The following is a 120795-nucleotide window of genomic DNA, read 5'->3' as shown; positions in this document are numbered from 1 at the left end:
AAATGTCTCATCCAAATATAACACACCCCCTCTCACCCTCTGCCCCACTGCTCAATTACCCCCCACTTCTCTGCAACAGGCTTGCTCCATCTGATTCTGCAAAGCACTTATTTACCAAAAAGGATAATACTTGAGAGAGATAATAAATAAGCCATTAAAAATACTTGTGGTTTAGAAGTTGAGAACTGAGAATTGCGGTAAACGTGTTAGTCACGTCTGGGCTAAACATCAAAATTCTTTTTAGGTAATTAATTGTTTGAAAACCAGCACATAAATCATTAAATTAAATTTTAAATTTTTGGTCAGTAAAAATTCTTTGCATGCTTCTGGATGATTCACTTGGCCCAAAATTTTCCGGTCTTAAAAAAAGAAAAATCGTTTTGAAGATCAATTTTGGAATGATTGAACACTCACATGAGACAATGGCGGTTGATACTGGTGGGGGAGGGGCGTATTTCTTGATGTATCCTAAATCAGCAATTTTATTACGACTTTTAAAAGCTTTACTTAATTAGACAGAGATTTTGCTGACGTCCTTGGCTGGCTAGGGTGTAGTGTTTTAAAGCAGTGATTTAAAACCGTAGCTTAAAAATGACTTTAGAGAAACTCGTTGCAATTTTAAAGCATAACAGCAAAAGATTTTCAAAATGAAGCAGCTTTGGCCAATGAACAGGTCACTTTCGGAGGTTCAAAAGGTTTTTAAAAGAAGCCGTTTGATGGGTTAAAAATATGTAAAAAGCAAAATATTAAAACAAAATTTCTCAGTCAACAACAGGCCTAAATTAGTTTTCTTTGGGGAAAAATGCACCAAGGAAGCATTTTAAAGCACAATCTCTTTTTTCAACAGTTGTGACACATCTGTGACAATTTTAAATTCACTGTCGAGGAAAAAAGGCGTTGATGATGACAAAAATATTCTCGTGAATTTGGAAAATATGCTGGAACAGTAGATGTGCCGGAATTCGCATAAGATTTATAGATGAAATAATGAAATATTGAGCAACAACAGCAATAAAGAAACTGTCAGTTCTCTCTCCGTTCGGGAAACAATAAAAAGTAAATAGGGAATCTCAAGCTTGGCAAATCGTGGCGAAAAATGCAATTTTGTATGGATTTAGTATAGCAAGCCGGGGCGGGTCACTACAAACTGAGCCTTCTCATGTGTCACCTATTTACGCACAGCTCGGGAATCGCATTAAGGTGATTCGGTTAAGGTGAGTAAGCGCTAGTATTCTATCTATCTTTTTAAAAACCCAAGCAAATAGAACAGTATTACACCACCATGGATGGAATGGAAACGTATTTGACTGCAGCAGCAAATAAACGAATAGAATTTATACTAAACAAACTTGGGAAAAATTAGCAAGAGTTTGGAAAAATTAGAGGCAGAAGAAAAGATTGGGCTTTATCAACTTGAAAGCTAGTAGGGGGTGGCTGCGTTGGCGGTCCAATTTTTACTCAGAAATACCTATACTAACGCAAAGGGAAAAACCAATAGAGCGACTCAGTAGGGATAAAAATATCCCCGTGTCGAAGTTTACTTTAGAAAACAATGGGAAGCCAAGGCATTTTACAGAAATTATTGTTTGCTTGAAGCCCAAATTTGCAAGGAACCCCGCAAGGAGTGCCATTAAAGTACATTATAGCAGAAAAAACGATCTAATATTAGTCATAGAAAAAGACCATTACGCGAAGAACAGGCAATGTTTGGGAATATTTAATCTTATAGTGACTTGGCATCAACCAGACCCCCTCTGGAAAGAACATTGCAGGCTTTGAAAAAAGGAATGCAGTACAATGTAACAAACGGCACGGTTCTTATAGATGACAACGCATAAAGACGATGTTTGCATAGACACGTCTTTTATTTACGTCTGCAACGGTATTGCCAAGGCCAGATGACTAAGCCGGATAAGAAAACATGAACATCATCACAACACATTGTAATACAAACACGACCAAACGCACTCGATTGATCTTATCAGATAAGCATTTATCAAAAAGGTGCTGTTTTCGAGCTTGTTATTGCTTGCTGTGCTGCCTAAAATGCCAGTTTAATACGCATATGGCAAGCAACAGCTTCTAGGAGGATATTTCTGATAGGGTAAGGGGGGGGCATAAAAAGTAGATCAGTAGGTATCTTCCGAGTGACCATGGTATACTTGCTATCACAATCAAAGTCTCATCAAAAACAAGAAAGGTTTAGAACACATTGACTGTATCTTTCAATAAAAGTCGAATTTGTGATTCGTGCGAAGAAGGTGTATAGCTCATAGGTACCTCCTGTTGAATGGTTATCTGCGTAGTAATGACAAACCATACTTCTGCCAAGTGCATACCAGTAGCCAAAACTAAGCCGAAAACAGGGTTAAAAACGGAAATGACAAGCCAGCTTCAGAAAGAGGAGATCGTATTGTACAGGAGCGGTTGCTTGATGACGTTTCGTTTTACTTGGAGTCGTCTCCGGAGCCATTAATCTCCAGGAAAGTATGGGCAATCTGACGATTGGCGTCGCATTACAGAGCATCAGGCATGTCATAATGTAAGGTTATTCAGCTTTAGCAACAAATCCGGATACAAGAAAAAACAAACGGCCCTTTTAATACTTAAGGGGCTAGAAAAACAGGAGGTACAAACATTTACAGAAGACTAATGTTGTTTTTTACTGAGAAGGCAGGCCCTCAAAACGTCAATAATCAATCCCGGGATAAGATTGATAGCATAAGAATTAAGGATTGTTTCAATCACAAATAAGGTTACTTCCTAGACGATTGGATTCTCCATACTTTACGCTGTAAATGTATAAACTTTTACATACATGTATGCCGGGCGATTTTAAAGAAAATTTTCAGTAACCGTTGCTCTACCTCTGAAGATTATTTGTACAGGCATTACAACAAAAACGCAAATAATCCTAGCAAAAAGTTGCAGATAACAAAATCTAGAAGACGTTAAAGTGGGAGCCCTGCTTATATGCCTTCTTCTGCTGTATACGGTCCCATATTTCATATCATTAACACCCTGATCTCTGTTTGAATGGCCTAAAGACTAGTATCCCACACAGCTAGCAGATTGGACTTGAAGAAAATTGTACCAGTTACCAAAATTTACAGCCTGCCTGCATCAAAATACCACTGTGTACAGCCTCTGAAAGTATCGGCCACAAAATAACATGATACCTTTTTATGAAAAGATCGTTATCAATGAAGGTCAAATGGTCACGAAGGACACATACATCAAATAAACAAGGCATCATGCGGCACAATTCAATGCTAAGAACAATTTATTTCAATATCCTAAGCTAAATACGAAAACATTTTTATCAACAATCATTACATACAATCTTTCTGCGGAAATACAAGAAACAGTGTTCCAACTTAAAAGCAAAAGGAGAATTTTCTTCTTGTTTATAAATATAGAAAGGTGCCTAGACCTTGGACCCTTAGGCCCATTAAATGAATGCTAAGAGATGTTTTTCGAACTGAGCTATGTTATTATTTACAGATCTGTTGTAAATATGTTTTTTATGTGTTTTATGTGTAATATGTTTTTGTGTTTTGGATACACGGTTATTGCAAAGAACATGGACATAATATATTCAATCAAAAGTCTTCAGGCAAAAATTTTTGAGAAAAATTCCAGGACAGCAATGAGAGGAAAATTCAGGCCGAGTAATTTGCATGGCTGAAAAACAGTCGAACCCCCTTCCTCTTAACGAAAGTCTTTCTTAAGAAACTGATTATAATTACTTGACCACTTATGTAAACTTTGAAGAAGTACCCTCGTGAGAGAACGGCTGTAAACGGTTATACACTTCTCTAATCAGTTATTTAACGGCTTAACTGTTGGTTTCTCAAGTAGTTGATTGATAAGATCCATTTCTCTACGCAAGCAAACCACAACTTGGGAGACTTTGGCTGAAATAACGAGGTTGCAACAGACAACGCCCGATTTTTAGGACAACTGCCAATCTCTTCTTATGGTTGTTAGAATAAGTCGATTGCATCGAAGATCAGGGCTTCTTTATTAAGCACAAGGCTAAATAAAGAACTTCAAACACGCGGTTTTCTTCAGTAAGCTGAATTTTATAGAAGAAATTTTGTTGAAGAATTTGCGATTGGTATTGTTTACATTTAGGAAGAAAGGGGGAGATAACAGTCCATATTAAGTAACAGTGAACGATAAGCTAAAAGCTTAGTGTCAAATGCCAAGAAAACAAAAAACTAAAAACTACTTTACTCCTTTGTTACCGAGACATAGCTAAGACATAGCTAACCACCATGGTAAGTCGGAAAGGCAAGCAACGCAAGTAAAGAATCAATGACATGATTAGCAACTATCTGAAATGAAGCCTAAGAGTGTTAACACTTTCCAGGGCTATGATCGGCACAGCAGCGAGAGAGGCCACGCTATTTAGTGTATGCTCTCGCTCTTAGCCAATCAAGATTTGAACGAGCCAAAGGTATGATCAGCTGATTGAATTAAGTAAACAAAGATCATATTAGCTACAAATACGGAAAAAATCACTTATAAACTAGCCAAGTAATCAAGAGACAAACTTATTCATATACTTGGCCATTTGCTTACATTTTTTCAACTTCTTTCTCGCTCACATTCTTACTAGCTTACTTATTTCATAACAAAGTAATAAACTGAATAATTATCTAAGTAATAAATTAAATAAAGAATAAGAAATTGCGTTATCTTATCTTAAAGAACAAGGAAAAGAAAGTGATTTGGGAAATAATTACCTGCTAATTTTAATATATATCAATCTTTTAGCAATAAAAATATCCTATTCTTTGTTTATCATCTTTATCAGCCTCCCTTTACAAAGTAAAGTAACGATAATCAAATCGAAAATATTATTATTAAACTTGCTAGCATACTCAAATCCGCATTTGTTCCTATTTCTAAATAATTGTAAAGCTTCCAAACGAGGAGCTTTGAAGAAAGTAACCTAAAACCTGACAAACTTTTCATTCATCCGAAACCAGGTGCGCTGATGTTTCGCTGTTTTTAACTCTGTCTGCATTGACGTTGGCAACAGAGGTGTGCAAATCAACACGAGCAAAGATTTCTTGCTGAATCGATTTGTAATTAATTTTTGAGCGCTTTAAAGAACACGAGTTAAAGTTTTAGTCGAATAAAATTATTCATTACACGATAGAAAGACCCATCAAAGGCTCTTCCCACGCCCTCTTTAAGCCAGCGTATGCACGGGTCATCGGGTGACATGGCCAAGACTGGAGTAATCCCTTGTCGTTAAGAAAATAATATACTTCACAAGCAGGTTAGTTTGCCGTATTCCATGCAAGAACGGGGCTTAAATTACAAATCTTTCATTAAGGCTCTCTTTCAAGAATGAATCGGGTGTATTAAATGTAACATCCAAGCAAAAGGCCCCGTGAAAGAAAAAACATGTTGATTCTTGGATACCTGTGTGATAAAACGATATGAGAGTGGATTAACTGGACATGTTGCATTTAGAGGAATGTCCACTGGTCTTTTAAGCAAGGGATACACTCATAGCCTTTAGAAATAATGCTGAAAGTTAAGACAAGATCATAAATAATATCTAGGCCTAGACTTTACATTGGTTTTAGTTTTTCTCATAACTTTAAATGTACAGTAATGTTACTCAAAAAACAAGCAGCAATAAGTCTTTCTTTCAGAATCGTTACTCGGTTTGTCAATGGTAAAAAAAGAAACTGCGAGAAGGTTGAGTTCTTCCAACGAACTTCCAAGAGATATACCTTCATGGATTCTGCTGCATTTTTAAATCAAATTTAAAACAACACTTTTTCATGTAAGATTAGATGATAATACTAAAAACAGCATGCACTTGGTTGAAACTATTGACCCTGGCGAGAAGCATTGGCCGTAGAGTACGACATAATCGAGCCGCGAGGAACCCAAAAGTAGTGAAAACTTGGTCAGTATCGAATGGCACGGCAAGACATATATGAAACAGGACAGTATGGTGAAGGAGATTACTTTCAGGGCCTAATTATCTGCCACATTAGCTGGGCTCGAATACAATGAAAAGTTTGGTCTTTCATAAAACTTTATCGAGAAACTGAAACCAAACTGTAATTTTATCGAGAAATAGATTGAAATTTTCACTTGAATAGCTGTGTAGAGCAGTTGGCCTCTGAAGTGACAACCATTTTTCTTTGAGAAGCTCATCTTTAGTAACCAACCCTCTGCGGCTCCATCTGGAGTCGATGACTCAACACGGAGGGTATCACTTTTCATTTTGGTCTGTGGATCTTCTGAAACTGCTTTACTGAAATTAGTTTTCTAAGTTGAAAATGAAAACTTATAATAACTAACTTAATTGGAGTTATGCGGTGAAAAGGTTTCAATTATAATTTATTAAGAGTGGCGAGCGAGTGTCGGTGAGTGATAAAATACCATTGAAAGAAGCAGCAAAGATTGTTTGGGTGAATCACGTTTGGCGTAAGGTTATGCGGGTGAAGAGAAACATGTTTCGGAAATGCAAATTTCAATGAGTAATAATGAAATTTTGGTCGCTTTGAGAAGCAAAGTTTTTTACTGTTTGTGTGTAGATGTACTATAGTGAAGATAAATGTGATGGTTTGAAAGCGATATTTATCAGAGGATCTCTTTGCATATATTTACTACTTACTTTAATTATAAAAAATATCTCGAAGTGGGTTTGGGGGCACGACGGTTGATTATTCAATTGATGCGGTTGCTTTTGCTACTAAAAACTGCTATCACATAAAAGGAGTTTTTAGTTATCAAATATGTCGTATAAAAACCCTTTGTGGGCCAGCATTACCAAATGCTTTTTTGTTAGTCAAAGACAAGGCAAGTCCTTGCTCCTTAAAAACAAATTATGTTCATTGACATTCTTTAAGCATCGGGAACCCTGGCAAACCTTAACGGCCCAAACGGCTGCAATCCCCAAGGAAAACATAAGCGGTGGTCTGTAAGGTCACGTGATGTTAAATTCTCCGAAGTTGCGAAGAGGAGACTGATAATGAAACTCGAAGCTTACATTAATATAATTTTGAAAACATGCTTCAAGTCAAGTCAATGATACATAAACAAGAAGATGTGATAGGAATTTGAGGACCTTTAAGATTTCAAGTCAATGATGTTGATGTTGCCGTATAATTGCAATATTTCAAGACAGTGTTTTGTTTTTGAGTTACCCGATAAAGTAAGTTTGGGTTCTAAGATGAAGGCTTTTCCTCCGACCTCGATTACACACATGCGTAAAATGTAAGGAAAATTAAAAAGTTGATTTTAGTGATATCGACTTTGTCTATGTCTACCTACGGCGGGGCTACCATGACTTTTAGAATGTAGTAATCAAAAAGTTAGGCCTGGTGACTAGGAATTTTTGAGGCAGAATCCCATTCACAGCAAGCGTCTTTTAATACCTTCTTCGCAGTGAGGTCACAGAACTTCAAAGCTCGAATTAAATGGTCATCACAGTCCCAGAATGATTTTTCCAGTCCCATTTGTCTAGGTCCAGATTCCCAGCGCCGAAATAAGCAAATTTCATTTCCCAGTCTGCCCCTTTAAGATTAACTTTAGGACTTACTCTTGCAGAAAAACAAATTAGTGGACTCTACCTGACAAGCAGAACCAAAAAGGGTAAAGAGATGGCTGCTTATGGGTCTAACTTAGTTACTCCCCCACCCCTAGATGGCGAGGCATTAAATTTTGTTCTCCAACATCTGACATCAACACAGATAATGAATGTAAAAGGATACAATAAGAAGCTTTTTGGCAGAAAGACAGTCACATAAACTGCTTTTATGGCATTCCTTAGATATTAATACAAATGTGGCATAGGCAGGCATTTATATGTGAAATTCCTTTTTAACAAAACTTGATGTTGTTTAATGCACCTCTGATATACCAAATAGATTTTATCACCAAAACGTAAGGTCATTACGTTGATAAATACCCACTCTTTCCCACACACTGACGTATGCATTTAATTGACTCTCACCCAAAAAGTATTTAATAATGATAATAATACGAGAAACACCTAATTTTTGGATGCGTCAACAGTTTGCATGTCTTTTCGAAAAACACAAATAACTTTTTGCAACAGATTTTGGCATGATGTGTGCGGCAAAATATAATATACCAATAGTGCCGAAAAGGCATCGGCCAAATCAATGATTGAATGTTTTTTTTAAGGGCATATCTGGAGGTAGTTTTAAGGAAACACTGTGCCAGAAAACGCCGTTCTCGTGACGTTGTTTGATAGTAACTATTTTTGTCTTTGGATAATGATGGCAACACGTTTTACAGCTCCATCCTCGAATACTTATTTGTACAATTAAATTCGCACTTAATTGGATGTGATGTGATGCATAATCTTATGTATCCACCTACAGACCTTACAAATGAGCCCTCACTGAGTAATTATGTGTGTTCAAAGATCGCAAGAAAAAGTAAATTTAACTCAGTTAATCTGCCCCTCAAGACTCAGCTTTAACCCCACTCCTCTTCATTATACATTTATAGTTTGAGGAATATCATTCAGCAAGACGTAATACTTCAGGGTGATTGTTAGCAAAACGAGCAATTGCTTCAGGGTACCTAGGGCTTCCTTAGCCTTCCCCTGAATTTTGTTTCTTATCTGATGAGGGAGGCTAGAACCAGTACATGTCTGCCACAATGCCAAGAGTACATGGGGTTCGATGGCCCATTCATAGGCATACCGGAAACAGGACCCAGGACCTTAAGCCAGGGCCTTGGACCCAGGATCCAGTACCCAGGACCAAGGACAGAAATTATGACAGTCTTAAAGTAGCTTTGAAGTAAACATTGCTTCAAGCGAAGGTAATAAGAGGAAAGGGCGCTCGATCGTGAACCTGCAACCTTTCCACCGTTAAAAAGGGCAACCAGGCTCTAGACCGTTAATTCCTCGTGCCTAAGAGAAAACTGGATTATCCATCAGAGCAAGGCTTACTAACGAGGCTCTAACGAGGCTCGAACGAGGCTCAAGCGTAGGCATCATCGGGGTGCCGAATCAAAGACCTTTCGGTCTGCAGCAATATCTTTTAGCGACATTCCTGTATAAGTAGAGGTTGACGAAGCAGAATCACTGGTAACAGGACAAAAAAGGTACGTTGCTAGGATCAATTTGGAATTTCATCTAAATTCGATGAGAAAATCTTTAGAGAGGCGTGATATTTTGGCAACCTCTTTCTTTTGATATATGAATTTGAAACTGCATTCAAGTAACTAAAAGCTAGTCACTGGCGTTCTATTTAGGTAGAATTGGCATTCCTTATTTGTAAAAGGTCGTTATATACTAGGGATGAAGTCGACCCTTTCGAATGCTCAAATTCAGAAGAAGACATGGCCCAAGGAGATATTTTACAATTAATAATTAATGACGATGATGAAGACAAAGTATTTATGTAAAAGCCTGATTCGATGTTTTTTACTTCGCAAATAACAAAAAAATAATCTACCACTGAAAATCGTTTTTATTACAAAATATTTATCAAATCCTCTCTCTCAATTTAGCCCTCCCCTCTCTCAATTTAGCCCTCTCTCTCTCAATTTAGCCCTCCCTCTCTCAATTTTGCCCTCCCTCTCTCAATTTAGCCCTCCCTTTGAAGTGCTGATCGCGATACCGGCCACTCCTGAAATGGGCCTTGGTTGTGGAGTAAAATAGATGACCTCTTTCTATTTGGCTCTAGGAGTTGACACCTAATATCTAAAGCAAATGCTACCAACTTCACAATAACTTAAACTGCACAAGGTTACTTGATAAACAGGCTTGATTTTGGCTGTCATCTGACGAGGTTTGTTTCCCTTTTCAAAAAAGAAATGTGTAATGATACAGTAGTGTTGTTTGAGCTTCGTAAATAAAGCCGATTAAACATAGAATGAGCAAACTTGCTTAGGAATGATTATTTTCCCAGATGATTACGTGGGAACGTCTGACAAAAAACATTGTTCACAAACGATAACTGTATATTATTCCAACTGAAATGCAAATCACAAATCTGCGACAGACGACTGCCCAGATAAACAGGATATGACCTGTTTTAAGGAAGGGTAAAGGTGTTGGCTAAAGTAAAGCCTGCAATTTGGCACGCAGGTTCACAGGTCGGTAAAGACACTCTGTCCGCCTTGGTCATGTTCACCGCTTACGACAATGATACGTTATAGATTATGACATTTAGTTCAATACCTTTTAATATTAATGATACCTAACAGAGCAATAACCAAACATGCCTTTTATTCAAAGGTACAGTACAACATTGACGTAACAGACCCATGCCCAGAAAATATGGTTGTGACAAGATCAACGACCATGATGTACGCCAATGGAAACAAAAGAAATAGAATGCCACACCCAAGCCCCTCTTTCTTCTCGTTGTTTCCAGGGTTTAAAGGGGAACTGAAGTGAAAAATGAAAATCAATTATTTAGTAGTTTTCATCGTGCTGATTTCGAATATCGACACGAAATTAGTGTTTTTCTTTTCGTTTTCCTGCATTCACAACGCGAAGTGTGAAATTTCTTCATTTCCGTGGCGGAGAGGTCTGGAGACAAGTTTCAGGCGCTGACGTAAAGTCGTGGACACGTGCCCCGATCGCAACGAAAACAACATTGTAGTAGGTAGTAGAGTGAATCGGAGGGAGGGAATTCGGTTAGTGGTTAGAATTTCAGTTCGCAATTTTCACGACAGCTCTTCAGGAATGACAACAGACTTAAGATCGAGCGACGATGAATCTGGAGCATGTGGTGGTGAAGTACTTGCCCTACCAAGGGCGAACGGGAACTGCGAAAGTGGCGATGAAGATTAGCCTAGGCCCGATGAGATCCCAGAGGCTGAGGATGAATTATCTCCCGCGACGTGCTCGTTTTGTCGGTAGAAATGAGGAAGTAAATCAATGGTACGTCGATCTTTGTCTCTTTTCTGACAATGAAGGCAAGAACAACTCAAACACAATTTCCTTATTTCCTTATAAAAAGTAAGATACAACTGAGAATGTAGGCTACATATTATAATCTTTCCATTTCTAAAATCTGAAATAATAAGGATTATTACATGTTACAATTTAATAAATATTTGCTTTGATATAAAACGTTTATACATAGTTTGATGTGTAGCACGGAACAGGTCGACCTAATCCACTTTGGTTTAAAAACTGGCTTGTTTTTTGTACATTGACAAGTATTATTAAATCTTACTGCAATTAAGATTTTTGGACTGATAATTCGAAAATGTCAAATATTTAATAGAATTGCATAAATATGCCTAAAATACATTAATACCTAAAATTATATCCATTTTGCTAGGTATCTACAAACAGTGGCCGATCAATGGATGGTTTGCTGGTTTTTGGGTATTTGTGCTGGAAAAACTGGACAACTTTAAGTATGAATTTATCACAAAATGTAAAGAAAAGAACTTTAGTCAAAGATAACAAGAGTTTCAAAATTCTGCAGAGAGACAATGAAAATGCAAAACTCAGCTACCTACTACATATACAGTGGAGTACAGGGTTATATACAGGGGTTATTCAAAGGGACCAGACTTTCAGTTCATAATAGCAAGAAGAGAAATTTAGAACTAGTGGGGTCATGTTATAAGTTAGAAATTTGTTAAAACTAGTGGGGCAATGGCCAAATCTTGTCAGCCCTAGGCCAAATCACTAGATTAGTCACATCAAGGGGGGGAGGGGTTGGGGATTGAGCAAGGCTTGATATTTTCAAGATTCCTAAGGTATATTTTTCAAGATATTTTACTCACATCAAAATGTGTAGAATAGTTTGGATTTGATAAAGTTTTTCTCTTACAATAATGGTCCTGTACCACCTGCTTGGTAACATTTTTTATACATAATCAGAAGAAAATGTTTTACCTTCACAGTACAATGTTCTTTTAATGTATTCTGTCACTGCCTGTTGTTTAGATACACTGTTTTCAAATTTTGAGAATGAAGTTTTTGGTACCCAATGGTTATATTTTTCTGAAATTTGCTTCGACTCAACATTTTTCATAGAACAGTTATGAGATAGAAACCCTGACATATCTTTTGTTAAGATAGAGTCTTTTAATAAACTTGGAAACATATACATCATTTAATGGTTGTGCTTTAAATCCTTCTCCTTTATGTACATCCTAGTATGAATTGTTTTTTGTGCCTGGAGTTATACCAGAAAATGCTTTGATATCATGTTCTATATCTGGTATTTCTGAGGTGGGGGACTACTTTTGTTGTTTTCAGCAAACCGAATTGTGTAGGTTTGGCAAGTTTCATGGCTCTACAGCTAACAGAAATGGATTAACCATAGTTATGTCCTCTGAGTGCTGGGCACAGGACCCCCATTCTAAAACTAGCGAAAGAGGTATTTCTGAAGTGGGGACCACTCAATCATTTTCTGCAAGTAAATTATGTGGGTTTGCCAAGTTTCATGGCTGTATAGTTAACAGAAATAGATTTACCATACTAATGTATTCTGAGTACTGGGCACAAGTACCCCAGTCTAAAAATAGCACAAGGGGTATTTCAGAGGGTGGGGACCATTCTAAAACTAGCGAAAGAGGTATTTCTGAAGTGGGGACCACTCAATCATTTTCTGCAAGTAAATTATGTGGGTTTGCCAAGTTTCATGGCTGTATAGTTAACAGAAATAGATTTACCATACTAATGTATTCTGAGTACTGGGCACAAGTACCCCAGTCTAAAAATAGCACAAGGGGTATTTCTGAGGGTGGGGACCATTCTTATCATTTTCAGCAAGTCAAATTGTGTCGGTTTGCCAAGTTTCATGGCTGTATAGTTAACAGAAATAGATTGACCATACTAACGTATTTTGAGTACTGGGCACAAGTACCCCAGTCTAAAAATAGCACAAGGGGTATTTCTGAGGATGGGGACCATTCTTATCATTTTCAGCAAGTCAAATTTTGTCGGTTTGCCAAGTTTCATGGTTGTATAGTTAACAGAAATAGATTGACCATACTAACGTATTTTGAGTACTGGGCACAAGTACCCCAGTCTAAAAATAGCACAAGGGGTATTTCTGAGGATGGGGACCATTCTTATCATTTTCAGCAAGTCAAATTTTGTCGGTTTGCCAAGTTTCATGGTTGTATAGTTAACAGAAATAGATTGACCATACTAACGTATTTTGAGTACTGGGCACAAGTACCCCAGTCTAAAAATAGCACAAGGGGTATTTCTGAGGGTGGGGACCATTCTTATCATTTTCAGCAAGTCAAATTGTGTCGGTTTGCCAAGTTTCATGGCTGTATAGTTAACAGAAATAGATTGACCATACTAACGTATTTTGAGTACTGGGCACAAGTACCCCAGTCTAAAAATAGCACAAGGGGTATTTCTGAGGATGGGGACCATTCTTATCATTTTCAGCAAGTCAAATTTTGTCGGTTTGCCAAGTTTCATGGTTGTATAGTTAACAGAAATAGATTGACCATACTAACGTATTTTGAGTACTGGGCACAAGTACCCCAGTCTAAAAATAGCACAAGGGGTATTTCTGAGGATGGGGACCATTCTTATCATTTTCAGCAAGTCAAATTGTGTCGGTTTGCCAAGTTTCATGGTTGTATAGTTAACAGAAATAGATTGACCATACTAACGTATTTTGAGTACTGGGCACAAGTACCCCAGTCTAAAAATAGCACAAGGGGTATTTCTGAGGATGGGGACCATTCTTATCATTTTCAGCAAGTTAAATTGTGTCGGTTTGCCAAGTTTCATGGTTGTATAGTTAACAGAAATAGATTTACCATAGTAACGTATTTTGAGTACTGGGCACAAGTACCCCAGGCTAAAAATAGCACAAGGGTTTTTTTCCCAAAATGATTCTATATTCTATCTTGTTACGCATACCGAATTCTATATTTTCACCAGGTTTCATGCTTTTATCACAATTTTCACGATTGTTATCTGTCATGAACCTTATCAAACTCACTACTACATTACATCAAAACATCTCTTCGTGTCCACCACTTTACGTCACAAGGTCACGTGACACAGTGGTCCGACCGCGTTCTCGCTCCGCCATCGATGAGGGCAAATTTCGACTTTAAAAACTTAATAACATAAAAACTACATAACGTATTAAAAAAATTCAAACGGTTTTGGAATCAGCACGGGAACCTTTATCAGTGGTAAAAAAATAGTTTTTCACTTCAGTTCCCCTTTAAAGGGAATCGACAAATGCTGAAGGGCCTTAAGCCATCTTTCAATAAAAAATTGACCAATGAGTGAGCGTGATTCCACTCACATGCTCATTGATTGGTTAATATTTATTGACTGATGGCTTAAGCCACTTTTATTTCTGTCGGAGATTCCCTTAAAGGACATTATCTGGAGTAATTTTTAGGCAAGACTTAAAGGAAGCCTATAGTTTCTTAGAGAAAAGAGACAAGACTAGCTGCAACTCAATGAAAAATATATCCACAGTGGAACACGTTTTATAAAAAAGAGGTTCAATTCCCTGCCCATCTGGAAAATGCCCTAGGCACTTCCGAAAATACACTAGAACGAAAGCGCCAATGTTTTGCTACTGAAAAGCTAAATACGGTTGGGTTTTCCGATGTAGTTTTCCCTCTAAAAAATGAAAGTATGAAATGAGGATGGTTTCATATTCAAGTTACTGCCCATACTTACAAAAACATAGAGTTATACTGGTTGACATGAAGTCTTGTGTTAATATTCAACTTCACTGACACCAGCTCCAGGCAGGAAAGATACTTTCGTGCTTTTTTACATGATAGTTGCTTTATGACGAGCAATAGGTTCTTCAATGTCAATAAGCAGGGCCATTTAAATGAGATCAAGTAAGGAGCGAGGGATTCAGTTTAAAATGAGGATGGGTGCTCGAAAAAACTACCAAATAACAAATCAAAGGTTCTAAAACCATTTTGTCACCAAATGGAAGCCATCACATCCTCCCAACTCCCCCAATCCCCCCAATTCCCCTAACTCATTCATTAATGTTGCATTGTCCTTTAAATAACCAGGAGCAAGCAAGCTACAAAGACCATGAAACGACGAGGTGAAAGTTGAATGTAATATGTGCTTTTGAGGAGAGACATATGTCTTACCTTCTGCATTTAAAACAAACGGTACAATATGTATATCGATGTTAACAAGTCTACCTGAAAACCTCCCGCAATGGGACAAAGCTGCGTACGAGGCAAAATGTTATCATTCCTTCTGCATACATTGATGACGTCATCATCACAATGTTACGGAACAGTCTAATTTTCGGCCAAGCTTAAATCGGAAAACAGTAAACATTCGCTTTTGTAAAACGCCGATGTTTTCATTTTTTCCGCCCTCATAATTGTTTGGCACCAGGTCTGTACCGAGGTTCCTATTATGATGAAAAATGCAAATGCAAAGAGAGGTTTCTTGGGAGATGATGTGAAATGTCGTGCTTTAATTGCTACGGATATTCAGCGAGAAAGAAGGGTCAAAATTGAGGTCATTCTATATTACCACAAAAATGATATCCTAGGGAAGGGGTTCACGAGCTCCCCCGTAATAAAGAGGCCAATTGAAAAAAGGCCTTCGGTTCTTAACTGATGTTACCACGAAATTCTATTTTTCTACAATTTTCGAATTTGGATCACATAATCTGAAAAAGCATCATGCAATACCTCAATGTGCTTAGTCAGTTAAATCTATTACAAATTGGCTGAGATATGGCCACATTACGTAGTAATTTAACCTTTGTAATTTGGTTTCTGTTCCTAACTTTAAGAACAGTGCCAAAATAACAGTAACCCGTTAGCAAACTTCAAATCGTTCATGGGCCATATCTCACCCAATTATGAACATATTTAACTGATTTTAAATTTTTAAAGATATTTCATGATATTCTCTTAGGTTATCAGGTAAAAATTTCTACGGGCGCCGCAAATGCATTGTAGCTTGGATATGTGCACAATTGCTGTCTTTGATATGTGCACAATTTTAGTTTGTAAAGTACTGTATATTAAAGGTTCTATCTTTCTTTACCCTCTCTTGCATTGGGGTCTAAAAAACTTGTGTGCATTTTAGATAACTCTAAAAGCTGTAGGTCATTTATGAACTGGTGTTGTCATCTGGTTAAACAGGCTGCCAAGGACAGTTCCTAACGACAAGGCACAAGTGCAAAGCAAGTTTCTATTTCTTACATCAAACATTGTCTAGAAAAGATCTTAAGAAAACAGCAAACAAGAGAATATACAGGATTAGACTAAGCAATCTTTATGTTGATGAATGCGAAAAGAAGGGATCAAAGAGATTCCTAAGGCATAGGCAGAAGTCTATTGATCAACGATGATGCCATGTGTATTTTACCACAGAGAGATGCCTTTTTGTGCTAAAAAGACACACCTAAAAGCCACATATCTTGTTAAGGCAAGCCAAGAAAGAAAAGATCCGCCATTAATCCAGATCAAGATGCTATTTAAAACAAGGAACGACATTAAGAAGATCTCGATGCTATTTAATGTTCTCAGCTTTGGTCCCTCCTTTATTCGATGTACTACTGTTTTCCCTATTAATTTCTTTGTGATGTTGAAATCGAGCATCTTTTTATAAAGAAAATATTTCATTTTGTATAGACATCACACTAGTGATCAACTTAAGATTATTCCAACGCAAGAATCAAAAGCGCAGCGGGCGAATTCTTCCGCAATGTCCGGATTGTAAACTTAGTTAGATCCATGGAAATAGATGCCAGTGTGCGATCTTGGCAGCAAATGCTATACTCTTTACGTTAGTTAAATGAGATGGCGAAAAGCATATAGCCTGAGAAACACAAGCAAGACGCTATATAATAACAGGACCTGAAGAGTTCACCCAAATGCAACCCTCACTGGTTGTTGTTGCCTTTATCTCTACAATCTTTACAACGCTTTTGGCCCAAAAAAGCTTAAAAGAAGAAACAGAGGGAAAAGAGCAACCCCCGATTAAAACAACTCCTTGCTAAAATCGGGGCATGTTATGAAATTAATCAACAGAAAGGAACCAAAACGGCACAGTTTTGTCTTGCATTTTAAAACATTTTAAAATGATCTAAGCGTCACTTTCTATGCATCTATTTAAGTTTATAATTGTTTGATATTATTCATGAGGTGGTCAACGTGAATTCAATTTGGGGAGCTGAGAGGAAATGACGAGTGAGAGGAAAAATGGATAATATTTTAATCATTTAATTGTGATTGATGCGATTTTCAGTTATTTTCAAGTGATTGAGGCAAATGTGGCATTAATAAACATAGATAACAAGTAAGAGTGCTGCAGGTTAGTCGTTGATTCTCAATGATTGTCGTTATGATAGGTTTGATTGTTTTATACGAGGGGCATTTCATTTAAAAAAATCATGCAAAATGCAAAATCAGGTAAATGTGTTGCGAAGTTGCTGGGGGACTGACAAAATTAGTTGAGACTTTTAAAAGAAATTGATATTTTTGCTTTCCTTTGAAAAATAGCTTTCCCCCTCCCCAGACTCAATGTTGAATGCATGATTTTGAAGCAAAAGAGATAGAACTATAAGTCCAACGTTAGTCTGCGGGGGAAGGGGGGATTCGAATTTACAGAAGCAACGTAAAGTAGAAAACTACAAAAATTGCATTTTGTCCTAACAATTTGACTGGGATTAGGCTAGACCTTCATTATTTGCAGAGACATCCGTAATTTTGATATTTTGTCTCTGTTCATAACATTGCAATACGTTGGCAAAATTCAAATATTTCATTTGCCATATATAGCCCATATTCTATACATTAAACCAATAGATTCTATAGATTTGGCTTTTTTGAAGTATTTCATAATGTTTTTTAAGGTTATGCAGCTAGAATAAAAAAATTCTAGATAATATACTTTTATGACGTCACACTAAGGAATTGGTAATGAGTCATCTCGGCTTTGATATTATTTAATTAAAAAGATTGACATTTAGTTTACGATACATTTAAACATTTTTAATGGTATTAAGAATGTTTAACGTCCAAGAAAAATCCCTGGAAATCTTTAGAAATTCCGAAGAAATCCCGAAATCCTTGTCAAATTTGTTAAAAAATCCGAAAATCCTAATCAGGATTTCAGGGATTTTAGAAATCTCAAAAATCTCATACGCTATTTCAGGTAGTGAAATGCCCCTCGGTTTTGAAACCAGATTAGTCGATTGACTGTGCCTCCCCATATCATTAGTCAACTTTAAGAGATATCATAATCATAATGATGACCAAAAATGCTTGCAACTTTCGCTTTTGATCAAGTGATGAAAATGAATCACTTATTATCCTGATTAACAGCGATGAGGATCGGTCATTGTAAGTGCAATTTCAACGGAGGCTGGGTAGTACCAACTCCTTTTATGATTGTTCTAATCGCCAGCATATGATTTACCAATCAACTGTTACTGCCAGAAGTGATCGCAATCAATCACCACCTACAACTAAGGCTGTTTGGCATCACTCTATATTTGATAAACGTGATTGACAACACTGATCTGGGTGATTGCTGCCCTGACCTGCTTGGTTCGTCACGCCTCTGTTTCATTTCAAACAGGAGATGTAGCGATAAACATCTAGTACGTGATCACTCTTTTAATCGAGATAATCCGCAATATCCGTTTCACGGAGACTTGGTACACTGCCTTCTAAGACCATGATCTTCGCCATCTCAACTGACTTGACCTAACATATTTGATGCAATTATTTGGGATAAAGATGCTTCACGGGATAAGGAGAGAGGATATGATTTAACTAATGAAAGAACCCAGGTAGCTGGACAACACTTTAGTACTATGCAAGGTATCAAACACTTGGCAGCAAATGTTTTGATGTTAGAAGTTTTATAATGCTGTAGTATTAATACTAACACGCTCGTGAAATGAAGCAGGGGCTTTTGGGATGCCAGTTGTCACTCGAGAGAGAACAAAAAGGTAGCACCCGGGATGGTGCAACAAAAGTGCCCAGAATAAACAACAATAACGTGTATGTAATACCAGGTAAGGGCGTATTGTGTGCCAGGATGACACTTGGAAGGATGTAAAAAGATGGCACTCCGAATGGTGCTAAAAGATGCCAAAAAGAGACTCAGAATGAAATACCGCCTTCTGACATCTCTTTATTTAAGTTACCAGAGAAATGAAACAAATTTCTAAAAGGCGAATGGAAATGCGATTATATGAGGGACTTGTGCTTCCAGCCCTCCCGAAAGAAATGTTTTTCTTGCTAACCATTTCAGATCATCAATTGCTTGCATTTCAAATGGCTGCCTCTCCCTTAAAATGAAATCTATTAAATTCTTCCGAACGACGATTGCTTTCGGCCCAAGCAGCAGTGACTGTTCACATTAAAAAGGAAATTTGGACTAACTGTCAGTCACGATGTGCTGACCGAGGACAAATTTCTACCCAACAGGAACATCTCTTATGTTGCATATCACACATGGTCAAAATGATTACTTTAGATGTACAAAAACATCAAAGCGTGAGTACGTGAAGCCTTGTGGCGCAGGTGAAATGTCAATGAAGGGAGAATTATTGCATGAGAAGAATCGAATGCTGGCATTTGTCAAACAAACGTTCAGGTTGAAGAAGGAAAATGAAAATGTATTACACTCATAAAAAGAAGCATTACCATGTTGCAAACGGAATCCAGAACCATAGTTTTCCATTAATCGAAAACAGTATTCTTTTCCAAGTAACCTTCCAATATTACTTTCTACCAAGAGGGAGAACATGCAGGAGAAAATGGCTGTTTCGCTTTGTCTCAATATTGACGTCAATCTCTTCCCAATCCAAAAGCATAGTCGTTCTTGAAATATTCTTGATAAAGAACCCAATTGTACATTTAGAGACTGCTTTAGGAAAACCCCGTATTGAAGAACTTAGGGGGGCATGGGTGATAAGAAAGCAGAAGGGACATATCAACATAAGACTATGTTTTCTTACAACAATGTCTAGCTTCCAGCGATACAGTTAGAGTTCGTGATGGCTTGGTGCTCAAAATGCTTCTAGACCGCTACAGCAAAATCTCTCAAAGAAAAAGCAACACCCTAGAGAAGTATAAAACAAAACTCTACAAAAAATGGATACCTCATTCATAAGACCTTCATAAACGAGGAAAAAGAGGCATGTAGAGTGGATGGCATCACAACCTCCAAAACATTAATATCAGGTCTACTTCTTTTTTGCGTAGTCTTTTATACAAAAATGGGCAAATATTATTATTATGAAAATGTCGGAAAGCAGATCTGCTGAACATTTCCTATCGGTGAGATGAGCTTTCAAGCTTACCAAAAGGATGAAGAAAAAACAAAGCGTTTTTATAGTCAAATGTCACAATACATGTACCTAAAAATAACAGTAAAAGGGATGTAAGCAAGAAAGATCCAGACAAAATGAGCAAGATACAATGTAAGCAATCTTTTTATAGAATTGCTAACTTAAATAAAACAGGATTCTTAAAGAGTGATAAGACGAAGTCCTGATATTGTAAGCGAAATGAATGTGGCAGTTATTCGTAAAAAAAAGGTTATCTGGGTACCTAGAGTAAACCATTTGGTGGTAGTTGCTAGTATAAAACCGTTTTTTCGATCTGCGAGTCTATTGGAAAACTACCAGCAACAAGATAGATTGCCGATGATAAATGCATTGAGCAAGAAGTCAATATACCAAGAAGCAAAACAAATTTCTCACGTGAACTAGCCTGTGTGCAGACTCCGCGCCGTGCAGACTCCGCGCTGTGCAGACGTAAACTAGCCTGAAATTGTCAGTGGTAGCTCGCTACGGATTGCATAAACGTTGTACAAAATCATAAAGGGGTAAGCGTGCAGACTTTAAAAAAGTGAGCAGAAAGGAATCAAACGATGGCAAAAGTATAGCACGCAAAAACCTTTGATAGTGCTACTTGCCTTTAGGTTAGAGTTTGATGGAAAGTGATCAAAAGCAGTTTATGGATTTCATATTCATTTTCATTTATAAAATATTAATACAGGATAAATCGTTTCAGTATATACATATGAAACTGTAGAGTAAACTGCTTCCCAAACGAGTCCTGTCGATACGACAAAACGATCTACTATGCTTGGATGTTCTCAGCAGAAATTTATTAGCCTCGGATAAATAAGCTTGATTTTCAAACGCTTATACCAAGGCTGCCTTGGAACTTTGTTATTTCCCGGAGCAGACCACGAAACAACGCAAAAAGATTTAGGACAAATAAACTTATCGGATTTGAGAAGTAATGAGCCCAACATACGACTAATAAACGTTTAGCTCTGTATATTTATTCAAAACAGTCGCTTTTCGTAATGTAGGATATTGAAAACTAAACATTTTTATTAACGACAAATGGGATTATGGTCCGCATTATTAACTTTAGCTCCTCTTTTTTCCAATAGGTCTTTCTCTACTGGATCGATATTTGACAATAAGGAGCGAGAAAACGGTCTGCAGCAACATTCTACCCTGGTGGCGTGGAGGTTTACATGTCAAACCATGAGAGGATTGGGAAGAATAGGGTCATTGCTTTTATTTCTAAGAAGTTGCGTAAATATCAAACCTGGTCGAATGTAATGAAAATTGAATCATTTCATCATATGCTATAACAGAAAATTGGATCTGGTTTTTAAGACTTCGAGAGAGATTGTTAATGTTCGTTCGAATGGACCTGAAAGAATAGCTGACCGAGGCCCGTGTGCAAGTGTTCCACGTGCTAACCAATGAAGTAGGTTTGCAGCAACGTCCTTACGATACTCTGAAATGCACATCAGAATCTGCTGTCGATCCTACTAATTGGTTAAACAGGGAATATTTCTTGGGCAACAACCTAAACTTATGTCACATGTCCCTTGGCTCAACTTGTCCCTTTACAAGTATGCACGCAGGCTAGTTATATATGGAAATCAAGAAATCTTTGCTCATCACGAAGCCCTGTCTTCAATGCCTTTCTAAAGACTTTAGCTGGGGGTTAAGCCTTTGTTCTAATAACGATGAAAACAATGATCTATTGCTTTGAACATTAAAAGAAAACTGGGGCTGGAAGGGCAGGACCTTCACACTTTCTGTATGTGGGTCTTGTATAGCGCTGGCCATTGTGTAACAGAGGTTCACCACAGATGACATAGACTCCATTGAAAATTTATCTCAACAAGAAACTCAATATCACAGCCAAACAACCTTAAGCTCTAAGTGTAGAAATAACGTTCAGGAACAATCTTGTGGTAGAGAGCCAGTCACCTTCCTAAAGAATGAAGAAAGCCTCAACCTTAATATGAAAACTAAGGCATCCATTAACGAAGCATGTACGTACGCCGGAGCAAAGGGTAGAGTCAGGTTTGAATTGTTTAAATGGGATTGGGGTAAGATACTGGTGAATCTCGTTTGTTTGGGGTAGGATACTGGATACTATAAGCAACTAGGCACTGAATAGAGGTTTTATAGTGGACAATATACAAACAGAAGAAGAGACAAGCAAAGTGCCAGAGTCAAGCAAGACCAGGGCCTCTTGGATGATCTCACAAAAGTCACTGCTGCATTTGCACCAAGCATTGCACGGCAGTTCATTGTAAATTGTATGCGTCTTACACTAACATATTGATATACTGGCACCCATCTAGGGCATGTACAGATCAGGTAAACAGCGGTTTAAATGGCCAAGCTATAAAAACCTATCGCGTTTTCAAAAAGGGATTTTTCCGGGTCGCCAGGTTCATGACTCTTCTGAAAAAAAATAATGACTATCTGATGGGACACCGGCTCTTAAAATCGAGGCTGCCGCAAACGAGACACCAAAGCAAAACAAGGTACCTAAACAGAAAGTAGCAAATTATAAAATTCTTCACGGCAAACAGGAAGAGCTCTTATCTCTCTCTGTTATCGTCAAGGGTACCTTATCATGTAATTTGCCATAGTTGAATTTCAAAAACCCGTAGACCTGATAAAATTTTTCCAATCGAGGATCATGAGATGCGAAATCAAATCGAAATTCTTTGGAAAGTGAAAAATTAAGCCGCTCTCAAGGGCTGAAATGTTTCCGATAACAGAAATCCAAGTGGTCAGTTTTCTTGGGTCATCCAGAGTGTTATCGACATGGTCTGGAGTGTTTCTTGCATGAAAATCCCCAGTAATAGAGGGTAAGTAGCAAACGGGCTCCCACAGAACGACTTAGGAAAATGCCGTGGGCTCCAGTGCTAACAACAAACTTTTTAACAAGCAAAATCCATCAGCAAAACCAATAAAACTAAACGCATTACTGCCTTATAGTAAATCGTGAAGAGATTTTAGCTCTCGTGAAGTCATTGATTGTCGGCTTTGCTTCCGCACTTCAGTCATGAGCCCTGCTTTCCTTAAAATAAGATACGGCAAATCCCCGCAAAGAGCAACCTAAGAATTAAGACACCAACTGACTGTCATTCCTCAAGAACACATCGTGCTCAAAAATCTACTTTTGCTTGAGTAATCATGTTCTTATCTAAAAGGAAATATTTGAACAAAATTAAGAAAGATAAAGTAAGATTTTATCTGGAATAAAATTCCCTTGGAAAATATGTGAAATTTTCCAATTCTAACTAACTAACGAAATAAAGATTTATTTCAATATTTCAGGACCCAAATAAACCTCTCAAAAATATATATAGTTGAAATGTTGAAATAATTTTGTGCGTGAGCTTAAAAAATTCTCCTTATGATTCCAAAGAAGTTAAAACAAAAACCCCTCTTAATACATTGATTACATTGAAATACATTAAAATCCATTGAGGGACACAACAACACTATTGGGATACAAAAGCATTTTCGAGAGAGGAAGTTGCTTGATAACTGAGGCAATTCTAAAGAATCTTTAATGGCTTTGAGAACAAAAAAACCAAACTGGCATCAGAAAGGAAAATTATGACAGTTTGACAAGATAAATGATTTCTAAAAAAAGGTATGCTGAAAGAAAGTGTTTAAAAAGATGACTTAAGCAATATTATAAAATATTTAATTGACAAACTGGGCTTTCAAAAGAGTGAAAATGTCCAGGAAATTGAAGCCAAGAGAAGGCCCACACCTAATTGTGACACTTAGTCTTTCCCAATTTGAAGGTATATTAATGCGCACAAAGCAGAGGATATTGGAATCAAAAACTGTGGACACGGGGACGAAGATAAAATCCTTTATGATTACAAAACTATAATTCACGAGCAGACTTGGGCTGACATTGAAAAAGTTAAAAGCTGCAAAAAGCGACAGGCTATGCCCAATAAAACAAAACTGGACAGTTTGGGAATCGCCAGAAAATATAAATCAAGGTTAACAATGAAGAAATAGGAAATTTTACAAACAAAGCTTCAAATCAAACAACTAAATCTTTAACAACCCAAGTACAATGGAAACTGGAGAAAATAATCGACAGTGATTTGAGGAGGCGTAAGAAGAAATGAGAGGAACAAAGAAAAGATCAATTTGACTGGTAGAAATGAATCCGGGATGAAAAATATGAAGGCGAAAAAGAAAACTGAAAAGGTCAAAGGAAGAAAGAAAGATGGAAAATAAGTGGGGAGCGGAGAGGTAATAAAGCTGTTGAACATAGCAGAATTGGGTTATTAAACCATTTATCACAAGTTATTATCATCTTGAATTTTGTACCGTCATGAGGTTTAAATAGCAAACCTAGAATGGACATGCGGGTCGTCAAATGGCGTAACGAATTAGAAAAAAACCAGCCACGAGAAAACCACAACAACTATTCGACTATTCACGGAAAATTCAAAGATCACTGGCGCTTATACGGAGAATAGTTGAAAGCAGGCCTGTCAAACATAGGTACACCACACCGTTGCTTGACTCAATACAATGGCAGCAGCATTTAAAAGAACAGTTTAAACGATAAATGCAAAAAACATCTTCATTTTCTAATGATTTACTGCAAAATTTTGGTTACGGTATGTCGTTCCCAGGCAAAAAAGTACTTCATGGAGCCTTGGAACTAAGAAGACGCGTGCAGTGTTTGGCAGGATAGCAAAGTGTTGAACAACATCGAGTAGTGTGTTCTCAATGGCAATATTGTCCACGTTGATAAACAATATGTTGGGACTAACCAATAATTATGGAATGCAACACTGTTTGAGTTCAGTGATGAATGTTCTTGGGAAATTCTCTGTTCTTTCATAGAATAAAAATTGACAACAAAAAACGTTTGCTCTGCACGCGTAGGATGCTTGTGATATTCTGCCTATTGTCAAATCACAGGTAATAGGACATTTTCAAGAGATGAAAAGCAAAGTTTCTGTTGATAAAACTTTATAGCGGATATAAATATACACGCATAGATAACAACATACTGTAATGGAGTTAAGAATGATGAAGTCACCAAAATCTATTTTTAGGATTCTTGAAAATCTCTGGAAAAAGTAAGGATGACCTTAGTTTAAAGTCTGCTTCAAATCGGCTGAGATATGGCCATTGAAAGACCAAAATATCATTATAAAATTGCCATTATTTTGGCTTGGCTCGTAGACTTTAAGACGAAGCCTGAATCACAGTGATTTGATAAAGAAAGTGCATCATCTGGCTACCTATAAGGAAACTGGGCTAAATTCGACAGCTTTGCTACTTATTTGGAGGACCATTTTCAATGTTTTCTCGGATTAAATGAACAGAATCGAAATGTTCTAAGAAATGTTTTTATGACGTCATCAATACTTAACTGTATTGCTTTAAATATATGTTCGCTTGAGTGCATAAAATAAACTTTGATTGAGATTTGGAGGATAGAAAGTACAATGCTTTTAAGAAGTAGAAATACAAGTGCAAATGACAAAACTTTCTGTCCCTTTTATCTTACGTGAATTAAGATCAAGCGAAAGCTGAGAGTTGAACACGCAAAATTTTACTACTTATCCAACGGGAGGAACAATTTGTCTTTTACTATGGCTTGAAATCAGCTTTGAACACGATCTTTCAAACTGCTACTTATGACGAACCCTAATTTCATTAAAAAACAATTAAGAAAAGACAGCAAGCAATTTGAGCAATATCATACGCAGAGGAGATTCGCAGGCCACACTGTGGGTTACCGAGACCATTTTAAATGGCCTCACGAGGAAGACAGCGAAACCAAGTTTAAACAATCTACGTAGCAACAACATAATAATGTTAGATGTATAAAATGTAAAGCATTACCTGTTAGGATATTGTTATCTAAAATTTGCAAAATACTTCAAGTTATACCCGGAATGGTCGGCAACTAACTCGGAACAACCAGTCTTCGAGGAGATTTCTTTGGCTTTATAACACCCTTCTTTCTATCTTCTTTCTGCTTGTGTAGAAGATCAGAATTCTGAAAAAGAATAACAACGCAAAATAATTCGCAAACACTGACACTTCTGCGTAAATTGGTAAACAATACAAGAAAATAAGACGAAATACATCTAAGAAACAAACCAGCTAAAAATATCTAGTTTTGTGCAGATCAAAATGATATTCTTGCTGTATATAATAAATTACTGTTAATTATAGCAAGCGTAATAGAAAAATTGATACTTCAACCGCATTTGTTAATTTCTAACTTAAAGTGGGATGCTTGATAACTTGTTACAACAAATTGGATACAATTGCAAACTGAATACAATTAATCAAAACTCGTATAAGTAAAGGTAAAAAATACCAATTTTGGGATTCTTATTAAATATTCTTTCCTCCACCAAATCTTCGTTATCGCTGAACAAAAGAGTATATTTGTTGTTTTGGCCTGTAAGGCTACCCTTCAATTTGATGCAACAACAAAAATTGGGCACACTCGGGTTTTCACTATGATTAACGTTTTGATCAGTAAATCAGAATACACTGAACAATTTCAATAAACAATAAAAGCGAGGAAAATGGATTCACAGCTCGCTTTTTTCACAGCTGGCTGTCTAAACACGGTTTGGGCCTAGATGTAGATTCTAACCGCAGTTACTTTTGGGGTTCCAAAAAGACTCCAAAAGCAACATTTCACCAGACAGTGCTTGAAAAGACCAGACAAGTCCTATTGAAACCCAAGACCTGTCTGAATCTTCAAAGGCCGAAAATAATTACCAAAAAGCCTTCATAATGCCTAGCCACAGAAAACCTAAGACATGGATAGGCCTTTAGGAAATCTGCTATATTCCTAATATTCTTGGATATTAAATTCAAAGTTTTAGAAAATATCAGCCAAGGTTTTTAAGTTAACAGTTGCCTATTCACGTCTGGAATCGTCAACAACCTCAGCATTTTAGAAACAAAAGCTTCTATGGTTAATTTTGCTTGGAGTTATCTCCTCCTGCCCAGTCATTAGACAATGGCTAGTCATTAAGAAAACTTGGAGGAGGCAGAAAAACACTTTATCGGGAAATATATCTTGTTGACAAGGAAAACCTACATTGCAAGCATACATAAATAGATAGAATGAAGAATGGATAAAGAGCACAATACAAGATTGAGAGAAGTTAGAATTTTGATTAGGATCCTTAAAAGACCTCAAAAAAGGGTTCGAGTTTGTTAGCAAATAAAGAAAATCTTTGAATGAATTAGATTAAATTTGATTAGAATGACTAGTAGCGGCCAGATATGTAGATACGAAAAGGTTTATAACAGTTAGTAAGTGTATCTAAGTTAAGGGCTCAATTCGTTTGTATTCTGTGAATCCAGTCTGAAATGTGATGACTTTTATATTAGTATCATATATGATGTATTAGTATGATACCAGTACTAGATGTATTAGATGATGCCTCTTTAAGCGTGGACAGTATGCTAGAGTATTGCCTGAAAGCCAATAGAGTGCTGTTTGTCTATGAATGTGACAAAAAAGGCAACAGAATAACTAACACGAACCTGGCAGCTACCCAAACTTGAGATCTGTTGAGGTTATCCGAGAATCAAGGCCAAGTATTATAAGTCTCAGAATATCGAGTATCTAATACCGATGACAGAATTGTCACCGTGACTCATGAACTACTTCTAAATGCACAATGCATTATTTGAAATTTTTTATCAGTCTCTAAATTTTCCCAAAGACCGGCAGAAATGAAATAAAATTCACTTTGAAAAGTAAGGTAAAGCTTTCTCTAGAAAGGTGTCAACAACCAAATCACTTTAATCTGTTAAAGTATCACTATTTAGAAAGTGAAGCTGGAAAGTGCAGCTGCATTAGTTTGAAATGCTGGGCAGAAGATTAGGTTTCCTTGAATTAATGGAACTAAGCTAGTGGGAAACACTGTACTAAGCATAGGAAAGACTGCCAATTTTAAAATTTCAAAGCAAATGATAAAGCATATATTTTCAAAGAGCTCTTCAATCGTTGTTTACGGATTCATTATTTGTGGTCAAAAATATTTATTTCACAGGAAACAAAGCTCTAGAGAATATATTCCGATCTTTTTGTCTCATGTGACTGATCCAAAATTATTCATGTTTATCAAAAACAAATGTCATCCTTGATGTTTATCCGAAACAGGGCTCGAAACAAAATTGATTTTTAATCTCTTTATTCACAAACCACCATTATTGATAGTAATATAATGGCTTAATCATTTGTAAGGGAATTAAAAAGTAGCCACAAGTGTTTGATGTTACCTCACGTAATCGGGTGGGGGCAGTGCTACATTATGCAGCTGCAAAAACGAGTGAAATGCAACGATTCTTAATAGATGAGTAGAAGCAAAATAGCATCTTGGGAACATGCATTTATCAATTCAACAGATCTCACATCTTGTTCGAACAAGGAGCCTCAAACTCAAAGCCAACCGATAAATATCACTCACTAAGGATAAAACTAGGATAAAAAATTTTAAATAATGACACATCTCTGAACTTAAAACGAAACTTGAAGAATGTGTGATAAAACTGACTGGCAAATTTAATCTTTCGTTGAAAAACTGATATTTAGAGAGTTAAAGCTGCGAAACCAATATAACATTTCAAGGCTCGTGAAACAGAGAAAAAGAGGGCGGGCTTTTTCAACTCAGTAAGTGTGTAACAATGTGAGGTCTCGTATCAGCTTTCCAGCCAGTCAATGGGGCTTTGTTCCAGGTGGTAATACCTGCTCAAACACGAAACATTGGGAAAAATTCGTATTCTTACCTGAATACTTTCCCACTCCATTCTCTCAATTACTTCTCGTTCACGTCTTTTATCCTGTTAAATACGTATAAAGAAGTGAACATTATGATATTTGTAAATCCAATATTTTGACACAAATGCAAACCTGGCTTGCTGATATTTTGACATCTCAAAACCAGTAAGTAAATTGCAAAAACGATTACGGAATAAGTTGGCCAAAATTCTAGAGTACAATAAGCAGCCGCGCAATCAATAGAGATTGCTACAATCGGGAGCAATATGAATGGTACGCAAAATATCAACGGATTTGTCATCAGGAATTGAAAAAGTTCATCTTCATGAAGATACACAAAAAGAGATCGTTTGAAGAAATTACCACAACCTAGTCAAACTCAGAGCAACAAATAATTGGAAAAGGTATGCACGAGTGGTGTATTTTTCTTCAAACGACAGAGTTGGGAGCGTGGAAATAAAAGAATGTACATATCTGTGCAAGAAATTTGTGAAAAACGTCTCTAAAAACTCTTCCTTCTCCTGAACGGTCCATCCCTATGAACGAGCTGACACCAAAAGCAGTCGAAACCGACGCCTATGTCGCTTGAAGGGTTTCATAAACATGGTGATGAGTTTGAATTGGCAAAATTTACCTGTCAAACAACGATCTGATTGGCTATAATTGGACGTCCTGTATACCCCAGTTGGCAACTGCTGCCTGGACTGAGGCGCCCCATCCAACAACACCCCCACAACACACAACACACCAAGTGCAGCCCACATTACCCCCAACCGACACCATCACGCCCCACAGCACCCCGTTTCCATACCCAACAGCACCCCGTTTCCATAACAAAAAGCATCACCATGCCCCATAGCACAACATCTCCATACCCCACACCACCACGCCCCTCCTAACCCACACTACCACACCCTCACACAACCACACCCTACATCCCGCCTCACTTTCCCACCTTATGACAGCATCCATAAAGACCTCCAAAACCATAGACAGCCAGTAGAGATCGACTTCTGCTTGTGCATCAGTGTATGCGTATAGAAAGCTCAAAGTTCAAATTCCAAAAAAGAATACCAACCACGTAGTGAACAATACAGCTTGCAGGAACCCAGACCAGGAGGGAGAAAACCATAATTGTGCCAACGATATTCTCTTGCATGAATCGAGCTGATTGCGGTAAAAGAATTATACGTCAACGCGCAGACAATGAGTTAAAGAATTACTAATATATAAGATCACAATTTTGATTTAAATGACTGATAATAAACTTTTAACAAAACGGCAAATTGATAAAAGTTGTTTTTATAGAGGTAAACAGAATTTGAATTTATGAAAATCGTTCTTAGTCATTCCTGTCGAAGTTAATTGGCAATATTCCTAGCCTTGAATGCAAAAGTAAAGATGTATCCAGTAAGTAAATTATGGCGTGATTATTTTCATAGTCGTGAATACAAAGTTTTAAAGCATACCAAATTTGCTTGCTGTGAAATCTTCAAGCAAGTTGCTAAAGTAGTCCAAAACGTTCTTTTGTGTTTTCTTGCAAGATCCCTTTCGAAATAAGATGGAAAGAATACAGAGAAAGCTGGTACCAAAGAAAACATAGTTAGAATCAGTAAACAGAACCAACAAATAAGGCGAGAAATTTTTCACGTTTTAATTATGTACAAAATATTTATCACTATATTTGTTAATTGTTTAAGCTTTAAAACGTCTGTAAATCTTTGAAATTCAAACGCGGGGAACTGCAAAATTATGGCTTCAAGGAAGATTAAACCTACATCGGTCATTTGTCGAGTTTATGGAAAAGGACAGTCATCAATTGTCATTTGTAAGTTACTTATATAATTTTCTTACTTTCATAGAAAGAGTTTCTCAATCGTTCGGTCATTTGTATCTCAATAAAGCAACAATAATCGGGCAAGACCCATACTACGCCCCCTAAGCTTCTAGCATCGGCGTTGCAAACAATCCGTATAAACGTACTTTTAAGCAGGATCCCGTATACGATCCGGTGTCACATGGACCACCTTCATTATGATTCAGTGTTGTACCGTTAACGACAATTGGCTCACACGAATCTGTGCTGTTCGACTTTGAACAGCAAATCTTGCAGATATCGTCAGCTAAGAAAAACGATGTTTTACAGAACATTAGAGATGAAATCCTAAGCAATAACTTCATCAGCTTTTGAAAGCATCTCTATACTAAATCTACAAAATAACTTCAATTGCTCTCAACAATATTATTAAAGTGATCTCGAAAAGGCTTTGTTTTGGATATGTGGCAAATACAACCTTTAAAATGTGTGATGCTATCTTTACAGGACCTCAAATGCAGAATAAGCAGTGGGTTTTTCCTTGTCAAGGCAGGCTTAGTTCTCACTCTCGATTATTGGTTTTGCAATAAATGCTCGCTAAAATGTTAATTGTCGTAGATATTTGTAGAATACTGAACACGTAGTTATTAAGATTACTTCAAGAGGCCATGAAATTTCTCTTACCCTTAGAACACAGACATGATACCAAGCCCCTTTGCTCGCAAAATGGGAGGCACACACCATTGACACATTTTCCTCTATGAGAGAGCAAAAAGAAAACGGATTCAAGGAGAATACAGAAAAACTGTGAAATTTACGAGAATACTGCAAGGATGCTCGTAGATTCGCAGAAACATATGCAAATGAAAACTGAGGCTGGGGAAATGCTTATGAAACCATAAACGAGATGGATTGCACATCACATGCTTAGAAGAGTCCCTATATGTGTAAGTAACAAAAAGACTACAAGCTAGAGCAGATGCATTAAAAAGGAACTATTTCAGTACATCAAACTTCAGTATTAAATTTTCTATAGAAAAAGTGAACTAACTTTGAATAGGCGCATGGTACACCAGATAGCTTTGGAGCTTCCGGGCAATTGGTGCTGACGCCACTAGTACGCATTAAGGAAACTTCCGAGAAACGATGTCTACGTTCCAGGAAAAGGATTTAAAAAAGTTAGAATACAGACTAAGTCGGACATAAGAGTGAAATAGCGATTAACACTGAGATGCTAAACTATTCCGAAAATCTGCTGTGAGTTTCAAAATCAATAAAGCCGTCAAAGACAAGGCAATCTGTAAATTGATGGCTGGATTGCAAGGAAGTGAGGCTTCTAAGTGTTGTCAACGCCGAAGAATGAAAAAAATATGTCAAATGATCTATGATTTAATTTTCCCACGAAAATCTCATAGAAGTGCCTTTACATAAACTTTGTTTACTTGAAGGGTTTGTAAAAAAATATTTCCAAACAAATCTGTAAGGAAAAATGAGAAAGACGTAGCGAAGATAGGTAAGAATGGTTTATATAATAGCTCTGAGATAAAATTAAAAACTGAAAGAAATAAGCAGAATACGTTAAGATAATAAAATTCAAACACATAAGACAGAAAAACCGTTTATTGAACTTCTGCACTGGTATTTGAATCATGCTGCGCACAAGAATACTTATTGGATATGATACGCAGCCAAGAAAATTGGCGGTCAGACGATCAATGGAAACATAGGAAACAGAAGTGCTACGCCCAAGCCCCATCCTAGTTTTCGTCGATTTTTCATAGAATGTATACCCTATTTAGGGGTATAATTTGCAAGGAAGATGGATATTTTTCAGGACTCTGTTGATACAATTGTGTTAGCTTCGTTGATGGTGTAGCAAAATTTCAAAGACAATTGTTTTATAGTCTATATTGGAATTATTCTTGATATCATAAAGAACCAAAATTTTGTTAAATTTTCGCTTTCACAAGATAACACATGCAAGATAACGCACAAAGATAACAAAATGACGAGGTTTTGCATTAAAAGTGATTTTTAATGAATGTTTTAAATTTAGAATAACTTCAAGTGATTCAGAAAAAAACAGCCTTTCAACTTTTGAACCAAGCCCATAATTTTTCAACTCACAAGTAATCATTTTCAGAGTTGTATTACGATTGCAAAAAGTTTCATTTTTCTTCTCATTTATTTGTCACGGTTCTTGTGAACAATTAAACGAGAAAATTTTTGCCTAGGAAGTTGGCAGCCCTTCTCTTTTACTTGAATTGAGCAATACCATAATCAAGTTCCAGGGTTAAATTATCTGCACCAAATATTACGTCAAGGAAATCGAACTGACGAAGGTCATGGGGACAAAACCTTACTGACGTGTCCTAAGCCAAGGCAAAGGCAAATCATTGAAAGGGCCTACGCAAATCGCTTTCAAATCACCCAGTACAGCTCGGAATGACAGAATGAAGCTATAAAATCCTTTTTCTAAGGGCTTTTGTCAAAATTTTTCCAGCCTGATCAGTTTTTCAACCATTCACTGATCAATGCTCCGCCTAAAGCTTAGATGAGATCTCTCTTGTATTATCTGAATCCGGGTACCGTATTACAGCACCGACATGTAATCAACTGAACAACAAAAGATCTTAAAATCTTCATTAGCGTCAATCCTTTCTGGAATCAAGATGCTGTAAGTCACACCACCAAATGTTTGCAGGGTATGATGCAATAACAAAGCCTGAGAAGAAGCTATTGTTGCACAAGAAGAAAGTTTTGTGCAAAGGACCTGGTATAATTGATTAGTGCTCTAAATGGCTTGCACATCTGGCGCTGAATTGGGAAAAGAGAATTTCATACAATGTCATTTGAAGTCTGAAAAGGTTCAAGAGAAGCATTCATTGAATGAGTTTATCAAATCAGGTTCAAGCCTCATGAAAGGATACTCGCAGTATGTCTCTCCTTGGCAAGCCAATGGAAAACTTTCCCTACATTTCTTTAGCTTGCTTGCGGGTCTGCAGTTTTGACAACACGGAGTGTTTGTATCACTGCGAAAAAAAAATATAAAGTGAAGCAAAATCTTATCAAAATAATGGAAATTTCATATTCAACTTTTAACTGCTTAGAATAATATTATTGCTCTCTAACGTTTGGATGATAAAAAAGGAAAAGAAAGGAAAGCATTTCGTTGGCTAACTGTTTTGGCAATACTGTTAAAGTTGTAAATAAATTCATTATTTGTATCCAGTGAAATTTCCATTCTTTTAAAATGCATTCTTTCGCAGTTTTGTGCTAGAAAAAAGAAAATTTTCGTCCATGTGTCAATGACCACCCAGACTTTAGTATGAATGGCGAATTTGGAGAAAAACAAATCTTTCCTTCGTTTGAATCAAACCAGCAGGTTTAAAGTGCCTATGCAGCGAAATTTGCCATTCCAATATTTTAAAAGAAGTCTATAGAATCCTTTACCCTTGTTCTTATACAAACAACAGAATTCCGATAAGTTGAATGGTTCTTTTTTTATTGAGTGTCAAAGCATGCACAGTTTGCAGTTGCATTGCGAAATTTCATTTCCCGCTATGACGTCACAGTGACGAGCAAGGCAAAGAAATTTTGGTCAGGGCTGTTACGTCACTTATCAAGTCGAATTGTGCAAATTGTGATACTGGCGTGAAACTTTGCTATCAGGGGCAGTTTGATGTGCTTAAAAAGATAGGATATCGACCCCAACTGAAAATTTCCCCCTTTAACTATTATTAGCTGGGGGTAATGAGCCCAAGACTCTAGAGGCGATATTACGATATCTCTGCTGTAAGTAAGTACGATAACATAAAAATTTGTGGCAAGTGACATATCGTATCTCCGTCTCACTTTGGTACAATAGCATGAAACTTCCCAAAAGGGGGCAGTTTGATACGCTAAAAAAGATAGTATATGGAACCCGACTGAAAATTGCCCCCTTGTTCTCTTAGTCTCACTTTGGTACAATAACATGAAACTCTGAAACAAAAGACAGTTTGACACGCAGAAAAGGATAGGATATGAACGAAAAATGAAAAATGAACCCATGTGCTATTTTTAGACTTGAATAGAGGATCTTCATTGGGTGGGGCTTCTCATTCATATGCCATTGGTGATAAAAAGAAAACTGTTTGTTCGTCATGCCAAAATGATGCGTAACCAGAGACACGCCTTGGGTTTTAACACACAGGCATATGCATGCAACTGATCTCTAAATGCATCCTAAATTATTTACAACTCCGTAGTCCGCTCGCACCAGGGTCTACGTTACGAATTTGAAAGTGGGAGGGGGGAACAAGGTTAGCTAAATTAGGGGGGCCAAGACTTCTTTTCCTTTTCATGCTGGTATCACAATTCGCGCAGTTAAAATCTAATACTGTGCTTAGAGCCAAGACTATGAAGGTAAAACACCTATGTTAGGACTGGGTTCCAGTACCCCATTCTGAAAAAAGAAACAAGGGGCAAGATTTTCAAATAGCTGTTTAGTTGTTTGAAAAAGTAAAGAAAGCTACATTAAATATTCATGTAAAAGAGAGTAATTATTTATAGAAGAAAGTCTAACTAGAGACATGGGCACCATTACCTTATTCTGAAAATAGCACCAAGGGGGAAATTCTTATTTCATTTTCTCTTGATATATTTAAATATCTTATAATGCACATACTGTAACTTTCCCTTTTGCACATTTTTCATGAATCAGACTGTAACCGGACTTTCCCTTTTGCACATTTTTCATGTTAATGATTTATGGAGATTGGCCTAATTCGAGGACTGGGGCCAAGTACCCCAGTCTAAAAATAGCACTTGGGGGCATTTTTCGGCTTGTGTCTGTTCGGCATCGTCATCAGAAATTACCCCCAGTGTGCCAATTTTCATGCTGGTATCACAATTTGCACAATTCAAGTCAAATACTGTGCTAAGAGAGCCCAGACTAGTTTCCTGACTGCTGTCGACCCGACTCATCACTGTGACGTCACAAACTGGCCTTGGTTTCACAAGTACTACCTTACCTCAAACTCTGATTAAACACATTTTCGCTGGTCCAATTATGACAATTTTGGTGTCAAATGTATCAGAAAAGATGGGAAAATATAACTCTTAAATAAAAAGAAGACATTAAATTTCGCTGCATAGACACTTTAAGGCTTTGAAAATGACCTTAAAAATGTTAAAAATAATTAAAAAATGACCTTAAAAATGTTTTTTCAAAGCCAAACTAATTCTATTTTTATGAATAACCTGGAAAAGAATGCTTGCACATGTTTTAAAGTGAAAGCACAATCTGATACCCACCTGCAAGTTGCCCCCAGCTTAAATTTACAGTTTGTACTGCAGCATTTGTCGGTATCGTTGATCTTGGCATCAAAGCCGGGGTCACAGTCCTCGCTTTTAGAAGGATCATTCTTATTTATCTCGACTTCATTATTTCCACAATACTGGCCAACTTTGCCTACGATCAAAATCAGACGATTTTCAACTAGAAGCTAAAAACAGACACGAATAGGTAAAAATAGGTCTTGTCGGGTTGAAAAATAATTGCGTCTTGAAGAAAAAGAGAATTGTGCCAATATACCTGGTTATTGTAGCACAAAGAAGAAAGAGAAGACGTATTATAAGGACTGCACGAAGTTGGTTAGGTAGAAGTGTCTATCTGTTTGAGTTCAAAATTAAAGAAACAAGACCAACTTCTACGAGTTGAACCAGGGACACCAGCTCATCTCACTGCTGATTTAAACCTTGCAATTTATTGTGGCTATCGAATTTCAAGCACTTGCTTGGTGGACAGCATGCATTTAAACCAGCCCTTGGTGTGTACAACCCTTGGATACGCTGCTAACAGTTAAACTTCACTTTATATGAAACAAAAATTATGCTTCAACTCGAATCCTTGATACAGAAGTTCTACACTGGCTGGCAATATAACGACATCTAAAAACACCAATGGTCTAAACAGGGCTTCCAGACAAGAGTGTGAAACTTGTATCAATTAGAAAAGCTAGTTGGCCCATCAACTACCAACCCTTTAAAGTTCTCAAATTTATCCGCCTTTTTATTGATCCCAAGCAGTGACGTAACGGTGTTTAGGACCAAACTCTGGCACCTGGAGCCCCCCGTTCTTACGGGCGCTGTCTCAAGTTTTCCTAAAGAATTTCAGGTAACTCCGTTACGCCACTCGCTGCAGGATGTAACTGTTTTTAACAAGAGACAGGATGCCCTTCATTCTACTTCACAGTTAAATTGAATCAAAACTATTGCTTGTATATCTTAATCTTCTTTAGCCTAAATCCAAGCTAGATGCAAACGTATCGTTTCTCAACCAATTCAATCAAATATACTGAAATATACTATCAAAATACGAGTCAAAACCTTACAAAAACGCTTTGATTCATGAAAGTTGTTTTTAATTTTCAATTTCTACTTGATGGGATTTATAATTTGTGGCCTAGGAATGTTTTGCAAATAACAATTAAATATATCATTCCGAACAACGTCTGCAAATTCATATTTGCTTTTTCTGACTTTGATAATCTTATACTTTTTTGACTGAAATCTCACCAAGAACTTTTTTTAACAATATTTATACCAATCTGCTTTGGTAAAAATAATGAAAGACAAAATAACACCTAAAATGGCAGCAGCATGGTTTGAGGTTTTCGAAAGGGCGGTCTGTGAGAACGAGTAAAAGCGAAAATTTCATTTTGCCTTTCTTAAAGGCCTTCTTATGTTATAAACTGTGCTGCGTAGCAAAATATCGTTATTAAATTTCATTTTTCAAACTTAAAGATTGAGGTTTATCAAAATGCTTGCTTTCTTCAAAGCAATTCTTTTTTCAGCAACATAAACAGTTTAGCTTAACAACTCCTGAGATTCTAACTAGCAGACACGACACTTGATGTGCTCCACCTCAGTAAAACTGAAGGATAACATAATATGTGACGTCGAAAAGCCTAATTAACCTCTTGCACTTCTTTTCTCACAAAGAAATAAGGGCAATCAGTTCAGTTATCTCTATTGACAAAGTGATCAGAAAGGTGTCTCCAAGTAAAACACAGCTAGCCAAAATCTTCAGACAAGAAGATCAATTAGACTAATAACCTCTACGACGACAAAGAAAGACATAGTGGTTCTCTTCTAACATGAATCCATTGACAAAATCAGTGATCAATTGACAATACTTGACAAAATCAGTGCATCACGAAAATTGACAATCCAGTACGAAAGAGTCGAAGAGTCGAAATGTTAATTTAACTGATTTGAAATTATGTAACCGGACTGTTTTAACTTTCATACTTGATTGTCGATTTTCGTGATGCACCCATTTTGTCAAGTATTGTCAATTGACCACTGATTTTGTCGATGGATTCATGTTAGAAGAGAACCACTATGTATTTGTCTGTCGTCGCACTGGTTATAAGTCTGTTTAACAAGCTACGTTTTCCAAAGTCAAGATCAATAGGGAATGTAAGAGGAAAGTTCAACTCTTCAACTTAAGGGCCATTGCTACTGAGGTAAAAGGTTTCACCAAAACAGTGGCCTTTTCAACCACGATTAGTGTAGTGCAGTGACGAAACTAAAAAAATACAAATTAAAGCAAGAGAAATAAACCAGGCAAAACAAATTATGATAAAAAGAGAACTGAATAATACAGAACGGCTTGATTGAAAAAGAATGAAAGAGAGGTCATTTTTAACTAGCCTCGTAATTACTTTCTTTACAGGTTTTCATGTTACAGTCAAAATGCCAAATGTAAACAAACAGCGGTGAAAATAAGAAGCTCGTGTACAAAAACTGACTTAACAGGGAGGATTGAAAGAGTGGAAGACAAAACAGTCTGCCATATTTCGAATGACTAGTTACACACAAATTTGCTTTTTTCAACTCTTATTTTATACCTGCTAGCCGTAAAGTGCAACACTGGTATTTAGACTCAGTCATGGGCCTATTATCGCTTTGATGTGCTTTCATCCTAAATTCATTATCATCTTGACATTGAAAGGTAAGAAAATGATGAGTAAGTATCGATAAACAGTGTTTGATAGGGCAGTGCAAATAAATGTAAAGTGCTTTACAATACAGAGCTAAAATAAGAGCAATGAAGAAAGACCAAAACAAGAGTCATGTGTCAGCGAGTGGAAAAAAGTGAGCAAAAGTCAAGGCAGTCATACAAAATGTAAGTGGATGGGTTGACTACATCCATCTTTTATGTGAAACAAAGGTCGATGTTGAGTACTCCAGTTTCTTAATGTTCTGGAAATTTCAATACTCATTTTTTCTTAAGAGTTTCTTAATTATGATGTCATGAATGATGCTATGAAATATTCGTGACCTTTTTTCACGTCAAGAGATTCGCTTCCGTTCTGACGCTGTATTTAGACGTGGGAAGTATAATTTTATCCCTTGTGTCTTAAGTTCTAGGCCAACAGGGCAATCTTGTTCTTGGATTTTACAAAATTTCGTTGTTCTCAGTTTTATCACGATTTAATAGTTTCTTAATTTTTTGGCTTCGAGTACTGAAGTTTCTTAATTTTTTCTGGCTGTCCAGTACTCCTTTTTTATAGCCAGTTTCTTATAAAAAAAATGAGTGTATGTTCAGTTCACTGTTAATTAGGTAGATGTTCACTGTTGTCAAAGGTATGAAAACTGCCTTTCTACAAAAACTACAGAGTGCTTGAGTCAGGTGGGTCATTTGACCATTTCTGTTTCACTGAGAAAATCATCTCAAGCATAAAGTTTGAAAAAGTTGAAGATTGCACTGTTGCCAAGCAAAGCTCGTTTAGTTGTATTGGCCAAGCCATGGGAATTTGTCTTTCTTAGATAAACTTCTAATCTAAGTTTACTTTGTATTCTATGCTATGCAGTAGTTTGTTTTTGTTCCTAATCCCGAGATAGCGAATATGATAATCTAATCAATATATCAGGATGAATCGCTATTGTCTTTCTTAGAAGCAGCAATTTCCTCTGAATGAAGAATAACGATTAGTTTGTTCCCAGTCACGGACAACCACAGTCCACCCGACGCCATTAGGCCGGCGCAATAACAGTCAAGTGTAAATACAAAAAACCAATATGTATTCGAACTTGGAATCCGACCCGATTATGACTGCGAATTAATCGCTGTGCAAAACCAACTGACTTTGTTGCCAATCAGTGAAATCCGGATTAACACAGAAGCAGGACCGAGGCGAATAGGCGTTAATAACCTTGCTAATCTCTACATTCATTTCATCGTTGCCACAAATACCCTTGATCCTTGAATCGACGCGTTCCTTCAGGGCAGTGCGGGTCACATGCTCAAAATCTATGGATTCGATTGCATAGACCAAGATACAACATTTTGTTTGAGGGGGCCGATAAATAAGTGTAACGACAGCCATATTTTACAAATAAAATCATTTTACTTATATTTTACTTATGCTACTTAAGTTTTTTTGGGGGGCTCTTGCCCCCTGCCCCCGGTATCTCGGTCCTTGTTGGATTGAATCAAAAAACGATGATGCTTTTTGAGGTCTTCGTACGTTATGTTTCGTAGGGATGATTTAGCTCAGTCTCCAGTTATCAGACCAACCTCTACGACATCTATTTGCAATTAATTCAGCACTGAGATGCTTTGTCATAGATGTTGAGATGTTAAACAGACCCCAGAAAGATTTACACTAAATGGCGATTTCATTGCTAGCACAAGCGTAATAACAATTAATGATGGAGAAAACAACCTTACAGAAGCGTGATGGGCATAGGAAGAGAGATACCTTTCTAAAGAACCCACATTCGAATAAAGTCAACGTACAGAACCTTGCATACGTCCAATTACACGCATTTAATAAAAGGGACATTCAATTTTCGCATGTGTACATAAGCCTCATCTTTTAAGACTCAAAACTAAGCCTCGTCTACGCGACCAATTTTTTTGTTGACAAATTGGAAACCTTTTTTCATACGCTTTTACTGGAAAAATAAACTGATCATGTATATTGGCCCAGCCGCGCTGTGGCTCAACCTCATTCTGCTGTATTTTTCACAACAAGTTTTTTCTTCCTCAACCCTAAGGGTCTGGATACGAGTCAAAATGGCAAATGTTGTTGCCACGTCGCTTACACGAGCGTGCTTTTAAACTGAAAATTTTCGTTGCGTAACATTTAAAAACTCGCATTTCACCTTACTGAATAAGTAAGCTTGTAAAGGGAAATTTCAATTTGACTTAATCTACACTACGAAAACATTGAAGAAATTTGATTGGAAACAAGAAAATAGCACGTGTAAAGCAATTGCATGTGCAAATAGCTGCACTTAACTTCAACAAAAGTGGATAAAAACCTTCAACATAAATAATGATATCTCTATTACTGCATTTTTGAAGCTTTGTCGATGATTCAACTAGAAGTTTGAACTATTAGCATGCTAAAATCGACCAAAAACGGCTATAATAAAAGCAAACGTTTTCAAACACACCAAAACATTTGACACTCCTGAGAGCAAATGGCAAGCTTAAGTACGTCTAAAATGTTTGCGTTTATCAAAGCCATTATAAATTTTGCATCACCAAAAACCTAAAGGAAAATCTATTAATTTCTTCCAATTTCTTACTTTATTTTCAAATGACCTGCCAAACAGAAGGCAGAAATATATCAAATACTTTGCTATGGGAAAGGACTTCCACTAGCTACATGAAGAAAAATACAGATAGTAATACTTACTTCTAAAGCAACTGGTTCGTTTGGCCACTAGTACCTTGTCAATAGACCTCAGGCTACACGGTGAAAATTTCTAAAATAAATCAAATTGCAATTACATTTTCGCAGATTGACGCTCATGATCTACTTTTGATCCATAAAGAACACCAAGACACTTTTTTGGGATCCATTTTTACTGCTTTTTATTGATACCTTTTGGGTCCTTATTACATTGGCTTTTTGATGCAAAATTTCACTTTTTCGACCACTTGTTTGTCAACTAAGTTGTCCCAATATTGCATTCATTAAAGCATAATAAGCTACACAACAAAAGGCAAAAATGAAAAGTAAACACTGCTGCTTAACAAGCAATAACAACAAATACCTCAAAAATGCCTAGGATAAGAAGGAATTCGGGGAAGCAAAATGTCACCAGTTCTACATTATTCGGACCATCAGTTCTTAAGATTCTTAGGCAGTGACAAATCTTTGAGTTTCATGATAGAGGATATTTGTGACGCCCTTCTGGAACTTAGAGATATGCGTTTGCCGTTTTACTTTTAGCTGCTTAGAAAATTTAGGACAAAAGGGAAACAGACAATTTTGTCTGTCAAGTTGTTGACATGATTCTTTTGGCATGTTGACATGGTTTATCGACACACAAAAAACAACATGATTAAAAATAAGTAAACATCAAATAAATAAAAAATTAAAAGTGCTAACTTCCAAAATTATCGCAATTTCCATTTTGATGCGGATCTTCTTATTTTTAGGATAATTCTTAGAAAATCCTACCTTTAACAAAAATTACGGTCAACTTAAGCAAACTCACTTTGTTATTTAGCTTCAACCCAGAAACTGAGGTACTGTGCATAATGAACTTGCCACCTTTCGATTCTCCAGGCGAGCATTCAGATGTGAAAGGGTCATGATCTGAACCAAAGTTATGGCCTAGATAAACAGGATGACATCATTAACAAGACAGGCAAGACAAGACAGGATTTTAACAGCTAAACTACAAACATATGGATTTGGAAGAAATGCCAGCAAATTTTTCCATAGTTGTTTAACACTCAAATTGCAAAGAACAACCGTAGAGCTAAATGCAGCAATAGGCATTTTCCATCGGGGAATTTGAATAGCTTACAGGGGGATCTGTTATATTCAACATGCCTATAAATCATCTCTTTTTACTGAAATAATGCAAGATAAATATAGAAGGGGAAAAATTTGTTATAATCGTGCAAAATTAGATCGTTTGGCTGTTGAATGAAGACCTGGCAAGATTGCCACTGCATAGTACCCTTTTGGAAATTCCACCCCAAGTACCCCATAAATTCTTAAGGGTGCAGTCTCACTGCCTTCCTCTAACAAGCAATGCAATAAACGACTGATGGATGCACTGATAAAACATGAAATACCACCAGGTACTTCACATTCATTCGCCGTCGAATCATGCCAGTATGCTAGCATCTCTTGGTATCGGCCATATTGCAATGCAATCATCACAGAATCAGTTGCAAAAATTAATCTGATCTCTGTTTAACAAGCCTATTGATAAATAATCAGTAAAAATAATTTGAATGAGAGTCCTGAGATCCCCGTAGAGGCTTGATTGTAAATTAAATATTTAGCTGGTGGCTTATTTGAGGAATGACTCATTTCCTTACGGCATTTCTGACGTCAGAGCATATCAGAGAAAAGCTAGGGATCACTAAGGATCAAATCTATTAACAGATTTGGAGCTCTTGGATAACTGTAAATTTATGCGGAATATACAACGTAAAGACATACCTAACTCTGTAAGAATCCAATTGAAGTTGCGTGAAAGGAAAGAAAAATGAATAGGGTTATTTTTTCAAGTAATTACTACGTACAACTATCGATTGTATAAAACCTTTTTACTTCAGCCAAGGAGAAGAACTTACTATGTTTAGATGACAAAATTGCTCCTAAAATTCATTATGGTATATGCCAGATGTAAACACCGTACACTAGAGAGGAACCAGACGATGCACTACTTCATATTTCAGGTTAGCTAAAGAACAGCTACTGGCATATTTTTCTTTAACCGTTAATAAGTATACTATCTCATATCGAGTATGCAACACAGTATCCTTGTCTGATAATGAACCTCTTGACCTGGCGGGTACACTGTTGCTGTGTAATAGGACATAAGAATCTATAGTGTAAGCTGCATCACAAGTAAAAGGTTGTTGTGGTTGCAGTTTTTTTATCCGCCAGCTCAAACAAGATACATTATTTTTAACTTAGATTCTTAGAGAAGTACAATCACGGAACCGTTGCACGAAATTATATAATCCTCTGCACGAGGGAAGACCATACAAAATTATACACGTGGTTCCAAAGTGTGCAACTTACGAGCCGGGTCACAACCTAGGGCTACCAGCCCTCATCATCACATTGATTTATGCATGAGGAGACCATCGTGGCTTATAATGGCAAAATTGGAGATAACTACTGACCAGTTTTGCTTGATATTACACTATGATTAATTACTACACTACGCAATTGCCCGTATGCTTAAACAATAAAAGCGAAATTGGGCTTAACTAGTGGTAAATACCGACTAGACAGTGGGAGGGACAACAACATGGTAGGTCCTTTTTTAAAACCAGTGCAAAAACGTCATGAAAAATTGTATCTAGACAAAACCAAGTTCAAGAGAATATAACGGCTAGGCCAGCTCCCTGTAGGAAACATGATCTGAAGTAGATCAAATGACAGTGGACTATTGAATCGTGCAGCTCAACAATCATTTTCTTAACAGTACACAGTAGAGGTATTTTTTGGGCACCGACAAACTACCTAAGCGCGATCCAAATATGGCTTTCACTACATAGCTAAAATACTGTCATGCAGAGGTTGAACTCTCCATTTCCGGCTAGAAATCAAAATACCACTACTGAAAATGTCTTGCGTATCTTACTGAAAGTGATTGCCGAAGCTATGGCCACCATCAACATTTGAATCAAGGATAGACTCTTCTGGTTGAATAAGTCTGGAGCTATTAAACCTATCTTCGTTCACCAAATTTTTCAATTTGACCACTCATGTTTGCCTTAAACTTCAAACAACAGTAGCACTAGTTATCGAACTTCTTACTTGATATCACTTATGCATTTGAAACTAACAGTTTATCGGGGCAACGAAACATAAAGTATTGGAGGCTTTTAAAAATATGCAAAAATGCATGATGACCAAGTCTGGTGAAAATAGCTGTTTTAACAATTGGTTTGTAAACGAGACCAGGCCTTCTTTCTGCACTAAAGTCCTGAGTAGGTTGTCAACATATATGTTAAGGGCGTGCAACATAAATAATTGCTATGACATCTGCTTTCAAGGAAATGTTTAGCAAAGGGGAAGGTAACAGGAAATATCAAATTTTGAAAATTTTCTCCTAGCCAATCTTATAGAATCAAAACATTTATCTTGACATAAAAGAAGCATATATTTGCAACAAGCATTCACGATACAGGAAAATTAAGGAAAATTAACGAAGAATTCCTGTGCTAATATAAATCCATTAGTTTGAATTTAAATGTCACGCCCAATACAGAGAAATGAACAAGACTATTGTGAAGGAAAAGATAACGATCATAATTAAACATACCATGAGCTGTTACTACATCAGCCTCTGACGTCAGCAGTCTCCTCCCCCAGTTCATGCTGCTACTCAAGCCACTAGCTAAATACGCTACCTCCCCTTTAAAATTTTTGTAAACTAGAGAAGAAAAATCAACATCAGTCTTCAACTAAAAATGTATCGAAACAAAATTACGTCATAGGTTCAAACACACAAAGGCAGGGTTGAAAGAAAAGTCTCTGCGTCCAAACTGTTGCTAACATGAACTGGGAATGAATGCATATTAAAGCAACACATTAGCTGTGTATAAAATTGCAACAAACATACAATGTCTAAATGGCGGAAATAATGCATCACTGCAAACATAAATTTTTGAAATACAATGAAGCAAAAAACATGGCGGTCAGTAGCGTAGAGAGGGGAGGCAAGTGGGGGCAAACACCCCCCCCCCCCCCAATGGCAAAATATCGCTTTGCAAAGAGCTTTTTCTAGCGTTCGAAAGGAGGTGGACCACCATTTTGCGTTCAACTCGCTTTTACCGCCCAATCTTACCACCACGGATACGCTACTAATGATGCTCACTTTATAGTCAGGGATTGTTCGCAAGGCCATTGAAACCAAGAGAAACAAAATTTTCCAAGCCTGAGCTTTGAATTGTTTCCTTTTTGAAGAAAGGTTAAAGGGTGTCCGGAGAAAGGATGAAAATTCCCCTGAGAGTTGTATTAGCATGTTGCCATATTTCTACCGAGCACAGATCTTTTTGGAGTAAACTGTGCTTCCCCAAAGTGACGAATAAAATACTACTTTGTTGAAGAAGTAAGCGCCATGCAATTAGAAAATGGACGGAAAGCAATATTTTTCCGGATAATAACATTTGGAGCAATCAATGTTGGCTTGACCAGAGATATTTGCCAGACAGGCGATCGGACAATCAAGCGATCAGGCAAACAGGCAATCAGGCTATCAAACAATCAGGCGATCAGAAAATTGCTCCAGGCAATTAGTCGATCCGGTAATCAGACGATCATCCCACATTGACTATGAATCACTACAAACAGACTCTTTGGACACAGCCTAAGCTTAAGCCTGAGCATTAATTATGTACTTACAGCGTAGAATCCCTGTTCTAGGTTAAGAACAATGTACTCAGCACACGGACAAAAAAATCGTTGTAAGAAGCCAAAGCCAACAGTTTTATTCCTAAACCAGTAAAGATGCTGTAGTTCATGAAGAAGGGAGGGCCTTTTGCTCGTGGCAGTTCTAAAAATGTTGTTTTGATAAGTCAGTTTACTAATGTATGTCTTCAACATTGCATTCATTCTCTCTTTGGTATTGCAAAAATCGTCATTATGTCGATTTCATTTTACTTAAAAAACACATAGCAAAACGCTTTAAAATTATCCTATACGATCTCATGAAAATTTTTTCTTTTCAACCACGTGTTATATTCTAATGAAAGGAATAGAGGAACGCTGAATACAATCAATCAAGAACTTCAAATATAAAAAATATGATTGGAGCCAAGCAAAGTTTTAACCTTCTTGAAAAGGAGTTTTTTGGTTTTGTTTTTATATTACCTTTTGCTTAATTTTCAAACGGGTGGCCTAAATCTTCTTACAACTCAGTATTCTCTGTTTTCTTCACCTAATTTTCAAATGAACATTGCATTCAATGTGTATCAATCATTTTACATTTTGCTTCCGAATTACATATCATTGCTTTTTCAATAAGTGCGTTTTCTCCATAAATTTTTTCAAAGAAATGTCATACAGTCATCTGAGCCAAAGAAATGTAAGCTTCAGTATAAATTCAAGAATACTGGTTCAACTTGCCAGCTAGAATCACTTGACTATTACTCATAAGAATAATGACACGACGTTTCACGGTAAACCAGAAATTGGTTATTGCCCAAGGTGTTATTTCTAACTAATGACGCAATCTTTTCGGTAAAGTGTTTATGGGAACCGAAATGAGATGATGAAACTATGCTTGTGGTAAATACAGGCGGCAAAAACACTTAGCTTCAGAACACTTTCCCTGGAACATCTCTAACCCAACCCTAAAACATTTCAATAACTCCGAAGATAATTGTTTTCTTCCACTTTCACTTAAATCTGATATTTTTTTAAGCTGTCATTTAAGCTGCCAATCAATCAATTGATCAAATTAACAATCCGTCATTTAAGCTGTCAATCAATCAAGTTAACATGCCGTCATTTTCCCTGTCAAAAATATGACCAAGAAAATTGTTTTTTCATAAATCGAAATAGTTTTGACGATATAAGTTTTCTGACATTCTATGTATGTAGTAGAAACGTATCGCAGTCACAGATAAACCATGTTCTATGTTGTAGTCTTAAAAATGCAGGTGGATTACATAATTTCAACTATCTTCTCTGAATTTAGACCCTCCTTTGCAAGCCTATTACGTATGCCCTATAAGGCACAAAGCAGATGCATTTCGCAACAAACATCGGAACCTTGTAAGGCCTTCTGCACAGTTTCCAATCTTAATATTTGAGATGCACCTTCAAAGAAAATTCAACTCATGTCCTTACTTCTCGATACTGTAATTAAAATATACAGTCCACATACCGGGAGAGCAAATGCCGCCAACAGTTCCAGCCTTTGCATTGGCAACATACGCTACACCAATAACGCCATCAGCAAAATCTTGATACGTGAATAAATGTCCTAAGCAAATATCATTGTCCATCCATGTCCCTTTGCTAAACGCCTAGTCGAATGACAAGCAGAGATAGAGCTTCAGTTTCAAGCGAAATCGAGAGTGGCTATCAAATATGACTGCTAGAAATAACAAAAGGAACGGAGAAGGACATTCTCTCGACATGAAGTTAAAGGTGTTTGAAGAAAATAGCATTTGAGCTCTACGGAAAGTGAAATGTTTGCAAAATTTAAAACCTTAACAACTCATGCCTGCAATTAATCAAACGACGAAGATTTTGTTAAAAGAATGTGTTTAAGATTTGAAAATGGCTTTGAAAAAAGCAAACATTTTACAAAATACTAAAAGCTTTTTCGTCTGACACTCCTCAGAGCATAAAACGTCAGAATCAGGGTCCGAAAGAATACGATGAAAAATATATACCCAGTTGTAGACAGAAAGAGTTCGTTTTCTCTCTTGGACTCCAGTGGTAATTTTTAGTCTCGCGGCACTGATTGGTCAACTATACCGGTCTTGTGCTTGCGTCTTTCTGATTGGCCTATTTCGATCCACAACTGGGTATATATTTTTCATCGTGTTCCTTCGGACCCTGATTCTGACGTTTTATGCTCTGAAGAGTGTCAGACGAAAAAGCTTTTAGTATGTTGTAAAATGGTTGCTTTTTTCAAAGCCATTTTCAAATTCTGTACCACAAAAAAATTGTTTAAGATCTATTAAACATTCTTTTAAATGTACCAGGACTCCTCATCTAATGTTCTCTATTTTTTTATTTCATTTACAGTTAAGGGATATCAATTACATACAGTTAATGCTACTTAAAATGAGATGAATAGGGTAGTTGAAAATGAGCTGCATAATCCATTCAATTAAAGTACATGTTCTTGACCGATTTTGGGAAAAGAAAGCTTTAAAAGAAGAAAATTTGATTTTTTCGTAAAAAATGATGCAAGATGTGAAAAATCATCTATTCTCTTCAGTTACAAAGAATTAAAAAATTCAGCAATATATTTATATAATCGAACAGTTTAAAAAATCAAATAAAAGTAAAAACATGGCATGAAATCTATTTTGGTTCTAACGCATGCCAAAATTTGACACCGTGGATAAAGGTCAAGAGATTCTGACCTACAATCTTGGACAAAATTATGAGACAAACTTTAATTTTTGACAATACAAGACAAAGTTCAGAAAACGCCTCAGCCTTCCAATGGATGAAATTTTGTCCCATTTGCCTTCCTCAAAACTTTCTTTGTATCTTTTGAATAAACGTTTCATAGAAATGGAATTTAAGTAAAATTATCCATGGTTAATAAAAAAAATTATTACAGGCATAACCTTAATTCCCTTACCCCCAAATCAATGTTGGGGCTGTAGCCACATCATCTAAGAGCAATTCAAACAGCTTCAACTTTGAAAAAAGGTGGCTGGGGCAGGATTTGCACCTTTTTGAAAAAGGGTAACATTTTTCGAAAATCTCAACCCTTTTTAGCCGGGACTGAAGATTAGGATCGAACGGATCCTTCAATGGAATGAAATAATCGAAAAACTTAAACTCACAGTAAGAAGGTCTTCCTCTCCCCATGATTTCGGTTTGTACTGATTGTAGCCAGGTCCTGAGGAGGAGCTTGGCTCACTGTGCAGTATGACCTGCAATGCAAGAAATAATGAGACAAGCGAAGAAAAATAGCTAACACTTCTTAATGATCTCATTAATGAAGCAGCTATTCATGAGAAAAAAATAAGAATGGAAGAAAAAAAATAAGAAAAAAGAACAAACGGGCGACAAAAAGCGTAAAATACGAGCTGAACTGAGAATAAATATCACAGACAGACCTTTTTAAAGGAAGCATTAGCAAAACTAGCAAAAAGGGCTGATAAGACGAAAAGTACTTAAGTGCTGATGAAAAGTGTGAGGAAAAGTTGGTTGAAAAAAACAAAGGCAAAATCTACGTTACTGTCAAATTTGAAAAAATGAATAGCAGCTCCAAATCGCTCCGAAAATATTGTAGATCTTTGTAAAGTCATTTTTGCAAAACTCAACGAAAAAAAGGTAAAAAAAAGAAAAGTTTGAAAAAATAATACCCCCCCCCCTCCTCAAAGTTTTGTGCTCTTTCCTTTTGCAGAACATAAATGTGCTGAATTCTACTGGGATTCAATTTCAGACAAAAGATACCTTATTAAGACTTCAACGTTTCACTAACTCAAAAAATTTAAAGAAATGCAACAGCAACAACGAAGTAAACATGCAAACTTACTGGCACATTTGTCTGAAATTTCTAGGCCAAAAATATTGCAACAATTAGGCCAAAACAAAAACTTTTAAGCCAAAGCCATAACTATTAGTCCAAAACAAAATAGACAAAATAAACTTTTAGGCCAAAATAGCTTTACGACAAAAACAGAATAAAAAGGTAAAATGATTTTAAATAAATATTGATTAAACTTCACACCTTTCGAACCTCGAGACCAATATTTCTCAGTCCTGAAGGCCACGTGATTGTCCGATATATCTGATCTACTCTTTGAATAACCGAAAGCTAAAAAAGAAAAGACGTTTTACAGAAAGAATAAAAAGCAAAAATTAATGCAGATTCTATTAAATAAAAGATCAGTATAATAAAATCTATATATTCATTAGCTTCAGCTAGAAAAATGGTTTTTTACTGTAAATTGATAGGAAAAGCGGTAATTAAAAACACCCTAGCTGTTGAGACATTATACAGTAACCAAATTGTGGATTTCAATGAAATTAGAGTGGTAGAAACAAATTTGATCAACGGAGCAATGTTTGCATATTGTCTATAAAAGCTTGGAAAGGATTTCACATTATATATGTTAATCAGATGCGCAAAAGACAGCGTCCTTCTTGACAATGCCGCTATTATCGTTCCTTGCATAGAAAAGAGCAGCACATACCAGGCAAGTTGGATGCTTTTTAGGCCTCAAAGGAATGTTAATGAAAATATATTTATGTTTAAACAAGGCGTTAGCTTCTAACAGAATTACTTTACCATGTAATTGATGGCGGTGCTGGTCTTTCCTTGTCCCATGTGATCATAGAATAGGTAATCGGCTACAAGTGCCAGGTTGCACGTGTCATATGTCTCTATGGTAGAAAATGTTGATCTTCTATTCCTGGAATGAGTCTCTTCATTCTCGGAAGCCGTATCTGCAAAGCCAACAACATTTGACGTCATACCCTACTTCCTCTAATCAAAGTCAGGTTTAAATAAACGCCTCCCCTTTCCAAAAAAATCTTTACATTAACGAATGTCCCTTATTATCACCGAATAATGCAAAGTGGCGGTGTATTAAAATTACAGAAAATGAAAAAAGTTGAATCTTCATTTTTAATGCAGCAATCAGAAGCAAAAAGATAAATCTTTAAATTTCTCCACATATAGTTCAAATTTCAAGGCAAAGTGCTGCAATTTCCTTCATTTGGCACCTCGTCATTTAGAATCGCTACAACAGATTTCAGATTTCTTTGGTGTGAAAACGTTAAAAATTGTTGTAAGCGCAGCAAGCTCTTGCTTGCGATCCTAGTAGCTTTAGAAGTGTGGAAAAGCAATGTTAATTTATTGTTATCTTTAAAGACTTTTGTTGATTCCTAGTTATACGGGAAGCAATTAGCAAGTTCTCCATAAATTTCCTCTGGACCTTAAAATTTCTGAAAATACAAATAGGCTCGTGACCTAAACATTTAATAATTAATCACTTGACCATTTTGCATCTTCAGGATCCAATTACTTCCAAAGTCACGTCTTTTCCATACTTGACAAATATATATCCTTCATCTCAATGTATTCGAACAGTGAATAAAACAATTAATTCAATACGCGGACATTCAAAATCTACTAGTAAATTAATAGTTCCTCTAGGGATATTTTCTGAAAATTGAGTTTCTGCTTATAAACTCGTAATTCCTCCATTACAACCAAATACCCTAATATTACGGAACCGAATTAGCCTGATAAGAAAAAGTTTTGTAAAGTTTCAAGATTTGACTGGAAATTTAATATTTATTGTTAGCTACTAAAATTTTCAAATACAGATGTTATGGCTTCGCAATTTGGTCAGTCCAATTAAAACAAGCTAGCAACTAATTATCTTTACAATTGCCACGTAGAAAAAGAAAATTTCAATAATATTATCTATTTCTGTTCTAATAAATTGTTTAACCTAATTGTAAGAATTGGTTAAATCAAACAAAACAGAAAAACTATTCTCGATAACTCAAAAGGCAAACATTAATAATGATTTCTTCTTCTCGACATTTAAAAACTTCTAAAGGCCAAATGAATAAAAAGATTCCCAAAACAAAACAAAAACAATACAGAGCAAAATGATCCATATGTGTCACGATATGCAAGGCCGTGGTCTATTAGTATCGTTAAAGCCCATGGCACAATTATTACGGTTTATTTGCATACTTACCAAAAAGGAGGCTTTTCGAATAAGCAAAGCCACGCTTTAACGCAAACAGTCCTTGAAGCACTCATTCGGTGCAATTTTTTCTGATAAGGAAAAATAAATCTACCGCTTCAACTTACATTGAGTCAGATGTTCAGCATTTCGCTCCTTCCCAGGGTCCTTTACACCACAAAAAGAAGGATGCTTTCTGTAAACATGAAGAAACACAAAGTAAATAACAAGCCCTGCTAAAGAAAGTTCAGATACTTGGGAAAAAGTGATTAAGATCCAGCTGTGTCATACGGCAAATCTTAACGATAAGCAACAAGGACAGAAATATTTGGTCAAAAGGTGACAAGCGCACACCCATGGCCTAACAGCTCCAAAGTCACCTTTTGTTTCGGATTGAGCAAAATAAATGCAGTGCTTAAGAAACATATAACAACTCTTCTTATAATCAAGTTTTTTCTTGACCAACTCTGGAAATGTGAAGTTAGAGAGCAAATCTTTTCGGACAGAAACGCTTCATATTCACGCTTATAGCAGGCCACTTTTCACCAGGATTTCGGGTGCAACGGGCTCTTCCAAAGCAAGGTCAGGTTTGCAAAAGGCACCAATTTCATACCAGCTTCTTAAGTTCTTTGGTTCAGTATTGTCATGACTTGATTTCAAGAGCCAACCGACCCAAGTAAGTTTGTACATGCAAGACAATTAGACATGGGAAGTAGTTTATATACTGATTTTGTGTTCAGATGTTGAAAAAAACTGCTCCTCGTGTTTTTCATGACTATTTTGAGCGGGTTTACCACCACAAAGCTACAAGTGCGAATGGTTGTAGCTTGAAAATTCCAAGGGAAAAAATTATATCGCTAAAAGAGGATTCTATATAGTGGAGTTAAGATCTATAACGCACCACCAACGCACTTAATAAAGACACTTTAAGAAATTTTATTACCCGTTCAAGCAGGGACTCGGGGAACATTTTATGGATTGCGTTTCTAAGCAACATTTGTAACATGTTCTATATTATAGCAACTATTCAAAAAGTTAATCTGTTAACTTTTATTTGTTTTGAAAGCAGGGCTTCTCTTGATAGCCGCTAATGTATTATAAGCTGACCGAATCGCTCTATATAAGGAATGTATCATTATTATATAGAGGGCACAAAGATTAAACAAATTCCCTTATAATACTGTAAGATAAAGTTTCCGTTTGGTTATCAACAATTAAGCTTTAATGGTTTGCTATCAAGAAACAGCCGAGTACCGTAAGAATCTGAACGAGCCACGCTGCTACGAACAGCAAAATACGGTACTCGGTACACCAGAAAATTTAATTCCTAAGATTAAAGCAATCAATTAGATTTGCCGATGAAGCATTTACTGAAAGAAATCCTGCTAGCTTTTAAAGGAAATTTAAACCCAAAGGAAGAAATGGTACATAAAATAAAACTCTGTTGAAGCAGGGAACCCTACCAAAGTATATTTGTATCAAATTAAGCAACATTGACGACGTCACAGCTTATGTATTGAGTATAACGAGAAGAGCTGGCTAAATAGAAATAAATTTCTAGGAAATATTTAAAATAACTTTTTATTTCTCGAAATTTGCGTCGTTGGCCATTCCGAATTGACAAAATTTTGGACAACAACGATGGAGATTTTCAAACAACTTAGAAGCTAGTAACCAAATTCAAATGGATTTTCTATAAAATCAATTATAACAAATACTCTATTCAAACTTTAATTCTTATTAAGTTAATCAACCATAATATGACAATAAATAGATTACCTGCTGTTGTGGAAATTCGGGTTTGACAAATTTGACCGCACGTCTGACAGCCGGTAAACAATCATATCAAAATCATGGTCTCCATCTACGTGTCTTGATGACGACTGAAAAGCATACAGTGACGCCATTATGAAAGAAAGAGCTCCCTAATGCCTTTAAACACCAGAACTTTGTGCAGAGGGGAAGGTGTCTGGCTTTAAAAAACTATCAGAAATTGGCAGATTTTAGACGAGTTCAAGGCAATCAAACAGATACGAATTTTCCATTAGAATTTCAGTCAACATCTAAAAACTACGAATTCTCAAGTTTGCGAAAAATTTACTTAAATTATCGAACATTTTTTGTTTCAAATTGGTAAAAGTCAACATATCAGGGAGTCAAAATATTGGATTTGAATATCTTTCCATCAATTTTGCTTTGATTAAAATGATCCACATAAAAATTTCAGTCCATCTCTCTAAACATTTTCATAAGGCACCTTGCTTAAACCAAATTGAAAGATGTCAATCAACTATTGACAAATCAACAGGCATGTGAGTGGTACTATACTTATTAATTGGCTAAGTTTTGATTTGCAGATAGTATAAGACACGTCAGTACCTGTCATTACACCCTCAAAAGGCACTATGTTCTTAACAGTTTTTCCCTGCTCACCTTTATTCCTATTGGTTGGATTATAGAAAAAGGCTATTGTTACAATCTGAACTAATGGCTGTAGGATCTTACCTCTACAATGTATGAATCATCCATTAAATCTATATTTGCCATTAGAATACCATCTTCTAAATGGGCTTGAACTTTTGAACCAACAATACCTGCATTGAGTATGTACCAAATAATTTATTTTTAATCCTGGCAAGCCAGCAAGCCTAATAAAATTGCTACATCTGTTGTAAATTTTTGAAATGTTGGAGATTTAATTCTTAATTTTTAATCTAATTTTAACACAAATTAGGCATGGTTTTCTCAGTCTGTACCTTAAGTTTTTCTGCAAAATCTTAACTTTTTATCTCAACAGGAAAACTCAACTCAAATATAGAATGACACTGCTGCAATCACTGCAAGACAAACTTGCATGAAGTGTTCAATAAAGTTCTGCATCATGACAAAAAAGATCACTGAATTATCAAAACATTAAAGTACTAATTGGAATAAAATTTTCAAAATTGTAATGGTCTAGCTGCTGGGCATGAGTTTCATATTGGGTCTCATGTAAAGGGCCTCTTAAAACCACAATTCATTGGGTTACTGCAATTATATAGGATTACAGGATTATATTTAAACCACAGATATCTTTGAGTCAAACACAGAAGTCCATGAGCCTTTTTGAGTCTCAAAATGAAGAAAGCAGTAAATTTAGCAAGATTCTAAAAGGATATTTTGTACCTTCAACATAACCAGTCAAAAAGCTATCCTTGTCCACTGCCACTTCAACTTCATCATTCTTTCTAATCAATACAGCTTTGAAGTCAGGTGAGAATATTGAATGGTCTGGGATCATGCGCAAATCAAATTCCCTGTGATAAACAAGACAACATTAACTTTAGCACGGAGGCAAACAATTTCATGCCATTGTTTGATATTATATATATATATATATGAAGTTTCATCAGCATGGCACTCCAAAAATTGTGCACCTGCACAAGAATCCTTTATTTCTTCCAGCTTCCAGGTAAATCATTAAGACACCTATATTAAATTTTCAGTGTGCACACCAATGTCAAACCCTGCACCAATCACTGCCTTGCAAGTTTGTTTAACTTGTTATATGACATCCATATAATGCAATGATTGCATTATCTATAAAAATTGTGTTGCCCTTACAGATAATGTGTTCTAACTTAGCAAAATACTTGTGGTGTTGGTTTTAAGATCAGTAGAGCAACTTTGTGATACATTTATGTAATGGAACAAGGTACATGCAGTGACAAAACTATGGAAAGCTTTGGGCGGGGCCTTTGCTCACAAATAAAAATCTGGATTTGCAGCATAAGGTACTCATGTCATAATGGGGAGTTTTTGCCATAATGGGAAGTGAAAAAAAGCAGCAATGTTTTGAGCAAATTTTTGTCTCCCTAGCCATATTTTATTATTGTTTCTTTTGTGCAAAACATAAATGAAAAGGTTCCTCAGCTGCATCTTTGGAAAACTTTCCTATGTACAGTTATATAATTTACAATTTTTTTTCAAAACCCAAATCTGTTATTTTGAAATTTGAAGTCCTTTGACCTAATTGATTTGAAAAGATTTGAAATAATTGAAATTACTATTATGATGAGTTTATCTGCAAGTACCTCCCAAGTGAACGGAAATGTATTTCTCTCTCATACATCCCACCATGACTGGCACTTCTTTTAACTATTCTATGTCTAATTTGTTTCTTCTTCAAAGTATCATAATCCTTCAGTATCTCTGTAAGAGTTCGGCTATCTAGAATAACAAAAAACAACAAAAATTTAATATTAGTGCCGAAAGAATCTCAGATATTTAAAAACCTTCTAAATGGCATTAGCAATTGGCTATCCTGTTTTTAAATCAAATTATGAATCAGCTTTAAATGATGTTACAAAAAACATAAAATGGTTTGAGTATTTGAAACATAAAAAATCGATTGTAGCCATGATATGTAGCATGGTAATTATAGCAAAAATTTGCAGAACCTAACCACCATGAGTATGGTGGTTACCTAAAAAGGGTAACGACAGTGACATTGTTTTACTTATATGAGAAAACCGCAAATGACGACGAATTAATGAACATAGCAAGGATTAGCAAAAGATAATTTCTACAATAAATCAAAAGCTTGAACTTACAAGATGCTGTTAAAATGCCTCTGATGCCGAGCAATAGCAAAGGCAGAATAAGATAAAAATTCCTGTACACTGAAAGTGGCCTAAGAGGTTGCGGCAGCAACATGTTTTCTTGATATCGTTCTCTATAAAATTGAACAGTTACTATTATTTTGCTGCTAGCACCATCCAATGAATCTTCTTATCAATTGTTAGTCCATTATTATCTCAAGACTATCGAATCAAACCATGGTCTCGCCTTGTTTTCGAAAAACCCTCCATTGCAGCATACTGTTTATTACAAAGTGCGTAGCAGGAGTCGGTATGCTACGGAGGAGACAATTAAGGAAGTGAACAATTTTCAAAGAACTTGCTAAATTACTAATTAAAATGTTTGCTTTTCAAATAAACAAATCATAGAATCTAATAAGTGTGAAAAGTTATGAAACTAAGCTTTTTAATCGATAGTCATAAGTTTCTTAGTTTTTTGTCAACTTCAAAACACTTTCTTAGATACCAATTTTTAGGTAGCAAAAGATGTCTGGAACGCGAAACGTTTGTAACCTGGTACCTTCCGTTTAAAAGAATCATTTCTATCGGTAGGTTTGGGGAAATAAACAAAAGTTTGATTCGCATGTGCATAGGCGTAGTGGATAGTGGATACAAACATTTAGGGGGCGGGCTAAGAATGAGTCTTGGATAAAAGCATTTAGGGGGTTCCCTCTATGTGTACTTCAGGTGTCAGATCAGTGCCTTTGAAAAGCATGGATACGAAATAAATTTGCCGGTATTATGCTGCCAATCATATCTTTGAGCAGCATTGAGGGTAGGGTATTTTAACTCGCAGACAGCTTTAGCTGAGCCTCATTATTCTTAAAAAGATTCGATTTTAAACACAAGATTATTCTTAAATTGTTCTTGCTCACAGAGTTAATTGCTCGGAGAGCAGGCGAGAGCATTTCAAAACATAAGATATATAGTGTGAAAGTGACAGCTGGCTTGCCTTGTGAGAGAAATAACACAAATTTGAACATTTAAGTCAGGCATTAGTGGCGTGCTGGCAGGGGGCATGGGGGAACGGGGGTAATTACCGATCAAAAATCAGGGGCGTCATTACTGAAATAATAAGAAATGCTAGGAAGAAAAGGCTGAGAGATTATGTCCCAATCTGAAGAAAATTATGTTGCATAAGCTAAAAGATTTAATAACGATATAAGAAAATCGATTAAAACCATCAAATTTTTATAAATCGGGCAAATGCGTAGTAAACCCAAACAAGGCCTGCCTCGAACAGCCTTAGGACATATTGTAAACCATTATTATTTGATTTCTGTTTTTCTTTTTTTTAATTGTTATTTTTTTATTCTTACTGTTATTATTCAAACAAAACTAATATTAAATTATCGTCATTTCGCGTCAAATTGGGCACATGGCTCTGATAGCTCCTTCATGAGTTTTTTCCATGTGTCCATCAGCTGATCTTTTATAATATCTTATGTTGTTCCCTGTAATCAGTATAATGTAATCTTTATTGTAATTAATGATTGTATCTTAACAACTAGCATGACGTATCTTGTAATTAATTGATTTGTTGCTGAAAAAAGCTTTGATTTGATTTGATTTGATTTGATTTGATTTAGGACCATATTTTGAAGAAAGCTTATGGGCATTGTCCAGGATCTTCCATGGGTCTAGGGCGATGTTGTGGTTATTTTGGGTGCATTTTTCGAACATCTAGAACGTCTTTTTTGCAATTTTTTTGCAAAGCCTTCAAGAAACAATTTTACCCCTTCTTTCTAACCCTAACTGCCGTCAATAATGACAACCTTAATTATCATTGTTGTGCAGTCTGATGATACAGCACCCCCTGGGTACTAGACTCACTCTTATTTCACTTGAGTCTGGTATCCCAGGGTATACAAAAAAATAACATACTCATTTTAAAAATTCTCTTTCACGTCCCGTCAGTGATTGACTACCCACTCTCCCCTCATTTTAAGGTGTTTCGGTACGGCCACAGATAAATACAAGGATTAATTTAAGGTGCTGAATCACTTCACTTTTCAGTTTGAAAATCCCTAAATACTACTGATTTGGATGTTTTCAGAATAAGGACAAATGGATACAAACTATAATCGAGAGTCAAATGAGATAATAGAATCAACCTACGTATGAAACTCAACTGAAACCAGCTTTAACAATAAAATTAATATACAGTTAATCACAAACGCACTTCATAATGCAAAAAGTGTTTTTTAAGAAATAGAAAGAATACTGGAAAAGAAATAGATAAAAAGAATAGTGCAATAAATCTGTTATTGCTAAGATTCCAAGGAATAAGCCGAGGTCTGTGGGGTCTTATAAAGTAATTATGTAAATTTTAAGACTGGGATTAATCAAATGTAATAAAAACATGCCTTGAAAAAACAAAATGTTTTAATTGATTGCAAGAAAATAACTGCTAGAAAAATTCTGAATTATATTTTAAGCTAATCTAAAGGGCGTGGTCACAAAATTTTCTGTTCGCTCCACTCGCAGGGAAGCTTCTTCTTTCATATAATCCTAGGAAGTCTGACAACCAGGGCTTTCTTGTATTGCATGACCAAAAAGACCTAATGCCACTTTCACCATCAAATGGCTGCCTGCTTCTCTTCTTTTGTATGAAACACAATACACCACAATAATTGGAGTGAATACCATTTCTATCTTTGTTTTCTATATGGAAATGTCTTTGAAAAAAGCAAACATTTTACAACATAAAAGCTTTTTCGTCTGACACTCCTCAGAGCATAAAATGTCAGAATAAGGGTCCGAAAGAACAAGATGAAAAATATAAATAAAGATAATATATTTTATATTTGGATAAGAACATTTTTTGGTTTGAGTATCTATAATGCTAGCTAGGCATAGTTTTGGAAGATAAGTAGCAGTTACAGATTTGTATTATATAGACAAACCTCATATTACATAAACAATATGCAATTTATCACCAATGCTGTGTTCTGGACAGTTCTTAGAACATTGAAATATATAACATGATTAGAGATCAAGTCTCTAAAAACAGCATTTTATGAAGAAAAAAAACAGCTAGAAACAGTTGATTTGCCTTTTAAGGATCAACCAATAACTTACAAACACAGTAATTGCATTCCAATCTATTTCCCCTCATTCACAAAGAAATGCTATATCGACTCCATAGGGTGGAATTGATGAAAATTCCCTGTTATCAGGTTTGCTACTCTGTTTTGTTTTGGCCTGGTTTTATATGTTCTTGTAAGATTTTAACATAATCAGTGGTAGCTATAGTTAGGCAAAATTACACTGTAAATGTCCCTGAAAACAATGTAAAACGTTTTTGGTCCGTCCAAAAGAGGTCCAGTCAAAACTTAGCCACACCCTATTTGGACCTGAAAATTTGCGTTTTACGCTGTTTTGTGCAGTGATTAAAATTCCTTAAATTAATGCCTGGATAAATAGATATAGATCGGCGTGCTTCCGAACTCTTGTACTTGACTGCATATCTCCGAAACTCTGAATGAACATTTTAATAAGGAGCACCATTTTAGATAGCATATCAAAATGCGCCATTTTGTCCCCCCCCCCCCCCCGGCCATCTCTTACCCATCACGCTACTGCCAGGCGACGAACATTGAGCCAGGCATTACTTGAATTGTTCGTAATTTTTAGCAATTTTGAGCCTCAGTCTTCTTATAAGTGTGTATGTCAATTAATGCCATTTCTCAACATTTAAACACATGCCAAGTACCATTTTTAAGAGATGAAGCCCAGAATTTTCTCAGGACTCTGAAATGTCACAGAACGCCGACTCACATAATGCTGTCAGAAAGGACACACTGGTTCCAGGGAACTGTCATGATAGGGTGGGGGTAGCAAGATGTTGTTCTCGCTCCCAGATTGTACAATACAGATTGTATGTACAATCCATTGGCAGTTGTGAGACACCAACTAAATCTTGAGTGGAACATTGATTTGAACACACTCAATCACTTCAACCTCGCTTCTCAAGAGCAGCTGAGGCCTGACAGATCTCAAAGTAAGAATATGCAGTTACTTTCAATTTCAAGCGCTAAAACTGTATGAAAAGCTAATCATAACTTTTTGCAAATGTTTTCATAGTGTAAGAGATACCCTGATGATAATTGTCCAATCAAAATTGAAAGAAATAGGAAAAAATCAAGATGAATTAGAAAGTATATTAGATAATTGATCGCAAACTTTTTAGCTGAAAATCAAATATGACTTTTTTCACCCTGTTGCTTTTTTTTCTTGAAGCATCACTGCCATTAAGCTACTTTGGAGCAGGTTCTTTAATCGCTTTTATGCACCTATTTTAACAGATTTTTGGTAAACTCTCTAAACAAGCTGTTGCACAATTTGCAGTAGACACACAAGAAACAAAATCCAATAACTTTTAAACAGTTTTATCTTTTTTTTACTCCTGGCAAGACAGTGTTCTAATCGAAGAGACCAAAGCCCATGTCATCGTCAGATTCTTCTTCAGATTCCTCCTTCTTTTGCTCTGCTGCTGGTGGCTTGTCATCGGCGGCAGCTGCTGGAGCTGCAGCAACTGCAAACTTGCTTGGGTCTGCAAGATACTCCTTGATGGTGGCTATCTCTTTGATGTCGATATCAGCTTCAAGGCAGACAGCAGCAACATTCTTGAAGCCATTTACCATACTGTGTGGAACTGATGCAACAGTTGGGTATCCAATTTCAAGTGACACTGCAGCAATGTTGCCTACACCCTACAGGAGAAATTCAGAACATTTCAATGATAACCATGCAGTATACCATTATCATATCAAAAATACAACATTAGAGGTTGCTATAATAATGATAATTTTATGACCTCTCATTCCGTCCTAGTATCAACAAGACAAAAGTCATTATGAAGTTGATCAGAAATTGACTAATCATTGAGGCCTTTGTAACATAATGAAATGCATATACATGGAGACTACTTACAGAAAGGAAGGTCTTGATGAGGTCATCAGGCCTGATGTCAAGAATATCTGGACTGTAAATGCTACCATTGTCAAAAACTGCAAACAAAAAAGGAGATATTAGTTACAACAAAACTAATTAACCAAAGAAATAAAGATATAGAAACCTATTTAAAATGTTAAGGGATCAGATTTGCAAAAGTTACATAGTTCACTATCAAACATCTTTTACAAAAGACTTCTCACAATCTAGATACTCTGATGTCAAATGTAACATTGTCTAAATTCAGAAGTTAATTTACAAAGAATTAATAATAGACGTCCAACAAGATAACAATATTCTTGATTACTTGTAAGAAATCTCTTAAACTCTGGGTGACTTCAAAAATAAAAAATAAATAAATCAGGAAATATAAAAAAACATACCAGTTCTGCAGACAAGCCCATAATGAAATGGGTAAATCTTCAACATAGATAAAAGAGCTGCTTCAGAGGCACCAACTTTTTCATCTTTCTTGATAAGATGGATGTCACTCTAAAATGCAAAAAATCAAGAGCACAAATGAAATCAAATCACTTAAACTATAAATTTCAACAGATTTATGTGCTGCTATATACCAGGCTAAAAGCTGTCAGAAACAGGCCATAAAAATAATAATTATTCAAGGGTTTCCACAGAATTGCAAGATAAGAGAGAAACACTGCTTCAATGGTTCAAGCATTCATCCCTAGAGCTATAACCACCCTTGAGTAACAACTTGTATAGCCATATTCTGGTCATAATTAGCTTTGCTTACCAGAATTTCAATGGTTCCCTTGGTGATCTTGGTTGGAATGGACAAAGCCTGGAAGAAAGATGTCTTTTCAGGGCCAAGACCAGTGTTGATCTTCTCGATAAACACATCAATAGGAGCAATGGCTCCAGCCTTTGCTGGTGCTTCCTTCTGGTTACTGAGCAGGACATCTCTGATTTCCAACAGGTCCTCCTTCGTGAAAACAAACCCAATATTCCCAATAACGTGAGGCAACAATTTTTCGAGAGTGGGGTTTTTTTCCAACTGACCTCGGATGGCCTTTCTCATCATAGTGTTTTTTCCCATAAGAACCTCAGCTCTTCCTCGTAGAGCAATTCTGATCTGCTGCATTTGTTTGGAGCCAACATTGTCAGCACTTACCACAAAGCATTTTGGGTATTCTGCTAATAATTCCTATAACAAAGAAGAAGAAACTGATGTGACTATATAAAAAACACTTTACGAAAAAGAATCTGAAAAATTGTTCTTTTTACATGTTAAGACTAACAATTCAGTTTTTTGTCAAGTCCGGTTCACACCAGTGGTTTATCACTCTGTCCAAACAGTGTACAAGATTGTTTAGAACAACAGGGCATTCTGAGCCTAGGTTGTAATTATAATGGCATAAATTAAAACACAACAAATTCAAGTCTGGAAGAAAGTACATGGAAGAGCTTCATAATATTTTTTTCCGCACACTACATAAGAACAAAGAGCATGATAACAATGCTCAGTAGATTTTACCAGCAAATCAACCATACAATTAAAAATGTGATGCAATGTGATCTCAGTATCAATTGATAGTATGTTGATGTAGCAAAATCAATGATGAAATAAGAACAATATTAAGAAACTTGAGCCTCAAATCATCGAAAAATTAGAACATCAAGCTACAGCAAAAATTATTTTGTTCTCATATTCTTACAATATATATATATATATTATATTTGGTTCTTATAGTCTGTAATAACCTTAAGAACATCATGCTACTGAGAAAACAAATCTTAGCTGTTTGCCTAACTATAGACCAATCTTAGAATTAATTGCTAGATAAATTCTATAAAAATCTATAGCCAAGAAAGGGCTTTTAAATTGATTGAAGACACAGCTATACTTACTGCAATTTTAAGGAAATAGTTTGCTTTCCAGGTTGGTTTGTCTTCCCGCACCATTTTGAGTTATGGTAAGGATTGCCACAAAGGGTTTAAAGTTACACTGTAAAATAAAAATCAGAAAGATATTACAAAAGAAATGTTTTCGGCAATGGGTCCATAAAAACAAGTTGTACTTTCTTTGTCATGAAATATTTGTGATACAAGACACTCTAAATATTGTCTATAATCCTTCTGTCCGTCGTTAACCTTTTTCTCGTTATTCGTTTCAGCCCGTACAGATTTCTTCAAGATTGGTGATCGGAAAAACTAGTGTACTTGCACTGAACCTCAACATTCCTATTCCTGAGAAACATCAAACGGGATCGCTTTCAAAACAGACAGGCGTTATGAAAACCGTAAAGAAATAGAAAGTAGGACAAGCCTTGTTAATACAGTAGGGAAAATAAAATATTTAGCTAAATAAAAGCGATTTGATGGGGGAAAAGCTCTAAAACACCACAAAATTTAACCCAAACCAACTTTTAAACCTAAAGGCGTATGTTCAATATCATATGTATCCACTAGTGTTCAACATAGCCAGAGTCTCATTTTTGCCTACTTACCAAATCAACTTAGAAGAAAGGAAAGAAGTTCCTCGTGGAAATGGTAAAGCGCATGCGGCCTGCAGACACCATTCCCAGGGACCATTGCGGCGAAGAACTTGGCCTCTTTATCGAAAAGAGGCAGATTCAATACGAAAATACGACGCGGGAAACAAATCACTTGTGGTGAATGGGATCGGTGAATGGTGTATTTGAGGAAGGATGGCATCATTTATACCTTTAATGAAATCAAACACCACATTTTCATTCTGTAGAAATGAAAGTTTGCAAGTTTTAGAAAGAGCTGCATCGCAATTTAAAATAAATAGGAGCTGCAATGTTGTTTACAATCAAAGACATTACCATAGAAAAAGTATTTTACCTCCTCCACGTGTTTGTAATCAAAACAAATTGAGAAGAAAATGGATTTTACCAGAGCACCAGAAAAGATGTCTCCATGTCCATCCAGCAGTTGCAGAAGCACTTAGAAAGAAAGAGCCTGTGGTTGCTTTGGAGTCAACCATTATAACTCACGGGATGCCATATCCCGAAAACACAAAGTATGTGGATGGTATTTTTGTGAATTATGATCAAGGAGACTTCCTCCCTGCTCCACTGGTTTTCTGCCATTGCTCACCCTCCTTTGCACGTATCTGTTTCCTAAAATGAGAAAATATTAGGTGATTGATGTATATCATTCAAAAAGATAACAGATATATATAATGTTTACCATTGGAACTATAGAAATTCTGGTAAGCAAAATAGATAGCTACCAGAATGTGGCGAAGGCAAGTTGTTGGTAGAGAAGCAGATGTAACTCAAAGAATTATTGCCTGGTTAATAATAAGAAGTTATCTGCATGCTGAAACTGATTATTTTCCTAATTTTTTAATATTTCTTTACTTTTCACAAAAACTACAATCTTGCCAAAAATTTGGAACACCTTGACTTGAGGGCATGCAAAATGACAAAGTCTACAACTAGGGTGTGGGGTGGTGGAAGGAAGAATTTAACAGAAAGGTCTTAGTTGTGCTAGAATTGTAGGTCCCTGAAATCTCTAATTTTTCATTTTATGTAAAATAGCAATATGGAGCATTATCATTTAAAAGTCCCATCTAGGATTAGGCCAATTTCTGTGTTCCAAGGCTTTTGGCTACTGGGTTGCAGTTTTTTCTCGATTGCAGCCACAATGACCCCATTACAATTGCCACCAGCATAGTTCCAGTTGTTTTATTTACAAAAAGGATGTCTTACAATGTTTTTTATGCATTAATTTTCAATTAAGTTTCAATTTTTCAACTATTTGCAGAACTGCAATAGAGGTGGAGAGGATTGTTAAAGAGCAAAATGTTCTTCCAGCCACAGTTGGTGTTGTAAATGGGAAACTTATTGTTGGTAGGCTGTAACTTTAGCTCTCTGTTTGTTTTGAAATTTTATGTCCTTGACAATATCTACAAACTTGTATTAATGTCTATTTATAATAAAGGTATTATAATTATTTTCATAATATTATGTGTATTTTATGTGTATTTTATTGTATATTATGTGTATTTTCTGTTGTAAAAATGGAAGAAAATCATCATAGTAATTCACCCTCCAAAAGTTGCAACTCAGCTCCCTGATATTCCAGTTAAGGATAATTAAAAGGTTTTGATAAAGAGGTTAGCTTTAAGTGCACCTTGATATCAAATCAGAAAACGTTTACCATAACCTTAAATTGCGTTAAACAACTTAAATGCTTTATTTTTTTTAATTTATTTTGATTAGTTCTTCTTCACACTGATTCAAAAGCTACCCAGGCCCATAACTTTGTTTGGAAATAACTTTCATCAAGATCAAAGAAAACTTAACTTTTATGTTATTAGTTAATTTTAAAGTAGAGACCAACAAGATAAAATGCTTTAACATTCTTCATTTTCTGTTTGATTTTTTTCTATTCTTAGATCTAACTAGTTGCGCTTGAATGCAATTCACCAAAAAAAATTTTGAAGGGAAAGGGGACAAGCCAATACTTTTGATATTGAAAACCTGAAGTCAAATTTCACTCTGGTTACAGGGCTGACTGAAGATGAAATTGAATTTCTTGGGAAACAAGACGATACAAGTCAAAGGCTAAAATTATCAAGAAGGGACCTTGCATATGGAATGAGCAAGGTAGTAATGAAACATATGTCAAAAAGTTTCTAATGATCAGGTGTAATGAGATGCTTTTTGTTTCCATTTCTTCATTCTACAAAAGTCGTTTTGAAATTAAAGATGCGTGCCATATCATTGAATAACTTAAAATACCCTCTCAGGGCATCTCAGGTGGAACAACTGTTTCTGGAACAATGGTAGCTGCTCACAAAGCAGGCATACCAATCTTTGTCACTGGTGGTATTGGAGGAGTTCATCGTGGAGCATCAGAATGTAAGTGAAAGCATGATAATTTCTCTCCTGAATGTTAATAGTATTTTGAACATATATAAAGTATTTCAACACCCTAGTCATAATGGCTTCCAAAACATCAACAATTTTGCAAATCTTTAAATCAATGCCAAAATATTCCCTATATACGAAAACAAAAACATTAGAATACCAATTAAACTTTGAAAATTTAGTAAGTGTTTCAAAATTTTTGGAAGAACCATGGTTACATCAAAAAAATGTTGCAACTATAAACAAAACAATTGCGGTGGCAAAAACAATAGAATTGAAGGACAAGATAAATTTAGAAAATTGTTGTATGCCATTTTTCTACTGTATCAAGAATTAAAAAAAAAATCAAAACTAAAGGAACTGTCCAAAGGTCAAGGAGAAGTGGTGTTAAAAAGAAAATTGTTTAATGAGCCAATGGTGCAAGATAAGAGAGCAAATTAACAACGAAAAATCATTGTTTTAAAAGTCAAAGCCATTAGTCACCTTTGCAGGTGTTGCAATACTTGTCTTGTTATGTAAAAATATATTCTTAGTATATTCAAATCTCATTCTATAAAATATTGAAACAACAATATTACTCAAAGAAAACACCTTTTGTAAACGTTTTTATATCTACTTGATTATTTTATCATTTTCTAAATTTGAGTGCCTATAAAATATTAAGCTTATAAGAACAGAGACAGACGCAATCGCTTCTCAGCCTTTTAGCATTTTCCAAATTAGTGGTCAAAATCAGCCTTTTAGCATTTTCCAAATTAATGGTCAAAATACTGTCATTCCATAATCAAACATTTAAGGGGTTTTCATGAAAAACAATTCTTGAGATAATATGTTATTGTTGAAAACTCGTCTTCTTGTGTAACTATTTCAAAGTTTTTAGGCAGTTAGGGTAAAACTTGTTTTGTATTCATAGCTTTTGATGTGAGTGCTGACTTGACAGAGCTTGGCAGAACCCCAATGGCTGTCATTTGTGCTGGCATTAAATCAATCCTTGATATTGGCCTTACGTTAGAGTATTTAGTAAGTATTTAAGTCTTTCCATCTTTTGGCTTTGGGTTAAATGTTTCTTTGAATGCTTCAAACAATGCTTGAAAAAAGTGATTGATATGACTTAGAAATGACCATGGATCACTAAATTGCATGTAACAATGGTAGGTAGACACAAATTTCCATGAAATAAAAACAACATTAGTTCCCTGTGAGAAGTCTTTTTCATAAGGTCAAGATTTATTGTCTGCTTAACTATATTAGCTCAACTTTCAAAGAACAAGTCTTCTGTTTTTGTTTCGTTTTGGTCTCTGACATCATTACTGTTTCTGTAAAATTGAAAATTTGTGTTTGTTCTCTAGAGTATATGGTCAAAAATTAAAACATATCAAATCTTATTCCATTTGTAACTTGTTAGAACGTTTTCTGTAAATTCAACATGTTTTTAGGAAACACAGGGTGTACCAGTTGTAGCATATGGGAACAATAGAGAGTTTCCTGGATTCTTTACAGCTAAGAGTGGCTTCAAGGTACGTTCAAAATATTTTAGAACTGCTTTAAATCAATTGCTACTTCAAAATGATTTTTCTTTTTATGAACAAAGATTTTTTATCAGGCTTTCTGTTGTAATACAAAAAGCAAGAGAAGCCATTTGTGATATAAATTTGACTTGAACTTCCATTTTTTAGGCTCCGTACAATTTCGACAAACCATATGACGTTGCAAGAATGATTGGTAGTTATTGTGTTTTAATTCTTTGCCCTTGTAGTATTTCCCATCCTCTTGTGATTGTTATGATATATCTAACAATAAAATATGGGTTAGAATCAGATAATTACTGCTAAAAGCATGCCTTTCTACCTATTGCAACTTGGATTAAAATGTTAAGATGCTAAAAACTAGCTGTCATGTCGTGCTCTTTTTTCTAGACTAGATTTAAAATGTTTCCTTTATTCTTATTAAAAGTTTTCATCCCTGCATCACAATACCAAGATTAAGCTCAGATATGCACTCTTAATCTATAATTTCTCCTCTGCATAGAAGAAAGCCTTTCATTACAACTAAACAGTGGAATGGTCATTGGAGTCCCAATTATTGAAGAAGAAAGTCAACTGGGGCAGGAAATAGAAGGTGCAATCCAATTAGCCCTGAGAGAAGCACAGTAATTGTCCCCCTATTATACCCTTTTTATTTTTCACAAATTAATGGCCTTCACAAGAATTTTGGATCATAGAAAATTTTGAATTTTACAAACAAGATGCTATTCCCTTGGTTGTGGATTTGATGATTGCAAAATAAGTAAAGATGCTGCATTTTTGCACATTAATCTCAGAACTATCACTGATGTTGGCTGTTCTTTGTCAAAGAGGAGATCTAGAAGAGGCTATGATAAAATTATTCAGGTGACACTGAAGATACCAACAAGACCTTAACTTGTATCAAATTCATGGACATCTACACTGCATAAATCTGCCTCCTAATCTGTCTCAAAGCCAAACAAAGTTTCAATATCCTATTTATCTACACCCCAGCATCAATAACTTACCATAGCCTTAAGTGTAGTGTGTTTAATTTTTAGTCTTCAATGTAAACTTCTAGTTTGGCACATTGTTGAAACTCAGTTCCCATTTCGTGCTTTTGTTTTCTCAACAAATATATCAAATGGAACCATCTAATGCCATAATTTAGCTCAATTTTCCATTGTATTTCAATCTTACCTGAGAGATTTAATTTATCATCCTGTGTCCAACTGTTGTGGGGGAATTATCTCAATGCATTTCATTCTCTCCTAGGCAAAAGAATATATCTGGTAAAGATGTAACACCATTCGTTCTAGACAGGGTTAACCAACTAACTGATGGTAGATCACTGCAAGCAAGTATCCTCTTCTTCAAACTGTCATGCTTGATATCAAAATCAACCCTTTCATTTACAAAATAAATACTTTTATCAGTTGGCCTTTACCAGCAGTAACTATTTCATGTCACCTATTTATTTGTTATGTGCAATCTCAAAAAATAATTTGTGCAACCTCTCTAAAAGAAAATTTAAATCATTTTTTGCAATTATCCATAAAGATAAATTTCTATTAAAATTTCCTTTAATTCCAACATCAGTTTAAATTCACAATGTTTTATTTCTTTCCTATAAACTTTAATTTTAAATTGAAACTCAAAAATTTTGACAACTGTTTACTTTGTTGAGCAGCATGGAAACAATTTATCTTTAAATTCTCATCAAATTTTCCCTAGAGATTCAGACTTTATTCAACCTTAAATATGGCTAGATATTTCTTTGATAAAAAATAATGCTTATGTTGGGGCCAGGATAGCAGCAGAGCTCTCAAGCATCCAGAAGGTGAATGAAAATGACTTCATTGGCAGTAGCAGTGAACCATCTGTAAGAATCAATCAGCCTCATTGTATATATCATTCTTTAGAAATTGGGGTGATTTCATTGTTGTTTGAAAATATATATATATATAATTAGTCAAGAAAGCTGAATGTAAGCTTGCTGTCCAGTCAACAACAGCTGAATCCCTTAAAAAGGTTTCTCTATTTCAACTGTTTATATATTTTAAGTTATGAAATGTTTGGCTAATGTCAGCAGAAATGTCCCCAGGTAAGATTGTTATTAACAAGAAATTATTTGCTCTTAACAAAATGTTTGAAAAAGTTTGGTTAGTAACAGTATGTTTATATATTTATTTACATTCCACTTCTTGACACAAAACAGTTGCAATTTTTCAAGCTTTTTTCATGCTCTCTCTTTGCCTTAGCTTGCAACTAACTAGTATTGTTATTGTATTTTTCATTTCTAGTCTTCTGGGATGCCATTTGTCAGTCATTCAAACAAAACTTCCTCTGTCAGCACTGAAACTCCTAACAATATCAAGAGACCAGTAAGTTTGATTAATTGCTTTGCCTCTTTCAAACTCTAATTTCTAAGATCCGAAAGTTCCATTTCTTTTTATTGATAAAACGAAGAAAAAGCAATGCAAGACTGTGAAAAATGTAACAAGAATCCATTATGCATGCCATGGCTGAAAACATGGCAAGTATGATCATGCCAAAAGCAGGCCATGTGAGGAGCAAAAAGTAGATGCTTGACAAACTGAGCACCTTTAATTTTTTAGGCCCTCGATTGAGCATCATCAAATATCATCAAAAACAAAATTTGGTTTTTTGTATTTAATTTTTTGAGACCATAAACACGCTAGGTGCCCGATCAATTAAGCTCCTAGAACTTTCTATGTGTGTGTGGAGGCCCTTGATCAAACTTGAGCAGCTCTCCTTGCAAGGCCTGGCCTGAAGGTCAAGATATCGTACATGACAATTACAGAGAAACCAAAAGGGCAACACAATGTAAGGATAGAAACATAGGCAAATACCCAATGGAATACACCCTGCATACTTTTTGTCAGCCCTCAAGAACTTGCAAATTGTCATAAACATATTGTCAGAAACAAACAAGAAAAGATTGGCATCATGGAAAAACCAGAGCCAAGGACCCTTAGACTTTCAAGATTTTACAGGAAAAAGGTTTCAGCTGAGGATATATTTTTACAAGGGAAATTTTTTACAGCAAAGACAGTCTTATTAAAAGTTGAGTATAGCTAGGAATTTAAATGAAATCTGCATGTGATACTCATCTGTACATACCCAGCTTTTTGGCCTTTGTCAAGATTGTACCTTCTCTGAAAATTTTTTGAGCTGTTTATGCCTTTGATGGTATTGACACAGTCATTCAAATTCAACCACTGAGGGGCACTTCACTTGTGGTCGAGGACTGGATGTATTTTATTTAGAATTTTGACTTCAGATTTTTACTCTGTATGGCTTTTTCTTTGTAAAGTGTCTTCTGGTTAGTCTGATTCTCATTTTTGCTTTGGGATTCTTTGCTTATTAGTCTATGCTTTGCTTCAGTATTTAATAAAAGTTATCTTTACTTATATAAAATTCAGTATATATTTTAAGCTATTCATTTTCAATCTTTTACTCTTTTATTTACTTTACAGAAATATTTAATCTTAGTTTTTCTCAATTAACAGGTTATAATAGGTGGCTGCAACTTTGATCTGCTAGCAGTGACTGATTCATATGATGTTTTGGTGTGTATTTTTGACAATGCTTGAAAATGACTTAATTTTTTTTATTAAGAATAGACCTATTGATTGTTAATCAATTTTTTAGAAGCACCTTCTTTAAGAACATACAGTCTTTTTCATCTTTTTGAATAACCAAAGCTTTAGAAAATTGTCAAAATCTTTAAATCTAAAACATGGATTAGTTGCCTAAAGCTTTAACTGGCTAAAATCTTAAAAAACAAGTATATTAAACAAAACAGTACATAAAACATTACAAAGTGACAAATAGCTTTACTTTTCCAACTTCTCTTTACACTTTGCTTTAAGTGTATGGACATTTTGGCCCATTTAAATGAAAACTTGCATTCCATGCTGGGCATAGTCTGAAAGCATGCGATTGTTACAATGTAATAAAAGTTTCACATTATTTTGGTTGTCTTTTAAAAGCAAACATTTTTGGACAAAAGTGATGGTTTTTAAACTTTCTGGATTATAAATTTCTTTATTGAGAACTAATATTTCATTTTCTTAGATTCTTTATCTCACAGGCTGAAGTTACAAACACGGGAAAACTATTTCAAACATTCGGCGGAGTTGCAAGAAATATTGCTGGTAAAGAAAAACCTTAATACTAAGATGATGTCTAGATATTGACAGTGATGCAGACGTTCCTGGAAAATGTGATTTTGTTTCTTGGATCTATTCATTGGAGTCATTTCGTTTAGAGAATTGGCTGTATCATATCATACCTGTATTGCATTAAACCAAAAGTGAACCTGTATCACATTTTGCATAGTAGAATATACTGGTTGAATGTGTTTTGGCCTGCCTTATTAAAAAATACGGTCAGAAAACATTGACCAAAATTTCAACTTAACATAAAAAGCTAATTTAATCACCTTTCTCTCAAGCTTGAACTATATAGCCTGACTGCCTTTCAGAATGTCTGGCAAGATTGGATCACAATCCACTGCTGATATCTGCTATTGGACAAGATGCTCCCGGTGCTATGGTCATGGATCATCTGAAACAATTAAACATGGTGAGTTCCACAGTCATAATTTTGTTCACGCGCATAAGCTTGACTAACAGTCTAACACAGTGTTTAATTGCTAACTATCTTTTTATTTTCAGGACACTCAAGGGGTAATGATGACATCAGAATACTCCACTGCAAGTTACTCTGCAATAATGAACAATGGAGGTGAATTACTTCTTGGGGTTGGAGATATGGATATACATGATCAAATAACACCAGACTATGTAAGTTCTTAGTCAAATATACATGCAATACTGCTTACAAGATCGAGACAGTATTTGTATCCAATGCAGCTGAAACTGTATCAAGATGGAACATATTTCAAATTGCCTATAATCCATTATGTTGTTTGGATTTGAAGGTTGCAGCTATCGAAGAACAGTTTTAGGGCTATAAAAACATTCACATATTCCGTATGCATCTGTATTCATTTAGAGATCTCTTCAATTGGGTGACCTCTAAGTAGGGCTGTGATTTCTGCTGATTTGTACTGGTTTCTTTAAATAACATAAACTATAAAATACTGCAGCAAATCGCTTGAAAAACCTGAACTTTAGCTTTCTTGAAATAACAATTTGTTTTAAGAAACTGATTTTGGTATGACAAATCAGAAGGTCTTATTTTTAAAGCATTTTCCTTTAACTATCCATTGTCATAAAAAACACCCTCTTTTGCAAGCCATCATTTAACAAGTTCGTCATCAAAATATACTATTTAAATAAGATCCTAAAGTAAGAATATTTGACCCTTAATATTCCAATTGCATCTTTAAAACTAATCCAAGATCAGCCTGACTCTAAAAGGCAGGTTTTTGTTTACAGGAGTTCATCTTTTTATATTTGACGATGATGAATTCTTGAGTTTCACGTCTTTTCCTTACTTTATCATCGCACCATCCTCGCATTGACATCCAAGTATTCTCTACAGTTTTGATGTCCATTTACTATAGATTCAGGACTTCGAAGAGGATATAAAAAGTGCACCAATTGTCCTGATAGATGGCAACCTTACAACACAAGCAATAGAATATGTGCTTGGTATATGCAACACTCACCAAGTTCCAGGTATCAAAGTAGACCACCTAGACCAACTGTAAGGGTGTCCTGTATGGTTTTATGGGCTTTTGGGTCAAAGATTCAAGTATCTGTCTTTCCTGGAAATCTTTGAATATTAACTGTATCCTGGCATTAAAAAAAGACATCGAAAGTGTTTTCTGGAACCAAATTTTGAACAAAGCCAAAAATTCTTTTTCAAATTCACAGATTTTGTCATTCTGCACAATAAGTGGTTCACCTAATCATATCATTTGTGAAGTGTATAGTCGATATCAAGTGGCTGAATTTTAAGTGTTGAATATTAATGACTAGTTTTGGATTTCCTTAATGGATTCTGTTACTTACATTGAAATGTTGCAATGAACCATTTACTGGGTTTGCTTCAATACTCAATGTGCTTTTTCCAACATCGGGAAACCAGCAATGACACTTGCTTTCTTATGCCCGACGCTAGAGTTGCTGAAAGGCAAACAATAAATATGTGATCTCTCGCATTCTATTGTTTTGATTATCCACTAGATATTACAGGATGAAAAATGTTATATATTTATCGAAAATCCATTCGAAGGCAAATAAATGGAACTACCAAATAACTCTGAATAAGAACAACTAATGTTACTTTAATCAGAACAGGGTATGGGAGCACCTTCGAAAATCTGATACTGTCACTGCAAATAAAGGATACTTTGTATCTCTAGGTTGTATTTAGAAAATTGAATGAACAACAGAAAATATAAAGTTAATAATTAGCAGTTAGTTTGTAAAAATGCTTGTAAGTCAAATTATTCTTGGTGATGAATCATTTTGTCTGTTCTAGTGTGGTACGAACCGGCTGATATCTCAAAAGCAAGAAAACCATTCACTACTGCCGACTACAATGCTATAACCTATATTTCACCGAATAAACGCGAGCTACAAGCCATCCATGCGACAATCACAAAGAGGCAAGAAGGCATGATGAACTTCAACAATGAAGGTCCGTTTGATTTCGAGGGGCCGACGGAGGATCAGATAATCCAAATGTGCATCAGGATTGGTCGTAATATCTTAGGAAGTGTTAACTGTATAATAATAACTCTTGGTCGATTCGGTGTATTGGTTTTACGGAATGAAGGTTGTAATGATCCCTTCCCTCTAAAGGGTCAGGTGCCTGATAAAAAGCATACATCAAGCGTTATATCTGCTACACATTATCCGTCAGTAGGTGAAGATCTTTTGCCAAGGAAAGACATCAAATCGGTATCTGGTGCGGGTGACTGGTAAGTTGAGACTATACCTGGCTATGGTTTAAACCTGGTATGTCATGCTTTGCAAAGTGCAGTTGTTCCCTGCAATCGTAAAAACTGAATTTCAGTACAGTGAGCTCAAGAAACATTCACGTCTTATGCAAAATTAGATAGTTATTGAATTATCTCACCCCATAAAATGAACTGAAGAATATGGGGCTTAACCCCTTCCAGGTGGTCTGGATCCATTTGTAAAAGTTCTGTTCAACATCGTTACCATAAAATATTAAGATGTTAAGATGTGGTATTTTTGTGCATAACCCGCTCGTATACATACCCCAGAGCCAATTCAATGCAGCTGTGTTCTGTGCTTAAAAATACATTAATTTCGGGCTGGTCAATGCCAAATTCACCGTTAAATGCAAGGATCAATTTTGTTTGTATATCAAGTGGATTATTCTCTCCAAATCCCTGCCCCCTTTTTGCATTGTTGTTGCCATACGTCAATATTTAAATTAAGTTCCCTTCCTCCACAGCCTCGCTGGAGCAATGCTTGCAAGCATCCTTCGCGGCGACGAACCTCACACTTGCGTTAAGGCCGGCCTGCATGCCGCATTTCTTTCTCTTCAGACTCACGAAGCGGTCTCAGATCAGATCGATGCAGCCAGATTCTCTGTGCAAAGTATCGAAGATTGGATGACATGGTCGCACAGAGATATTGCCGTTTAATATTTAATTAATTTGTATTTAGTTAATACCATTGACTATTTAACTTGGCATTTAAAATGATATGTGGATCCCTCCACAAAACTGCCAGCTGTATTCCCAATACATTGCTAAGTTTTTCTGCTGCCAGAACAATAACGATAAATAATAAAGTGACAATAAAAAGAAGTTTCCCCTCCCTCTTAGTAGGGAACTGGAACTGACGCCTGTTTATGCTAAATAAAACACACAAGGAAACTCTCTAAGCTATAGGAATGTATTGTGAAGCTGATTTTTTAAAAGAAGGAATTGTGCATCTTTTTTATACCTGAAATAGCCGCGCTGCCTAAAGTCCCTAAGCATGGTATATACTGCTATACATGAAAACCTGTTATGCGCACGTCTTCGTTTAGCGATATTTTGCTCTGCCTGAAGCATCGCGGGAGTTGGGTAAGACCTACCCTTGGTGCCAGAGCCTCAGAGAGTCAAAGGATGAAGAACGGGGAAAGGAATTGCGATTGACTCTCTGAGGTTCTGGCACCCTGGGTAGGTAAGACCAAGGTTTAGACTCAAGGTATGTCCACACCCAAGCCAATAGTTAGCTAGCACACTTTGCTTCCCCAGAAATGCATAATGTTGACCCAGATTTTTTTGTCTTGACGGTATATCTCATCAAAATCTCATTTAGAATCTTTTTAAACGAATTTAAATGATTTGCTTAAAAGGACATTTGTATGCAGTACATTTTTATTTATTTTTTAACTTGTATTCTCGTTTTATATATACATGAATTATCTTTTTGCACTCCAGTGACTGGACAAACTTTAACTTAAGTACCAAATAAAAAATTTCAAAATCACAAATGATTTATCTCAATATAACGAAACAGGTCGCCATATAGTTTTCCTTTCTAGATTTTTCCTGTAAATTAACAATGTTTTGTCTAGAAAGACACGAAGCATCGCAGTCTACGTTAAAACGTTTCTCGGCCTAGCCACGCGTCGATAACTTCAACCTATTTAGTGCAGGGCATACGAACCCGGTAAAAATGAAGGCTGCGTGTTCTAAGATGAACAATTTCTCTTTAGTGGTTTCATATTCTTATGAAATAGGAAAATGAAGTCATTTATTAAAATGAAATCCCAACAGCAATGGTCATTCCAAAAGGATTGTCTGTCCCTTACGCAATTGACTTTGAACTATGATAAGTGATAAAATCAAGCTTTCACGGGTTTTTCCCCACATCAGATCCCCTAATCAATAGTCTTTGATACACCCTCTCTTCGCTGATTTTCTCATCAAAAGTGGAATGATTTTCTCAAGCAAGAAAAATTGGCCATAAAAACATGTTTGATTCTGCTAGTGGAACAATTTGTTCAGCTGTCTTGAAAACTACCATGTTCTCCTAGCACTTTAACCCCATTCCCTACTAAAACAGCATTTGACTACGCAACAGTTTTTTGTCGTTTATTTCCTGCAGTATTTATCAGAAATTAAAACGTTACAAGAACATATTTTCAATGCAGCACAGTACTGTCTCCATTTGTATTTTGCTATCAACCTTAAATGAAGGATTGCATTAAATATTTATTTTGATCTACAATGCATTTTTACGTATCGACTGTGGATAAATACGTTGATGTGTAGACAGGCGGTCAGCCTATAGCCACATTTTTAAGCACACGAAAATGTGCTATGTAATTCTAGATTTTGAAAGGATTTTCTCTAAGATGCGCAAAAGACTCTGTTACGTAGAGATGGGGCTAGTAAGAGAATTGACATACTGGTAGGGAATCGACTTTCTGCCTGTTCTTACTCCTTAGAACTTATAAAGAACCATAATGATTAATTTGAGACTATCCGATCGATGTGTCTCCTGAAACGTGAAAGCTTGTGTATAGCACTACGTTACTAATGATAAGATTATAAGATTGAGAACTTCTATGGCACTCAGGAAGTCTCGCCAAACTCAATCATGCCTCAAAACTCGAAGCATTTGTTCACAATCATTTTGCTGTAAAACATTCAACCAAAGAATATAATTACAAGAATTTTCGAATGTAGAAGCAAGTTATTGTTAGAACTCTTTGGTGTAACTGCTACACTTAACCTTTCATGGGACCTTCTTACCACTCGCAACACCCAGTCGTCATCAAGTGAAAACCGCTAAATTATGCAATACCAAAGTAGTGTATTATTGGACCTTAAGCTGGGACAAGTGGTAATTTCCACCAAACCGATGTATTCGAAGGAATGATTCGCACCGTTTTATGCTATTCGTGCAAGTAGAGTTGCAATTAATTATGTATTTAAATAGCAATTTTTCACATTCGATGGCCTACTGACAAATTATAGATGCAAAACATTGAAATTAGGATGAAATTTGTCTTTTATATCCTACTTCTCAACTTTGAAGGGAAAGGTTGAACGCGTGAATATAAGAAAAGGAGATTTTGCTTGTGATATTGTGAAGAGGGGAAGCATTTTATCTTTATATTGAAGGCCTTTAAAAATAAGTCATTAAATTTGAACAGTATTTTTTAGATATGAAAACTGAATTGGGATGAGGGATGGGACGCTTGTTGCAGAAAAAGATGAAAACCTCTGTATCACTAGTCGCGTCGGTTTATTTAAAAAAAAACTGGGAAGGATGAAGCGCTATTGAATATGGAAACTACCTTCTTTAATCGCGATCAACTGTCTTGATAATGAAATGACATTGCAAACAAATGTTTATGTTCTAAGAGATAAGGACAGCAATTCTAAATGAGGAAATGACCCTCTTTTCATTAAATTGTTCAAGAACGATTGGATGAAATGACTGCATTTGGTGAACTCTCTATCAATGGAGGCAATCTCATCCACTTTCACTTTAGTCAAACCAAGATCCCAGTTGCTTTGAAAATTCAGGCATAAATTCAAGATCCTCGTAATGGCTTCCTTTGCAAAACCAACCTTTGGACTAAGCAGGCAGCGATCGTAAACTTTTTCAAGAAAGTCAAGATGGATTGTGACAATCTCATCAAAGTCTTTAGCTTCCGATACTTGCGCTTTGAACTCTAAACCGGAACTATGAAGGATTCGAGTCATAATGTAAACATGAAAACTCTGGACAAAATGAAGAAGTTTCATTCTAAGAACGTACATTTTCTGTCGTACAGCGGTTGCTGGCTGCTGTTGCTCCAGTGCAGTGCTTATTGCCTCTGGATTTACAAAATCATCTTGCGTGTCATCCCGCGCGTCACCCCGCCAGAGTTCCGCTATTCTCAGCTGCTCCAACGACCAAACTGCACGCTTCACTTGCAACAGAAAACAGAAGATGGCATTATACTTCTCCTCCGCCTTGCTATCAAAGATAATCGTTAACGGCCAGTCCATCTCATAGTGTAGGTAAATACTTGCAGCGGACTGCACACCAACAACATTTGTCAAAATCCCGCGGGCGTCACTTTTGATTCCTGCGGTTAATCTATCTACAAGGCTTGGAAAACGTAGCTGCAACGCATCGTGTAGCACACTCGTAAGGTACGAAGTGCTTTGCCAGAATTCCTTGCGTCGTATTTTAGTAAAAATCTCTGAATAGAATGAGCTCATGACGTCACCCGCTTCCATCAGGAAGAAATTTTTAATGATCCCAAAATGATGCATGAATCTGAATTCATCTTTGAGTAGGCCCAGCAAAGCATTCGAAGCTTGTGAATATCTTGCGTCGATTAGAGACTGCAAGCTTGATTTGAAAATTTCACTGAAGGGTTGTCGACAGGAAGCCATTTTGGACATGTCAAATCGTGATTGTTCTATCGTACTCTGAAAATTGTCATATAAAGCTTGGTGGTTCTCTCCCGAATTAATAAATCTTTGATAATTCCTCTGGAATATGACAGAAAAGTTTTCTTCCAAAAGCTGACTAAAGCCATTATTAAGAATCACAGTATTCCTTTCTACCATAAGTACTTCTTCGAATTCCACCTTGTCTTCCATTTCGTGGTTTTTGCAGGAAATTCCAAGACCTTCCATCAAACTCTCAAAAAGCTCTGTTTCAAAGACAAGAGAAAACTTATCAGTAAAGCTTTTTCCAGCCCGCTCCAGCACTCTACAAGATTTTCCAGTCAGCAAAATTTTGTCAGTCAAACCAGCAAGGAATTGTGGGATAGCAAGTTGGGTGTCATCATCTTGGCATCGCCGGATGCGAAATTGCTGTTTCCAAGCCGTACAGTCATCTTCACTTGCAATTTCATCTTCGCAAACAAAAAACTCCTCACCTCCAACGATTGGGAGCTTTCCACTTGAAATCCAAACCGCTAAATCACTCAAAAATGGGCGAATGGTTTCTAAAAATATAGGTATCGAAGCACATACTTGAAATGAGCCTGCACTTCCAAATGCATCAAGATTACAAACGGTGTTGAACAAGGAATCAATCACATGTACCAAACATTCGTTGGGCGCCATCTCTGAGCCTCTAGCCATCCCCAAGCTGCTTTTGTACATCTCATACACTAAATCGACATCAGATAATAGGGATCCCACAGCCTGCTCTAATGTTAAAATAGTGTACACTTCGTTTTTTGAAACAATTTTGCATTCAATACTCCCAAGATCTTTCCTTGTTTTCTTTAGAAAACAATTAACTGCATAGCCAAAAGCTCTTATTATCTTCATATTTTTCTTTTTTAAGTCCAATGCATCAGCAACAAAGATTTTAAGCTCTTGAACCTTGTTTCCTGCTGCCGCGAATTGTCCCAGACTATTTTTCAAGGCCTTTTGGCTCATATGACTCAAGCAGATATCTTCTCTTATGAAGTAGTTGTTGTCAACATATCTAGAAGGAGAACATTGAAAAGGAAATGTGCTACATTGTAGACGACGCTTGAAAATAAAAAGCCAAGAAATCTTCAACAATAAACAACACTTTTATTTCACAAAAAAGGCTACATCAACAGCTTTCCAGAATCTAGCACTGTCGAAAGCTCCAAACAACTTCTCTAGACGATGCCATCCTAGGAATCGCAACTGTGAAGGAACAACTAAAGGAATTCATCTCCATTCATTTTAAAATGGAGTTTTTAAACTAAACGACGTTATTCCATGTAAGCTTGCTAAAATATTCTAGATTTGTTATCTTGACATGAAATAGTTTTATTATTAGGAAAAGTTAAAGTTGGAGGCTGCAAAATGTGTTCTCTGTCATCAAAGCTTTTTGATAAGAATGCAAAAGTCATAAAATTATTATATATAACAATAGCCAGTCATTTAAAATACAGGGGTTTAGCCCACATAAATTAACTCGGGCGACAAACAACTAGGGTACCATTACATCCCTATCTTTATGGGGTACCATCACCCAATTAAACCCGGAAATGACAAGAGGTTCCAGGAAATGTGATTTATTTTCATGACATCGTCAATACCGTGGTTACCAATATATATGACAGTTAATTCTCTAGCAGGACTCTGATGCCATGTTTTCAATAAATTTTCGGCCAAAGTTAAAAACTAAATCTTCAAAGAGTTCTTAAAAAAAATTTTTTTTTGAAAAATTCATCGACGTCATCATATCATATTTATACAAGAAAACCCTATCAGCTACTAGTTTTTAACCTAAATGAAAATGCTCATTATATATTTGCATCTAATGGTGAAGAAACCAAAAGAAAAAAAGAGACTAGAAAAGTATGGTTTGCTGGTCTTCCTAGGGATCATGCTTCGGGAAGTATGCTAATTTTGTAGGAAATCCTTCAGTTTTCTTTTGAATATGGGACTTGTTCCAATTTGCAATGGGATGTTATTCCAAGTCTTTACTTCAGAAGAAAAAAAAATATTTTTGGAGAACTCTAGGTTCAACTTTCGCATGTCCAGATCTAACTGATTTCTTGTTGAGTAGTTCGATAACAGAGGTCTGGGAACAAGTCTCACTTTTAGACTGTCCGGGCAGAGACCATTCACTACTTTATAGATTATTACTGCTCTGTCATATTGCATTATATTTGAGACTGACAGCCAATTACATCTCCACCCATCCTTTAACCTAGAGTTCTCTATCTAAGTTTTAACTCTAGTTTGTAGACGTTGAAGATGTTGGAGCTTTGTGTTCGATAAATTGCCCCATAGTTCGTCATTGTATCAGATTACTCTCAAACAGTGCCTTATACACATGATCAAGTTTAGATTGAGTTGGTAGCTATATTCTTAAGTTTCTGGAGGGACGAGATTGCAGCTTTAATTCTACATTTTAGCTTTTTATAATGCTCATTTCATGTTAGGTTTTCGTCCACAGTAATTCCTAGGTACTTGACTTTCTTGTCTTTCTTGATTTATTCTCCTTTCATGCTTATGTCTATTGGTCTATGTTTGGTGTGTCGTTTGTGACCCAATACCATAAACTCCATTTTATCAGTGTTGAAACTCAACTTATTCTGCCGTAACCATACTGCTATATATTCAACCTCAGCTTTTAGATCATTGCAAAGTTCGTCGATATCTTCAGCAGAACACGTCACATTGGTATCATCCGCTTAATATTTGAGGTGCATTTGTTGAGGCACTGTTCAAAGTCATTAACATACAAGACAAACAGGAGAGGTCCTAAGCACGAGCCTTGTAGAATACCACAGCGAATATGATTTAGACTGGATTTTTAGCCATTAACTTGACAGTATTGCTTTCTGCTTGTCAAGTAAGACGTGAACCACCGATGAGGAGTCCCTGCTATCCCGTATTTAGTTAGTTTTGAGAGGAGCATTGCGTGGTCTACCGAACCAAATGCCTTCTTGAGGCCTAGAAATATGCTTTTGTTAATTTTGCGTTTGTCAATATTGGAAAACCATGAATCTGTTGTATTTAAAAGCGTACATAAACTCTAGTATGTCCAATGAAGATTGAACAGCCAGTTCAACACGGTGATTTGCAAAGCGAACTGTAAGTAGCCACGAGCACTTATTTTTATCTGTTTACTTCCACTGTGTTAAATTCAGTTCCATCTGCTGTATAACTAAACAGGTGCTTTCCGTTCTCTCTTTGTCACTATACTATCTGTATTGTCTGATACCATCTGTATTACTCTATCAAACAGTTGCCTTTTCAAGTCCATTCGGTGCCTTGTTAGTAGGAATATCATCCATTAAAACCTAATCAGAACGAATACCATTTCCTTGCAAGTTTTTTTGCAGTTGACAACCACTGTTCTCTAGCGACAAATGGCAGTGAAATGTTTCTACCAAAAATGATATTTTCGTTGCTAACTGCCATTGCTAGGCAGTACAACAGCTCTCTTCTACGTCTCTCTCCACCATCCTTCCAACATGCAGCACATTATTTCCTTTAAGACCTTTTACCAAGACAGAAATGTGTGGGAGATTGTAGGCTACACCTTCCAAGCGATTGTTAGTTGGGTGTACGAGTACAACTTGTATCTAACCTTGAGTTAAAATCATTTTTAGATGCAGTTCTTGGTCATCTCTAGATTAACAGTTCAAGCAGTTCAAGACTATCTAACATAGATTAGCATTCTAACCTAAAAATTTCAGTGTTACAAAACCTGAACCTGTGTCAAAGTGAAAAGTTATTTTGAGAAAAACATATTCAAAAGTTTCTGTAAGGCATACAGCTGCAACCATTGGAGGTTTGTATATTTTTATGCATTGAATTGCAATTCAAAATCAGGGATTTCATTAGAAGTTGGCAACCTGCAAAAATTTGCTGCTTACTTACAAAACCTTCCTCTCCTCCTTTCTACATCACTTTAGTAAGACACCTACTTTTAAAGATGAGCTTTCTACTCCGAAAATGTTAAGAAATTAAAGCATGTTTCAAAATATAAAAGATATGAATACCTGTATACGTATGTTGTTCTTATTCCTTGCAACATCCAAAGTGTTTCTCTTACAACTGCATTTTCTGTGAGGTAATTTACCATTCTGGAGTCCTGAGGCATTACCTTAAATGCGCTCATAACCTGGTCCTCATTATCAAAACCAACTTTGTCTTGTAGCATTGGCAGGTATGCAGTTTCTCCTTTCCAGTACTGAGAGGTAATGTTTCTTTGAAGCCATTGAACATCTCCTCTTTCTGGGTCACATTCTATAATATTAATATAAGCATCATTAACTGAAAGAAGAAAAAATGACAAAAATGGATGAAAAATTGGTAAAATGTCTCTTTATAGATCTAGGTTATTTTTGTACTTTAGAAACTTTACAATAATTACCAAAAATTCTGTTAGGATTTATTTTCGGTATTTTCGGTACACCAATAGAATTTCAATATAAAAAAACATGTTCCTTGCCATTTGGCCTGTACTACTTTCCATCTATAAAAAATCAATGTTCAGTTTTTGGTTCTCCTTTGACATCAACTAATAAGATAACAAGCTCATCTTCAATTTATTCTCTTTCGCCATCTACATCCAAGAAATTTGAGTTCTTGATAGGTTTCCAGATTTCCACAAAATAAGAATTCATATTTTTTCCTACTCTTCAATTCCATTTATTGGGTTGACAATAAAATATTTGATTTTTGCAACTTTCATGATTGCGTTCCAGATAATTGTATGTTGAAGATAGAAATAAATTACAGAAGGTTTTTCATTTTCTATATTCACTGAAATCTTTCTTTCCATCAAAAATTTTCAAATTCTCACCAAAATTTAAAAATTGTATCACACAGTGACTTGGTCCTTTCCCTCAATGTGAGAACACCTTTCAATTTATACACCTGAAAATACTACAAAGAGCTCCAGACTAGAAACTTTTTTTGTGACTTGCAATACATTGCCAGCGCACTCAAATTTCTATCCACATGATTTTGCATATTGGCCGTGCAAAGTCCCTTTATAATAATATTTTACATTATTCTAAATGTGCCTGATTTCAGGCACCCAATCACAACTTTTCAAAATGAACTTGTCAGTGCAAGAAACAAAGTTTTAAGTCTGGAAAGATCTGGTAACTATTTTAATACTAAATGTAAGTTTGGTCATTGCAGGGACACAAACTCCAGCACTTTGATTTTTTGGCCTGTGACTCTAACCACTGAACCATCCTCATTGAGACAATAAATGTTTACCTGATGTTCGATAAGAGGCTTCTACATCAGATATTGTACTCTCTACAGGCTCCAATATTCTATCCAGTTTCTGGTCACTTTCAGCAATATCAAAATGATCCTCGTCTTCATCTGTCTCTTCTAAAGCCAATCTTTGTTCTTCACTTATATCAATACCAAGCTCAAGCTTCTCTTCTCCTGACAAAAGATACTCTTTCCAATCTATGCTTTCCTCCAATAGTACGGAGTCATTTCTCGTTTCTGAAAACTCAGCACAGTTCACTGGCGATTGTGAAAGACACAGCAACAGTGATAAAATCCCAAAGTGGTATTCCGTATTTGCTTCAAATAAACTTGATGAAAAAGGACTTTCAAGGTAATCCTTCTTCAAAGATTCAAGCTGTTTTGCCTTATTGTCTTGACAGTGAATTATAAACTTGTTTCGTAGGCCATCGAGCTGTCGTGAAACTTCAAGCGAATTGACATCAAGGAACCTGTGGAACCTAAAATTTGATACTGCAAATTCTACAGCTATGTTTGAATTTTCAGTACCGCTCTCTAAGTTTGCAACAGCTTGCACTAGCTCCTTTGCAAGGTCGTCTGCTTTTCCTCTTTTCAACGAAATTGGCGCCATCTTCAAACTACGCCATTCCCTGCAGCCTCGAGTTCAACTTTTGCTTAAATTGGGGGTTCGCTTCTCCAATACCTGGAACACGCCCCCCTGGAACTGGACATTTGTACCACTGATTCCTTTGTACCACACATTTGTACTGGTAAATCTTTGCTCATTAAAAAGAAGGTTTGCAAGTAGGGGTCAAAAGCAGGTTGAAGACTAATGTGTGAATGAAGAAAAGGTCACTGTAGCAGGCTGCTCGACGGGCTCCAAGGAGTTATTGCGGCGAAAAGTCGATAAAAATGTAGTAAATAAGAAACACCGCAATACGCCGAGAATAAACAACAATAAATACACGTAAATCAGTGAAGGCTAATATTTCGCCCCGGCATACGGGGGGCGTATTATAGGGGGTCCAAAAGCCGCCAAACCGTGCAAAAATCAGCCAAAAGCCGCAATCCGCAATGAAAAAGCGCAAAGACGCGGCCGCGTTCTAAAACGGCCAGAGACACAAAAAGCCAATTACTCGCTAATAAGAAAAAAGGATACATTGCTAGAAGTTGCTGTTTCTCAGGTTTCTAGCTTTGTTTCACAGCAAGCTATTGTGTCAATCTTCGTATTTTTCTGTACCCAAGTATTTTTCACATACCGTGAAACATTTGAAGACGCTAAACTTTCAGTAATGAATGGGTCGAAGGGCACGACCAAACGGTGACTTCGAGCCAACAAGGAACAAAGCCTCTCTCGTTACTCGTTGCAGCTAGAAGCCGCAACCGCACCATAGAAGCCGTAAACCGTTGCAAATTTACACCGAAAGACGCAAGACGCATCTTTTGCTGAAGCCGCAATCCGTAAAGAAATCATAACAAAATCCGGAGGCCGTGCGTTAAAATAGGGTACAGGCCGCAAAGCCGCAAACCTATAATAGGCCCCCCATACGGGGCTTCATCAGAGCCAAAGTTACAGGCTACATGTAAGTCAGTAAAGGCTGAATCACGTGAATCACGCACATTTTCGCTGTTCGGAAATAATCCTGATTGTAGAAATAGACCTTTATTGATCTTAAGGCTGTCGTTAACTCATTCAGTTCAATGGTCCTGAATTTAAATTTATTACATTTTGGGTTGATAGCACCTTTAGCGTAAACAAATCCTCAAAAACCAAACTTTTCTAAAACCCAAAGTTTAGTTGGGCTGACACTGCCTGTAGTAGCTATTGTTACACTCATTGAAACAAACAATCCAAACAATTTAAGTCTCAAAGAATTCTTTCAACAAATTTTGCACACCAAATATATATCTTGAAAGGTGTTTTGCGGTTCTAAACTGCTCGATAAGGAACCTCCTGTGCAAAGCTTTTTTTAGATTACACTAAGACCGTCGGGGGTTCAAATGACAGGTTTTGGTACGCAAATCACTGAGCCATCCTTTTCCCGCAAAAAGGTCGAAATTTGTATGCTACGCCCTTACTTGATTAAATGTTTCCCATCTAATTCTTTGCGTAACAGGAAGATAAATATCTAGCATTCTGCTCAACTGGCATCATTGTTAGAGAACTTTAGGAAAAGAGGGGTGCAGTTGCTCCTCGAACCCTCCATTACTGTATGCATGCAGTCACCCCATACACCAGGTGCAGAAAGTCCCGATTTTCACAAAGACTCTGGTACCCATGGTATCAAAATATATGCAAATATATTTTACATTACTGTAAATTTACATTAAACAATCATGGACAAATTGGAATATTTATAAAGTTGTAAATAGCAAGGGGGGCTCTTGCACAGAGTGTTGCTAAAAACAATAGCAAACGTAGAAATTTGCCAATCTTCGGCATTCACAAGGAAGCTCAACCCCCCTGAGCCCTCCCAGCACTACAACCCTGATGCAATATCAAATGTGTTCTATTCTATTCTATATAAAGTATCTGGTCTTCTATCATGGCTTCCAAAGCGTCAAGACGTTGAGGAAAGAGGGCGTAGCGGGTCTCGAATCCAGGGTACTGGTCTCCATACCAGGAAAAATGAGCATGAATTCTGCTTTAAAAATATTATCGTATTATTTTTATATGAGCCAATATCGTTATTTATTAAGTTTTAAAAATTGCTATGTTGTTTTTTTTTCACGCTTATGTATTTAAACTGTTTTCCTCTACTTTTTTTAATAGATGAAAATCGAACTGAAATTGAATGCAAAACAACAAATTATGTACTATTGAGGACTAAATTTCGAAAAAAATAGTTAGAGAATTCCTGAAGCAGCCTGGGAAGTTAAGAACATTCCACTTGACTTAATCATTGCCAGTTCTAATTGGTTATGCATGACGATATATTTATTAAAATTAATGTAAGTAATTTGAAATTTTATTTTTTCTGCCATGCCTTCCACTAGTAGGTAATGTCCTTTACATTGATAATAATTACATTCTGCACAATATACGTAAATTTGTCATTCTAAAATCGAATATTAGCGATTGAAAATGGAAATTATAAAAATGGGCATTTTTTTAGATTTTTGAAATTGTAAATTATGATAAAAATTTAAAATAGTTCGGAGGCTTGCCCCCTGGTTTTGGTTTAATTAACTTCAAATAGGTTTAAAATCGGGGGGTCATAGATGCTATAAGACTGGTTCATTGATCATTGGCTTATTCGTAACATGATCTGATTGTTTAGTTGATCAGAAAATGGCGGCCGTGGAAGTGAAGAAGAGAGAATACAACGTACTTGCCGGGGAAACGCACAGAGTGGAGGGTAGGTCAGGAGGCATCGTAACAACGCAGCCGTCCGCCCAGTCTGGAATAGAGAGCTATGTGCTTGATTTGGATGCACAACAAGTCGCAAGTATGTTTTAAGATCCTATCTTTAAGGGAACGCCCATTTGGCTACTGTGTAGGAATGCTCGAGACGTTTTGTGTAGTTATTTTGAAATCAGTCGCTCATCAAAGCCATTCTCCATTGAATGGCAGAATAATTTTTTAAAAAATCGTTGTAAAGTAGTGTCCTGTGTAGCGTTGTACTTTTTGTGACAGGGCCTAAGTAAATGAACCACTCCTTCTTTCTCTTGCAGAAATGTATCGTTTGTATATTTATTATCTTTGGTTGCGGTCAGAAAAGAACAAAAGAGCGAGCATTAGTTTCAGCAAAGACAATTAGTTTCTTGACAAGATATGCTTGTGAAACAAATCTTTTAAAAAAGCCTATTTTTATATCTTACAGCTTGGACTCCGGAAGATGTGATCAATAACTTTGTTGAAAAAGTTGGTCTTGGATACTTGAATGAAGCCTTTCTTGCAAACAAAATTACAGGAAGAGCTCTGATGTTACTCAATGAGGTTAGAGCTTTAACTCATTTCAGCTTGTGCCATGCTTTTGTGTACACCTATGGCATATATAATTATCTGCTTATTCTTTTTATGCTAATCATGATGACAGTCCTGAGTAAGAGGGTGTTCATGCCACTCAAGACTAACTACAGAACATGCCACCAACATATTACAAATGGTACTACTATATTTAACTTCACTAACACTTTTTGTAATACGGCAGAACACACCATCATCACTTACATCATCATTTTTCTGCCACCCAAATATTATTGATTAATAATTATTAACATTGCTCTCAATGTTTTTGTATCATTGTCTTTTATTATCTATTTTTAATACCACTGTAATTAGTATTATCATTAACGTTTTTCTATCAACTTTTTGTCACAAGAATCCCATTGGTCGGAGTCTGTCAAGCAGTTTTGTGACCTTTCCTTTATTTACACATTTAGCCTTTATGCTATCAAGAGTTTTAGTTGGAAACATTTTTTTATAGGGACATTTGAAGGAGATGGGTGTTCATGCCATTGGTGACAGAGTATATTTGTTAGATATGATTGGTTTGCTGAAGAAAAAGAAGAAAGAGCTTGAATCAACAGCAACATTATGGAGTGGTGAGACTCCTGCTCCAGGCATGGGTGAGTTGTATTAACTTGACAATAACATTCTAGCATATAAAAACAATTTGAATTATAAATTATCAGTAAACAAGAACATGTGTTTCAACAGGGTCATATTTTGGATAGATGTACCGAATAATTATGAATTAAGATTGAATGAAGGCTGGTTTCAGATATCATAATGCTGGTTTGTGTACACTCTTTGTTTGGTAATTATTTTTTTTGTGGCTGCCAAAAGTTTGATGTAGAAACTTAAATTCTTTGAAAGTGACTTGATTCTTCCATGCATAATGTTTGGTCAACGAAACATTTATGAGCAGTCGTTTGCTTCCTATCTAGCCTATAGCAAAGGCCTCTGCCACTGTCTTGGAAAAACACTCTGCCCATGTTGTGTTGCACGTACCTACTGGAAGGTTACAGCTCAAGGTGTCTTCTACAGAGAGGTCCCAGTGCTCAGAAGGCATTTTGGTACAGGTATGGAATGATTTATGCATACAAAATTTTGTAGTGTCAGATAGATGATATAGTTGTGACAGTAATGAACAGTGAAAAGGTTGAGCCGTTTAGCTTTTACCCAAAATAAAGTTGCTGTCATTAACATCTACTTACCACAAGATCATATTTTTGTATTTTCTAAGCATATAGGTACTTAATATTAGGTGAAATATTTTTGATGAACTTTAATGCAGAAATATTTATTTATAATTCATGGGTACAATTTGGTTTCAGTTTCCACCGAGTACATGGACTACAGGTTCTTTAAGGACCTTGAGCTTAAAGAAAGCTTTTTCTGCTGCTGTTTCTGCAAAAGACATGCTCTTGAAATGTATGTTGAAGACAAAGATGCAAAAGCCTCAGAGCGTGATGGTGGTGCCAGTGGTTTCCCTGTCCCACACATCTTGTTGCACCCAGATGCAGCTAAAGTGGAACGGATTGTACGCAATGCTTGGACACAAGCAAGACTTGTTGCTGATTAAGCACTTTGAGACAATTGTCTTCTTTATTTACATAAATCAATGAATTCCGCTTGCTTTAAATGGTGGACTGTATGTAAAATCTCAAGCATTACTCTAAAACTTGTAAGCTTTATAGGTGAAACCATTTACAATTTATAATTTGTGCTAAGAGGGTATTTCTATGATAATTTCATGGGTTAGATGTAGGACAAATTTTCAGACTTGATAACAAAGAGTGTGTTATCAGAGGCATTTCTGAAATGGATGTTATTTAATTTTTGGCATTTGCTACATTGTATTTTTAATTTTGGTATGTATTATTTCTTTGTGAAATTTGTGGAAATTGAAAATCAATTAATTTCGTTGCAAGATATTTGCTGTATTTCTTTGCCAGATATCTATTTGTGCATAGAGACTTCTAAGAGCAGACTGCACAAATGAAGAACCAGAAATAGAATAGATTTAGATAAAACCTGTCAACTCTTCCAGTTTTGCTGGGTGACTCTAGATTTTGCTTGTCTTCTGGTCCTCCTGTCTCCATTTTTTGACCTAATCTCTCTGGTTTTTGCAAGAAAAATCTGAAATCAACAGGTTTTGAATGTTTTAGGCTTACAGGTCTGTAAATACTCAAGCTATTAGCTTTATCGGCAGCAAAACTGATCTAGATTTCAAATTATCTCCATAAACTATTTAGAGGTTGTGCTGCCTGAAAGAATAGAAAGTAAAATCTACATGCTCTAATGTTTGTAACTATGGTACACAAATCAAATGCAATGCCTCCAACATGGGGTCCAAGGTAGCCAGGGACAATCACAAATTAGACATGTGCCTAATATAAGACAAATCTGTCTTCTGGAACGTCAAAGACAACAATAAGACTTTGAACATGAATATCCTGATGTGCAATTTTTGGAGTTAACTTAGATTATCTGTAGTGTGGGGAGAAGGTAAGCTGAACAATTTCGCAAGTGGTTAGGCTGCCTCAAACAGCATGCCAGTAAAGCAATTTTGATTTGCCCTTCTCAGAGAACCAAACATTATTCAAAAATTTTTCCGACGTTATTTATAAATTGTGGAAGAAAATGAAATACACAAGTTCATCATTATAGTTTTATGGCTCTTTTTATAAGAGTATTTTTCGTAAGAATGTTGAGGCTCAGAGTGATAAGATTTTTAAAAATATTATATAAGAGCATTGCTCATCCACAATTGCCTGTTTTGCAATGCTCATAACAGTAAAGAACACTTGAAGAATATATTCAGGCTCATAACGAAAATTTCTTAAGAATAATGAGGCTGGACAAATTTTCAGTATTCTTGTAAAAAAGCAAGTGCATTAAACAAAACAACAGTTTTCTACTACTGAAAGACAATCAAAATCACTTACATGTTATGATTCTGCCTTAGTGGGTTATCTTTGCTTATTCTGACATCTTTGTATTAGCATTGAAGGGATGGTCTCTTAAACCAGCCTGTATTGAGGCGGAGGCAACCGACGCAACAGGGTGGCCAGTTTGATGTCGGAGAAAGGCTAAAATCGGCAATTAGTTAAAAAAATGACCAAAGGCAGGGCAGCATTGGTTATAAAAAAGTGTTGTTTTTCAGCATTATAAAGGGTGTGGGGATTGTTAGGCATTAGTTTTTACTTTATTAAACTTTGGGTACAATTTTAAAGTCATCATTGTTTTGCCTTCACCCTTTCACAAGACTTCGATAAATTATCTTTGGTATCAGTCTGTATTTAGCCTTAGCCCAAATTTTCAAAGCTGTGACTGTTCCTAAGGTGCATTTAATGCTTTCCTTGAGCGCAAGGAATATACCAGTCGTTTTATTGGCGGAGAATGATTTTTTTTTAAAATTCAAAACACTTTCAATATTAAATAAAAGCCTTGCAGCCTTTCGCACCAAACAAGGTCGTCATAAAAAATTTGAAACCATTTTTGTATTGACTTTCTTTCAAACAATTTAAACGAAAATTTATAAGCTTTCAAGGATAAAACAAAACTATGTGCGATTACTCGAAAAAAGGAAACTTGTTTAGTATGCTATTCAATTACGAAACATCCTAAACAAGAAATCAAGAAAATACGGATTATAAATCGCTTAAATTAACGAATTTAGTGGGTTCTCAGTAGCACTCGTTAGAGAAAACAGCTCCCGTTCAATAGAAACCGATTGTTTGACGGTTAAGCTTAACTATACTTTGAACTCATTATCTTAGAAAATACCATAGCGATTGTGGTTCGCAAACAAATATTCTCTTTTCATATTTAGCATGCCCCCTTCCTGAAAACTATTCTCTAAATATTTTGAATACATCGAAGCATTGGAAAAAATCAGTGGTTTTGACGAGTCTTTCAAAATAACTTGGCCATCTAAATACCAAGACACATTAAAACCTTTCCGTTCTATTGGAACAGGGTAATAAAACATTCCTTTTTCGACTAAACCTATACTTTCATATTAGGTTCAAAACTGTACTTTTTGGGAGCTCCTCTATAAATCAAATGCGATTTACTGTGAGATCACACAAGGTAGCATTCTCAGGCCATTTCTATTTATTCTATATAAAACACGTTTGTCGATTACCGATATTTCTTGATGTTACTAGTTATCTTCACGAATTTTCACAAACGTTTAAACATTTTCGTGTTAAGTAAGAGCGATTTTCTAACAAAAAAGTCGTGTCGAAAAATCTGATTACAAAATAAAGCTAGGTTATCTCAACTCTGTCCAAACTATAACGCTCTTTTCGTTATTTCTCTAAACGTTTTATACTGTAATGTTTTCACGCTGTATTGTTTAACGATTTAAAATTAGAATTGAAGGGAAATAACACAGCCTCCATTAACCCACCCCATAATGTGAAGAATTGTGAATATAATGATTTTATGTGTAAAGCCCAACATATAATCTTTTTTGCAAATGAAACCAACAAATCAATTCCTGCTTTTTGTCAACTATACATATTTCCGATATGAAATGAAAAATCAGGTCATGGAGACTCTGACAGCCGCCAGTAAACCGCCAGTCAATTATGGTTTGGAAAATGTCTTACAAAAATACTATCCATTGAAGTTTAGTACTGAAAGTAAACATCGCATATTCGCCAACTTCATGGAGGCTTGGGAGCACAATATCTGACAGTTTTATTGCAGAAAAGCTTCTTGAAATAGAAGCAGTAAACAGAAAAGGTTATTTAGCGGTTCAAATTCTTTACCAAAAGGACCTGCTTGAAACGTTTACTTATTTTTATGCTAAAATCGAGAGATTTATGTTTTGCACAAATGAATTATGGACTCTTTTACAAAAACCTTCATTTCCAATTATAAGCCTTAGCCGGCAAAATTAAAAATTTGCGTCTACAAACTCCAGGGAACAAAAACTCACTACAGTGATAAAAAACAAGATTCCAGTCTGTATATGTATTAAAACACACAAGTGAAAATGGTGACATAAGATAGAACAGAAGCTAAAAGGTTGCATGAATTGTGGCGTTTGTAAACTAAAGGTACTTGAAAGTTCTTTGAGATACTTCAGCCATCTGTCAATCATAAATCAACTATTGACCAATCGCAGACGCCTGATTGGTACCACGCCTATTGATTGGCCAACGTGGATTAACAGACGGCTTAAGCCGTACAAGTATACGTTCGTGGCCTTTAAGAGACGTAGAACATCACTGGGGGGGTGGGGGGAGGGGCGAGGTAGAACTATAGCAATATAAACTTGATATGGGATAGTATGATTATGGACGAGGGCTTGAAATCAAAAGCTGCCTAGTACTAGACTTACAAATAACAGGGATGATGGAAACTTCAGAAGCAGCTCAAGAAATATCACAGCTACATCAATACCGCACTGAGCACTGTGAGACGAATATCATAAAAGAATATTTACATCTGTATGTAGGATAAAATAACTGTTATCTTCTTCATCGACAGTTCAAATATCTATAAATATTTAAAAAAGACCCATTTTTAAAAGCTCAAAGCAATTTACTATTTTTAGGGATACAGTTAAGGGAGGGGGTGGGTGCTGTTTCTGAGTACAAAGCACTAGAAAGAGTAGTATGTAACATATATAGGTTTCTGAGCAAGTTTTTTACAATAACCGCAATGACGAATTTGTTGAGGAGAAAGCGCTCCCATTAGTAAGAACTAAAATCATTACTAAAAGCGTAGATGAATTTGTGTACATAAAAGCAAAACAACAGGTCTAAATAATTTCACTCGTCCAAAACAGAGCATTAAAAGTCGCACTACCTATACTGGTAGCCACGACCCCTATCGCGCGAATTTGTTCGATGTCCCCTGTGCCCAGGTCCTTCCCAAGGTCGCTCGTAGTCTCTTTCGCGGTCATGATAGTTATTATAGTTTCCTTCGTCTTGATGTCGAGGTCGCCGATATACCCGATTATCGTTATCGTATTCATATGGTTGCCCAGCATGATGATCCCCTCGCCATTTATCATATCCCTGCTCATCACTTCCCCAGTTTCTGTATTCCCTAGAACGACCTTCTTCGTACGGATAGCCTTGCCACGATGAGTCTTGACCCTGTCGCCCGCCTTGCCATTGCCTGTGATAAGAATCATCCCCATGCCGCTCTTGGTAGCCTCCACTACGCGGCTCTCCAGCGCGGTATTGGTTGTAAGTACTCCCTGATTGGCTTTCCACGTGATCAGACTGCCATTGACCTACTGGTGGCCGATGGGTATCTGTATATGAGTCTAACGCGCCCTCTCGCACATGGTAATTATTATCACTGTTATCCGGCGCCATATATGGAAGCTGCTGTTGTGGGTGCGGCGGTCCTTGCTGCTGCATCGTTTGCTTGGTCTGGCGCGGATCCAACGTTTTCTGCGCCGTCGGACTCGTAACGTTACTGCTTGCACTCGAAGGACTAGTGAGGCTTGACTGCGAACGTGCGGAGGGGCTTTGAGTATTGGACGTACTCAAGTGAGGTTGAACCGGCTGATAACGCGGACTCGTGCCTAAGCGCGGATCTGCGAGATTGCTCGATGAAAAGCTACCTGCTCTCCGGTCCGTGATTTTGTCCGGTAATTTTATCGGCGGCAACTCCGGCATTTTCGATTCTGGCTTCTTCGTCATTTCCAACGGAAAAGGCAGCTAAAAAATGTTCAAGAATCCATCAAAGTATGCACAGAGAAATCCTTCAACAACTAATACAGGAAGGACAAAGAATAAAGCACGGAAAATGGAAGATACCGCTAGTTCCCCATGCCAATGTTTGCTACCTTCAGACATTCCATGGTTGCAAATGAAAGCCTTACTGCCACATGCCGTTTAAACATTCACTTAAAGCCTACCACACAACAGATTTTCGCCATTGAAAGGCGAACAGATTTGTCTTAGATAAAATCCGTACGCGGCAAATTTTTTTTATTCAACGAAAATCAAACATGTCTTCGTTAAAAATTGTCTAGGAACACAGAAAGTATCTCTAATTTTTTCTTTGAAAGGAGAAAAAATCTTCGTCTATTAAGGACAAAAATTTAATGTGGGACGTAAGCTCAAGTAATCAGAATGAATTTGAAGCGGGCCTGTGTCGAAAAATATACAAAAAAGGAACATAAAATATCAGTCTGAGCCCCAGACTATGTCCCTTAAAGATATTCGCCATATGGAAAAATTTGTGGAATAAGAAAATAGGTACACAAATAAAACCGACTAAAATTTACATAGCATTTAAAAAACATAAAAATAAAGTCCGAAATTGAATACGATAATGTGAAGTCCTTGAAAATAACAAAAATTTGCAACTGTTTTAATTTATAACAATCAGTTTTACATGTTTCGTTTTAAACTCTTTTTTGCAAAAGTAAATTTATCTTATTTTAATATATTTCATCAGTGGCGTTGCCAGAGGGGGGGGGGAAATAGGGTGGTACGGGACGCATGAAAATAGCAAAACAGATAATTTGTCTTAGGACCACACTCTGAAAGAGTGAGGGACGTCCTTCTTAATCGCCAAAAATTATTTCTGTACCACACCGAAAAAATATTTTTTGGCTTCATCTCTGTATTTGATGCAAGAATACTTCATATTCTATAAGGCAGTTTTACAACAATTTTGCATTAAGTTCTTGTATTGTCATTTTGTATTTGTATTAATTTTGTATTCAAACACTTGACTGGAGTGACGATTATAAGATCATGTGCATTAAATATGGCCCATGGAGGACGAAATTTGCTTAGAATATGCTCTAGGGTTATCAATTGATACTCGTAACTTCGACGAAAATGGGAACATTATATTTTATTTATATTTTAATTTGATAACATTATTACTCTGAATTATTAAGAAGCCTCCCTCTCTATCAAGCCCCCTCTCTTTTGAGCCTCTCCCTATTTTAAGCCTCCCCTCTTTTAGGCCTCCCCCTCTTTTAAGCCTCCCCCTCTTTTAAGCCTCCCCCTCTTTTAAGCCTCCCCTTCTTTTAAGCCTCCCCCTCTTTTAAGCCTCCCCCTCTTTTAAGCCTCCCCCTCTTTTAAGCCTCCCCCTCTTTTAAGCCTCCCCCTCTTTTAAGCCTCCCCCTCTTTTAAGCACCGGGGTCTAATAGAGCTTTCACGGTATCGTACAAGATTTCACCTAAACAAAGGGATTTCTACAGTTTTTCTGATAAAAAATAGGATTTTCACCAAAGTGTGTATCAAGATTTCCGATTTACGAGTTAAGTTTTCCGAGTAGAGTCATTTGTGTTCACAGTCTCTATGATTTTCGCCACAGTGCAGCAGCGCAAATGAAATTGAAATGTCGTGCCGAAAATTTTAGGCTTCGTTTCTGCCTTCTACATTAACATTAAATCCTTTAACATTAAATTCATTACAAAGGAACGAGTATTTTACTCACAACAATACATAAGCAATGCATAAGCAAACACAATGTAGACACAGGTCAAATGACAAACGATAATACTAATCACACTTTGCCACCTGCGCGTCCAAGCTCCAGTGGCACAGTCGGTTAGCGCGTCGTACTTATAAGTCAGTATTGACGAAGAAATGCGAAGGTCGAGAGTTCGAGCCTCTCCTGGAGCACTGTTTTTCCTCCAAATTTTTACGAAGGAGGCTCGTAATGCCTTGCCACTTTTTCGCTATTCTGTGGCCTTGCTGCCCCACACCAATGTATTCTAAATCAGAAACGTGAGGTTTTCACCTTTCATAGTTCTTTTCGTTCTTCACTTGAACATTGACAAGTTTCGTGAAACCTAAATTCTCAGAAGATCAATCGACAATCATCAGCTCCATGGAATTGAGGAAAGGCGGAAGTCAGAACACCGTCACAGAAATCTGACAAAAATCTTGAGGTCCCTTCCCTTTTATCAAAACAATAACTTTCATACAAACGTCACCTCTGAATAATCAGTGGTTTTAGCTGTAGTAACACGAATCTTTGGAAGAAATTTAACAACTCGTCAGTTTTAGATTTTGTACAGTCCTTTCTACAAAGGGGGGGGGGGCAACCACGTCCCTAAAAGGGGCAACCAACTGTTGATCATAAACCCCGACCGTGCATTAATGTAACTCAATATTTTCACGAATAAAATCATGATTTACTGAAAATTTGAAGCAGTTTCCAAACGATGTGACCGCCTTAGGTAAACCCTTCTTTTATCAGAACAATCCTACAAAAACACGAGCCTCTTAAAAAATATATTGAGAATGGGTTTAGGCTGAGCCACTGTAAAATGCAATTTTGCAACTTGAACATTATTAAAAAATTGCAATTTTGAAATCATGCAATTTGAAAAATTTTATGAAGCCCCCTCAAAAAATTTCATTTAAAAAGCAGGGAATTTTTGCCATCTAGGGGGTGCTTTTGAGGATGGTCAACTCACCTTATTGGCAAATGACACCAGAACACCTCTCTACAGCACAAAAGCTAGCGATTGCATTGCTTACACCCTAACAATTTAAGAACTAATAAAGAACAATCCAGCCTCAGATTTTCGAAAAAAACTAAGAAAAGCCGGTTTGCAGTTTCGTTATCAAGAAATAATTTCTGGAAAAGGATATAAAACTTTCTTTTGCAAAAATGGTGTTCTTCCGAACAACCGAATAAAATTAAGTAAAAAAGGAGAAATGGAGAGCAAGATTCCTTGTCAACGTTTCGACCATTAGTAAATACAGATCTCAGTATTAATGGCTTAGGTACTAACTTTAAAAGGGAACTCCCTTTTACTGTCGAGATATTTTGAATACGGCTTTCTCTACTGGTTTCTCTTTCATTCTATGAATTGTTTTGGAAATAATGATGCTACATTGTCTCTGTTTCCATTGCCTCTACTTAGTCAATTGACTTCAGGGTGTCCCTACGGCAATTTCCCGTTGAGTTGGAGATGGGAATGACACTGAGCTGGTTACGCTGGGACCATTTCTATGACCCGATTTGGCCACTCTGGTCACTCTGGCCATTTTAAAGAAAATGTCATTAGGAAATGTCAGGACTTCAGCATCAGTGTTAACTTCCACCCTTAAGCAAGTTTTAAGCTGGCAACTACAAGTCGTTTCTACTGTATATACTTTTAGCTTTTTCTATGGCATTTCCAGTTCCTTTGTTAAAATTTTATGCCAGATTGGATGTTCGTCAAAATAGTCTCGCCTAAATGGGTAAATTTCCAGAATTAGTTGGTTCAAAATAGCGTACAATTGGGTTCGTTATTTTTCTGCTACAAGCTACAAAGCCTCAATTAGGTTATCACTGATAAATTTATATAAAAGAAAAGGAAAAAGCAAACTTACATTTGGCTTGTCATCAATTTTCTTCAGCGAAGACGGCAGAGTAATGTCTTCAATCAGATCCAAAACAAAGTCATCTTCCGGATCATACGGCTCATCTCCAGGAGGCATTGCCTTGGCTTTCTTTTCATCTTTACTTTCCAATTCTATAGCAGTATCAAGGTCGTCTTCGGGGTCGTAAGGCTCGTCTCCATCGTTGGCCTTTTTGGTTTCATTCCTAGCTGGGGTATATGTAACATTGAGGTGTTGGTCTGGTCGTGTTGCAACCATTGATTCATTCGATCTAATTTCTGTATCTGGGGACCTTGTTTGTTTAATATTTTCTGGCAAAGAACCGGTCGAAGGAATGTCAATGTTGCCACTTGATGTACTGGTTGTAGCAAAAGTTGCAGCAGATGAAAACCGAGAAGTTGTTGCATACTCGGATGAAGTTGACGGAAACCCAGTAGAGGCAGTCGTGTATCCAGTAGAGGCTGATGTATTTCCAGTAGGGGTTGGTGTGTACCCAGGAACGGTTGGTGGGTATCCAGCAGAGCTGGCTGTATACCCAGAAGAGTGTGGTTCACTGCCGATAGGAGTTGGTGTGTACCCAGTAACGCTTGGTTTACTTCCAACCGGGGTTGGCATGTAACCAGTAGAGGCTGCTGTACTCCCAACAGAGGCTGGCGTGTATCCAGTGGAGGCTGGAGTATATCTAGCAGAGGCGGTTGCCACCGTGCTTGCAGAATCTGAGGAAGACATACTGGATACCGGAGGTGACTGCAGACTTGCAGGTTGAGACGAGGGGATGGAATTAGAGGACGTTTCTAAGCCAGTCAAAATCGAAGTTGGTGTCGGTATTCCTAAGGCTTGGTTTCCAGAAATCTTACGTATCTGAAATGTAACAGAGAAAAGGGTCGTTAGCATGAATTATTAATGGAATGGACATTTATCAACAAATGATGCCATTTGATCAACACTAGTAGGCTTCTAACGCAAATGAAAATGGGCATGGGATTTTTAATTTGCCAAAGACTTCGCGAGGCATGTGGACTATCGTCCAATTTTCTCATAAAATGCCAGTGGTGATAGCAATGTAAAAAGCCCGAAAGATGGAGCCCTTCCTTAGGCAGTGTCTTGATTACATGGATCAACTAGAGTTATTTGATCAAGATACTGTAGCCTGATCATGGTTAAAATCATGCAAATTTAATTTTTCAATCATGAAATTAGCTACATTACCATGCATAAAGATATGTAACTTTAACAAAATGCGAATTAACGTTGAAATGTACAAGCCACCAGGAGCTCTTACCTCAGCCTCCAGTTTCAAAAGCTCCTGTTTCTGTCTTTCCAGCTTATCTTCGATCTCTCTGTTTTCTCCAGTTTTAATTGTAGATGAGCTCGCTGTAGCTGACGAAAGGGCAGAGGAAGGAGTAGTAGACGGGGGTGACATGATGTCTGGTGTATACGAGGGGGTATATGAGCTTCCAGACTCCGACGGCGTCTCTTCCAAGCTTTGCCCTGCTCGTTGCTTCCCGAACACTATGTCCTCATATTTGTCCTTTTTGTGTTTGTGTCGTTTTTTCGATTTTTTAACAGCCACTTCAGTTGATTCGTGGTGACTCTGTTTCGGTCGCTTCATAGGCACTGCCTGCTTGCTGCGCACGATGATCCCTATGAGCATGTGAGGTCGAGGCTCTGGCATTCCTAAGTTCAAATCAAACGCGATAAAGATAAACTATACGAAACCTCAGAAGTACAAAGACGTTCAGTCTTAGACCAGACAATGCCATGGTGCAATAGAATATTCTCTTTCAGAATAACAACGCATATGTTGAAAGTGTGATGAATTTAAGAAACCTTTATTAAAAGAAACGTCGAAAATTAAAAAAACTCCCTTTGCTGTTTTTGCACTCTCCAAGTTCATTAGTTCAAAAAGGCAGCTTGCAATGCATGCAATATTAATTTGCTATCAAAGCAATCAAATACAGCTGTTACTGCACAATTCAGAAATTGTTAGTTCTATTACAAAAAAACGATTGCACGATACACAACGATGAGAATAGAGGTAATAGATTTTAGGTAAATGAATCTCAAAAACATCAAGTCATAACTACCTGGTCCATCGAACGGCTGTAGTTCAGGAGGCACGGGATCGTGGGAAGCTATTGGTACAACATACATGTCCTTGACACCAGAATGGCAATTTCCAATCACTCCAATTCTCTTCCTTGTGTAGAAATATGAATACAAAGCTACGTAGTCCTTCTTGTCGTCCTCAGCAGCCATTTCGAAACGCAGTACATCTATGGTCTGAAAGGAGCTTACTATCAACAAAAGCAGCATAAAAACCGGACCAACTTTATCAGAATTGAGCATGGGCGTATTTGACTAGCAGAATCGTCTGATTCATACCATATTTGCTACAATCGTTGTTTGATCTTATATTGATTGAGCCTATTGAGGAATCAAAACACGACAACTCTAGAGTTGGAGAATAACTGCAGCTCTACAAAGTAATAAAGGTTGGGATATCTACCCAAAAAAGTTGACAATCAATCAAAGTTTTCCACTTCCGGCCATTATCTACAGTTCAGCACCAACACTTTTAAGAGAGTTAGCAGTTACTCGAGGAGGCCACTAAGAGCAGCATGGTCGTATTTACAAGTGAAGCACGATTTTAGTATAACCATCATTAGCAAGAACTATACCTTGATTGAAAATACCCAATCAGTAAATGAGTGCTCTGCTATACGTAAAACTTAGAGTTGAGTGATTTGGTCAATGAGCCCGAAAATTTGGTGATTAGATCAACGAGCTTGGATCTGTCGTAAATCTTGATCCAATTTAAGATTAGATCAGAAGAAGATTCAAAGAAATAGGTAACAAGCTCAGAATGTTCCTTTAATACCATTCATGTTCAGCACTGTGTTCATTTGATAAAAGTACAACGAAGAGAAAGCGTTCAGTGGTTCTTAAGGGCAGTGGTGGAAAAGCGCGCACGCGAGCATCGCTTGCAGGAATTCTGGCATGATGCTACAGACTCTACATCAGATTCTAAGCATTGATCATAAAAGTTTGAACATACAAGTTTGCACGAAGAGCTGTCAAATTCGTTTTCTATCTCTGTTAGTAAAGTTCCCGAATTTTAGAATCAAAGTTTAAATATATTCATTCATAAGCTTTTAGGAAAGTTTGGTTTATTTTCTCGGCTTGAAAATCGAAACTGTGTATAGGCTGCATGATTTTGAAGAAATAAGGCTGGCAGAACAAAGACAATATGCAGAAACAGCTTTTCAGCAAGATAAAGTTTGTGTGGACCTTGGCAAGCTGCCAGAAAACTTTTTAGCGATGCAAAGCCAAACTGTTGCATGTTCACTGAGTCGGTGCTCTTACATAGATTAAAAAAGCATATAAATTTAGTTTAACCAAGTTCAGAATACCAAATCAGAGTACAAAAATATTGGAAAAGAGTGAAAAAATGTAAAGCTGGGGAAAACTGGATGCAATAAAGCAGAATGGCTGAATGAAGACACGAGCTGCCACTTCAAACAATGATAATAATCATTACTTAAGTCGTAGAGCAAAAGATATGGTTTGCTTTCACTATGATCGAACCATGAAATGACTCTGATGGCAATCAATTAGTATTTGATGATATCACTACAAACAGCAGAATAGCTCTCAACAAATCGACATTTTCAAGATTCACTCAACATCCCTTATTTCAGGATTACGACTTCGTTACAAAGAAAAGTGAAAACTAGAGCTGTTTTATAGAAAGAAAGGGGAGAAGAGAAAGCTCTTGTAAGGCAATCAAGCTTAACTTGTCTTATATGTGTTGTCACGCGAAATGTAAAATGGATATAGTACCGAATCTGCAGGCATTCACGGGAATGAATAATTGAATGGAAAAAAGGATGATGTCGTTGCTGAAATGTATTTGCATCTCAAGCCAAAGCTATAGATACGGAGTGGTAAATGAGAAGGAAGCTTCAATGTTGCAATCAGTGCAAAAGAAGCTAACAAAATGTAATCACAATCTTATTGTTTAACAAGACACAATCACAAGTAAGCGTTTGAAACTTTAGTTGTGATCGGAGTCTCAACGTTGGAACCTATTAGTGTACTAGCAAAATAAAAAGAAGTGTGTAGAGGAAATTCAGACTCTTTAGCATGGTCACAGGAAGAAAACAACTTTTCAACACCTTATAAAGGAGAGGAGATGATTCTAAAGACATGATAACATTTTGCCAAAAGGAGCGACTCCAGCTTCTTTTAGTCCTTGCTAAGAATACGCAATGACAACAATGCAAGGTCAAATTAAATTAGAGATGAAGTCAAGAGACATTTAATTGTTAAATGCAAAATAAATGGCCTACCTTATGCGTGGTACTTTTCAGTTGAAATAAGTAATCCCAAACTTGCTCATGTTTTATTCTGCCGTAAATTTGAAGCGTGTCTGGTAATAATTTCAACAAATTGTCGCATGGCCCGGAGATACGATAGGCGTTTGATGCAAATTTAGCCACGCTTGGCATCACGACAAATCCTTTCCACATCGGATCCGACTTTTCTTTTGAAGGCAACGGAATGTGAATTGGTGATCGATTCATACTTTCTATCAGGTCGGGTGAGCTAAAATGAGGAGCAGGACAGACGATCAACAGACAGAAAACAATAATACAATGATCAGTTTTAACGCTTCTAAATTTAAAATTATAGGTATTGAGATCAATTGGAGCAGCAATATCAAATGACTGCTGAAATAGACATATTTCATTAAAGAAAATCTGATGTTCGTCAGGAATACTCGGTTGGTCATGACGTCAGGCTGACATTTGAAAACGAGACGGTGAGGTTGTTTGAACGATTACACAAACACTACGATTGTTCTTTCGGACAAAATCTAGGCCCTGACAAATTGCTCAGAGGCTGCAAATCAAATAAGTTAGATAAAGAGCCTTTAAATTTAGACAGATGTTGTTTTTGTAAGCCTCCAACACATTAGCTAACTAACTGCTGACCAATGGTCATACATGTCAGGGTGTAAACAGCTAATAGTAACAGGGACATGGAAAATACTCGGTGACATAATTAATGACTGAGGACGTTGACACAAATCAGGGGGGTTTTACTTACTTTTGTCTGAGGTCATTTTCATCCGGGGAATCGGTGGGTGACGGCATTGAGCTTTCTGGAATTGCTTGTATGCTAAAAAAGATCAATTTTTTGAAAAAACAATATCAACCAAAATAACTCATTGCCTGAATTTTTCAACATTAAACAATAAAATAAGGTTAAACTAGGCTATTTTTCAAGTAAACACGCTATAATTTGGCGAGATCATTCAGTATTTTGCTTCATTTAAAGAAAATTGCTTTTGTTGTCTGATAAATCACGACGCACGTCTGCTTTTTTTCTGCTTTTTAAGTATGATGACATTATGAATACAAAAATAATTTAATGAATTGATAATTGTTTTTCGATTGACACTTCTGCAACAAAAGCAAAAAAACATCTTTTGTCGTTTATATCTAAAATAAGTTATACTCAGTTGATTCTAAGATAGGTTTCGGACCAGGCTAGATGGCCAAAATATCAAGACCTTACAAGTAACAATGACAATTGCTTATCGAATTAATCACAGCGCTTTGCATCAACGCAAATCAAATCTGGCAGTAGTAAGAATCAAGAGAGCTGCAATTTCTACTCACACACTGGTTGAAACATGTGGCAAAATGGGATGCTTTTCGCCTGCAGGTTGTTGCTTTCCGGTGCAAATCTTGCAATTCAAGTCAAACAAATGTGTGCTGTGTTGTTCTGTTGTATCTTCGAAGGCCACTGGAGCACCATCCTCTTCCATGGCGGCATCCTTCTGCTCCTCTGCAGTCTCGATGTGCGTCTGAAGATTATGCATATCTTCTTCTCCCTCGTTCTCCAACTCAACCTCGCCCTGCGAATTGCAAAATTAAGAACTTTAAAGAAACGAAAGTAGATAATGGCTTTGAAAAAACAAACATTTAGTAAACTAAAGCTTTTCGTCTGACACTCTTCAGAGTTTAAAACGTCAGAACATAGACCGAAAACTCTACGCTAGGAAATATATATATCCAGTTGTGGATCGAAATAGGCCAATCAGAAACACGAGCACATGACTGTTGAGATTGACCAATCAGTGCCGCTTGTCTATTGTAAGTAGATAACAAAAAATGATGGTGATTGGGCAAAATTCCCTTGAATAAAGGTTTGAATAAGGGTTTGAGCGAATGTCGATAATAAAAAAACTTTCAAAATGGTATTCACGCTATCTTTATCTAAATTTGCTTTCAAAAATTTGACACACATTAAAATTTTAAGTTCCACGTGTCTTTACGCCATTAAGACATTCAGTTATCAAACCCAAAGTTTCTGCTTTCCTTAGAGCTGAGATCCGTTATCACTAATTTCTACATTTACAACTCCTTCGCAGGTTAATCAGAAAGGCATTTAAGAAGCAAATTATCAAAGTATGTTAAAGTGACTTAAATCGTAGCTCATTCTGAAAACGAATTGTAGTAAAAGAAACAAATACCTTGTGGGTTTTCTTCACGGCATGTTTAAGAGCCAGGGCATCTTCTTCCTCTCGTTTTTTGATCATTTCAATGTTCTAGGAAAATGACACTCCATATAGACACAACAAAATACCTGGAATCTTTGTCATAAATGTTAGCGATGCAATTTACAAAAAAAAAACATTCAGAATATATCAGGCTTTTGAAAGAGAAACGAACAAAATCAAAGAAGAAGAAAGGGTGAATAAGTGATGTTTAACAAATTTATAAAGTCTATGAATTAAACATCTATAGAAATATTTTCAGAAACCAAGTTGTCAAATGCAGAAACCAATGATCTGGCCATGGGTGCACTAATGTGTTTCCCGCACTTTAACTCGGGGAGAACTTACATGAAAACAAAATTAATAAAAATTTTAAAACAAGTTTTTGAAAAATGAACATACATGCTTAGCCTCTCTTTCCCGCCATTTAGCCAACTCCGCAGAGGCCAGTTGCTCAGGTGACATGTGAACCAACTTCGCAGGTGGCAATTCGCCTTGTACAACTTGCTTGTATAAACTCTAAATAAAGATTATTTATATCAGAAAAACAATTTTCAAGATAGCGTCGTTCTCAGAAAGTTCCAAAACGCAAGATATTTTTCTTACTAGGCTAGTATTCAAGTCAATTGAATTGCCTGACTTCCGAATTCAATCTAAGTTACCTTACCTCGACGTTGTATTTATCATACCACATAGAACAATAGATTTAAAATACTATTTCACTTCAATGCTCATACATTAACAGTGGCCAATTCGTACAAGACAATTGTTGGTTGAAATCTATTTCTTGGCAATACGAATATCCTAAGACTTGAATATCCATACATATTTCCAGAATAACCACTTCTATAGTATTCTGATCGGAGTTTGGAGAACAAAAAAATATCGGAGTTTGGAGAACAAAACAATATCGGAGTTTGGAGAAGAAAAGAACCCGAAACAGACCTTCATCAAGCTCGTCTTTTTCCTAAAAATTATATAATAGGTGTCATTTTATATCTGCTTCTAATAAAATCATATTCACTATCAGAATCCTGTCCTTTCACTTATGAAGAAATTATCTTGAACAAATTCCTACCCGATTTTTGGGATCTTTCAAATTGAAAATCAGGCTCCTGTACTTGGTTTTGTACTTTTGCCCAGTATCTCCATACATTTTGACGATCTCCTCTTCGATTGCAGAACAAATTTTCGTAACTTCGTCAACATTCACATCCATTTCAACTTCAAGACACCTAGATAATAACAAACAAATTGCAATAAAGGCTAAATTTGCCATCAATGCTTACATTTTAAATGATGACTATAAATAAATGATCGGTTTACGAAAAAATGACATAATTTTACCTTTATTTGCTTGTGGGTGTTAAAAATTTAACAAGAGTTATTATTGAGTTACAGAAAGCTTTTCAATTTTACGCCAAGGAAATGTTTCCTTTGAGGAACTTTATCAAAAATAGTAAAAGGCATTTTTGTTAAGAAATTCAAATAGATCTTTTTCAATTTAAACCCCGAACAACCGATTTAGGTTTCTATAAATATATAACTAAAATAGAATAACTTTCTTAAGCGAAAGAAAAAATAAATGCCTGAGGCTAGATATTCAGACGCCTCGAAATAAAATTACCCAATGACCTTCTACATGGTCTGCCGTTACATTGACTTACAAGTCGAGAATGAAAAGGTACCTTGTAAGTATTGTCTCTTTCAGTGACTTTTTAACATTGTTTCGAACAACTTCTGTCAAATCCTTCTTATCCTTTTGATTGGAGCTTCCAGAATTAGCTGAAAAAGAGAAGTAAAATACAGAATACGAAGAAAGAATACTGGAAATCGCGAATCGATAAAGCCAGATCTTAAGGAAAAAACGGTCAGCAGGCGCAACTGAAAAACGCTTTTAAAGTAGATTGTTCGGGAATAGCAAGCATCGAAAACAATTTTGAACTCATGTTTGAGCTGGCCTAAACGAAATTTCAAAACAGAATGTTACCAGTAGATTCGGATTTTCGGCTTGAGTAGAAAGAGGGCGACATTAGCCCTCCGGCTTTGGTTGCCGCTGCACGAAAAGAAATGGATGAGAGTATTCAACACTCAGCATAACGTATAAAGACGACGGGGGTTTACAGAAATCTGGATGAGAAGCAGGGGTTGGAGTCAAGCTATTATATTCAATCATTAAATCTTGTATTAAGGAGGATAAGCAAAACCTAAAAAGCTCTATTTAAGTGGGATGAGTTACAATCAAGTAGGTTTACTAATCTTTAAAATCTGTAATACAGTAATTCTTAAAGCATGGGTAAGTCAGACCGAAGGGAGGCTGACATAAAATGATCGGAGAGTTTCGGTACTTAATAGAGAAAAAGGGGGTATTACTAACCTGGTCTAAAGACTTCGAAGGTGGGATGCTCCTCAACCCATTTGAAGATATTGGCCCTAGTTGGTGCCATAAGCCCCGCAATGACCTTCTTTGTCGACTTCTCAATGACCGGTATTCTTTCGTTCTTGTCATCGTCATCTGTTGTTGATGTAGCCGGGCTGATTGTAGGGCCTTTGCCGGGCTGAAGGGACAAGATGAATATATTTGTAATACTATGAAAAAACAGTTCATCGGTCTATTGCAGAGTGCTCGATGTCGTATGGAGCAGATCTTGCTATATTCAGCCTTTCGTTGGCACACTCCTGGCCAAGGCTGCTGTGGCAAACGCAGAAATACATGCAAGGTATCACGAATATAGAGTTTAACACCCCCCTATAACCGCAAAAATTGTAGTATATACAATTAAATACATATACATATACACAAAATTAAACCGGGGGAGGGGACGCTGTCTATTAAGAATCGCAAGAAGGTAAAACTGTATACGCAGCATACCTCTTTTGATGAAGGGCTTTTCACTTCCGGAGATTTCGGTCCAAGTCGTTTCTGCTTGTCTTCAGACAGAAGGCGAAGTGACTCTTTCGTGTAACTGTTGGGAAGACAGCACGATTGATGGTAAAATATAGAAGGAATGACCCAGATATCACTGTGCTTTTCGTTAAGACGTTGTCCGGCTAGTATTTATGGTTTCTTGAGTGAGTTTCAGAAATAAAGAAAAATTGCCTTTTATCGTTATTATCACCTAGATTGGCCCGGAATTACAATTTAATTGGAAGAAAAGAGAGCAGGATCTTAGGATGATTACCAAAACATAAAGAGCACAACTTTGAGACTAAGTAATAGGCCCTTTTATGAGTAAGGATTGCTTCAAAAACGAGAAAAATCAAATATTATATATAACACCTTGAGTCGAAATAAATCAAAGATATTTTGAAATGACAAGCTGGAATTAAAATTCATGAAGTTGATTTTATATCAAGCTGCATTTCGGTACAAACTGTAAACTGTATAAAACCTTAAGGAAATCTGATTAAATTCTAGCATTATATTTCGTCCTGAATGGCGTCAAGTTTAAAACCCGATCAAGTGATTACTTGAACCTTTAATACAATTTTTATTCTACTTATACAATATTAACAGAACATATATCTGACGCACAAGCTTCAAGCTTCGCGTGACTGTTCAAAAAGTGAAACTCGATAAAGATATATTAATAATCAAAAAAATTATTCAATATTGATTTGATGTAAATAATGAACAAATCGAAATGGAAACCAAACAAGCCCATAACAAGCACGAAAACGAAAATCTCACAAATGCGTAAACTTCAAACACAAATGTTTCTGTGCTTCCGAACTCTTTTAGGCTAATTTCAATCAAACAAATTATTATGTTTGAAAACAACCAATATAAATTTATGTGCCAGGGCTTCTCCTGACACAAATGCACCGGGCAAATCAAACAAAATGTGGTTATGTTTTCAAAAATAATGCAATGATTATCAGCCGGGCACAACGACCTAGAATCCATGAATCTAAAATGGATTGGCAAGTCTTAATCTCATTACCGTAACTAGGCCAAGACTTCATCTCGTTAGAGTAAATTAATTCCAAAATAATATCAGCTTCTTATAATCATAAGCTTTTCCTGATTCGAAGATCACATATTTTCTAATTATGGTCATGCCCAAGCCAGTCTATTCTTGTATGCGATTCAAAAAGGTCAATTAGTGAAATGAAGTATAAAAATACTTAAGCACTGGAACTACATTTTTGATAATTTTAGCAAATAATCCAAGGATAATTCACTGTTTTCCAAAGATCATCCCTAGTTTTTAAAATGCGGTACATTTAAAGCTTACAAAGCAGATGGCTACAAATTAAATCCGACACACTAATTTTCCCACACAAATTTCTGACCTTTGCTTCAAGATAAAAGAGAATTCCAAACTCAACACAATTGACCCTAAAACTCATAATAATGATGTATGCAATCTTAAATTCAACATAATCTAAACTATGCTTAACACGAAAGATACATCTGTTTTCTATAAAACATACTTTGATATAACGAAGATCTTGCTGACTTTGGTGTACGTTAAAACCCAATAACTGCAACACAAATTGGCTTTGGAAAACTTCCAAAATTTCCCTCTCAATAAACAAATTCTACTTAGTAACTAGGAATCTATCTAGACTTTCTTTAGTGAAATCTCCAGGTAGCCAACATCCCAATGATGTCAAAGAAACTCTTAAGCTAAGACGTCTATAATAATTATCAAACAGTTAACTGTTTGTATCATCAGCTGGGTTAATAAATTTTTGAAACAGTGTCGGAAAACAAGTTATTCTGATCAAATTCTGATCGGAAAACAAGTTATTCTGAAAATCACTAGCTGCTTTGCCTACGGCTAAACGGCAAAAGCAAAGTTCTTCTCAACATCTCCTTAACTTCTTTGAAATACTCTTGTCAAGCGACTGCCAGCCTCAACTGCCCACCACCAAAATCGCCACATTACGCAATGCCGTTTTGGCTTCCAGAAAAGCATTTAGTTACCACTATATGAGACAAGCCTAATCCACAAATCACAATAGCGCCACTTCAGGAAAACTACAATGCCTGCCAAAAGTCCTGGCACACGTCGTTAAATTTCGCGTAGGTTCAGTAGCACCCCTCTCCACTTTGAAACAATTTTGAAAAACAGTAGTTTCCAAGCTTAAAACTCGTTCAATATAACTCTGTCAGCTGGTCTAGATACTAGCTTTTCAACTTTTTTCTGGGGGGGGGGGGGCACTTCTGTATGTAACGGCCAGAAACTTCTAACATGCCAAAATCATTCATTGATCTTAGGGTGTTCCAAGGACTTTGAAAAGGGTTGTAGGCTACACCAAACATAATTCTTAACTTTTTTTCCATCCACATCAGCAAAACGCACTTATCCACAAACCGTTTTAAGTTTGCTTTATAATTCGTGATAACGATAATACAGTTAGCAAATAAATTGAGTACCAGAATGAAAATAAAATAGTTTGAATGTTAAAAACCAACGTTTCGAGCATGTACTCTTTAGTAAACTATTTTATTCTCATTCTGGTACTCATTTTAATTGCTAACTATATAATCGTTGATGAAGTACCACACGCAACGTACACATTTATAATTCGTGCATGAGAATAAATGCTTACCTAGTGATGCACTCTTTGCTGCAATAGACGGCATTTCTCATTGCTGGCTTATTGCATACGATGCAGTATTTCATTGGAGCTGTGGGCCTGCTTGTTTTTGGTGTAGGTGTGGTTCGTACCTGGAATTTAAACACCAGACTCATTTCATTGAAAGTATATAGCTTTGAAAAACAAACTTAATCGCCAGAGAGAGTTTTAATCACAATATGCAATTCAATTACTAGGTTCATTGTGCAAAAGATTGTTCAGCTAACCCAAAGATTCCAAAATGAAATTCAATTTAGCATTTTTCTGAAATGTTTTATCTAAATATCTGGCTTACCTTCTTTTGCATAGGTTGTCCAGCATCAGATTTGGTGCTCTTCTCTTTAGGGACATCAATCGTCACCCTTCTTACTCCATCGACAGATCTCTTTCTTTCGCCACTTTTTAAACTCGAATCACTTTTTCTTCTAACATGAATCTCGTCAGCTCCCTTCCCAGTCTCCTTCTTCACATCAGCCCCTTTTTTTACCACCGACTCTTGTTTAACCAATTTCACCTCTGGCTTTTTAGGCGTCTTTTGGCTGGAGACCTTGTCGAAGGTCATTTGGCCTTCGATTGAGTCTCTCCTTCTAGCAGCCATTTCAGCTTTCTTTGCTCTTTCCTTCATCTCTTTCAGTTGCCTTTTCCATTCAAGTTCCTTCTCGAGTCTTTTCGCTTCAACAGCCTCTCTATCTTCCTTTTTTGCCTTTCAAAAAAAACAAGGCAACTCAGTAATTTAGATTACTAACTAAAAAACTACTAAAATTTGATAATTATGTCCAAGCAAATTTAACAATCAAGAAACTGTCCAAAAGAATCTTATTTCTTACTTTCATTCGTTTCTTCGCTCTGATCTTCTCTTCTTTGGATTCTTCTTTCAATTTAGAACCTTGCTCTTCCTCTTCTTCTTCCACAACGTCATCTCCCAATTCGTCACTACCAGACGAATGATCTTCTTTTTTGATGATCTGAGCCGCCTTAGCTGCACCACCCGAAGCAAGCTCCTTTTCAAGAGCCTTCAATAATTTCTTTCTCATGTGCGAGGTGTTACTTTCCTGTAATATAGGCAAAAATTCATTTCTTAAGGTTAATTTATAATCATCCATAAAACAAACTTGTTACAACACAAAAACAACTTACATAATAGCAAATTTCGCAATGTGATGGCCTATCATAACATATGAGGGGGGGGGGGGTCGAAAAAGGTTAATTGAAAGAATTTTAAATTGAATCGGAAAGTCAACAAGCCTAGTATCAGTAGTAGATATGAAGCTATAAAATTGTTGAAAAACGAATGTAGAACTGAAAAGAAATGAAGAAGAAACCCTTTAGCAAGCTCTTTGGTTTGAAAGCCATGACTACCCATTCTCTCTAGAGAAATATAAACTGATGCACAATGCTCATCAACAATTTTCTTGGAACAAAATATACACAGCAATAATTAGGTTGTACCCATGGAACAGTACCACATTACATATTTTGACATTGTTATGAATACTGATTCGTTAAAAGAATTTTGACAGTCGCTTACGTCAGAGCTTCCTTCACTTTTTTCTCGATTTTTAATCCGCTCTTGTCTTTCTTTCTCTTTCAGTTCCTTTGCTAGAGCTTGCAGTTTTCCTGAAACACATACAAAAAGATACGTGAATAAAAAAAATTCACTTTATATAAATCATGTTCAGCACTATTAAGCAAAAGAACATAATTTTAACTACGCTGCCTGCCCAAATATCAATAAACCGACAGGTACAATGTATTATTCGCAACTATGGGTTTCAACTATGGGAGCATGGGGTTGTAGGGGGCAACACCCTCCTTTTTGCAATAGAAATAAGATGGGACTAGCGAACACATACAAATTGCAAGGTAATCCAAGGACTTTCGGGAGGCATTTTAGCTAAGAAAAATTTGACATTAAACAAAAAATTTACTTTTGCATTTAGGGCACATCCACTCTTCCCCTCTCTTCTCCAATTCCTTGCCATCTGATTGTGTCACACCGACACAGTCCCCATGAAACCAGTCTTCACAGGTATCACAACAAATCATAAACCTGTAAATTCAAAGAGACTCCATAAAAAACTTCAAACAATGTAATATATAAATGAAGAAAAAAAATCCATGCATGGATTCGGCCTTTACAGAAGGCTCAAGTACATTTGAAGAGTTACATATGTAATAATACTATGATAAACCACATTTTACATCTTAAAATGAGCAAAATAACTTTTCCAGTGACGTTTGCCTAATAATCAGTTAAACAGTTGGCATACATTACTTGTATGTACAATTTCCTCAAATTATATCATGAAATATTAAAGGATGCTCCAAAAGGGGTATTCTCAGCTTCAGTTTAGGTGAAAAGGTGTGGATTTGCTATGAAATTTCAATTGTGTATGATTGTCATATTTCTTTCTTCAAGGTTTTCACTCACCTGTTTCCATGTGGCTTTCTGCAAATGCACCATGGTCTGTCTGGGTCCTCATCAGGATCAAACTCTGAGCCATCATCACTCAATTCTCCATCATCTAGCACACTTTCATCAGAGCTACTTCCTTCTCCCTTGTCTTTCTTCCCTTCTTCTTTCTTTTTATTTGATCTTTTCCTCCCACTTTCACTTTTTGTAGATTCATTCTTTACAGCACCTTCAAAACAATTTTGTTCACAAGTTCATAAAATGAAAAAGCTTGTGACAAAGTTCTGAGAACATTGAAATCTGAGAACAAACTGGTGACAAAGTTCTAAAGAGATACAAAAGACTACCAATGGCATTCAAAAGGGAAAGTCATCAATGTTAGATCAAGAATTAATATTTTTCCTTTCATTTGCTAGAAGGCAAAGTCAGTGTACAAAAAAGCTCTTTGCAATTAACTTTTTACAATTTCAAAAACTCTTTGCTTATTTTGCCCTTACATGACTTGCTTGTAATTATAGCAATCAACCATTATCAATTTTCTATTCTCAAATGCCTTCTTGTAATGATTGTTATCTGATGACATCCATGTGACAAACAAGCCCACGGAGTAAAACAAGGCAAAATTGAAAAAACTCCACTGGTACCTTTGCGTCTTCTGCCAGGTGGTCTTCCCATTCGAGACCTCTTTGTGTCTTTTCCTCTTCCCTTTCCAGATTTTCCATCACTTTCGCTTTCTTTATCTCCTTTCTTTTTCTTTCCAGTGCCTTCACTACCAGATTCACTCTTTGTATTATCAACAGATTGTCTTCCTGAACTTTTCTTATTTGGTGTCTTTTCCTTGCTCACTTCAGGTTCCATATCCTCATCTAATTTTCCCTGACTTTGACTTTTAGCTAGAGAGAAAGAGCTTTATCAGTTCACCTGAAAAAGTTCCATCTTACAACTTCAAATAGTTTTGATTTCATAAGCTATGATTAATGAACCAAAATAGTTTATCAAAAAATGAAATCATTGAAAAATAGGAAATTGGCAAACAAATATATACTACAAAAATACCAAATACAAACTTGAAATTGAACAAAAGAAGAGATATTCCAGACCTTAATCATCAAGAAGGCCTTTAATAAGAAAATTAAACCATGAGATACATTGTTTTTTGCACATATGTTTTTATATTAATAAGGGAACAAACTCTACACTTACACTTTTCATTCTCTATTGACTTCTTTGGTCTTCCAACTCTTCTAGTTTCCTTCACGTCAGGTTTGCTTGCTTTACCCTTGGCATTTTCACCTTCTAGGTCCTCATCTTCTTTTTGATTTCTGTTTGACCTGCGTGTAGATGGTACTTCTTTTTCTTCTGCCTTTTCTGGTTCTTTCAACTGAACCTTTGCTCCTTTCTTAGGAGACTGAGTTTTCTTTGCAGCTTTGCCCTCAGATGAATCATCACAGCTGTTCATGAAGAAATGAAAGATGATAAGGAATATCCACTAGAAATATTAGCTGTTTCAATTTTCATCTTTATTGTTGAACTAGTCCACAATATGAACTTTTCAATCTATGTAACTGTGACATGTATTGTGCAAATAATTAGATTCAACAAACTTTATGAAAATAGAGAACATCTTTGTACAGTAATTAAAGGCTGTGAAAGATCTACATAAAAAATTCTGCTGTATAAGGTACCTATAACACTAAAATTCGCAGTAGGCATTTGAACTGTATTTACAAAACAGTTTAAAGAACAAAAAAGGTGCATTTCAAGCCAGCAGTGGCAATAAATTACCAGTCCTGGAACTAAAAACTGAATGGTAATACACTGCAGTGATATAGAACTAAAAAGAATTAAATTACTTGATGCTCAGATAATTATCAATTCCTGTAAAGCAAACTTGAATAAAAGGCAAATGGATTATGACACTTTAACAAAGAGTGGATTATGAGCACAATTAAAGGTTGCAATAATTATCTATTTCATTTTTGGGTTCTATATACAAATAAAACATATACTAATTTGTACAAGAGGCTAGGCTAAAATCAAGAAAACTTCTCCCCATTAAAGTGCTACCCAACTGTTATAACATGCCCCAGAGGGGACCTTTTTATGAATGAATGGTTATTCATATTTTTGCAGACTGCTTTGTTGCAAATAGGATCTAGAACTTACAACATGATTGAAATGCTCACAGTAAAGAGTCTTTATCAGCACCAGGCCTGTGCATCAGCATTAGGATTCTAAAGAACAATACCTTAGTATCTTTAAACAAAATTGTTCTTTTTGTTTTGCTCTTTACACAGACCACAAAGGGCTGATGTTAGTAAAGAGTCTACAATGTCTTGATGCCACAACTATGCATGAAAGCTTAAAAGTCTGAATTTTGTGAGTTTGATATTTAGTGCATTTTTCATCATAAAACTAAAACTTCCCCTCAAAATAACTTTTGTGTTGTATAATGTACAAAAAGTATCAGCAAAGTTTTTACTTATTTCAGTTCAAAATGAATCATATGTTTTGAATTTGCAATTTAGCAGCGGCACCATATCCTTTGTAGTTCTGGTATGCTAGTAGGTATGCAGTTCTGGTATGGTGCCAGACTGAAAAGTTTGGTCTTCCCGTTCCCTGTGCAATAATTTTTATCCTTCATTCTGCCCATGAATTATTAAGAATCTGTCGTAGATTCTGCACAAAATATTTTTTTATCTGTCCATGTCCCCCACCAATATTCAACCATTTAAACTTCTGACTTCTAATAACAAGAAAATAAAAAGTACAAGGTCTTTTCGAAAGCCTTTACTTCAAATTCTGTGCATGATTTCAAATTTCAAAATCATGGTTCTGGAGTTCCCCATGCAGAAAAATACTTCACTTCTGGGTGCGGTATACAGATCTTTTCAGGTTTCAAATTGCAACCTTTTACCAGCCTGCACAGTTATCAAGCTTTCCAGTTTGTTTGATAGTTAGTTTTAATATATGATGTTATAACACACATATGAAAAGATCAACTGGTCAAGGTTTCCAACTAGCTACTTTGAAGTCGTAAAAAACTAATGTCAAAAGCAACACACACTTACATTCTTGCATATCATACATATTTATGATGTGTATAACTAGTTCTGATTTGTATGGAGGCTTAGTTTATTAGTTTGTACTCTTGTACCAATAGGAATTTGTAATTGATTTTTATTGTGTGCAAAGTATTATTGTATGTGGGAACTTTAAAAATAAACTGAACTGAACATCATCTTACCCACGAAGCTGCCGTGGTTCATCTGTACTTTTCTTCTCTTCGTCCGCCTTCTTGCGACCTCTTTTTGGGCCTGTTATTTCAAACAAGCGCACAGTTTTCCTGCCTGACCTTCTAACAGGGGGATCTGCTTCTTTGTCTTTATTCGTAGAGCCTTCAAGTGAATCTACGCTTCCTTTTGAAGTCTCGTCAAGTTCTGGAGTAAACCCGTCCACATGGCCACCTATAAATTCTGTGACCACGGCAGGTTCTGCATCTGCTTGAGGTGCAGCAAACTTTCCTCCCTTATCGAGCTGTTCTTTGATCTTCTGGAGCCCCATTTGGATGGCACTGCTTTGTTTAAGAGTTACAGGATTGTTTCCTTCTCCTTCTTGCTGCATTTTACGTCCTCTTTTGCTAGACAAACCAACTAAATTTTGTGCAGTAATTTCTTCACCTGTACCGCCATGACACGGCCTAATTCCTGCTGCATGGTGAATCTGCGCATGCTCACTGTCATGAAAACATGGGTCAGTATGTCCTCGATTCTCCGGAACACTTTCGTTCATAGTTGTGGCCTTTTCTTCGAGAATATTCTGCTGTGCTGGAGTCAGTATTTCAGTTATTTGCTTCACAGTTTCTTCTGTCAACAATTGTTCACCTTGATCACCTAGTGAATGCATGAAACTATCAAAGCTTCCATCGTAATCGTCGTTATCTTGGTCTAGGCCAAGAAGTGGGTCGGACATACGAACATCGTTCATTGGCCAACCTGAGGCGGAAAGATTTGTGAATCCGTCAGAGGATGATTGACCTTCCATCCTACAATCTACATGATCATCAGACAATCATATCTTTTATCCAGTGTAGGCCATAAACAGACGGCAAACAATAACTAGTGCTAAATAACTATTGCTAGTCTTCTTCTAGGCCCAAAACAGCAAACAATTTTGTAGTAGGCCAATTATCAAATATGAATGTGATTCACAGAGTCATACGAAGTTCAGATGCATTGCAAAAATAAAACTTTCAGTGCTGCGAATGATTATTGATCAATTTTGCTGAGTGTACTTCTATCTTTTGTTTTCTTTGCCAGTATTGTCAAGTGCTAGCGCCATATTTACACGTGACTCACAGCAACATGAGGCGCCAAATCAAATGCTGGTTGTTTTACGCTGCCCATAATGCATTGGGGATAAATAAACCACCTGTGGACCCCACAACCCTTCACCTGATGCTCAAAAAAGAATTTCTTAATTTTTTAATATCTTCTGTCCTCATGTTTAAACTATGTTTCGTGGTCACGGCTCGCGCTGTTAATCATTTAAACGTCGAAAACTTTTGGTCCTTCTTTTACAATGTTTTGGTACAATTTTTACAAATATTGCAAGTTATTTGAATCTTGTGATTTTTTGTCATTTTGGACAGGCTTTGTTGTACTACAGATATGAATCGTTCAAAAATTAAGTCATACTAAAATTGTCAAGGAAGGTCAGAAAATGGCTCCTTTTGATACCCAGCCCCCTTACCTCTCTTTCCGACTTGCTACATCAACTCAATTTTGACTCAAATCAAACTAAATCCATCTTGATGAAGCTCATCAACATTTCTTTCCGCTGCACCTACTATATTTTCTGTCGTCGAAACAAACCATGGCGGGGCCCGAACTGATTGACTTGTAAAGATTGTAATGCAGATAAGCCAATTATATGATGCCTGTAAAAGCGCGTCGTATAATTGTAAATTTAAAATATATTCGATGAAAATGAGATGTTTAAAAATTATTATTGTTATCATTATTGTTGTTATCATTGTTATTAATGTTCATATTATCATTATTATCATTATTACTATTATTTTTATTATTAAATTATTATTTTTATTATTATCATTAAATATACAATATGATATATATAGGAACACGAAAAAAGCATCAAAGGCTATCCAGCAAGAACATAAAGACCGTCTGCAAAACATTCTAACTTCCCAAGGATCTTTATTATCACATCTTTTTAACCAGGATCTTACACAAATAAACAAACTTTGGTCCAAGGTGCAAGGTAGCATACCTCAAAATATTTTCAATTTCACCTTAAGGTAACTAAACAATACCCTTGCTACACAGAAAAACTTGAAAAAGTAAAACTTGAGCCAGACTTCTAACTGTTCTTTCTGTTTTCTGCCAGAAACCTTCCTGCACGTTGTTGCTGGCTGCAAGACATATCTGGAACAAGGCCGATACACCTGGCGTCATAACTCAATCTTAAACTTTCTAGCTACGTCTCTTAAAGCCAGGGCCTCCGACGAAGGGGCTTGCCCCCCCCCCCCCACATTTTTGCAAAACAATAGAGTTTTTTTCAAAATCTTTTGTTATTGATGTTAAATTTTCCCTTGGCCCCCCACTTAAGCCCATGAAAGCTGTTAATGAATCTACCATCTACGCTGATTTACCTGGCTATCTTTCACCATCAATCATAACTGGAGAAAACCTTCGCCCAGATCTTCTCTTGAAGACTAACAACAATTACCTATACATCTTAGAGCTTACTGTTGGTTTTGAATCCAATCTTGACAAAAATGCAACAAGAAAACACAGCAATTATGCTTCTCTCCTATCTAATTTACAGCGGAAGTTCAAATGTGTCTCTTTTGTGAATCTTTCTATGAGCTCTCTTGGCATCTTTGGCAGTTCCTGCATCTCCTTATTCAAAATGTATGACTTTCTCTCCATCGATCAGCAACAAAAACAGTTTCTCATTTCTAAACTTTCCAACATTGCCGTCCATACTACGTACTACATATTTTGTTGCAAAAATAAGCCATGGACAAATCCAGAATTACATCCTTTTTAACTTTGGTTGTTTTATTTTTTTCAGTTTTTCCTTTTACCTTACGATTGCTATAGCATTTTTTTGTAAAACCAGGCTAGCCAATTGCAAATTAACTTGTAATAGTGAGATTTGTAATTGTAGTTTAAGTTGAATTGAAAATGAAATGTTTCCATTACTATTATTGTTATTATAATTATTATTAAATTGTCATCAAAAATATCCAAGGAGGGTAGCCCATTCAGCTGTAGCTTCTTTACAAGGGGCCCTCCATCCAAATGCAGAATACATTATATAAATCTAAAACTAAAATTAAAACTTAAGTACAATGACAATTTCAGCTAAAAACCTATTTACAATGAAAAGAAAAAGGTAAAGGAAAATAAAAAAGAAATGAAACTCTTTTTTTATTAAGAAATGCTGCTTTTAAAGGCGGCAAGGTTAGATGCACTTTTTGATTCAGATGATAGGCTGTTCCACATTGTCGATCCCCTATAAGAGAAACTTGTTTGTCCATTCTAAGACATTTTCTTAGGTAACCTGAGGTAATAGAAGTATTCCTTATATTACACGAAGAGTTAGTCGAAATCTTAAAATTGCCAGTTTGATGCAATTCGTTCGCCCTTTTCCTTCCTTCTTCTTTATCGGTCGTGATTTGGAAACGACTTTCCAGACACCGTGTAGGACAACAGCAGTCAATCCTAGAACTCGGAAATAAACATTTTGTGCCTCGGAAATGAATGAATTGAAGCAATGAAATTTTTGTTTGGAACACGGATAGAACTCAGTCAAAACAGCATCTGGAACTTGGAAATGATACAATATTTGTAAGAGAGGTATGGCTACTGCAGATGTCTTATTTTCACGACCCTCGCAGCATTCTAGCAGATTATTAAGCGTTTGAGATAAAACCAGGAAGTATCGTTAATTTTCCAGCAAAATTAACTACCTTTACTTTAATTTGCAGTCGTTGATGGCAAGGGATACCTATGTTCAGACGGAACACCATATTTTGAAA

At 36.3% G+C, this 120795-nt stretch overlaps 8 protein-coding genes and 1 non-coding gene across 13 annotated transcripts; 4 read left to right on the top strand and 5 right to left on the bottom strand.

Moving 5' to 3' along the window:
- Positions 1-10525: 10525 nt before the first annotated feature.
- LOC135684813 (uncharacterized) lies at positions 10526-14068 on the top strand. The gene is made up of 2 exons (XM_089108539.1): positions 10526-10909; positions 11316-14068. The coding sequence occupies exon 2, from the start codon at positions 12317-12319 to the stop codon at positions 13850-13852; it is 1536 nt and encodes a 511-aa protein (XP_088964665.1). The 5' UTR covers positions 10526-10909; positions 11316-12316; the 3' UTR covers positions 13853-14068.
- An 11110-nt stretch (positions 14069-25178) lies between these two features.
- On the bottom strand, positions 25179-43505 carry LOC135689956 (ADAM 17-like protease). Its single transcript, XM_065207324.2, has 12 exons — positions 43366-43505; positions 42404-42522; positions 41596-41665; positions 36194-36350; positions 33826-33927; positions 31947-32009; positions 31580-31653; positions 31063-31202; positions 30549-30627; positions 30158-30246; positions 29088-29141; positions 25179-26322 (listed from the first exon to the last, which is right to left on the bottom strand). Exons 2-12 carry the CDS (start codon positions 42443-42445, stop codon positions 26230-26232), a joined length of 963 nt encoding a protein of 320 aa, XP_065063396.2. The 5' UTR covers positions 42446-42522; positions 43366-43505; the 3' UTR covers positions 25179-26229.
- A 1445-nt stretch (positions 43506-44950) lies between these two features.
- On the bottom strand, positions 44951-57180 carry LOC148960184 (ADAM 17-like protease). Its single transcript, XM_089108540.1, has 11 exons — positions 56882-57180; positions 56363-56498; positions 55455-55585; positions 54795-54883; positions 54069-54172; positions 52418-52485; positions 50876-51033; positions 50315-50401; positions 49422-49511; positions 47774-47915; positions 44951-45316 (listed from the first exon to the last, which is right to left on the bottom strand). The coding sequence occupies exons 1-11, from the start codon at positions 56982-56984 to the stop codon at positions 45105-45107; spliced, it is 1320 nt and encodes a 439-aa protein (XP_088964666.1). The 5' UTR covers positions 56985-57180; the 3' UTR covers positions 44951-45104.
- A 4103-nt stretch (positions 57181-61283) lies between these two features.
- Positions 61284-63892, bottom strand: LOC135689554 (large ribosomal subunit protein uL10). The gene is made up of 5 exons (XM_065206806.2): positions 63734-63892; positions 62619-63029; positions 62248-62356; positions 61844-61920; positions 61284-61623 (listed from the first exon to the last, which is right to left on the bottom strand). Exons 1-5 carry the CDS (start codon positions 63785-63787, stop codon positions 61333-61335), a joined length of 942 nt encoding a protein of 313 aa, XP_065062878.2. The 5' UTR covers positions 63788-63892; the 3' UTR covers positions 61284-61332.
- Positions 63893-64533: 641 nt separating this feature from the next.
- LOC135689553 (uncharacterized) lies at positions 64534-78210 on the top strand. Of its 2 annotated transcripts, none has more exons than XM_065206805.2 (18): positions 64534-64871; positions 65621-65706; positions 66368-66465; positions 66609-66720; positions 67643-67749; positions 68166-68246; positions 68406-68451; positions 68758-68878; positions 69510-69595; positions 70004-70116; positions 70538-70618; positions 71768-71827; positions 72352-72415; positions 72745-72845; positions 72938-73066; positions 73792-73906; positions 74715-75156; positions 75660-78210. In XM_065206805.2, the coding sequence occupies exons 1-18, from the start codon at positions 64534-64536 to the stop codon at positions 75850-75852; spliced, it is 2373 nt and encodes a 790-aa protein (XP_065062877.2). In that variant the 3' UTR covers positions 75853-78210. The 2 variants fall into 2 exon arrangements, with proteins under 2 accessions (XP_065062877.2, XP_088964663.1); XM_089108537.1 differs by having other exon boundaries at positions 64840-64871; positions 66255-66465.
- LOC135689552 (gamma-tubulin complex component 5) lies at positions 66367-85879 on the bottom strand. Of its 3 annotated transcripts, none has more exons than XM_089108536.1 (6): positions 84892-85879; positions 83661-83907; positions 74243-80650; positions 72703-72827; positions 69435-69505; positions 66367-68519 (listed from the first exon to the last, which is right to left on the bottom strand). In XM_089108536.1, the coding sequence occupies exons 1-3, from the start codon at positions 85502-85504 to the stop codon at positions 78562-78564; spliced, it is 2949 nt and encodes a 982-aa protein (XP_088964662.1). In that variant the 5' UTR covers positions 85505-85879; the 3' UTR covers positions 66367-68519; positions 69435-69505; positions 72703-72827; positions 74243-78561. The 3 variants fall into 3 exon arrangements, with proteins under 3 accessions (XP_088964662.1, XP_065062874.2, XP_065062873.2); XM_065206802.2 differs by having other exon boundaries at positions 66367-69505; positions 74243-74356; positions 75174-80650; XM_065206801.2 differs by having other exon boundaries at positions 66367-69505.
- A 2255-nt stretch (positions 85880-88134) lies between these two features.
- LOC135690043 (uncharacterized) lies at positions 88135-90756 on the top strand. Its single transcript, XM_065207481.2, has 5 exons — positions 88135-88322; positions 88698-88813; positions 89304-89445; positions 89767-89901; positions 90157-90756. The coding sequence occupies exons 1-5, from the start codon at positions 88166-88168 to the stop codon at positions 90402-90404; spliced, it is 798 nt and encodes a 265-aa protein (XP_065063553.2). The 5' UTR covers positions 88135-88165; the 3' UTR covers positions 90405-90756.
- A 2927-nt stretch (positions 90757-93683) lies between these two features.
- On the bottom strand, positions 93684-118105 carry LOC135690038 (uncharacterized). Of its 2 annotated transcripts, XM_065207470.2 has the most exons (23): positions 116974-118105; positions 114930-115177; positions 114371-114619; positions 113745-113955; positions 113242-113363; positions 112842-112930; positions 112141-112365; positions 111609-112016; positions 111287-111405; positions 108597-108690; positions 108102-108282; positions 107715-107780; positions 107413-107509; positions 106803-106959; positions 106127-106243; positions 105701-105775; positions 104844-105082; positions 104269-104340; positions 103509-103764; positions 101244-101439; positions 100439-100833; positions 99148-100017; positions 93684-95514 (listed from the first exon to the last, which is right to left on the bottom strand). In XM_065207470.2, the coding sequence occupies exons 1-23, from the start codon at positions 117768-117770 to the stop codon at positions 94645-94647; spliced, it is 6153 nt and encodes a 2050-aa protein (XP_065063542.2). In that variant the 5' UTR covers positions 117771-118105; the 3' UTR covers positions 93684-94644. The 2 variants fall into 2 exon arrangements, with proteins under 2 accessions (XP_065063542.2, XP_065063543.2); XM_065207471.2 differs by lacking the exon at positions 107715-107780.
- Positions 97351-97443, top strand: Trnai-uau (transfer RNA isoleucine (anticodon UAU)). Its single transcript is given in 2 exon segments — positions 97351-97388; positions 97408-97443. It is a non-coding gene; the product is annotated as a tRNA-Ile (tRNA).
- Positions 118106-120795: the final 2690 nt, after the last annotated feature.

The sequence above is a fragment of the Rhopilema esculentum genome, chromosome 5 (genome assembly GCF_057945365.1).
Source record: "Rhopilema esculentum isolate cy_ngs chromosome 5, ASM5794536v1, whole genome shotgun sequence".
Taxonomy (NCBI): Eukaryota; Metazoa; Cnidaria; class Scyphozoa; order Rhizostomeae; family Rhizostomatidae; genus Rhopilema; species Rhopilema esculentum.
Note: the sequence above shows the minus strand (reverse complement) of the source record. Positions and strands in the feature narration are given on the sequence as shown.

What these genes read in the sequence shown, in the direction of transcription:
- LOC135690043 (XM_065207481.2), top strand. Translation starts at nt 88,166, where the DNA reads ATGGCGGCCGTGGAAGTGAAGAAGAGAGAATACAACGTACTTGCCGGG. An exon ending in GGATGCACAACAAGTCGCAA is followed by an intron (nt 88,323 to 88,697) that starts GTATGTTTTAAG and finishes TATATCTTACAG; the next exon opens with CTTGGACTCCGGAAGATGTG. An exon ending in GACTCCTGCTCCAGGCATGG is followed by an intron (nt 89,446 to 89,766) that starts GTGAGTTGTATT and finishes CTTCCTATCTAG; the next exon opens with CCTATAGCAAAGGCCTCTGC.
- LOC135689956 (XM_065207324.2), bottom strand. Translation starts at nt 42,445, where the DNA reads ATGCACAGTACCTCAGTTTCTGGGTTGAAGCTAAATAACAAA. An exon ending in ACGAACCAGTTGCTTTAGAA is followed by an intron (nt 36,351 to 41,595) that starts GTAAGTATTACT and finishes TTTTGATCGTAG; the next exon opens with GCAAAGTTGGCCAGTATTGT. An exon ending in AAGCTGGGGGCAACTTGCAG is followed by an intron (nt 33,928 to 36,193) that starts GTGGGTATCAGA and finishes TTTTTTTCGCAG; the next exon opens with TGATACAAACACTCCGTGTT.
- LOC135684813 (XM_089108539.1), top strand. Translation starts at nt 12,317, where the DNA reads ATGTCCTCTGAGTGCTGGGCACAGGACCCCCATTCTAAAACTAGCGAA.
- LOC148960184 (XM_089108540.1), bottom strand. Translation starts at nt 56,984, where the DNA reads ATGTTGCTGCCGCAACCTCTTAGGCCACTTTCAGTGTACAGGAATTTT. An exon ending in AGGCATTTTAACAGCATCTT is followed by an intron (nt 56,499 to 56,881) that starts GTAAGTTCAAGC and finishes TTGTTATTCTAG; the next exon opens with ATAGCCGAACTCTTACAGAG. An exon ending in CATTTCCGTTCACTTGGGAG is followed by an intron (nt 55,586 to 56,362) that starts GTACTTGCAGAT and finishes TGTTTATCACAG; the next exon opens with GGAATTTGATTTGCGCATGA.
- LOC135689552 (XM_065206801.2), bottom strand. Translation starts at nt 85,504, where the DNA reads ATGGCGCCAATTTCGTTGAAAAGAGGAAAAGCAGACGACCTTGCAAAG. An exon ending in AGCCTCTTATCGAACATCAG is followed by an intron (nt 83,908 to 84,891) that starts GTAAACATTTAT and finishes TTAATATTATAG; the next exon opens with AATGTGACCCAGAAAGAGGA. An exon ending in AGAACAACATACGTATACAG is followed by an intron (nt 80,651 to 83,660) that starts GTATTCATATCT and finishes TTCTCCTTCTAG; the next exon opens with ATATGTTGACAACAACTACT.
- LOC135689554 (XM_065206806.2), bottom strand. Translation starts at nt 63,787, where the DNA reads ATGGTGCGGGAAGACAAACCAACCTGGAAAGCAAACTATTTCCTTAAA. An exon ending in AGGGAACCATTGAAATTCTG is followed by an intron (nt 62,357 to 62,618) that starts GTAAGCAAAGCT and finishes TTTGCATTTTAG; the next exon opens with AGTGACATCCATCTTATCAA. An exon ending in TCATCAAGACCTTCCTTTCT is followed by an intron (nt 61,624 to 61,843) that starts GTAAGTAGTCTC and finishes TTTCTCCTGTAG; the next exon opens with GGTGTAGGCAACATTGCTGC.
- LOC135689553 (XM_065206805.2), top strand. Translation starts at nt 64,534, where the DNA reads ATGGCATCATTTATACCTTTAATGAAATCAAACACCACATTTTCATTC. An exon ending in CTAACAATATCAAGAGACCA is followed by an intron (nt 70,619 to 71,767) that starts GTAAGTTTGATT and finishes CTCAATTAACAG; the next exon opens with GTTATAATAGGTGGCTGCAA. An exon ending in ATCTGAAACAATTAAACATG is followed by an intron (nt 72,846 to 72,937) that starts GTGAGTTCCACA and finishes TTTTATTTTCAG; the next exon opens with GACACTCAAGGGGTAATGAT.
- LOC135690038 (XM_065207470.2), bottom strand. Translation starts at nt 117,770, where the DNA reads ATGGAAGGTCAATCATCCTCTGACGGATTCACAAATCTTTCCGCCTCA. An exon ending in AAAGTGAAGGAAGCTCTGAC is followed by an intron (nt 112,366 to 112,841) that starts GTAAGCGACTGT and finishes CCTATATTACAG; the next exon opens with GAAAGTAACACCTCGCACAT. An exon ending in TGAAAAGTACCACGCATAAG is followed by an intron (nt 101,440 to 103,508) that starts GTAGGCCATTTA and finishes AGCTCCTTTCAG; the next exon opens with ACCATAGATGTACTGCGTTT.